Source organism: Brugia malayi (genome assembly GCF_000002995.4).
Source record: "Brugia malayi strain FR3 genome assembly, contig: Bm_v4_Chr4_scaffold_001, whole genome shotgun sequence".
Lineage (NCBI taxonomy): Eukaryota > Metazoa > Nematoda > Chromadorea > Rhabditida > Onchocercidae > Brugia > Brugia malayi.
The window spans coordinates 11,225,101-11,347,159 of record NW_025062478.1 but is presented as its reverse complement, the minus strand read 5'-3'; the positions used below and the strand labels follow the sequence as shown (position 1 = coordinate 11,347,159).

General features: G+C 30.9%; 17 protein-coding genes, 1 non-coding gene and 1 further gene across 27 annotated transcripts in view; 8 read left to right on the top strand and 11 right to left on the bottom strand.

Moving 5' to 3' along the window:
• Positions 1-4,238: 4,238 nt before the first annotated feature.
• Positions 4,239-8,577, bottom strand: Bm9073 (Uncharacterized protein; the record flags this gene model as incomplete). The annotated part of the gene is made up of 4 exons (XM_043082446.1): positions 4,239-4,414; positions 6,688-6,808; positions 8,060-8,158; positions 8,413-8,577. The coding sequence occupies 4 exons, from the start codon at positions 8,575-8,577 to the stop codon at positions 4,239-4,241; spliced, it is 561 nt and encodes a 186-aa protein (XP_042938380.1).
• A 4,163-nt stretch (positions 8,578-12,740) lies between these two features.
• On the top strand, positions 12,741-13,017 carry Bm17826 (Uncharacterized protein; the record flags this gene model as incomplete). Its single annotated transcript, XM_043082445.1, has 2 exons — positions 12,741-12,841; positions 12,900-13,017. The coding sequence occupies 2 exons, from the start codon at positions 12,741-12,743 to the stop codon at positions 13,015-13,017; spliced, it is 219 nt and encodes a 72-aa protein (XP_042938379.1).
• Positions 13,018-18,839: 5,822 nt separating this feature from the next.
• On the bottom strand, positions 18,840-21,449 carry Bma-chw-1 (Uncharacterized protein; the record flags this gene model as incomplete). Of its 2 annotated transcripts, XM_001896342.1 has the most annotated exons (4): positions 18,840-19,228; positions 19,753-19,897; positions 20,892-20,950; positions 21,284-21,449. In XM_001896342.1, the coding sequence occupies 4 exons, from the start codon at positions 21,447-21,449 to the stop codon at positions 18,840-18,842; spliced, it is 759 nt and encodes a 252-aa protein (XP_001896377.1). The 2 variants fall into 2 exon arrangements, with proteins under 2 accessions (XP_001896377.1, XP_042938378.1); XM_043082444.1 differs by lacking the exons at positions 19,753-19,897; positions 20,892-20,950; positions 21,284-21,449 and having other exon boundaries at positions 18,840-19,127.
• Positions 21,450-28,683: 7,234 nt separating this feature from the next.
• On the top strand, positions 28,684-35,434 carry Bma-famh-161 (Uncharacterized protein; the record flags this gene model as incomplete). Of its 2 annotated transcripts, none has more annotated exons than XM_043082442.1 (13): positions 28,684-28,746; positions 28,941-29,112; positions 29,927-30,041; positions 30,323-30,424; positions 30,562-30,634; positions 30,815-31,096; positions 31,660-31,755; positions 32,400-32,525; positions 32,896-33,020; positions 33,286-33,444; positions 33,882-33,998; positions 34,595-34,745; positions 35,018-35,434. In XM_043082442.1, the coding sequence occupies 13 exons, from the start codon at positions 28,684-28,686 to the stop codon at positions 35,432-35,434; spliced, it is 1,998 nt and encodes a 665-aa protein (XP_042938376.1). The 2 variants fall into 2 exon arrangements, with proteins under 2 accessions (XP_042938376.1, XP_042938377.1); XM_043082443.1 differs by having other exon boundaries at positions 30,314-30,424.
• Positions 35,435-37,875: 2,441 nt separating this feature from the next.
• Positions 37,876-40,239, top strand: Bm9072 (acidic repetitive protein arp1, putative; the record flags this gene model as incomplete). The annotated part of the gene is made up of 6 exons (XM_043082441.1): positions 37,876-38,133; positions 38,470-38,584; positions 39,064-39,228; positions 39,372-39,478; positions 39,636-39,744; positions 40,112-40,239. 6 exons carry the CDS (start codon positions 37,876-37,878, stop codon positions 40,237-40,239), a joined length of 882 nt encoding a protein of 293 aa, XP_042938375.1.
• A 221-nt stretch (positions 40,240-40,460) lies between these two features.
• On the bottom strand, positions 40,461-40,542 carry Bm14568. Its single transcript has one exon. It is a non-coding gene; the product is annotated as a tRNA-Leu (tRNA).
• A 449-nt stretch (positions 40,543-40,991) lies between these two features.
• On the bottom strand, positions 40,992-41,838 carry Bm9071 (ATP synthase e chain, mitochondrial, putative; the record flags this gene model as incomplete). The annotated part of the gene is made up of 3 exons (XM_001902602.2): positions 40,992-41,051; positions 41,361-41,518; positions 41,748-41,838. The coding sequence occupies 3 exons, from the start codon at positions 41,836-41,838 to the stop codon at positions 40,992-40,994; spliced, it is 309 nt and encodes a 102-aa protein (XP_001902637.1).
• Positions 41,839-43,901: 2,063 nt separating this feature from the next.
• On the bottom strand, positions 43,902-48,006 carry Bm9070 (adenylate kinase isoenzyme 1, putative; the record flags this gene model as incomplete). The annotated part of the gene is made up of 11 exons (XM_001896338.2): positions 43,902-43,985; positions 44,485-44,593; positions 44,730-44,812; positions 44,936-45,055; positions 45,357-45,541; positions 45,681-45,820; positions 46,022-46,140; positions 46,669-46,800; positions 46,986-47,096; positions 47,465-47,618; positions 48,005-48,006. Coding segments are annotated over 11 exons (1,239 nt in total).
• A 1,187-nt stretch (positions 48,007-49,193) lies between these two features.
• On the bottom strand, positions 49,194-53,173 carry Bm6613 (Protein C20orf54 homolog, putative; the record flags this gene model as incomplete). The annotated part of the gene is made up of 8 exons (XM_001896337.2): positions 49,194-49,277; positions 49,638-49,760; positions 50,054-50,257; positions 50,599-50,748; positions 51,095-51,354; positions 51,625-51,762; positions 52,089-52,281; positions 53,021-53,173. The coding sequence occupies 8 exons, from the start codon at positions 53,171-53,173 to the stop codon at positions 49,194-49,196; spliced, it is 1,305 nt and encodes a 434-aa protein (XP_001896372.2).
• A 2,308-nt stretch (positions 53,174-55,481) lies between these two features.
• Positions 55,482-59,216, top strand: Bm11300 (the record flags this gene model as incomplete). 2 transcript variants are annotated; one of them, XM_043082440.1, is made up of 9 exons in its annotated part: positions 55,482-55,603; positions 55,797-55,929; positions 56,135-56,307; positions 56,668-56,789; positions 57,314-57,396; positions 57,702-57,809; positions 58,204-58,309; positions 58,686-58,735; positions 59,007-59,216. In XM_043082440.1, 9 exons carry the CDS (start codon positions 55,482-55,484, stop codon positions 59,214-59,216), a joined length of 1,107 nt encoding a protein of 368 aa, XP_042938374.1. The 2 variants fall into 2 exon arrangements, with proteins under 2 accessions (XP_042938374.1, XP_042938373.1); XM_043082439.1 differs by having other exon boundaries at positions 57,702-57,839; positions 58,686-58,774.
• A 453-nt stretch (positions 59,217-59,669) lies between these two features.
• Bm3665 (conserved hypothetical protein,hypothetical protein) lies at positions 59,670-66,296 on the bottom strand (the record flags this gene model as incomplete). Of its 2 annotated transcripts, XM_043082438.1 has the most annotated exons (17): positions 59,670-59,736; positions 59,919-59,965; positions 60,072-60,188; positions 60,333-60,387; positions 60,710-60,855; positions 61,262-61,367; positions 61,521-61,592; positions 61,817-62,137; positions 62,238-62,402; positions 62,645-62,781; positions 63,385-63,560; positions 63,854-63,972; positions 64,198-64,303; positions 64,620-64,696; positions 65,064-65,165; positions 65,795-65,892; positions 66,198-66,296. In XM_043082438.1, the coding sequence occupies 17 exons, from the start codon at positions 66,294-66,296 to the stop codon at positions 59,670-59,672; spliced, it is 2,010 nt and encodes a 669-aa protein (XP_042938372.1). The 2 variants fall into 2 exon arrangements, with proteins under 2 accessions (XP_042938372.1, XP_001896370.2); XM_001896335.2 differs by lacking the exons at positions 63,854-63,972; positions 64,198-64,303; positions 64,620-64,696; ... (1 more) ...; positions 65,795-65,892; positions 66,198-66,296 and having other exon boundaries at positions 63,385-63,453.
• Positions 66,297-67,255: 959 nt separating this feature from the next.
• Positions 67,256-68,122, bottom strand: Bma-mdt-28 (Uncharacterized protein; the record flags this gene model as incomplete). The annotated part of the gene is made up of 4 exons (XM_001896334.2): positions 67,256-67,378; positions 67,481-67,570; positions 67,742-67,927; positions 68,021-68,122. 4 exons carry the CDS (start codon positions 68,120-68,122, stop codon positions 67,256-67,258), a joined length of 501 nt encoding a protein of 166 aa, XP_001896369.1.
• A 4,191-nt stretch (positions 68,123-72,313) lies between these two features.
• Bm2555 (uncharacterized protein) lies at positions 72,314-76,384 on the top strand (the record flags this gene model as incomplete). The annotated part of the gene is made up of 6 exons (XM_043082437.1): positions 72,314-72,463; positions 72,783-72,861; positions 73,115-73,286; positions 74,732-74,878; positions 75,247-75,414; positions 76,336-76,384. The coding sequence occupies 6 exons, from the start codon at positions 72,314-72,316 to the stop codon at positions 76,382-76,384; spliced, it is 765 nt and encodes a 254-aa protein (XP_042938371.1).
• A 1,992-nt stretch (positions 76,385-78,376) lies between these two features.
• Positions 78,377-88,491, bottom strand: Bma-lin-40 (ELM2 domain containing protein; the record flags this gene model as incomplete). 5 transcript variants are annotated; one of them, XM_043082433.1, is made up of 16 exons in its annotated part: positions 78,377-78,494; positions 79,351-80,165; positions 81,428-81,624; positions 82,060-82,315; positions 82,597-82,745; positions 83,184-83,724; positions 84,277-84,424; positions 84,530-84,664; positions 84,987-85,132; positions 85,252-85,372; positions 85,548-85,668; positions 85,847-85,999; positions 86,455-86,547; positions 86,719-86,818; positions 87,025-87,092; positions 88,212-88,491. In XM_043082433.1, 16 exons carry the CDS (start codon positions 88,489-88,491, stop codon positions 78,377-78,379), a joined length of 3,441 nt encoding a protein of 1,146 aa, XP_042938367.1. The 5 variants fall into 5 exon arrangements, with proteins under 5 accessions (XP_042938367.1, XP_042938368.1, XP_042938370.1 ...); XM_043082434.1 differs by lacking the exon at positions 88,212-88,491 and adding an exon at positions 87,317-87,344; XM_043082435.1 differs by lacking the exons at positions 78,377-78,494; positions 79,351-80,165; positions 81,428-81,624; positions 88,212-88,491 and adding an exon at positions 87,317-87,344 and having other exon boundaries at positions 82,043-82,315; positions 82,678-82,745.
• A 1,290-nt stretch (positions 88,492-89,781) lies between these two features.
• Positions 89,782-95,415, bottom strand: Bm9068 (Uncharacterized protein; the record flags this gene model as incomplete). The annotated part of the gene is made up of 16 exons (XM_001896330.2): positions 89,782-89,882; positions 90,057-90,179; positions 90,597-90,789; positions 91,001-91,137; positions 91,407-91,553; positions 91,733-91,838; positions 91,995-92,135; positions 92,326-92,475; positions 92,779-92,953; positions 93,251-93,383; positions 93,524-93,683; positions 93,806-93,919; positions 94,084-94,252; positions 94,432-94,517; positions 94,991-95,071; positions 95,407-95,415. 16 exons carry the CDS (start codon positions 95,413-95,415, stop codon positions 89,782-89,784), a joined length of 2,025 nt encoding a protein of 674 aa, XP_001896365.2.
• A 1,300-nt stretch (positions 95,416-96,715) lies between these two features.
• Bma-dvc-1 (DDDL1880, putative) lies at positions 96,716-98,601 on the top strand (the record flags this gene model as incomplete). The annotated part of the gene is made up of 6 exons (XM_001896329.2): positions 96,716-96,808; positions 96,955-97,130; positions 97,301-97,453; positions 97,631-97,777; positions 97,918-98,015; positions 98,105-98,601. The coding sequence occupies 6 exons, from the start codon at positions 96,716-96,718 to the stop codon at positions 98,599-98,601; spliced, it is 1,164 nt and encodes a 387-aa protein (XP_001896364.1).
• A 1,331-nt stretch (positions 98,602-99,932) lies between these two features.
• Bma-xpo-1 (Importin-beta N-terminal domain containing protein) lies at positions 99,933-108,048 on the bottom strand (the record flags this gene model as incomplete). Its single annotated transcript, XM_001896328.2, has 23 exons — positions 99,933-99,986; positions 100,065-100,148; positions 100,392-100,488; positions 100,661-100,811; positions 101,269-101,415; positions 101,536-101,776; positions 101,970-102,095; positions 102,310-102,492; positions 102,574-102,678; positions 103,098-103,316; positions 103,616-103,851; positions 103,949-104,027; positions 104,127-104,230; positions 104,407-104,545; positions 104,787-104,990; positions 105,183-105,368; positions 105,669-105,809; positions 106,201-106,320; positions 106,398-106,509; positions 106,832-106,947; positions 107,033-107,139; positions 107,534-107,744; positions 107,968-108,048. 23 exons carry the CDS (start codon positions 108,046-108,048, stop codon positions 99,933-99,935), a joined length of 3,243 nt encoding a protein of 1,080 aa, XP_001896363.2.
• A 1,730-nt stretch (positions 108,049-109,778) lies between these two features.
• Bm9067 (Spc97 / Spc98 family protein) lies at positions 109,779-117,118 on the top strand (the record flags this gene model as incomplete). The annotated part of the gene is made up of 18 exons (XM_043082432.1): positions 109,779-109,818; positions 110,318-110,397; positions 110,846-110,926; positions 111,193-111,349; positions 111,630-111,847; positions 112,492-112,665; positions 112,908-112,990; positions 113,140-113,252; positions 113,651-113,721; positions 113,820-113,920; positions 114,045-114,136; positions 114,637-114,724; positions 114,836-114,918; positions 115,184-115,352; positions 115,852-115,996; positions 116,310-116,453; positions 116,837-116,940; positions 117,097-117,118. The coding sequence occupies 18 exons, from the start codon at positions 109,779-109,781 to the stop codon at positions 117,116-117,118; spliced, it is 1,965 nt and encodes a 654-aa protein (XP_042938366.1).
• Positions 117,119-121,990: 4,872 nt separating this feature from the next.
• The window catches only part of Bm15550, a 230-nt gene continuing 161 nt past the window's right edge, over positions 121,991-122,059 (top strand). The window contains exon 1 of the primary transcript XR_006227939.1: positions 121,991-122,059. This exon is cut by the window's right edge and continues 161 nt beyond it. The product of XR_006227939.1 is annotated as a pre-microRNA Bm15550 (primary transcript).

Sequence of the window (122,059 nt, the reverse complement as noted above, 5' to 3'; positions counted from 1 at the left end):
CGGACATACTATCTGACCCATCAGTTGAGATTTGTCCGGCATGTTGAGACTGCCGGTGACATACGTCAGCCGGCAGTTAATTCTAAGTTTCGTAAAAAAAAAAAAAATCCTCACGACGAAGGAGAAGGATATAAAAACAATATAAGCATGCTAACCTTACGGTTGGTTTATAGCCTCCGAACAATTTTGCTATCGGAGAGTGATACTGAAAAATAGAAGGATCACACGTTGATATTGAAAATTACGGTTTAGCCAACATCATCATTACTAGTATTTCCACTGTGAGTCATCGCGTCACTTCGAGAAACGCTTGAGTCACGTAATGAAGATTGCCATCCTAGTATAGTGAATGTGAATTGTTAGAGACCAGGTGAGTTGATTTGTGACTCTTATCACGTACGGAAGTATTGCCTAGTTCTAAACAGAATCCTCTCCGGAGAGACTTCCTTTCCTTTCCTCTTGTAAATGCTGCAGACGACCATTGTCACGTACAGAAGTTTCACTGCGTTGTCCCTTCATCGATGATATCCCTCTCTCTCTCTCTCTCAGGTGACACTCAGTTACAGGTGCCAGAATGATGTCCCATTTCAACAACCTAACGACAACTGTAATTGATCCTTCCATTAATTTACTCTTGTAATGAAATCTACAAAAGCTTAAAAATTGCTACTGCATTGCAACGTGATCTGATCTGATCATTCATAAAGCTCTAAAATGGTGTATCAAACGTGTTCGTATTCACGACAGACCTAATCATTTTTATTTTTTGCTTATTTCCTCAGAAATTAATAATGAGAAACTATTTACTATGTGAAATCTTATGACTCCAATCACCAATTTTCAGTCCTAAAAAGTTTTTGCAAAGTATAATGTGGGATGCTTTTCATGAAATAAGATTTCATTTTATTGTCGTTGAAAAAAGAATATACTTTTTTGTTTACGCTCATCCATGAATGATGCTGTGCCCTTCTACTGGATTTCCCGGGAGATAACGATCGTTGAACGATATCTAAGTTCATTCTATTTCGATAAGGATGGCTGACTGTCACTTGTTAAATGTCTTCAACTACTCTCGTTTGGTCCTTGGCCGTTTGACCTTCGAGACACAACTCACTCAGAAACTTGTCACAATCTTTTGCAGCACTGAGTGTGAACAAATCATGAGGAGAAGAATTTGGCCATGTCATACCAGGAAGAACGAGAAGTCTCTTCTAGTCAACTATCCTTTCCTAAAATTTAAGACTATTATTTTGCGAATGACACATCAGCAAGTATAACTAACTACAATTAGATCTGATCACAAAGTATTTGAGAGAGCAAGAGAGAGACTCTTTTGTTTGTGATTGCTTTCCGACATGACACAGTTGTCAACTGCCTAGTAGTACTTTGCTTTGGCTCAGTTTTATCAGAATTCTTTCTCAGCATCAATTTCCTGAATCGCATTTCGTTGCACGCATCACGGACTTAGCAGAAGAAACGCTTTCTGAAGTGTCACGGAACTTAAACCAAAGCTCCGATTTCCTTGCTGATGAATCATTTCACACTGTCACCTCATTTATAAGTGATGTCATCAGATGAAATGTACTCAGTGAAGAAACTGTATGGCAAGGTGCAATAATTAGTTGCAAATCGGTCGACTGTTTATGGGCTAGAAAATTAATGCAATAATTAGACAAACGAAAGTGTTCTTTTCATGACTACGTTCGAGTCACCTGTCGTCATTCATGATAATTTTGTCACATATTTCTAGATAGATTTGGATTGCTCGGGAGCAGTTCCCAGCCTACCCGGACACTGCCATTCTTATATTGTTTGAGAGTGGAGACAAGGTGTAGGAATGTTCATGGCCTTGAAACAGCGAAAACTGTCATATACTGTCGGAAGCTGTCCAAGTATTGTGATAATCCAGGAAGAGGAGAGAGACTTTTCAAGAGAATACTTATCCTTCCAATCATTTACCCGCTATCTCTCTGATCGCAGCCTATACGGGTGACAATGTTTGAGGGAGATACAATATCATTAATTGCGATAAATGAGTCAGAGGTTGGAGCTGTGTCATCGTCACCAGTTGCAAACTGGGAGAAATGTGACACGGACATTTCCTTCAGTTCTCATTCCTTCAGTTCTGTAAGACAGAGAGAGATATATGCTAAAGATATGACAGGAGACAGAAGAGTGTGTGTCAGAGCATTTCTTTCTTCCGATGGATTGAACTGAAAGTTACTTAGTAAATTGTAAGTAAGTAAATTGGAGGTATTTTAAGAGTGGGAAATATGATTAGGAACTTAGGAGTGAAACAAATTGCGCTAATTCACTTGCCAAAATGAAATTATGAATGCGACAGTCAACAATGAATTCTTCTTCAAATAGCAGCGTTACATTTCGTGCAATAATTTCGGGCGAAACTGAAACTATCCAATGGTTTGAAGCAATTTTTAGTGAAGACAAATTTGAAAAAATAGAAATTATCATTGGAAGATTATTAGACTTCAAATTACTAAACATAGTGAAACAATCAATTCCATACGTATTCGGAAAATAAATGAGGCGCTAGTGACGCAACCGAATACCATAAGCCAATAAGTGAGGAGAATAAGCGCAAATAACTGGGATGGGTAACTTTTAGAAAATGTCCTGAATGTTGGGTAAGACTTCCTGCTGATCGTTTCCAACAACTCTCCTCTCCTATTGATCGTGTCATCTACCTTATCTTCTGCAAGTAGAGCTTCTGTCAGTTGAATCTGAGGACATCATTAGTGGGCAGAAAGCCTTGCATAGAATTCAGTTCTACTCTACCGTTCTTATCAAAAAACCATGCCGAATCTTCCAACTGTTCAAAGACTGCAGAGTGGTGACTGTCACCACAAAATCTGACTCAGTGTCACTTCATCGAAATGAAGAGAGCTCCAGCAGCCCACTCCAATGAGACAGTCCAGTGCTTCTCAGATCATTCATTTTGTTATCACATTCGTCGGTTGCACTGTCATCAGTGTCGTTTGGATAGAGGGAGGGAGGGAGAGAGAGAGAGAATTCATAGCAATCGACTGATCGATCTGAGGTCAATGGTCAAATCAGTGGGTGGTTCTAAATGGACAAAGCCTTAGGTTTGCTCGTGCAATCAGATTACTTTCACTCTTCTCATAGGTTATTATCAGTACTGATAACTAAATTCTTCTCTTTCAAATCCAGTGGCCTAAATAAGAAAGTTCTAAATTGCAATTCAGTGAACTGATTGATGCGAATTTGATGGTTCTGATGCTAATAACGCAAGTGCAATGTAACATTTTTAGTTATAACTAAAGTCATACTAAAAGAAAAAGTGAACGTTTCATAAATTCAGATAAACGATAAGTGTGAAGGTGAAGGAATGTGAGATGTGAAGAGAAGAAATTGAGTTAAATTAGAAAAGTCCACTAGTAGTTTTCTCTAGAGGAGGAGTGAGTATGTGACGTGTCCTTTACGTCTGGAAGACGTAAGAAGCATGTCGGATGGCATGACATGACATGACATATGATGGACTGAAGAATTTGTAACAAATGCACTGAAATAAGTTTAAATAAGAGCATTCAGTGGGATCATTAGAAACCAGTACGTAGAGAATATAAACCGGAATTAAGTTGGTTTTCGAAAAGTGATAATTTTGATATCGCTGTAGTCATGACAATCTTATTTGTTCCGACACATTGCGGAACAGGAAATCCTAACTAGTGCTTTCGGTCCTCAAGATATTCATGCTTCTCTGATAAAATGCTTTTTTAGAAATATAATATTTTGAATTAATTTTAAATTAACTAATTTTTGAGGAAAAGTTGGTACAGTATGGTGTGTTTGTCATGTGATCCCAGATAGATAATATCAATTTCATTCTTCCGAACATGAGATCTCTTTTGATAGTGCTATTCTTTCTCCAATAAAAAAAACCAAAGCGCAATTGTACGAACGAATACAATGATGTTAAAAGATATCGATCAAAAAATTGACAAATTAACAAAGAAAATTGGTAAGAATTATTTGTTGCATTTATAAGATTGTTTGTATGATTCTTAAAATGTATCAAATAAAATTAATAAGATAACAGAATTGAAGGTACACAGAATTAGTCAAACAAAATAATGTCACTGTTCCATAAGAAGCAAACAATAAATTTCAAATTGAACATCAACAATATCAAGTGCCATTTTCAACACATCAGTAATATTTAAATTCATTTCAACATTTACTACTCTCTTGAGCACATACTAACGAATGGCATAAAATATTACAAAAAACAGAGTAGAGGAAAACAAAGTGGAGCAGTATGGGATTGAACAATACGAAGAACTCTGAGGTTTTCCGGATTGTACCAATTGTCGAGTAACGGTTGCAGCTTTTTCTTCCTGATCAGTGGCCACTGTAGATGGTTGCTTAGAATAATCTTTAAAAAATGAATATGTTAATCTTGAATTGATTAGATCAAATGAATGAAAGAAAGATTGATGAATTTCAAATGAGTCATTTTAATTTCCTAAACTCTAAGCATCATTCACTTCATTATTTTAAAGCTATCCTCAACAATCGTCAAATTTCACGTCTTAACGATATGTTTGCAAGGCAACTTCAAAAGTGAAAGTTATCCATAATTTTTACTTAAGGAAGACGACAGTTTCATATGCAATGGTACCTGAATAGAAGCTGAATAGAAGCCAAGAATAATGCTATCTTTGCTATACCTAAGTCAGACTAATGTCCCTCTCTCTCTCTCTCTCTCTCTCTCTCTCTCTGACTATACAAGGCATTGAAATTTGATGTAATTCCATTCTGATCATTCTACGAAGTACTCTTGAAATTTTTAAAATTCACAAAGTGTGTATAACTTGTAATTCACTGCAATTCTATTACTTTTCTTGTCTCTAACTTTCGCGTTGCTTAACAATTATTTTGCTATTGGCTTTTTTTTTAAGGAAGGAATAATGAATGATGATAATTGGTGATGAAAAGAGGGTCGAGAGATTCAGAGTAAAGTGAAGTTTGGCAGTTAAACTAACGTAAGAAATATGAGGACTGATGGTTTAGTGTTAATAGCCAAAGTTATTTAGCTAAATGAATCGATACATTACTGTGTGAGTAATGCAAAGCTGGATGGAATATTTCTTTCTTTGAAAAATTTTTCCAAAATTAAAGCAATATTTTATTTTGAATTTGTTTAAATAAATGAAACATTGTTTCTTTCTTAAAAAATCAATTATCAAAATTTATGGAAGATGTTGATCAAATATATTCGACCACCATTTCTCATGTGTTTGTGATAATTTTCAGAATTGAATCTTAAAAAATTATCTGCTCTATCAATAAAATATATAGCGAAAATATAATGAATCTTTTTTGACAAAGTTCAGTAAATCTTTAAAGTGTCACAAAGGAAGTTAAAATGTTTTGTGGTTGAATTGTGACGGAAACAACGTATTCCGGAAATATCGTTATACAGCCGGAATAGGTGCAATCAGCACAGAGAAATATTAACTGAGACATTACTTCGAAGTTTATTCCCCACTAACTATAGTGAAGCATAAGGAAAGTACGTACCAAAATGTTAGAGATATTTTTAGGCGAGCAATATCCAATGATAGTATTGCCTGAAGCTTAGTTGAAAAGCTGCAGCAAATGCGATTACGGTAACAAATGCACCTGCCTTGATACCTGCAATAAATCAAGTTGCAAGTCAGGCCGATGAACTAATTTCAGAAAATCCCTCAAAGAGTTTGTTTCGTTTTGAATAGTACTAGTCGGAGACACGCTATGGTAGCAGCTGAGAGGGATTAATCGCCTACAGAGGATTGCGCCGTACCAACAGCGCCGTCATTTTCTGCTATTAATAAGGTGTCTCCTTGTTTGCTCATTTCACGCTCAAATGATTATTCAATTCACGCATCATTCTGCGACCTCGAAAAGCTACCGAGAATGTCACTTTAAAAGTGAAAGAGAATTCACTGATAGTTTTGAATAAAAAGGAACTGCAGAGATGGCTTCAGTGATAAAGCACAACTTTTCGTCTTCGTCTAATAGTCTTTGCAAAAAAACTTCGAACAATTTGGTCATTAATAGTTCTTAACATCGAAGAGCTATTAATGAAGGAATTATTTGAACATTTCTAAATTAAACATTCATCCATTCTGCTACTTCTAAGATAATAAATTCTAAATTTGTGAGAAGACACTGAACAACCGAATATGTATTACATTCAACTTATTAAATAATAATCAACAAGATGTAATCGCACAAATAAAAGGTCAGAGACCATCAAAATTTTAATTCCTTTGGTGCATTAGAGAGAAGAAGGAAAATGAAGGACGCGGTCCCCCTTTTATAGCTTTAGGGGACCAAATGTGACCAACTGAATTAGCCAATGAGTAGATGCTGCTAATATAGCAGATCAGATATGAAGGTGGGCAAATGTTCACCTATCGGTTCCAGTCAATTCGTTCTACAATTTAAACAAATGCATTTAGAAGCATCGATCATCACTAAAATCAAATTGAAGTTTAGTGATGGGTCTAAAGTTATCGGTCCTTTAGGTAGCGTCGTTTTTTGTTGAGAAATTTGGATGAAAGTGAGAATTCCGAATATAGCATAAATGGATTGAACGATGCTTGAGAATTTAAGGATGAAATGCAGTGCTACACACATAACTTGATCAGGTCGAAACCTTACCTGTCGATGAGGAACTCAGAAAAAGAGCACGGGCGGTAGTCGTCGTTGTCGTTGTGGTGGTGGTGGTTGTCACCTCGGGGGTACAATTATAGGCTCGACATCGTAGAAACTCCACATTACCCTGCAAATTTAAATCTTCTGCTTAATTAAGACAATATGTAAATACTGGCTACTACTAACTCAATGACCTTTACATATCTAAGGCAGGTGTTTTCCGAGAACGGAATGTCCCTTCCTTGTCACTAAATCATTTTGCTTTTTGCTCAGTTAAACTGAGGTACAAAGTATAGGTGTCAAAAGAAGACCGCACAGAAACCAGAGACACCTAGGCTTTTTCACCTGTTACGTTGTATTGCTAATGGTACCTTCATTAATATTTTGTCTAGCAGCGAATTTCTTGAGTACACAAGATCTATAAATCATTATCGATTATCGATTACCGATAGATAGTCCAATGGTCATATCTAGTGTTAGTAGTTCTGAAGGAAAAATTCGCCGATATCAGTGCATTAGGCAATATTTACGACTAGACAGAAACCAAACAGAATTAAATCTTAAAATGTCGCATTGAACTAAAACTTCAAGATGGATTGTCACTCATAACATGCACGGACGGAGATGGATCAAATGATGCGACAACAATTTCATATTTGTTTCCTTCTATCATAACTGACCACTTGTTTAATATGAAATTTATTCAAAATTACTGCAATTGCTTCGAGGTCACCGATTTTGACAACATTCTGCTGGCTGTAGGACAATATTTAGTCATGGGAATGGAGACGAGACTATAAATCATTGTTTGCCTGAACCTATTTCGGCCTGTCACCCATGCAGCGACACCAAAATGACTCTCATCCGTTTCCATTTAATATGGTTGGTGAAATCCGTCATTTATTTCGTTTAATTAAAAAATTCAGCCTAGTATATAATTTCTACATGTAATTATAGACTATAATTATGCAATTTGAAGTTTACGGGTTGGGTGAAGTGGAAATGAATAGTGCTTTAATTTCCGATTATTCTTCTCTTGAAAATTTCAAGGAAAAGGAGAAATGAACTGATATATTATCGCACTACCCATCAGTTATTCAAATTTCAGTATTGGATGACATTAACGTTGACATTTGTTTCACTGGATGGACTTTTAAAGTTATCGTTCAAAAAATAACTCAAAAATTTCAACAATTTTGCCTTTTTCGAACGGGAAAACCAGAAGAAAATGGATCAAAGATCAATAGATGAGTAGCTCTTTCACACCTTGAAATTTACCTCCTCTCAATATATCAAATATGCTGTAAATGAGTGTCATATAAATTAGATTATCAAAGGACATCAATAGAAATTGACGATAATGATGATTGACACATACCTCGGGAGTGAGTTGGCATCCATTAGTGGGATCAGTTAATTGACAGCGATCGCCATTCAATTTGTTCTTTGCACGGTCACGACAGCAAATATCGAATACCTGGGTGAAAATTACCTGTTCATAAGTATCATATAGATGGATGGGTGGGTAATGAAGACCAGAATAAGCTGAATTAGGCTGAACTGAGTTGTTGTAAGTGACATCCGGACAGAAGTGTCTCAATCAACAGGGCTCAAAAAATGCCTGACTCTCGTCTCAAGAAATTTACCCGAGGGAAACGGGAAATAATCATGGGCTAATTATTAAGTATCTCATTTGTTGAAACAACATGCAAACCATGTCGAAATCATTACCCTACAAAAGTTGTCGCCAGCTAACTGAGCCATTTCGTCACATATTTCGACGTAATCCCGCATGGTCGGATCATAGGACTGGCGTGAAGCGGTAATGGCAACAATAAGAAGCGCCAAAGTCAACGACAGTATCCTCACAGCTGACGATTGAACCGTTCTCGTCATCGTAATCTACGAGAAATATTATCATTTCAGTATAATGAAAAGATTGTTGTAACGAACGAGGTATCATCCGTCAATTATTAATTTTCTCATTTGGTAGCACAGCATGTAAACTATGCCCAATTATTACCCTTCAAAGCTATGCTTTTGCGAAAGAATTTGCCCGAAGGTAAGTGAATGTATCCTTAACCTTGATTTTTGCAGAGAGCTTATCTGAGGAGACAATCACAGTTTACCTATCAAAGTTGAGAAGTATAATTGGGCTGCATGAAAATATTCCTTAAGTATAAAATATAAGCCTTAAAAGAAATTGCGACAAAAAATGCTTACTGTTTATCTAACAGTTTTGTTTATTAAGGATTGTTTTATTTGAAAGGATTAAATTTGAATTCAGAATTTAATGTATTTTGAAATGTAATAAAATGGAAAGAAGAAAAAGACAAATGAGAATTTCAGGATGACATTTCAGATGAATGAGCAGTAAGCCCTCGAATAGAATGCTACTGGTCGAATCAGTGACCATTTGCATGACCTCTCAATGGTTCTCCGTTCGTGTGACCCGTAATGGTTTCTCACAACAATTGGCTGTCTAGAATGGATGGTCAAAGGGCACTAAAACAAACATTCAAATTTGACATCTGTGTCATTACGGATAGATGGATGACTGCAGCTGCAGATGTCACTTTCATGGCTTGCACCTATGTATATTCCTGTTCTCAATAATGTGAGGATAACTTGAAAATGTCCTAATAAATAAGTGAAATTCAGACAGAAAAATAATCATAGGTGGCCAATAACATCAGAGACAAGTAAGCAAGTATTATTTTCTTATGTGCGACATCAATGAGGCGCAAAAATGACATATTATAAGTATACGAGAAGCAAATAATAAACAAACAATACGGAATGAATGGGAAAGGAATATGCAAATAAGTGACGCGGTCACAAGGACTATCTATTCATCCCTTCTGACAGGATGGGTCACTCCGGTTCATAAACCTATCCATTTGGAAGGAGCTCTCAAGAAAACCTGACAATCAACTGTTATATTGTTTCCGGAATTCTGGCTTTACTTTACTTTACTTGAAGCTACACACTGTTGTTTGTTGTGACGGTCTTCAAGTAGAAAGTTCATGGAGAGAATATGTAAAGAATGATTTAAATGATTTGAATAAGAAGGAAAATGTCTCAGAGTAATGAATATAGAAATTAAAAAGTAACAAACTGATAAGCGCTATGAGTGAGTCGAGAGTAGTTCGAACTTCAAACTTCACAAACCCTTTCACTTGATGACGTTACTGCATTATAACCACTGCCTCCTTTTATCTTTCATCCTCTAATGGGATGGAAAATTGGGGCGGTGTCGCGGCATGTGCCATATGTCGTGCGACATTATCGCTACGGGAATTGTCACCCTTGGTCTTGTGCTGCCGTTACTGATGCTATCGGCCGATAGATCTGGTTCAAATGAATAACGAAAGAATATATTATGCTGGTCTACTGGCACTAGCTAAAATTTGAATCAAAAAGCCTTGAAACTCATACTTTTTCTATTCCGCTCTCGTCATGCACTATCTCGAAAGATGCGGTCCGCACCGTATAGATTGAGCAGCTTCGAAATACGGTACTGATTTGATCAGATAATGGAACTATGATAGGAAGAGGTGTTGTGGATGAGAATGAAATCGAGCTAATTTCGAAGAGATATGTCGAACAAATGAAAGTGACATCTTTCTGTCCTCTGCTCTTACCTGCCTTGTGCTCTTTGTCGTTGTCATAGGAGAAAGTATGAAGAAGGTGTGTGTAGCAGTGTTGCGATCACTTTCCAAAAAAGAAATCAATTCAAATTGAAATTTGAATAATTCTCTTGAGAAAGAGAGAGAGAGAGATAGGGAGAGAGAGAGAGGGAGGCAGGAAAAACGAACGATTCTTCATCTTCTCGAGATGTGATATGTGTGGATAGCACAGCGTTGAATTATTGAACAACCAGAAGCAAAGTAACGAAGATTGTGAGATTAAAATTTGCTTGCATTATATCACACACAGTCAGTAACGAAGAGAAAAATTGTCACCTCGACTGTCACATCGCCGTAGTAACAACTGATCGAGATATATTACTCGGGAAAAGTCCTTCTGTTGTAAGAAATGGTCATTTCAAAATTTACAACACTGGCCTATTTGGCAAATTTAACACTATTTTTTCTCGAAATTGAATTGTTTGATTCAGCATCTCAGCAATTTATATTGATTTTCTTCATCAATTTTAGACTTTTCTCGATCAATTGGTTATATAAAGTAAGTTTTTACTGGTAATTTTCAAAATCGAATTAATTATTCATTGCAGAGGAAAGTGAGCGGTTATCAATACTTGCATTCTTCACTAATCAGTTCGTTCACTTATTTGTAGTACAAAGAAATGTACTTATAGGAAGTATCACTGACAGTACTTAACTGCCCACCCGAACACTGGCAGTACTTAATTGCCTACCCGAGGAATTTCTTGGTAATAACTAAACGAAACTCTTGCTGATCCGAGATCACAAATTGTTCAATGCCTTACTGATATTTTGGCTTACAGATGAGATGTATTCAAAGAGTTCATTTCTATTTAAAATGTATTATCCTTCGTTACATAAATTTTTCAAATCAAAAAATGACATTTGACAACTGGTGATAAATAAAGATAAGTCTGAAAGAAAGAATAATAAATAAATAACACACTGATAAACTGATTTTAAAATTGGAACATTTTGAAAGCTCAGTTTAGATGGATGGCTTAGTTACTGCTAATATGTGATGGTTGAAGTGATAAAATGCTGTACCATTGGTAAGAATTGATTTTTGTTATTTTTTAGAGAAACGGAAATTCTTCTAAAAAACATTTAAACTTCAAAATTATTAAAAAAAAAAAAAAGATCAGAAATTTAAAAGGAAGAATTAGATAGCTGACAAACTATCATTTTCACTGACCCACAATTTCAATTCATAATCTGAGAGCGATTAAACATCTGTCAAATAAAGGTCGGTCGTTCCAATGATTATAAATCGGTTTTTCCAGGTAAACTGATTAACGGAAAATCAAAATAATTACTCTCTTCTCTCTCTTAAATGAATAATAACTTTTTCGATAGGACCAAAATGATAGATACCGGAAAAATCGTACGGAATAAAGCACAGATACAGAAATGGAAAGATGAGCCAATTATTTGCTCGAATGGAGTGGCGGAGATATTTGCTTAATGAATGAACTGGGAGCAGAGTAAACGGAAGGTGAGAGGATTAGCCGTTAGCGCTGACCGGTAGGCCGGAACACCAGTCCTTCTGACTATCGGTTTAGTGCTCTTCCAGACATCTGTCCAGTCTTCTCTCATCTCCGTTATTATTTATTCCAAATTAACACACTGTTATTCCGATATCCAACGCTATTCATAGCAAAGAGTATCAGAACTCATCTAAAAAGTTAACAGGGGTCATTAGGAGGTTAGGGGTCATTAGGAGGACAAGTGCACTTTCGAGGATTGAAATATTTGAAAAAGAATAACGAAACTGAGGTAAGCATTCTAGAAAGCAACTTAATTTGTCACATTTGTCGCATTGCTACCGTTCAACTGAACTTAAATTAAATTAATTTCGAAATGCAGTAGCAGTAGACAGTAGTGCAGTGAAGCCAGAATGTATGCAAGAAGGGTCATCAGAAGGACGAATGAGACTCGGTAGATCTCTGATCAGTATGAACAGAAATGTCTTAAGGAAAGGAGGAAGGACAAACTTGTCACAGCAAAGGAGACAAAGTGGAGGACAGATCTTCCTCCCTCAGTGAGTTGCTTCTTTCTGTCCATGAAAGGAGAGTGAAAATTTCATACTCTTTACACTAAAGTATATTCTGCACTGAATGTACTGAATTGAATTGAATTAAATTAAATTGGCATTGAGTAAAGTTCAAATTTAAATTAAGTCAGATAGCTTTGAGTTAGCTTACTCTAAACTACTTGTTCTTACTATTCCACTGAGGATTTTATTATGTTCAACCACAAGATAGTTTTAAATGACGTTCAGATCCCATGGGATGCATTGCGAAATTATTTATATTAAATTAAATTGACTTAAAGTGAATTGGTACGATAGAAACTAAGGAAATGGATTCTGTTGCCAGCAAAAGCAGAAGTATGGCCTTAGCATTGTCAGTGTCAGGCCTAACTGGAGGGATACTTCAAGGAGAGAAGGGAGGTGACAAGGAGTGTCGTCTCAGACATGCATGCATGCACATGTAATCCATGCAAATACACTCGCACTGCAAAAAGTAATCTATAGCCTTTCTTTTTGAGGCATTCAAAAAGAAATTTAGTGAGAAAGGAAATGAATGAGAATAGTGTGAGCGCAGCTAGCGGAACTGAAGATAGTTGTAGTGCGACACTTGGTGTTATCGGGAGCAATGCTTGGTGACATCGAGAGTAATAGCTGTAGTAAAACAAATGTGCGTGACAGATGAAACATTGGAGGACAATGCTGAAGCGTTAGCATATGAAAATGTTCCACTCAAATTGAAGTGAAGACTGAAGTGTGGGAAAAGTGATTGACCATTTCGTGGAGTGTGCGATTTGCTGACGTACGTTACGTAGAGTTCAGCTTCTCACTCTCGGATTTCTCGACATGCAGGAGTATTCCATCACTTGAGGAAAATCTCTGAGTTGTACTCGTTTCAGTTAGAGGAGGGAGCAATTTTAATGAATTCAGAGACGTGTGTCCACGGACTTTTTAGTTTGTTCGTTTGAGGCACTTTTAATATTTTTTATTATTTTAGTAATTCACTAGTAAACTTAGGAAAGATACTGAGAGAGAGAGGGAGAGAGAGAGAGAAATGGGATGTTTCTTCGAATGTATGGCTTTTAAGTGATGCTATGCTAATTAGAATAAAAATGGATCAAGTGACCTAAAATCGAGCCAAAATGACCTTTACGACAATTTTCGGTTAATTCAAAGAAATAAATTATGAACAATAAGTTATTCAGAAGAATGGATTACTAGACCCTCCATCCCTCCCCATCCCTCCGGGAGGACTAAAAATGGAAGAGGACAATTGCAGGGTTCAGTTGTCTATGAGTTCTCTAACTGCACCACTACATTTTTGAACTTGGAATGAAAAAGCGATAGGTCAGCAGAGACTTGACCATCCGTCCGGTAGCACACTAAAATTTGAATGTCCGATATCCGATACCCAATGTCCCTTGTGTACATCCTACCTGGCCGAGTTGCAGTGTCCCTATGCATTCTACCTGGGTTGCAGTAAGCATTCATTCGTCTGCACAAACAATATTAGCATCCTATCATATTTGCATAAGCCATTCAACATATTGTCTGCAACCACTTTAGGGAGAGAGTCAAGTGTTCCACAGTACTGTCACCGGGTCACCACATCACACAGAGGAAGGTCAGAGTTCATACCTGGGTACGGACAGTTATCCTGAAAGCCAATCCGGAATTGTCCCTTCAAGTTCATTTCCCTCTCTATCATCCTACTTGATTTCATTCACGTACGATCACGTCAAGCTTTTAATTATCTCCCTCATCTATATGACTCTGCACTTGAAGGCAACAAACGAAACACCGAAATGACTAAATTGTCAATCTGAACGCCAAAAGTAATAGTCCAAATGATAAACCTACACTTGAGTGGAAGACATGGAATCGAGACAACGGGGAGAGACAGGTCAGATAGGTCAACTTGGTTGAAATGGTAGGCCTGGGTAAATGGTCAACTGAACTTTGAACCACTATTTTCGCTCTTCTTTGATGAACTACTGGCAGATCTCGTGCTGTATATTTCCTCTTACACTCATCTTAAAGTAGAGGTTAAAGTACATCTTGAATGACCTTTGCAGTTTGACTAGTACTGAATGAGCATATATGAGTAACCCAGATGAACTTAAAAAAAGAGCCATATTCATCTTGTAGCAAAATTTGAGATATTTCAATAAAAAATTTACAATGCATATGGTTGAATGCGCTATTCGTTCAGATTCCCAGCAAAGCTGCGGTGAGAGTCAGTCCTTGGCTTTCTAAGTGATAAATAAGGCTAATAATAATCGATTAGCTTTCAATTTACTCATTCTTTCGGGCTAATTAAGCAAATCCCATCCAGCATTAAATATGGTTTTGTCTTTAGAATATTACTGCACGCGACCGATTGCCAATCAGACAGAGCCATTTAATCATAATGAATGACACAATGTTATATACGAAGGCATTAAATGACCTCTTTATTGAGAAGCGATCGTTCAGTTTGACCTGCTCCCTCCTTCTTCCTTCCATGACAACCGGCAGACCGGCAGCCGGTCAAGATGTCCACTGGGTAATAAAATATGCTTCCCCCTTTTGCAAAGCGGCAAAAAGAAATGTGCAAATGTCACTGCGAATCAGATCTGACCAAAAAATGCTATGCAATTAATTCTCTACTAATCCGTCCGTCCATCCGTCTAAGATATACATCTCCTTTCGGGTTCTTATGAATTCCTTAAATTCATACTTTCCTTTTCTCATTTCATCCTTCTTTCCACAGAAAACAATGTCAAAAATATTTCCGAAATCAAATGTAATAACAAACGGAATAGAACAATAGTAAACTCAACACAAAAATAAAGTTAATAATAATATGAGAAATATGATAACTTATTTCTGCAAAATTTCAATCAAAATAACAAGTTACAGTTTAGTAAGAAACAATTATAATTAATAAAATCTCACTAAGGTCAAAGATTGAAGTCTGAAATGGCTGAAAAGCAATGAAAAATTGAAGTGCAAACTTAACAAAAACATAAAATGTTTAATAAATATGGTAGAGATAAGTTCTGATACAAATTAGATGGAAAGCCATTTTTTTTTTTTTGAATTGTAAAAACTCATTAGCAATCAGTTCAAGATATCAGAAGTTTATCAAATTTTTAAAAATGTCGGTAAAAGTTTAGTGATCTGATAAATACACAAAAGTAATTGATAGTATTTTTGGAGTGATAAGCTATCATAAGATAGAACGTTTAAATGAATAAAATTACACGGACGTGACTTCATGCGTTATTTGCGTAACAGTTAGAGTTTAACCTTTTGTGGATTGTGCAATAAAAAATTTAAATTCGTTAGCATTGAATATCACAAATAATTTTCGTCGTTTTCATGCTAAAGTATTCATTTTCATTTGACCCTGAAATCATGAAGACGATGATAATAACTTGACAATTTAGAAATATTTGAGTCATTAAGATGTAAAGGTAAAGAATTTTAGATACAACAAAAATGGCCATTGTTCATCGATAATTTTATGCCATCCTATAAAAGCTTTCAATTCAAGGTCAAATTAACAATTGTAAATGTAGCAGGAAGGGAAGAAAAATGAATTATTTTTTGTAATTTGGCACAATTAATGCATTAAGTTATGAAACAAAAATATAATTGTAATTTTGTAAACAAAAATATAATTGTAATTTTGTAAACAAAAATATAATTGTAATTTTGTAAACAAAAATATAATTGTAATTTTGTAAACAAAAATATAATTGTAATTTTGTAAACAAAAATATAATTGTAATTTTGTAAACAAAAATATAATTGTAATTTTGTAAACAAAAATATAATTGCAATTTTGTAAACAAAAATATAATTGTAATTTTGTAAACAAAAATATAATTGTATTCCTATTAATAATTTAATTTAATTTCCTTTTTATTTCAAATTATACAAAAAAGTTGCTGATGCATGCATGTTACACGCAGAAAATGCATCTATTTGCATGCATTTACACCAGTTACAGTTACAGTTATCAAACTAAATACAAACATATTTGTGTTTTCTTGTAAAAAAATACTTTTTTCTGCACTTTTTATTGAACGCCTCAATTTATTCTAGAATTTAGTGTTTTTAAATTTTGGCAAAATTGCTGAAATTTCAAATGCAAAAGAAGCAGAATTAAAGTTTTCCTTTCAAACTAAAAAAAAATTGTGTGCAATTTGGGAAGTTGCAATTTTTTATTCAAATTAATCAAATTATTAAAAACAAAGATTTTTCGTTGCTTAATTAAACGATGAATTACAACAATTATCACTTATCACATATCACTTATCACATTATCATAACTATGCTTAATAGCACACAACTCACGTAATAAAATGATAAGTAATAAAATCTGTGCTCATAAACTTTAATTACGTCGAAGGTATTTTATACTGAGTAAAATATTTTTATAGTTACGTCAACTTGTTTACAATATTTTTATAGCAAATTCTAACTTTTTTTTTCTACTATTTCAGCACTGTTTTCAGCAAAATCACTGCAGTACAACTTTTTGGTGTTCTCAATACTGGACGGTTTGTCATCTAAGCAATATCGAGAACAAATGCTCTTTCTTAGTTTAAATTTTCAGAACATTTGAAATAGTAGTATTCATGTGAACACTGCTTAGAATTCTATAAAAATAATCAAAGAACCATGGAAATTTATTTATTGGATATTTCGAAGCAATAAATTATAGCCTTTAAATGTAGAAATAATCATCGTTTTATAGAGACAGCAAAAAGGTGGAATATTTCATTGGACACTTTGTGACACTACTTGGTGACCTTTCTTACCTTTCTTAAAGAAGCATATCATCAGACCATCTCTCTCTAATGTAATTATAAATTTACTAATTATGAATAATTAATTTCTTACTACTGTCACTAACAAACTTTTTATTGGCGTAATTTACGTTGAATTACAAATTCTTATAGAATAGGTCGAGAAAATTTTTTATTCTTTCAGCAAAAAGTTTTTTATCCTTCAAATTATGCAATAAATCAATTTTGATGATTTTTTCGACTCTTTCCATGAAATGCTAAAATTGCACCTCAAAGTGTGTCCACGTCAATATAAAGAGACACTTGATAAAAGGACATAGCACTTATGATGTAATAGATGTTTGCCAGGTAAATTAAGGTGAATCAGTTAATTCTGCTTCCGTTGATTTGATTGTGATCAAAGGAAACCACTTGTCGTACATTTGCTGTAAATTAATTTTCAGTCTTTTAATTTGAAGTTATTATTACGCAGAAAGAAACACGTGACAGAACGTACGCTGCATGCGATGAAACATACAATCCTACGACAAAATTTATGCAGAATCTTTAATTAAAATGCCATATAATGTCAACAGTTCAAAATTTAATTTATGCGGTTGATTTGAAATTATTTACATATATGTTTACTCATACACTGCCAATAAACTTCAAATGACATACATAGATGAAAGTAAATATGTAAACATTAATATGTGAAAGAATAACTTTTAGTAATGCTATTAAGATATTGATCGAAATGAATTAACTTTATGATATTAATTTAATTTCTGCAAGATAATCTGTGTTTAGCATTTGAACACGTTTGATAGATGAATTGCGCATACGGAAAAAGGAAAAGGAAAATTTATTGAAAATACAATTGTAAATGATAAATTGCACCATCAAATATAATTTGTTCATAAATATATAAAGCAAATAAAATAATTTCTTCTCTATTCTTCCTGCATTACGGATGACAATGAGCAAACAAAATGAAAATAATACTACAAATTTTTTTATGAATTTGTAAAATAATCGAAAACATCGATAACGAATCGATACGTGAATGAAACGGAATGATTTAATGGCTAACAAAATGAGACGTACGTGAATAGTTTATGTATAAATTTTAGGTGATTTGAAAGACAAAAATATTCATCATAAGAGATAGATAATTTGATTTTTGTTTGAAAATTCCACAGATGCAAATAAATATGAAATTGATTTGTTTTGGATGAAAGATTAAAATATCAATATTTCTTTTTCATATTTATTTCCTTTTTGAAATAGATTAACTTAATCGTTAGTCTTTATTTTTTACAAACAACTAAGATTTTTATGCACTAAAACATTATTCATTCTCTATGCATTGGTATCTTTCTTTTTTTTTTCTGATATTTACATTGGTAGTGCAAATTTTGAGATTATTTTAGCTTATTTAGCAAAAAAAGAAATAAATTTAATTTCAAAAATTGATTTTCTTCTATTCAAAACAAACAATGATTTGTTGGTTACCAGCAAAAATACTGCAAATATTAAAATGAAAATAAGTTGTAATAAGGAAATGATAAACTAAAGAAAAGACTTCGATTAATAAACTACAATTTTCACTTTCTTCTCTGGCAGATTTGTCAAAGTGAATCATAATTCAACCTTTGACCGATTCAATAAAATGGTGACAATTTAAAGAAACCTTTTCGTCAAGGTGACAATCCTTTTGAAGCCTTGCCTAATGCGACTTGCTTTCTTGGCATCTCTTTCAGCGCCATTATTACCGCTAGCAAGAATACCTCGTTGTTCACGTGTTAGACGTATCATACTGGTAATTTTGGTTGCATACGAGGTGGTAGTATTGGATGATGACTTACTGCGTAACGCTGTCAAAATGGCTGCGTCAAAAACTTCCTTCAGATTATGTTGCGTTAATGCGGAACACTCCAAGTAATCAGTGCATAAATCATCGCTTAACATTCGAGCTTTTGATTCACTGACCGGTTGCTCACCATTTTTGCATAAATCAATTACCAAACCAACATTTGCCCGTAAATCTGATTGAGTACCAACTAGGATTACTGAAATTAATTTGAGATTAAAAATTTATTTGTCCGATCAAATAAAAAGTAATGCAAATGTGAATGAAATTTTTATAAATATTTATGAAATGATCATTTACAATTAAATTGTAAAACTTTGAGTCTATCTTTTTTGTTAGCTTCCTCAATCGTTTTTTAATAAATTTCAAAGTTCTATGTTTTAAATTGACCGTAAATTTTAAATAATAACTCACAAATTGTTTATTGCCACTATTTATAGGTTAATAATTTCAATTTGTGAGAAATGTAATCATTACATATTGTTTTGTAGAGTTTTCTTAGAAGATTAACAAAGTTTGCTCATTTAGGTACAGTAAATAAAGTGTAAACACCGTATAGCATCATGTAATTCCGTAATACTATACTATTACTATTAATTCTTTTAATTTTTAAATATTCAAATATTTCACTCTCTGTTATGTATTTTTTGTATATTCTTTGTGCATAATACTTTGAGTAATTCTCGTGAAATTTATTCCAAAATGACGAATGTGCATGCCAACCAGGTGCATTAGGTACTGTTTTGTTAATCTCCGGTATCCAATGATCGGTAATTGAACGGAGAGTACCGGGTAGCATGACACTGAAGCATAGCAGGAATACATCTGTGTCCGGGTAGGTAAATGGTCGTAGAGAGTCGAAGCCAGCCTGAAAGCAAGCTCTAATATACAATAGCACCTTTAAATTGGTCATAATTCAACTCTAAATTGTAGGTAAAGTAAGCTGATAACAGTTTAGTTTGCTGCAGAGGTAGTGGAAGTGATAGTGATGATGACAACAAATGATAATGATAATGAGACGATTGTTTACAAATGGATGAAATGAGGTTGAACTAATGAATTTTACTTCTGAAAAAATTTCGCTTTTGTAATTGTTATGTAATAGCGTCTAAGAACCACGCATTTAGAGAAGCTAAAATCATAATTATAGATAATTAATTAATTGTAAACGATCAACACAAAAGTATATTAGATGATTACTCTCTATCAGTAATATCAGTAAACAAAAGGCGCTCATTTCTTTTGACTGAAGAATCGGCGCTAAAGAACAGTAAATTTTGCGCGTCAGATGAATGAAACTGTCCTAATAAAGTTCTGCTAAAAGAATAATGAACTATCATGGATTCTTGTCAAACAAACAACTAATTAAATAAACAAACGATATGCTTAGTTGACAGAAAAGTTAAGAAAGCAAAAATAATTTAATAAAAATTTGTAAAGTTTGATAATTTAAACTTTCGCTTCTGAATGGGAATTGAAAGTTTTAAAACAAAAATAATCTTAACTTCATATTTTTTTAAATAATAATTTTAACTTATTTATATTTTAGCATAACTGTGTATGTGTGTATGTCTAAACATAATGATTGAATTATCTAATTAGTAGTAAAATTTCTGATTAAAAAATTAAAACTGATTAAATGCATTTGCATATTTCTTAGAATTACTTCCTTTGCAACAAATCTCACAACTAATTTATGAAATACTGTCATAATTATAGTATGCAATAAAAGAATATAGCTAAATAGAATGTTTGGCTTGCAGTGATACTCTCAGTAAGAGATTGCTTCTTTCACTTAAATTTAAAATTGCTATCAATTTTTTGTGGATTAGAATAAAATAAGAGAAGAAAAGCAATGGAACCTTTCCAGCAGTATCGCAGAGTTGTAGACGTATTGGTTGATTATCTACCCTTACCAATACTGAAAATAATTAATTTTTCAATGAAATTTATTGGTGCTGTTTTGCAGCATAAATAAACAGCACATTTTCAAAGATTTTTGCATTGAATTTTGAAAAAAAAAAAAAAAAAATTGGACTAAATTTGATAATAAACTGCAAAAAATTGATGCTGGACTTTAGCTTTAATTTGATTTGAATTTGAGAAAAAAAAAAAATGATATTAGAATTTGATTTCAGTTTGAATTTCGAAGAAAATTGATGTGAAAATATAAAATAATTCAAAGTAGAGAAATTCATTGTCAAAGTAATGATTGCAAAAAGATTAAATTAAATTTAACAAATTAAAAAGAAACCAGAATAATTATCAAATGCCGTTGGTGTGTATTGTTTCGGATAACCGTTTGTGGTGTAGGAAACGATAAGCGATGTTTTCCCTACGGCAGCGTCACCAACCAGAACACATTTCAGGTGACGAATATTTTCCCCCTCATCCAGTGGGTCCATTTCAATTCGAACCATTGGGATGATAAATACGAACTGATAACAATAATCAAATTTCTCTTCCTTTCTTCCCTTATCAAATACTGCAAAATGTAATTCAGATATATATTAGATAGATGAATAATGATATCAATGCAAAGAGATTATTTTCCAAATAAAAAAGAACAAAGAAATGTAAATTAATCTGACGAGATAAGCCAACTTTGTGATATGATCAGACTGATATGATTAAATGATAAGCAGAAAATTGATGAATGAAAGAAGGAGGAAATATTCCGAAATTGGACTCAAATAATAACATCGTCTCTTCTCTTTATAAATAGTTTCAATCAAAAGTTAGGAAAGAAACAGATTGGATTAATTTGTTAATCTCATTCATTCATCCTTTTCATCTTTTTTCTTCTCTTTCCATTCTTTTTAAATTTCAAATATTGTCAATATTAACTAACTTTTTGTCATGCATGAATGAATGCTATTTGCATGACATGTTATGCATGTTGCATGCTGCACGACATGCTGACATGCATCAATGAAGTACAATTTCAAGTGAATTCACAACAAATTATTCCCATTTACGCTAATTTTAGGCTATGGGAAAATGTTTTTTTTTTTTTTTTCTTATTTTTATGAATTCAATTGTAATTGTAGTGCTAAATTAATATTTTAAATTGACTAATCATTTCACTGTTAATTAAATAAATCTTTTATGAATTAACTGAACCGAAAGAAAAATTAGAGTTTGAAATTAATTTATTGCTTAGTTAATTTATTAATTGGTAAAGATTATATAGTACCGAATTAAGATTAATACTTTAAATAATTATTTAAACAAATTACTAATAGGATTACAGGTATGAAACTGTTACCGCCAATTATTTATTATTATTATTTTGCTATTTATTATTATTATTTCAAAAAGTCAAATCAAAAAAAGTCAAAATGTATGAATAGAAATATTTGGTGCAACAATAACTATTTGTACATCAAAACGAACTTTATCAGTCGGTGCTTCTGATTCTTATAAACAGAAGAAGAAGGAGAGACTTCTGCTTAGCAAATAGACTTAATAATTTTTCAAAGTCATTCCAAGTAGCTCTGATTGTGCTCTTTCCTTCAATCGTTGAATTTGATGCAGGAATAACATTAACCTATAAATTTTGCGATGAGAAAATGAAAATTGTTATCAAAGTGTTCATATCTTCAAAGATAATATAATAAAATTTTAGCACTTAATGAAACACTATGGCAACGAATAGAAGAAATTAAATCGAATTTAATTAAATGTTTCATAAACGATTGCCATTTATAAATACAATTTGTGGAATAAACGAATTTAATTATTGTTTGAGCTCACATTTTGGAAATAATGCATATTAAAATTTATATTCTTCAATGATACTTGAAACATTCAAAAATTATTCAAAAGCTTACATAATTTATAAATTAATTTTTCCTATCCACAAAAAAGCACATTTAAATCTTTATCAAATAAAATAAAATCTCAAAAGATCAAAAATTTTTAAAGAATTAAAAAAATTTTTTTTCATATCTTTTAAATTTCAGGAATGCATCATCAATTTTCTCTGAATTTTTCTTGAACATTTTATTTTAATCTAACAAACTGCAATCAAATATGAATGAAAAGAGAGGGTTTAAAATTTTAATACTCATTCAAGCATTAAAATATAGTAAATAACACATCTAGCAAAAATGCTATTCGATAAATAATTTCAATATTTTTTTTTTTATTTTTTCTTTTCCTTTCTTTCTTTTTTTTTTCTTTTTTTTCTTGTGAAAATATTTGAAATTCCAAAATAATGTCTACAACACAAGGAATAAAATTTCCAACAATAATTTCAATGATTTTGCTTGGATTAAAGGAAGATAAAAAGAAATTAAAAAAAAAAAAATCTGTCAAAGAGATGAAATATGGAATAAGAGTAAATTTTTCTTTCCTTTTTTTCACTTTTAAATTTATTTAATTAGCAGGTGGAAAATGAAAAATTATCAAATTACATATTTCATATTTTTATATTTTCGAATTAAACCAATTCAAAATGATTTAAAGCGATCGATCTGATTGATTGTATAGAAATGAGAAAGAAAAAATGAAAAAATGTGAAGAACGTATAGTCTTATTGAAATTGCCTAAGGGTAAATTTAAAAATTTTTTTATTTCTACATTCCATATAAGTTTTAAATCTGATAAATTGCAATTAAATTATTTGATTTTGCTCTAAATACCACCAAATTTTCTTAATTTCCGGTCAATGCATTGACACTTTTCATAATAAGAATAAAAGTTCCGACATGGTTATTGTTGAAAAAAAAAAAAAGATTAAATAATCTTACCGGAAATCTGATATTCTTACAAATATGCAATATTCATCAGATTTTGAATTATTCTAATACAAAAAATCACACAGTAGAAATAGTATTAAAAAAAATAATAATAATAAAACCGGAATTTGTATACTAAAATAGAATTTGTCTTTAAACGATTTGCCTATTTTGCACTTATAATAAACGCTTCAAATTTCTTAGCTAAAAAAATTCAATCATTCCAACAATGCAATATTATTTATCAAAATTTAGAAAAAATATAAATGCTAGAAATTTACATTTTTGAAATTGAAAGATTTAAAATGAAAGTATCAAGAAGAATGACCAATCTTCTAAATATCTACTATTTTTAAAATATTTTATTAGCAAAAAAAAAAAAAAAAAAAAAATTTTGTGATGAATATAAAAAGGAAATTTGCAAAACTAAGATGGAATTTTAAATTTGATTAAAGATTTCACAGCTAAAACGAGAAATGTATGACGAGCGGAAGTACTTTGAGATTCATCGCATAAATTAGGAAAGCTATGCTAATTAAAACTTTTAACTAATAAGAATAAACCAAACATTGCTATTATTGTCTTGAAAAAAAAAAAGTTTTGGACAAAAAAGAAAAATTTGAAGTGTAAGTGAAAGTGAAATTTATTTTACTCCAATTTTGCTTTGCAATTTCATTTTGTGCTAAATAAAATTTTTTCATTTTCCATTTCTTTCCAGAAAGGATTTGCTATTTCTGTTCGATAAATCGAATTAGATTAGCGACAGAAATCAATTTATCACCTTTGAACACCTGAAGTCCTATAATTACTTCTGCAATCCAACATTTATCTGCAAGCAATTTGCAGTAGAAAGAAATTAGCAATGGAAAATTCCTTAGAAGAATGTTTCTTGTTAAGTTTGATAAATAATAGTTAAGTTATTGAAATAGTTTCATACAAATGTTACAAAGGAAAATTTGCATAAATGTTCTTTTTTTAAAGATACAAAAATAAATCACAATTTATTGATTGATTGATTGATTGATTGACTGATCTGCTGGACAACAATGAAATGTTGTTTACAGATTTCGTATAGCAATAAAAATAATAGTTGGCATTATTATAACATTAATCGTAAATTAATAATATCCTCATGGTCATATAAAAAGGAATTGGAAATACCGAAATTTGTGACTTAAAATATTTGGTGGAAATATTACTAAGCTTACATTAGCATTTAATAGCATTGAGTAATTTTAGAAGTAGAAATTAAATTTAACAACTTAAAACAAATGAAACATTAAATTTAGGTACGAGTTAAAAGTCAGCAATGTTTTTAATTATGATAAGTGATATTCGATCTGTTTATGGAAAGATTTAAAATAGAGAGATTAAAATTTGAAAAGATTTAAATTTTTATTTTGGAGTAAAGATGAAAAAAAAGAAGATAGGAAAAAAAAAAAAAAGAAATGTCATATTATCTTTTTATGTTAGTTTCAGATGAAAATAGAAGTAGAAAAAAATATTTAAAATTATTTTATTCCAATTAAATATGATATAAATTAATGAAGCAAATGAATTAAAATAAAACTAAAAAAATTGTTTGCATTAATAGTTCAATTAATTTTCACTTATTTTTCGTTTATTGTTTCATCTCTCAGACTGCATCATTTGCTATGAAACAAATAATTCATAAATTTGAAATTAAAATAGAAAAAGAAAAATTAATGACTGTCATTAAATTCTAATTGGTATGTATCATTAAAAATTCTTTCATTCTTTTCCTTTATTTTTTTGCTATAAAAGAGCAATTAAAGTAGAAAATTGGCAGAAAAATCATAAACGATTAACCATTAATTTCTTTTTTTTTTTTTTTTTTCCTTTTTGAAATTATTGCAAAGTAAAATTGAAATGACTCATCAATTCGAGAAATAAACAAAAAGAAAAAAGAAATTTTAGTAATCGAATAAATAAATATATATGAATGATACAACAATTTTAGTTCGATTATGCATACTCGATGTGAATGATTGAGTGAATGACTCATTCAATGGTTCTGTAAGGAAACAAAATAGTAATTAGCATATGAAGTTTGAAATATTCTAAGATAAGCTTTCAATCATATGTTAATTAATCTTTGTCATTATTGAATCGATCAATTGAGCTGAGCAAACGAACGATTGGAATAAAAGTTAGATTTTTTAATAGCACTTCGTGAAGTATAATTAAAATATTGCCACCTGCAATGATTGATATAAATCAAAAGAAATTGAAATGATGGAATTTTGTGGATAAGAATAAATTGAAATTGAAAGATTTTTGTGATGGAAATTTATTGTAGCAAAATTAAATTCAATATATTAAATATCATCGCAATTTTCTGCACAATTTCATGATATTTTTATTATAATTTATTCAATTACAGACTTATTGGTCACATAAAAAATTTTCTGTCATTTTTTAATTCTGTAAAGTTTGAATTTTATCGATTTAATATTATCAATGAAAAAAGTATGTATTTTCAATTTTCAGAATGATATTTACTTCTGAATAATAACTAACAACTGATTTAGAATTTTGAGATTGAGCAGAAACCTTTCAAAGAATGAAAACTTTAACAGTTCGTAATTTAGGACTTTTGTTAGAGGAATGTAAGGAATATTGTTTGGATGATATTTTATAATTTATAAACTATGAAATTTTTAAAATATAAGAGATAAGATGAAAGGATTTAGTAGTGGTACTGCTATTTAAGTGGAGGATATAGAATGATAATGGATGAATGAAAGAAATGGCGAAAAGACCTAATTGTAATTGTGGGTTGATTAGGGCAGAGCACATACCCCGGAAGATGGGTTGGGCAAGATAAGAGGTGATAAGAGGGAATTGGGGAAAGAGAAGAGGGCAAGAAGAGACTGCTGGGAAAAGCAGGGAGAGAGAGAATAAGTAAGACAGGTTGCAATTATTTGCACCGTTCTAGAATATCGCTCTTTCGGTGGTGATCAGCACTTCAACCTGAATAGCGATATGTAATTAATTCATTGCTGATGGTAGTGACTGTGGTGATAATAACGATGATAACAATGATAACAATGATAACAGTGATAACAATGATGATAATGATGACAGATAGTTCAGCGTTACGATAGAGATGGGACAGTTCATGCAATATATCATAATACTGCTGATAATCACTGCTGATATTCTGATTTGAGGGAATGAATGATCCCGTGGAATATTTGACAGAGAGACATAAAGTATAGGATGAAGATAAGCGTCAAACGATGGCGAATGTGAGAAATAGAAAGAGAAAGGAAATTAGAGGAAAGGTGGCCTTACAGGTATGTGTGATGACAGGTGTGGAGAGGTGGAGAGGTGGAAAGAGATTGCAAGAAATGACTGATAATGATTACAATATCTTCAAGGACATTTTTGTTTGTCAAATTGAAATGGCAATTTAATTTAATAATTCAAAGATTGAAAAATTGTCATTTTAATAGAGTATAAATTTTGTAACAAAATTTGCTAAAAAAATTATTATTGCAGCAAATTTTACTTCGTTGCAGTATTAATGTTATTATTATCATTACTAATGTTATCAATGTTATTAATTATATTGATTATTACTATCAGTTTCTATCATTAGTTGTTACTATTATCAATTATCATTGAGTAATTATTGCTATTTACTATTTTTATTATTACTATTATTATTATTATTTTTATTATTTATGGTCAGTGATACCAACAATAGTACTAAATATAATAGCAGCTTAATGCATTTTTATGATTTTTTATCATCAACATAACGATTTGTCAACTTTTTCAAGAAACAGTCAATTTCAATGAAAAAAGAAAAATTATAGATATGAATGCAAAATGAAGAGAAAGAGAAGAATTGATTAATTCAAAAGTCATAATTTTACGTATGAAATAATATACGTCATAATTTTACGTATGAAGTAACATACGTATCATAATAATATATTTAATTATTAATTAAACTGAATGTATTGATTGATTATATATGGCTATGATATTTGAATAAGGCAAAGGAATATTTTTGAAATTGATTAGATATGATCACCGAAGAAGATCACTGATAATGATGATCACTGATAATGAGAAGAGGACAAAGAAAAAACCTTAGCAAATTCAATTGTATAGCACCTAAACAGCTCAGCTTGAGTTTAATTGAATTTTTAAAGATTTAATTACAGATTTTAGATTATTATGCTAATTTCGTTTTGCTAATACTTTCTGCCAAATTAATTCGCAATTGGATAGATTAAACGATGCAAATGCTCTAAATATATTCGAATATATTCATCCACTTGCCTTTATGCTAAGGAGGAAATGTATAATTTATTTTTTGTTTTGAAAAAGAGAATGAATCTGATGTGCTACGGATCAATACCTAATCACCAGGGTAACCATTACCCACAACGAAGGCAGTCTCTTTCTACTATTACACTTCAATTTAGCTTTAGACGTAAAATAAGACGTCGTATCATTCCATTCATATTTTAATATAATTTAGTTTTTGTAGGTGATAAAGTCAACAGCGCCTGTTCAGTGATAACTTTCATATTTCGTTAGTTAATTTCAATCCGAAAAACTGCTAATAGAGTTTAATATTACTGGGACAAAGCTTTTTTTTTTTTTTTTTGCCCATTTCAGGCAATAAACAATCTTTGCAAATTTTTTGTGATCCATATGATAAGCATAGTTATAAAGCCTAGAAATTTATATGACCTAGAAAGTCTAGATGGTATTCTTTGCGCACTTCAAAAACAATCCGATGAGTTTGGTACACTTTGCGCACAATTATAAAATTAATCTTTTCTAACTTTCTATGTTTTTTTTTTTTTTTTTTTCTTTCGTTTTAAAATTGGTCGTTCAAATTTAATTTATATTAGCAGAAAAAAAAGCAATGATAGATGAAATGGAGCGTGCTTTAGATGCTACTGATCATTTCTTGGATACTATTCTACAGGTTATCGATTTATACTTGCAAATATTCTGAAATCAACAATTTGTTTGCTATAATAAATTTTTGATATTGTTGTAAATTAACTTAAAAAAAAAAAAAAAATTCATTTAATTATTTTATTTAGTAAATCAAATAATTAGTAAATCAGATTAGTGAAATTGCTAATTAAAATTTTTGTTAAACTTTTGCATTTCCAGAATAAAAATCGTTTGGAAGATCCAAATTTCATGATACATTTAATGCGTATACGACAAAAGCATAAGAAGACATTTGCAGTGATTGACAAAGTGTGCAACTTGTCGCACTCATCCAAATCTGTCGCATCAATAAAAATTTGTCGTACTGATATAATTGATCAGCAATGTTGTGGTAATTTTCTGTCTAATAAATATTTGCAAATTTCTCGAAATTATTCTAAATTAATCAATAATTTTATGAAATATGCAGTAGGATGAATGATTGTAAACTGAAAATTAGCTATTCAAGACATAAAAAAAAAAAAATTAAACTTTATGATAAAATATCAGTGATAAGAAAGGAATCAAGAAATGATTAGAGAAAAAAAAAGAGAGAGAAATGGATAGATAATAATATCATAGCGTATTTTTGATAACTTTGTCTTAAAAAGGATTTTAAAAAAATTGAATTTTTTTTTTTTTTCAATTCTTTATTATTCTTCAATCCTATATTCTACCATTACAAATCATAATTTTAAGGATTGATAATGTCAAAAGAGGAAAAATAAATAAACAAAGATTTCTTCAATTTATGCAAATTAGAATCGAACACTGTGCCTTATTGTATTATCAATTATCACTTATTATCATATTCCATTACTATAATTTATCGTATTGTTATTCATTAAATCATACTTCTTCGATAATTATATTATCAATATTAATATTTATCAAAATACTTCTTTATCATCTTGTTTATTTATATTCATATTTGTTGTAATCACTTTATTTGTACTGTACATATGGTAATACTCTATGCAAATCCAATTTATATTAATATTTATATTTTAATTTTATTTAATTACAATTAATTACGATATTCTATGCAATCCAATTTACATTAATATTTAATTATATTTAATATTTATATTTTAATTATATTTATATATTTTTTTTAAACAACTATTCACTTTTGTTTACATTTATACTATTATCTGTATTTATAGTTTTATCCAATTCATGCAATTGCGTTCACGCAAATCACGGAAAAGACTCGTACAGACGTTCACGGTCAATGCAGTCAGTACTGCAAACCCAAAAACAGAGAATCTGTGAGGAAAGGTATGAATATGCTGAGGAATGCTGATAACATTTTTAGTGATACTAAAAAGTTTTACTGATAACTTACTGATAACATCAGTAATACTGAGAAATTGCGCTTAAAGTAATTATTTGTTTAATAAGAATCACTTTTTTTCCTTAAATTTATAAAAAAAAATGAGGAATAATCATTTCAGAATGTGTTCACTTTAAAGAACTTTTAAATAAACGACGATTGATTTTCTAAAAGAGAAGAAGAAAACTTATTATCTTTGCCTAATTTGCATATTAAGAAACAATAGGAAATCAACTCGATCGTCTTATTCGTGGCGATTTATGAACGAATTAATGGAAAAGAAGAAGGTTGAAGAAATGAGAGAAAAGGAAGAAATAATGTATCTTCGGTTGGCATTTTAAGACATTTCAAAAAATTTTTTCAATAATTTATGTCGCTGTATTATAAGCGTCTAAAGATTAGTCATCTATTTGGCCAAAGAGTAGAAAAACATTGAGTGTACTAGGCTATATACCTGAACTGCAGGAATAGAGCTCGAGAAGTACCACGATCTACGTATGAGCCACGTTATCAACAGTTACGTGAAAAGGAGGAGCAGGTATTATAATAATTAGTCCTCTGATTTGCATGACAAATTTTAGTAAGATAGATTTATGTCTGGTTAATGAGAATGACAACAGCGTAAGTAATATGCACTTAGAGCTTTAGTAGTTTGAGGCCTAATTTACCTGAAAAATGTCACCACGTGACGTGTACCTATGATATAAGTCAAAACTAGGCCCGGCAAACACGACACCAAAAAGCAATGGAAATACTTGGAAAAGTACGGTTTCCGGCAGTGAGTGCAAACTTAGCACCGGAAAGCTTCCACTTGCGTCGATGTATAAGTGCTGAAGCATCCGAATGGAGTAAACGAGAGGCCTTCAAGGCAAAAGATGTTCCGCTTAGCGTCTACGTACCGTCATACAAACATGAAATTGAAGCATATAAAAGGGCACGACGGAAGACGGAACGAGCAGCAGAATTGATTCGAACAAGTCGAGCACCAGCAGGACTTGAGGTACCACTGATTTTATTATTTCATTTCAAACCCTACCTGTGGAATTTTTTTTTACAGAAATAGCAGAAAAGGGATATAATTTAAAAAGTTTGAAATCAACATTTCAAATAAATGGTTGTAATTATAACATAGAAAATGGAAGGAACTGAAAATCAAAAAATGAAAACTGATAATGATATATAGAAATTTAAGAAATATTGAAAAAATAAAGCAAATTGAAAGAAAGTGATAAAATTATATTTTCATTTATATTTAGTAATCATTCATTTCTAAGCAATTATCAAAATGATTTAGCTTATCAAATTTATTCTTGAAATGAAGATATGAATGAAAGAAAAAAATTGATTATAAAATGACAAAACGAAAAAATATTACAAGTAGCAATTGTGCATGCCAATCTGTAAACATCAATGTTACACCTGTCGAGCTGAAATAATAATGAACATTTGAAAATTTTACTAAGTTATAATAAAAGGTGAAAGGTTAGGATGAAACCTAATTAATAACAAAGTTGAAACAATGAATGATGAATTGTGTGAATTAAATTAAAGTTACAACTGCAGAAACATGCAATGCAATCAAAAGTGCAGCACCATTTACGACATGGAAAATACTGCGTGAATCACGAGAAGAAGCGTAACGTCTGCTATTCACGGAACGTATGGTTAATTTGTATACTTTTTTATACTTACTAATAAAGTTTGGAAGAAATTTTGCAATAAACGATTAGTTGCAAAAGGAAAGAATCACTTTTCAATAAGTGAAAATCTTTTTGAATTGTAATTACTGCTATTGAAAGTCAAACAAAATATTAATTTTCAACAGAGATAATTTCAATTTATGTTTAATACAACAAAATCAATATTTAACTCTAATTAGTTTTAATTGTCATACATATGAATCAAATATAAATTGAATTACAATTCAAAAAATTTAATTTTAGGATAAAATTGGATAATTGCATAGAATAACAAAATAAAAACAATGCAATAAAATACTAAGTGACAAATAGGAATAAAATCCATTTCAGTCGTATTTATTTTTTCTTGCAGAATTTTTACTTCCATTTTATCGGTAAAAGAATCGAAACGCAGAGAGAGAGGGAGAGATTTAATTTCTAAGAATAATTTTGTTCTAATTATTCTTACAAGCTGCATCTGCTAGCTGTTATACCACGGAAATTAATTATCTTCTACTAAATTACTTACTAACTATATGGTATGATGTTTGGTACCTAACAACCTTCACACCACTTTAATAGCACCTTAACAGCAATTACACCTCTCAAACATCCTTATTTCAGGTACCAAATTTTAAAAAGCTACACGAGCAATTATTAAATAAACTAGAAAAAGCAGCAGCAAATCGTCCTATAACCGTTGTAACACCTTTTTGTTTTCAAACTGATCAACGAATACAAACTCATAAAGTTCGTTCGTTTCAATTTTTCGAAATAAATCAATAATTCATATTCTTGGAGCAAATGACAGTCGTATATTGTGTATTCAGAGAGATTCCTCATTTCATATGGAAGTTAGGGCGGTATTTTAGGACAATATTTTAGGACAATATTTCAGGACGATATTTTAGGGCGATATTTTAGGACGATATTTTAGGACAATATTTCAGGACAGTATTTTAGGACGATATTTTAGGACAATATTTCAGGACAGTATTTTAGGACGATATTTTAGGCTAAATAATAATTACTTTTGTTTTTCCAGTGATCATGTGCATTTGTTCATTATAAATCACACATTTTAAAAATTTTGCAATAAATCATAGTTGTAAAATTTTAGTGCAATAATCAAATTTTGTCGCCAAGAATACATCGTCGTAGCTATTCGCTGGGTAATTTGCGAGAATATAACGGACCGGGAATACGTCTCAATCACGCATCTTTGCTACGTAATGAAGCTAATCGGTATTTGTATAATAAAAGTGGAAATAAATAAGGGAATTTGGAAGAAAAAGTAGAAATAAAACTTTTGAAAAAAAAAAAACTATCGCAAAAATTCTGAGTAAAAATAATAAAATACTTTTTTTTTTTTTTTCTACTCTTTTCCTATTTTCTATTTTCTAAATAATAATAATAATAAACAATAATAATCCTAATAAAACATTAGCAATAATAAATTAACATAATAATAATTTAAACGATCACAGCAAAGGATTTCATTTACTTGAAGGATTCGTGTTGAAAAAATGGAAAGTGAACGAAATTGTTCAAGAAAGTATTGGGAATTAATGAGAAAACGAAATGAATTGGCACGTATAAAACTGAAACAAAAATTGGCAACCGAAGTTACCGTAATACGTGATATTCAACGTAGATTGAAGGAGAAAAAGTAAGCTTAGCATCTTCTTCTCTTATTTTTTAGATAGATTAATGGATTGTAAATTAATTAGTTTGTCATGACATTCACTGAAAAGATTTGAATTTTGTGGGAACTCTTAAAACTGTCTAGAAAAATCCTGGAAAGGCAAAATTCTCTAGAAAGATCTTGAAATAATATTCAGATGGGCAATTTGCGGAATTATATTCTATGCAAAAAATTTCAAACACAAACCTTTTGGTGTTAAATTTTAAGATGGTTATTCTAATCTAATCTAATCTAATCTTATCTTATCTCATTTAATCTGATCTAATCTAATCTAATCCAATCTATTATTCAAGTAATGAAGTTCCGTCTCATTCATCTTCCGTAATTTTGAGAATGATAAATTGTCATTATTTGTGCATTAGTTTCTCATTAATGAATTTATGCTAATTTTTAAAATGTAGATTAAAACAGCAAGAACGAGCAGATGAATATCGTAATGAATTGAAAGCGATGAAACGACGAGTTGAAGCACGGGCGCTTATTGTAGAACAACAAGAAATGCTAATTAAAATGCAGCGGTATCTGTTAATTTCTTTATTATTCACAATAATAGTTTGCTTCTTATCTGTGTCAATCTATCATTCTTATTTAAATTTATTTGCTAAATATAAAAGCTATAAGTTAATTTTGTTTACTGAACCAATGCAAGACAAATTAGGTGGAATAGAATGAGTAATATGATTGATAAGTGAAATGAAGGACGTGTAAATCAATTTCAATAAATCATTATTTACGCTACGCTACGCTATGGACATTTTCCGGATGCTACTTTTGCATTTGTAATGAGCCGGAATTCATATCAGTAAGGATTGCATTTACGTTGATTACTGAGGGGTGAAAAATGCATGTTAATAGACAACATGGGCATTCACTGGTGATCTATAATATTATTCATCACATAATGACCTTTGCTCCTTGACCTTTGTTATGTACAAGTCACTAGCTAAAACTCAAAGTGGTTGAATTAAAAAGTTGCAAAATGTCAGATCTTTCTCTACTAATATGGAGAACAGAGAGTGAGCAAGCATTAATGAAGTTTCAACTTGTTCTTAACCTGTATTACGGTACGCTTTCCCGAGTTTTCCTGAAATTTCCTGAAATGATTGAAGTTAAGATTCGAACGGAAGTACAAGGCAAGCATTACGGAGACACGAAATAAAACACGAAAAGTTAGTATACAAAGTGATTATCCGAATAGATTGTTAACAACCAATTCCGATCAACTATCAATGATCTCCGCATTGGATCAGAATAGAAACGGCCTGGTACGTCTTTTCAAATATTTCACGAATGTTTAATCTGAAGTTATCTTAGATTTCAAATTACGGTTGATAATACATTGCTTTATTGGTATTTTTAATAAATCTTTGGTAGGAATAATCGATTGACTTGCCTTCAATTAATTTTAAGCAAAGTAAAACTGATAAAATATGGGCAAAGTTAGCATTTTTTATTTAAACTTTCACTTTCATATTAAAATGAGATTTTTTTTTTTTTTTGAGAAATCAGATACACATTTTATGCTACGTATTTTTAGCAAACTTCAAAAACAAAAGTCAGTGGCGATAGTTTATTCATATTGGGTAGAATGGACAAAGAAGAAGAATGTGATAAAGAAAATGATGATACCGGTGATAGTGATAGTGATAATGACGAGTATGATACTGATTATGATGATGATGAAATTGGTGGAAATGATGATCATGGTAATAACGGTGATGACGGTGATGATGATGATGATGATAATGATGATGGTGATGATGATAATGGTGATGATAATGATGATGGTGATGATGATAATGGTGATGATAATGATGATGGTGATGATGATGATGATGATGATAATGATGGTGATGATGACAATGATGATAGTGATGGCGGAAGTATGAATGATAGCATTGATGAGACATTTATATCCGAGCCAAAAAGTAGTGAAATTTCAGAGGACAGCTAGAGATTTTATTTTACGACAACGGAAAAGCCAACAACAATCACCTTAGCATAATATATTTTAATCAGTCAATTTTGATAAGAATATTTTAAAAAAATGATTGAAACTGCCATAAACAATTGTATCTTTCTGATTAATAAAATTGTTGCTAAAATTGTTACTAATAAAATCTTTAAAAAATTGTTCATTATAAAGACCTTTTTTATTCGAATAATTTATTAATTTTTCAAATTTCTCCCAAATTTAATTTCAACTTTTTTTTCTAAATCATTTACATTTGCCATTCTGCCGCCACTTTTTAGCAGAACGAAAGAATGAGATTGTGATAATTTACAAAATTCCGTAAAAAATTTTTTTTAAATCAAATTACTAAACAATTTCATTGCACCCACTTTTAGGCTCATAGTGGCTTTCAAAATTTTATTTCCACACGATACTTGCGGATTATTATTATTATTATATTATCATTATTATCATTATTATTATTATTAATTGTTAATTATTAACCGTTATTATTATTAACTACTACATTTTTTTTTTTATTAATTATTACAAGTTTTTCCCACATAACAAAATTATAAAATTAAATCAACAATGGTAGAAGAAAAACGAGAAAAAAAAATTTCTTAACGAGCAATTTTCGGTTCTCGGAATATAGAATAGTTTATGGCTGAAATGGTTTTGAATTGGAATTAGATAGAAAATTATAAGAAAATTTTTGAAGTTAAAATTTCAAAAAAAATGAAGATTGGAATATTTCTGAAATGCTATGAGTCGTGTGAAAAGGATTTGAAAAGGATTACATGAATATATGTCAAGTTAAACAAAAAAAAAAAAAAAAAAAACTTCAAATATCACATTAAAAGCTCCAACATTTAAAAAATTGAAATTGTTGCACAAAATTAAGTGATGCAAATAATTTCAATAATTCAATTAAATTTGGGATTTTGAGTTTTTAAGTGTGCTATCACGTCATAACACGTAAAAAATGAATGAATGAAATGCAAATTATTTTTTTCTTTTTTTCACAAAAAAAGTAAGTATCATATGGAAATTGTCAAATTTCAACAACTTTTAAAAGGTAAACACAAGCATTGCCACTGCAGATTTCCACTCATATTTTCATCTAAAAATTTTAATTTTAATTTTTATTGCAAAATTAGTTGCAAATTTATTTTTTTGGAAAATACTTCTTAATAACCTACTCAACTCTATTTTTTTCCATCAACTAAAAACTGAAATTTTTGTAAAGTAATAAATTAAATTTTAATATAAAAGACCAAAATTAGTATATTTTCTGCTATTCTCCATGTGTTTATTGTGATCAAAATAAACTTTCCCTTTAGGTTTTCCAAAAAAATAAAAACAAAAATCCTTCGAATTGTCATAGCCCATCTTTAAGTATGAATTTTGCATAATCACAAGGCACTGCTATGTGATAAATTTGAATCAATCATCTTATTTATGCTCTTTTTATAAAGGCAAACTTTCAGGATGCAATTCAGTTGATGTCCTTTGACCTCTTTTTCTTTGTCAACGCCGCCGAAAAGGAAAGAAGTAAGAAGGTAATGCTCAATTCTACTGGTTTCTGTCTGGTTTCACCTGGTCGAAAACCATCAAATTTTCATTTCTCTTTCATCTTCCAATTCTCTTCAATTTTCATTATCTAATACCTTGCAATTGCTTCGCTTTTTACTTTCCTGCACAGAATCGATTAAATTCTTTGCTGCTATACAGGAAACGGAATTATCAATACTTATCAGTAGTGAAGTGCGGTATCAGCAAATGGTTGTAAGTTATCAGCGTTAGACTGCTGATATCGATTTATTTCCTTTACACTTTGTTCTAATGTATCACTGTGTTAAATCCTTTTAAATTTAAAATGAAATTTTAATTTGTAATTGTTCAATTTGATAGTTTCAAATAATATACTGAAAATCGTAATACAAATTCAGAAGCAACTAATACAGCTGGGATGAAAATAAAGATTTTTTGCGAAATTTTGGGATATGATTAAACAAATGTATTTTTTTTATCAAATATCAATCTGAAAAAGATACTAATTCTTTTGTAAATAATTTCCTGAAATTGTTTGCAAATGTCGGAAGATGATATCCGGAAGACCACATCCTGTTACCAACTTCAACAGACTGTAGGAAAGGAAGTAATGGCTGGAAGAGAAACAGCAACAAATTTTTTCTTTTTTGGTTTTTGGTTCAGTTTAGCTTTCGAATGTTATCAGAAATCAAGATTTGATCAGCCTGCAACAGACGTACTGAATTAGGCACCATTTGCTTTCCGGTTATCATTATGAGAGACCAAATGTCAATCAATGAGTAACTGATAAGAACAGATATTACTGATAAGAAAACGAGATGAATTCATTTCAAGTTTTGACATGCTTCTTTTATCCATAAATATTTGTTATTGCATAGAGAAAAGTAATGGTGCATTTTACGACGAATGACAAAGTGAATGGATGGATGAAAGAAACCGATGAAATGAAATTTAATAAGGAAAGCAACGTTCCATATACTCAAAAAGATGATAACAAGAAGGATTTTATAATATTACTTCAAATTTCATTTCAAAATTATGTCCTTGTAACCGTTGGTGCACCTATTTTAGCCCTTATAATTGATTTTTTACTTGGATTTTCATTGGATTATCAACAGATTTTAGCTTATGATTGGTCATGTGGGGTAAGCTTATTTTAATTATTTCATTCCTTTAATCTTTTTTTTTTTTTGATATTCTTTTAGTGTTACTCTTAAAATAATTTTTGAAGTAAAAATATGAAAAGTGGAAATGATAGATTCAAAAACATTTATAAATTTTGCAATTTTTTTCCTTTCACTTAGTCTAAAAAAGTCTAAAACTAAAGCTTAATTCATACTGCTCACATAAATTTATATTTTTTTCTCATTTAGTAGTAACAATTTCATTTTTGTTATTTGTTTTTGATGAATTACAATAATTATTTCACTTATTTTTCGAATCATTGATGGTAATTCACCTCATTTTTCATTCTTTGATAGCTCGTTAATATACCATCATTTTCGCGAATTATCAATTTACCAAAGGAACGAATCATTTGGAATGCTGCAGTTCTCCTTCATCTTCCACTGCGATTTCTTCTAGTTTTAACAAATTGTAAGTTGTAATTTCTCCATCTTTTACTTCTCAAATGCGCAATTATTCACAAATATAAATATAATTTAATACAATTATTACATTATTCACAAATATAAATATAATTTAATATAATTTAGTAACCTTCCATATAAGTTATTAAACACATTTGTTTGGTAGCCGATATCGCGAATATATAATACATATTCAAAAATACAAGAATAATATGACATATGTGCAATCACTTTTTCATTACCAGCAAATCAGGTCTCAACTCATGTTGATTTGGTTCCGGAGTTGTTTCCGATCAGATTTTTGTTCGAAAGCTTAATGATGAAGTATTTTGAAATAGAAAGCCAATCTTCTGATTGTTAAAAATTTCATAAATCAGAAATCCGATTTATAAATTTTTTGTCTAACACTGACTTACCTAACACTATATCTCCTCTATGATACTTTACAGAAGAAATTTAATCGTACATTTGGTATTAGTTTTCCAGATAGAATTTGTCGAATTCCATCAAATGAATTGTGTAACCGGAAACTGCACGAAGTGCTATCACGGATTATCATTCTGTCAGGTTTGGTTGAGATTCTGATGGTTTTGCTGTTAACGGTAATTGGCGAACGTGAAGAAACGCATCAATTGCATGGCACACATTTTAGTAAATATTTTAAAAAATTTGTTTTTCTCATTTTTGACAAACAATTCTTTTCACAAAATCTTATGCACAAAAGGAGCATTAAAATGTGAGATGAAATGAATAATTTGTATGTTTCGTTTTTCAATGACAAATATACTTGACAGATTGGCATGTTCACTTCTTCATGATATTTGCTTTCTCCAGCGCAATACATTTCACGGTTATTACAACGACGTATCGGAGGAGTAAACATTACGTGGAACATTTTAATGTAAGATTATTTTCACTGGCACATAAGCATAATTCCGTTATTCTTCTGCCTTTTTTTTTCTTTTTTAATTTCTGAAATGATCAAAATTATTAAAGTTATGGAGGCCACATACGTAATTTTACATAATATTTCACTTAAACTATTTGTTGTGTTTCAGGGACATTGGAGTTTCAATTTAAAATTTTACTTAACGCTAGTTTATATTGCTTTGCTACCAGTCACATTCCTATTCTTTGCGATGTATTGGATTTTGTGCTATAATTTCGGTATACTCGAATCTATTGTTTTAAGCTAATGAGCCTAGTTTCTCATATTCTCAATTAGGATTACAGAAGTCTTTGTCAGGAGTACAAGCCTATTACTGCTGTGACTGTACCTTATAATTACCTGATTATAAGTCTTTGTCACCTGAGAGCACAACTGTATCAAATCCGTTCACCGTAGTTGCTTTCGATCTCCTCACCACATTTGCTCAGCGACCTTCGCAAACTTACCACTTCGAAATTGACCACATAGTAATAGTTGGTGTACAGTGCTGATAAGTAACGTGTGCATCCTACATGATAGTAATAAGTTTTGATAGTTGATATGATACCTTATCTGTTAATCTAGTCACTTGCTAATCTATTGCAGCATATGATTTCTTCGCACTCTCGGAATATCTATTAATACTGGTAAATTACGCTTTCCATGCATCGGTAATTTATGACTGCGACGACATCTACCAGTTTAAGATGCCGAAACACTACAAGAATGGTTAGGTTTGGAACATTTCCTTCAAATAAACATATCGCTACTGAGGTTCACCAGATCGATCGATTCGCCCTTTAGGTTACACTGTTGGTAGAAGTAAAAGTTATGTGTTTCTCATCACATGTAAACCTTTCTTCTTATTTCTTAGACAGCCGCGAAAGATAAAATTGTTCGTTGTTGCTATCTATTAATCCCACAAGAAAAGGTCTCAAACGTCTAGCATACCTGATGACGAGAGTGGGATTCGAACCCACGCCTCCGAAGAGACTGGTGCCTAAAACCAGCGCCTTAGACCACTCGGCCATCTCGCCTCCCAACGCATTGAATCAAATCCGTCAGAATTTATGACCTCTTACCTTTTTAGATGTCTCCGACTATTCAGGCAATTTTGTTATTTGAAATAGTGACAGTACCAAATAAACACTTTATGTTGCAATAACACATTTCTGCATCATACTTTCTATGCTAGACGTCACACCAAGAATCTCATTAAGCTCACAGAGTTATTAAACTCCTGTGATACTCATACACTGGTGATTTGTTAAACTGTTTCGAACCCATATATATCATAAAGTGATATTCTTTTGGAAGTACGCAGCTTACTTTTATGTACTAATATCATAAAGTTTATTTATATATTACATTAGTAACACAAAATAGAAATGTCAGATCAACTGAGAGCTTTATATTATCATACCTAGCACTATATATTTTCCTTCTAACAAACTGCATAGAAATTGCGTAGACGATTTCCTTTTCGTTATTCTCGAACGCTACCAAAAAGCGATCCACCTTCATCAAGATCGGTTTCCAGGATGTTCTAAAAATAGAAATATGTGCAGTTTACCTGCAAAAAAGTAATATAAAACTACAATAATGCAAAAACTACAAAATATTTTTCGACTTCTCAGAAATACATGTTTACGTGTTTGTAGATGATTTCAAATTTTATGAAAGCTATTCCCATCACACTAGCAAATAGAAGAAATTTATCAGCGCGTGGATTTAGAAATCAAATCTACAATTTTTAATAAGAATCCCTCTTTCCCCTTCATGTAGAAGATATTTCTGCATCTTATATAACTAAAACAGGACTACATAAGAAATCGTAACAATCTTAGCAGCCTACCAAATAAATGTCGTAGAGGCTCTTATCTCCCTGTTGTTTACGAAGAATTCGTTCTTTCTCTGCCTCTTCAAGCTTCTTCTCATGTTCTTTTTGTCGCACAATTGCATGTTTCTCGCAAATCATTTGATAGCGAAAATATCCCCAAACAACACCTAATCCTTAAATTATCTTGGAATTAGTTAACTCACACTTTACTTGAGTTTGCTAGCTGAGCAACGAGACAATAGCTCCTTAAAGACTTTCTAATTAAAACTACCAGACAATGTTTATCCGTTGATTTAGACGACAATACCGTAACTCATTTTCTGTCCATATAATTAATTTCAAAATCTAAAATTATAAAAGCATAAACAAAAATACTAATTTCTTGTGAATTTGTAAAATTACCAAGGAAGGAATAACGCATAAACCGCAACAGAGGTGATACACGAATTGGCGACGGTAATATAATTTTGGTCGGATCCGGCTGAGAACTCATTTTTTCCCAGCTTAAATGAAACGATGTAATCATTAAAATAAAAAAAGAATCATAAATACTTCACGAAAACCTGCAAAGCTGAAATAACTTTAGCCATTACAATTAAAAACAGTACTGTCCAACTGAACTCAATAAAGTTACGACACTATAGATAATGTCACGGTATGCAGAGAAAAATATTTCAAACATCCGAACAGTAACAGTAACTAGTTTATTTTCCAGTTCTTTTCAGTAGCTAAATAATTTCACACAAGATCTTGGCATCATATTTCGTCTGGTGAGAAAATAGGATATAATAAATAAAGTGCACCGCATTATTTTATTTATATTTTGGTTAGTATCATCTCTATACTTAACTGTATATGTTACACTATGTTATTTCCTGACCGATCTTAAAGAAAAATAAAGAAAAAAATCTTTTAAGCTGAAAGGATTTAGCACTATTTTTTCTCATTATCTTGGAAAATTTATTTATTTCGGCAAAAAAATCGAAGTAATTCTTAATCATATATCGGATTTGCTATTTTTTCCGTTGTAAAACATGCTAACATGCTAGCTACTGTTTAAGAAATACAAACTGCAAGAATTCTCGACCATTGTTAATGCAATCTTTACTTACTATAGCATCATTACAATTGTTTCATTACTTTCGGTCTCTAACTGATATATTTTCAAACGTAAAAGAAAGACATTCGCTTTAACATCCTAGCATAAAGTATACGTCATGAACCACTTTCCCACCAAGAACTTTACCAAATACAAAGAACAAACACTAACAGCACGTGATCGTACGTGAGAAACACTTGACTAATGAGGAAGACATGACGTACGTTCGACACTCGTAATATACCGAGTGACATACCACCGGAATGGCCTGTTATGAAAATTGGCGTTCCGTACTTTCGAGATTTAAATAGTTGTTTGGAAATAAGAGGTTTTTTCCCTTGCAGATCTCTCTTTCATCATTACTTATTCAGTGCTTTCCTACTACTTACTTACTTAGGTATTCAGGGAAGGAGAAAAGTGGAAGAGGTTAAAGGTCAAATGACTAAAAAGATGTGAAATGTGATGTAAGAAGTAGAAAGCAAAGAAGGTACAGTAAAGAAGCGAAGACAAATAGGAATTCAAAGTGTATGACCGCTGAAATGGGATATAAGTTGTAGCTGGGCTGCTTATTAAGAATTATAGGTAAATATTTACCCATGAAGGGTAAGGGAGAAATTTAAAACTACCCAAATTGATGACAATAATAGTAAGCGTTCATTCGCAGACATTAAACATTAAGCAACTGTCAACAACACACCACAAGAAGAAATGTTGGAGGACGAAAAAATGAAAGGTTAAAGGTTAAGAGAAACAAGAAAGACAGAAGGAAACTAAAAAAACAAAAGAGAAAAAAGGGAAAAGAAAGGGAAAAAAGAAGATAAAGCGCAAGAAGGGAGAAGAGTTAATTAATTATTGTTAATTAGGCCAAATTACCTGTCCTCAATAATATCATTTCCTGTCGCTGCTAATTGTGCTGCAGCCAACTAGCTAGTAATTCCAATCGCTTTCCAGGTATTATTTCAGGTACGAGCTACCTACCAACTATTTCTGACTCCAAAGTGAGTTTTCGCTTGGGCAGCTGTTGCCTGGAGAACGGGTAACTATGGGAGGGTGGAGGACTAAACATGCATAAAGATACGGGGATGAGTGACACTAAAGCTGAGACGACTCGAAGTGGTCCTCAAAGGATTCATAATATTTAGACTCAATTTACAAATTCTTACTCAAATTTAAATTCATTTTGTCATTTCATATATAAAATGATTTCACATAACAAGTTAGAAAGTCTACGGTGATATCAACAGGAGTATAATAACCAATGACCAGTTATCTTAGTGGACATTACTTAGAGATTCGCAGCATTTTTTCCTTTCTCATTCTTCATCAATTGTTATTCAACGATTTATCATGACAAAATAATTATTTTCTCTGGACAGTGCTATGTATGACAATTAAGAAACGATCATAAAGTAACTACTCCATTATTAAAATCTCATTGTCATCAGAACATTTGTTTATTAGCTGCGAAATTTAGATATTACTTTGTCCAAATGAGTTTCAACAATCGCGAATACATCTTGCACTGTTCCTTCTGATGTTATCTGCAATTTATTACAGTTTTATATTCCGAATTTCAAACAAAATAATCTTTTATGGTATTGCATAATTATATCAACTCTTCTTTTTTTATCAGTAATTGATAAAGTTATGAAGTTTCACGGTACTATATAGCTTCAAAAAGTTTCAAGAATGTCTACAATGTACAGAAGCATAAGTTCGAAAGTTTTTAGAACATTTATCTTTCTTTTTTTATTTCATATTTAATTACTTACGTTTACGGTGTGATTAAATTTTGAATTTCTACTCACAATAATATTATCTTAACAAAAATTCTAGTGGAATGGTTTCAGCTTTAAAAAAAAAAAAAAAAAAAAAACTGAAATAAATTAATTGCAGGAAGTAAATTAGTGAAGAAATCAGCCGGGAAATCATTTAATGTTAAAATATTTCCTATTAAAATCTATATAATATTTAATGAGTCCTTTATTTCAGTTTTATTCCTTGTATTTTCAATTAGCACTCATGAAATTGATATTTCACCTGTAGAAGCTTTCCTTTTTGGTTATAGTAATCAACTACCGGGGTACTAGCAATTTCATATGTTTTCAATCGTTTTTGGATTGTTTCAGAGCTGTCATCAAATCGGCCACTATAAAATTTTAATTTGAGATATCCTAATAAAGAATCCGAAAAGTTCCACCAATAATTCACTAAATATTTTATTTCTTATATGATGATGATAATTAAACTTATAAACATCGCAAATTTGGCTATTATAATGGAACCTTATTTTTTGTCGATTCATACAGCGTTCATAGAGTACTTTCTTATCAGCTTTGAAATAGATGACAAGATCAGGTGATTGAACCTATAAATTAAGCAGCATGTTGAGTTCTTCAAAAAATCTAAATTCACAGCTTTCATTTACTTTTTTTTTCCTGAATATTGAAATAATCAAATACTAATTTGCTGAATATAAAAATTAGCTGACTTCATGTTCGAATTGTTCTCCCTGAATAATTTCACGTGGATAACCATCAATTAAAAAACCTCGACTGCCATTTATCGTTGCTCGTGACATGGCTTCCTTCAGTAAATCTAGCACAATTCTCTAAAAGTTAATATTTAAATGATTTAATATCCATTAGAAATGAAAATTAAGAAGTATTTTTGCATTGAAGTAAAGTTATATCAATAAAAGATCCCATGTTGGTATTAAATTCATATTTTTCAATATTGCTATTATCTCTTCTTTTATTACTCTTATTATGAGTTATTTATTACTTTTAATTCACATTCTTATCCCAATCTTTCATAGAAAGAGAGACAAACAGATAGAGAGAGATATAAAAAAAAAGAGATGATATCTTGTATATCTAAAAAACATGTTATAAATCATAATAATTAATTACCGCTGGAACAAGTTCCCCATTTTGCATCATTTTTTTCAATGAATCGGCTCTTGCACCACACGATTCCACTTCGTTCCGTAAAAGATCACCGGTACTGAGATGCGTTAAACCGTATTTTTCAACCATTTTAGCACATTGCGTTCCTTTTCCGGCACCAGGTGCGCCTATTTCATGAGAAAGATAATCTTAATTGGGATAATCTGAACAAAGTTTTGTTAAGCTTTGCATTTCACTTACTGAATATTATATTATTCTTAGAAATGAAATAAAAATTGCTATAAAAAGTTTTTTTTGAAATTTTGATAAGACTTTTTCATTATATACCAATGACGAAGATTATTGGAATTTGCGCTTTCCGGACGACATCTACTTTCTTCGCAATACTGGCCTGAATGGGTGATGTTGACGAATCTACTGCCTTGGTGGGTATTCCCACATTTGATCGATTTATTTGTAATTCAAATCTAAAACATAAAACATTGAAAGGAAAAAAAAAAAAAAAAAGTTTCTCTATATTCATCTCTCTAACTTCTATTTTACAACTAAAATTTTAAGGGAAACGTCGAGAATGAAGAAATATGTCAGTAATACTTGAAAATTTAAATAAATTGCAAGAGGAATATTCAAAAAAAATAAAAAATAAAATAAAATAAAATGCAACTTACAGTGAGACAATTTCTCGAGGTTTATAATGTATTAATAGAAAAATTGGTGCTAAAATAGTATCGCGGAAACGATTTGCTCCATCAGTTTGAGGTAGAAACAAATACACACAGAATGTACACTACAGTTAAATATATTCAAATACATTCGAAAACGTACATTTTATAATTAAATTCTATTACAATATGAATAAATTTTTTCAAATGACAACATAACGATTACTTTAATTGAAATAAAGTAAAATACATTTGCATTCATTAAATAAAATTTGCAACTTAATGCTCCAGAAATATTCCAATTATCAACTTGAATACATATTTTCAAATTCTTTTATTAAATTATTTAAAAAAAAAACTGGAAAAGGAAAAAAAAAAAATTAATGTTGATGAATGTTTTCTACTATCAAAGGGTCTCGAAATTGGCTACCTTATGATTAGGTAAAGTCAGAAAAATTACATAAAAAAAGAGATAGCATGGATCCAAAAAAAAAAAAAAAATAATTTCTAATTAAAAATTATTTGAAATAAAAAGGCTTAAAATTATACCAAAATAACGATTATTTTCTGCAATTTCGACTTTTTCTTTCTTATTCTATTAAGTAAACCTTATTTCCAATTCAATTAAATTTCAGATTTAAGTCTGAAAATACCTTAACAAGCCAGTAAATTGGTATAATTCGATTGATAGCATCAGCAAATTGATCAATCAGTGTAAATGTGCCAAATATTGTCCAATACAATAGCCATTTTAAGGCATGTTTTGTTGATTGTTCATCTATTTTCTAAAAATTGCATTAAATTTCAAAAACACTTTCTTATATGAGAAAACCGAAAATAACGAAATCAACAAGTCTCGAAGTATTTGTCTCGATAAAAAAAAAAAAAAAATAATCCATTAATTTATGAAAAACTTTTCTTTTTCGCTCAAAAAATTCAAAACATTTGGATCAGTTTGTAGGAAACATACACGAAGACTTTTGTAGGCTGGATAAATAAAGCAAATAAGGTCGCAAACGAAATGACCTTCTGATCCAAACATCAAATACAGTGCCGTCAGTACTATTATTCCATAAGCAAACTATTAGAAAACCAAAATTCCATAAGCAAACTATTATAATTGTGAACAAGAATGTCTCAAATAAGTTTTTACTTTGACAACTAACTCATTTACTTAGTATGAAATGATTAAGGAATGAAACAAAACTTTCTCTTGTCATTTCTTTTGTTTACATTTATTCTAATCATCACCTGAAGCTTATATATTCAGTACAGTTTTATTATGATTCTATTGATGGAAATATACTATTAAATGAATTTATAATATTATATTGGTATATAATTCTTCAGTTCATGTTAGCATTAGCTTCGTTGGCTAATTAATAAGTGGTTGAAACAGAAAGACGAGAATGAATCTCGTTGCATTAGCAAATTTCAGAAAAGATTAACATTTTCTCGAGTGATACCAATATTCCTTTCTAATACATTAACACACTTTTCTGTTTGTGGCGGTAAATTATGCAATGTTTGCGAGAAGATTGATTGAACATCGTTCAATGTATTTACTGTAGTATCTTTCTTAACTTTTGATCCATTCAACAGCCTTAACAAATACAACAATCGGATGGATGGATGGAATGAAGGACAGACAAAAATAATTTATCTTTCTAAGTCAACGAATGCTTTATTATGTAAAATAGTATTGAAATTCGTTCCTTATAAGTCAATTAATTAACTTATCCAAAAATATTTACTAATTTCAGAAGTAACACTGCTATACAATTAATTAAACTTTACTTTACACCATGTACACACACATATATGTACGAAAAAACCCATAAAAAAATATTTTAAAAGTTTAAAATTTTACAAGCTAAGAAAATACATAAAAAGATGTGTTTCTCTTTTTTTCTAACAAAACAGTCTTACAATAAAAGTATTTTACAATTCGCTCCCCTTTTTCATCTTTAAAGAAACAGCACAACTCACATTGTCAAATAATTTGGAAATGACACATTTTGCAGGAATAAAATTCTTTTATAATCTTCCGACAATACTATTACTTTTAACCTTATCATATGATAATTTTTAAGAAATTACTGATTAAAGCATCTACTTTTCCCGTTTTTTTTTTTTTTTTTTTTTTTAATCACAAAAGTAATGCAATAGAAATGAAGGAATGTTTCGCTATTTTTATTTACAGATTTTACTGCAAATATCTTAAATATTCCCACCTGACTAAGATGACTATTTGCCGTGCATCCGAAACAAAATACATTTTGATTACAGATATAAATAACTAAAATATTAATCATAGACATATGAACTCGCATAATCAGAACTTTCATCTCTCTTTTGAATTTGGAAACTTTTGTCATCTTAATAGCGACCGGCTTTAGTTTCAAATATAGCAATGAGAAACTACCAATGTAACTTTGAAGGATTAATCGAGATTTACAATGAAGTATTGGTAAATGAAGTATTTGAAAGAAAACATAACAAAATGAATACTAAAACAAATAACAATCAAGCAAAAAAAAGTGTAAAATAAACAGTTAGCAAAATAACAGCAAACTTATTAACATAACTTTTTCTGGAATTCATTTCAGTGAGACCTTTTTGAAATTACTTTCAATGACTGCAGTGAGTTTCGCCTTACACAGGTTACTTTGAATTATGGAACAGTTGAATGTGACAACGATTATTTATATATGACGGAGACCTAAGTTTCACATTCTCTTCAAGTGCAAGAAAAGTTAGTTCTGGAAAGAAACAACAAAAAAGACAGAGAGAAAATTTTGGAAAGAACAACATGAAAGATCAATTAATACTAAGTGAAATATAAGGACATAAACATTTAAGAATGATTTATTAACTTAGAAATAGTATACTAAATCAATGTTTGATTCTATGATCATTCCTGTTAGGAATAATCTTTTTATCCATTAAGCTAACATAGCCATCTGAGTAGGCTAACGATATTCACAAAAACTTCTTTATATTTCAAACACTACGTTTTGCAATCGCTTTCATTAATCAAACATGATGAATAGGGAATGAAAATTGTATAACTTTGCAAGGAACTGATTCGGTTTCCAAAACAATAGTTTGACAATTGCTGATATAAAGTTTTCAAAAAATGGATGGAAATAAAAAATCTAACAGGTAAATACATGTACTATTGACATGGTGGTGCAGGAATAAACAAGTGAAGGATATTGATTAATGGAAACATTGCAATTGAACCCAGAAGAGATCCAACCTGGAAAAAAAATTTAAGAGAACAAAAGTCAAATAAATGAAGTACACTGCAATATAAGATAAAATGTTCTCTCATCTCTTCTCATCTTTCAAATTTTACTCTATTCAATTTCTGTATGTTTTTCATATCCTTGCCACTAGCTTAAATATTCAAATATTCAACGTCACGACAATAGATTTGAAGTTGAAAAGTTAAAAAGAACCGACAATGGATTCGAAGTCTAAAAAAGATACTTATTCTTGCAACAAAGAAACTTAGGAAAGCATATCATTAACCGTTTAAATTTCAGAAAACTTGTCAAAAAGCTGAATTTTCTGCAAAATTAAACTTTTGGAGTCTAAAATCTCAAAAAATACCAACCTGTATAAATAATCCACCCCAGAAAAGCCTCATTTCCCTATCATTTGTGTCATTACCCAATACAGTTGCTAGAACTGTTCGAAGGAATGAATTCAATGCTACAGAGCAAACCACCACAATTATCTAAAATTAAAATAAATAAAAATTTATTTAAACCTTTTTTCAGTATTTATTTGCTTATCTCAACGATGTTAAATCACAAAAAAATTTTTCCAGTTTTTTAATCTACTCATCAAAACGTAATAAAATGTAAGGCAAATTGATAAGAAATAACAACAAATAATACTGATATGTATGTAAAAAAATTGTTTAAAAGTTAAATTTCTAAATTTTGACGGTTCACTGAGATATAAAAAGATAAATCCCTCAAAATGAAATGAGGGAAAATCCAGGTTTAATCATAAAAATTAACATACAATGAGAACAGATCCCCATGCAGAAAATTGCAAGATGGGTGTCGGACTCATAGCTGCAAAAGCGATAATCAATCCGGTTAGCACTGTTGATACCATCGTTAATGACACCAACACAGGTAAACCATTAATTTTCACAAAAAGGGGTAAAAAGCAAACAATTGGTGAAACGATATTCGATAATGTTAAACCAAGATGGTATGTTTTCTGCAAAAAAAAAAAAAAGCTAGAATAAAGAATAAACAAAATCGATAGTGAATAAAGCATCGATATATGCAAAACCGTGTAAGTATTGTCAGGATTGAAAAATATGAGGAAACAGATCTATGGTAAATCTAGCAAACAGACGGACACACCTGGCAAATTGCTATGATGATACAAGCATGTAAGCGTCAGAGCAATAAATTAACCATGATGGTACTGGTATTCAGTTCAGAGACTAATGAAGTTTAACAGAATAAAGATATCCAGTTCTATAAATGAAGAAGGAATATAAAAAACAATTCAGTTTGAAAATTATCGAATTCGAAAGTTTCACAAAACAGAACCTGAGAGAAAGGCAATGATGCGTAACTTTGAACACTCGGGACGATTCCATTCATTTGAGCGCTTATGGATGCTATCAAAAATAATAATAACATGAATCGTAAGTTATTAGTACGTGATCTATTTTCAGCGCCATACGTTTCCGCACACTGCTGGAAAAAAATATAAGAGAAAACATGATTGACTGCATAACTCTATGGGCTATCATTGCTAAATATACTCTTTATACCCAAATGGAATTCCGAATCCAACTTGATCATTTCACGGTGGCATGAGAGTGGCAGTGATAATTAGTGTCAGAAGCAATGGGATGTATTTCTAAAAAACTACTCAATAAACAACAAGTTGGGACCCGTGGATTGGTTAACAAGTTAAGATTAATGGCTAGACATAGGAATTTTTCTTTCTGAAAGTTCATTTTTACTGCTATTGCCAGATGTAATAGTGTTACAAAAACTATCTCAACAATACAAAAAATAAACAAAAAAGCAAGCTAACATTCAAAGGGTTAAATTCTCTACTGCTAGGTGAGCCAGGTTCATCAACTGACGGAGATAATTTCTTAGGTGACTGGTCCGTTGAAGGTTCTTTTTTTCCGGCAATTTTAGCATTTTTAAGAAAAATTAAGCAAACAAATGCAACGGTAGCAAGAAGCATCCAACTAAGCATTATGAAATTAAATTCTTTAACGCCAAATTGTAAAATACCACTGGTTTGTATCGACGTTCCATTTACAACAACGCAATTATTACCACTGCCTAAAAGATAAGAGATAAATAGAACTGCGAATAAAATATTAATTACTGTCGTCTATGTATGCTTTCTGTAAAAAAGCTAGAATAAAGAATTTTTTTTTAAAAGAAGGATTAGTCTACTGGATATCATTTTATTCTTAATACGACTAAAACCAGACGGAAATTTACCGAATGAAACTTAGGAATAGTAATATTAACCGATAGACTACCAAATTTAATTCGGATAATCTGCACTTTTTTATTAATAAGCAAAAATAAGTAGAAAAAAGGAACCTTGCAAAATCGAAACAATACTCGGAAATAAAGCACTTAAGCCCATGCCAACAAAATATGCCGTTAAGTAAGAATCATGAAACGTAGCCATATATGGCATGAAAAGTACATTTGATGTTGCATTAACTAATGCCATACCTGAAAAGCGATACAATCAACATCAGCTATTTCATGCTATCCCAGATATTCTCCAAAATGATACAATTCATACCAGATACTTAACACATATGTTTTCAAGGAACTTTAATGGAAATTATGATCTATGTTACTTGCTAGGATTAGATTATGTCCTTCATAGGCAATGAATGCATTATGTAGCTGAAGTTCTGTTCTGGATCAGCGTGTTTTCCATGTAGTTATATGGCTATAATATATCGCAGAATAATAATCAGTATACTAATCTCAATTCATTTAAATCATCTTTACATAACAGCACACTTAACTCTAACAAAAAAGATATGTACCAAAAAGTAGGATCATTAGTACGACAGATCGTTCTTGCCCAAACAAGAAGATGGTTTGAGACCAAAACAGTGCCATCAGCACGGTGCACAAACAGCAAAATATAAGTAATGTTAAGATCATAGCTGGTATTGGAATAGATACTTTTGATAATTTACGTATGATACTGTAAATCAATGGACCAATAGAAGCAATCTGAAACATTTGAAGAAAATAAAGGCGATGCACATATTTAATTTCATTAACATTTAACTCTATTAGTATGATGTTTGGATATATTATTAAGCATTAGTCGACTGGATTTAAAAAAAAAAAAAAACCTGCCCATTGCTGCTGCCATACTTATACACTTAATTAACTAAAAAGTTCCCTAAAAAGGTTGTCGTTTTGTAGTTAAAGAAGCATTTTATGAATAGAAAGAGAAAGGCTACTTTATGTCAGAAACTTTTTGACACACACGGATACAGTCATTTGTCTGCTTAAATTAGCATGATCCAAAAAAAAAATATACATAACGTATTATTTACAGCTATCACATACATAATTTCGGTAACTATCCGATCTAAGCATAGTTACTGTCAATGTTAAATTAACTTAACCACTTCATTATTTAACCATATTTAGAAATCAAACAGATTGAAATGACCGAATAATCAATCCTGCTATCAATAATGCCACAACCTATCTTCACTCTGCAATCTCTATTCATTTTACTATTATAGAAACATGTAAATGTGAACTCTTGTATTATACAGATAGTGAATTAAACTTGGATAAGGAATGAATGATGACTCAAGCGTACATCCGAGCTGGTTCACAGCGCTAAAATGGACATTTTAATGGCTACGCCGGATATCATACGGCACCAGCAAAATATAATATAAAATATACTTTACAATTTGAATGCCTGATAAATGGCTACGTATTTGATTACCTGTACGACAACAGTCAGATACGACGGCAAACTCCACCCTTCTGGTAGTTTCTCGGTAAGTAACGGCAGCTCTAACCATACAGAATTTGTACTCAGCCATGACGTAGAGCCGAATAATACGATGCAAATGTAAGTTGATAACTTGATCGTCATTATAACTTTTCTTCTGAAAACGACAATTTACATTCACTGCAAAACAATACCATCTCATCATCAATAGCACTGCCATTAATATCACAATGCTAAATTTAGCTTTCATCACCACTGTGGTACCATTATGCATTTTATTGCACAAAAATTCTAGTTATCACCAGTGGTACTACAACTCTAAACTTATCTAACACCTTTCACTAGCAACACAAAGCACATTACAGTAATTAATCCTATACTTATTCAAATGAAGATGCCATAACATATAAACAAAGCGAAGCAATTAATGAGTTCTCTATTAACAACTAAACAGTATTAAATAGATAAGCACAATAAACATATAAACAAAACGATAATGCGAAATAAAAAGTAACCCGTAGAATCTCGATAAACACTTCAAACAAACAAAATGTTATTAACAAGAATGAGCCTATAATTTGCATAATGGTTGTTTACTACTTTTCAGTTAAAATTGAACAAATTTCACCAACGAAGGAAGAAAGAAAGGCGAAGCGAAGGGTTGGTGTGATGTGATGTGAGGTTGTGTTGGTGTTTGGGTGCTTCGGTGGATTTTCTGAGTTGATAGAGAGATAGTTAATGTAGATTTGGTAGGGTAAAGAATGATATGAGAGATAGAAGTGGCAGGTGCTTACGAGTTTGTTCGAAATAGCAAAGTTGAATTTGAAGTTCTTAAATTGCAAAGTTGAGAATTAAATGGCAAAGTTGAATTTGAAGTTCTTAAATTGCAAAGTTGAGAATTAAATGGCAAAGTTGAATTTGAAGTTCTTAAATTGCAAAGTTGAGAATTAAATGGCAGAGTTGAGTTTGAAGTCCTTAAATTGCAAAGTTGAGAATTAAATGGCAGAATTGAATTTGAAGTTCTTAAATTGCAAAGTTGAGAATTAAATGGCAGAGTTGAGTTTGAAATCCTTAAATTTAGTTATGAACAATACTGTGAATATAAAAAATTCTTACCTAATGCTAATTTATCACATTTACTGCAACGGAAATTTTTAAAAAGTAAATTTTTTGTTTTAAAAATACATTTAATTCAACTATTTAATGTCCATTTTGTTGTAAGCACAGATAAAATTTTCATATTCAGTTGTGCTATTAAACAATTTAGGTATTATTTACCCAAAACATTTTGTGAACCTTTCAAATTTTACACTGTTTATAAGGAGGGAGCATTAGCTTATGTAATAAATAATGATGATCACAAAATTTAAAATTTGCTCAAAAGCAAAATGACAAACAAAGAAATTGGTGCTTTAGCTGCAGTTTATAAATTCTACTGTACACAGTGAGTTCTGTTGTCAGTTCAAATTATGCGACAAATGATTTTGCCATAATATTTGACATGTTAACATCAGGAAATAGTTCTTTTAAATATAGTAATTAATATTTGATGAAAATTTAGTAAACCAAATTATATCAATGATCGCTATAATGATTTCTTATTATTCCTGATTACTCATTATGTCTTAATTATATCTTCATGATATTCTTAATTTCAAGTTTATCATAGCACATGTTTGTTTATAAATATGTAAATACCAGCATCACTTGATCAAACTCTACTCGAGAATGTTGCTAATTGGAATTAATTTGACCCTGATAAATGCCTGATAAATGATATTATTTTCAGATAGAAAAAAGTGTAAATGAATAAATTCTTCAGGCTATTTTTATGAATGATTTATTGCTTTAATTTTTTACAAAACAAATTTGAACAAAAAATTTGCATCAGATTTTCGATTACTTCAAAATGTGTTCTAATTTGAAATACAATTCATTACTATCAATTATCGTGCTGTTGATCAGGTGTTTAAATTAAACATTCCGACGTATGTTTAATGTCCTCACAATTTTCATCAACAAAAATGCTATATCTGATCAGATATTTTGTTATTTTTGTCAGCAAATAATATGTAAAAATAATCCTTCATGTTTCCAAAAATCTTGAAATTGACAACAAAATTCCATTACCACAAAGATTTCCATTTTTTTTTTTTTTTTTTTTTCAGCAAATGAAAGAGAAAATATATAAACATAATATTAAAATATTAATGGTAATTAGTAATTAGTATGAAACATAAGTATGAAACATAAGATTAGCAAATTAAGAAGTACGAGAAAGCGGCAATTAATTATGAATTATAATAATTAGATAATTTTTGCAAGTTAATTTAACATTGGCAATTTGTAATTATAAAAGATTAACAGAGAAAGTGAAATGATACGAAGACATTAGTTCTAACTTAAAATTGTGGAAGATGCGCACATTTCTGAAATATCATCTAGTGATGTGATGTATCCGTTTGATCGAATACGAGAACAAATCTACGTAAGACCGTCAGAATCCGCTATACCACGTCTCATTGTTATCGATGGTTGTAATATTGCGCGTAGTTCAAGCGGAATAGATCGTGAGTAAGTCTAGTAGGAAAGGGACAACAATGAATTAAGTAATAATAACTAAAACAATATTTTGTGAGCGCTGATTTGATTATTATAATTTTTACCTGTAAATTACAATATGAATATTAATTTCGCTTTGAAAATGAATATTGCATTTCTAATTTTTTTTTAATACAGCTTACTCCGTTCATGAATAATTTTTCAGAAATGTTAATTGTGCTGGTTTACTCGCAATTGTACGATTTTTGTTAATTCGAGATTTGGATGTTGTCGTATTTCTACCCATAATTTATAACAATAGTTGCAATTTTAATGCAACTAATGCACAAGTTCTACCGGTTAGTAATAAGAAAATAATGTCTTTTTTTTTTTCTATTTAGAGGACAAAATGACAACATCGCAAAATGTTTACTATTAAAGCTGTTCAACTGTTCAACTTTGCTTTTTTGAATGCAAATACAAAAAAATATAGTAAAAAAAAGAAGCAGACTTAAGAATTGTAATTAATAGTGGAAAATTAAGAACTGAAATAATTATTTACAGAAATTGCAAGGTTTGGATGTGCTAACATTTACGCCAGCTCGTACCGCACGTGCCGGTAGACCGGCATTTATCAATTACGATGATTTATACGTTTTAGAATTTGCGGAACGTTACGGTGGTAGCGTATTATCTGGTGATCGGTTTGGTGACATAGCGAAGGAATATTCTTACAAGTTTTTTCTTTGATATTTTTTTATTTGAAAATATAGTATTTATTATTTCAGGTTCTTTTATAATATGAAGTAAATAAAATAAAAATAATTAGAAAATTCAAGTTAAAATTATTTTGTGCAATAAAATATTTATACATACTTTATAAAATAAAAAACAGTCGAAGAAAAAAATTTCGCATAAAAAAAAAAAACATTCATTTTAAATTTATTCGATTTTAATTTTGTTTTTTTTTTTTTTAATAACCCGTGCAAGCCCAGAAAATATGATTTTTTTTTTTTTTTTAATAACCCGTGCAAGCCCAGAAAATATGCTCACTTAATCATCGGACAAAAATAAAATTTAATTTTGTTATTGTTTAGAGACTTACGTCGAATAATTAGCGAACGTCGAATTGACGTTATTTTTCGTCCATTAAGCAACGATTTCGTACACTACGGACGTGACCGTTTTTTTCGTTTCCTACCCGAACTTTGTGTCATACGTATGTTTAGCGTAATATTCTAAAAAATTTCCTCTGTTTAGATTAATTAATATCATTCACTTTTTCCATCCTTAGTTCTTATTTTTATCTCAAAAATTCTAATTATCAGTACAAAAGGATATTTAGGATGTGTTTAGTAGTGAAAAAAAAAAAAAACGTCAAATTTTTATTTTGAAACTAACTAAATCAATTTAATTTCAAAAAATGGTACTTAATAAATTAGTAATCATTGGGAAATCCATTGTACTTCTTTTCTTTCGCATCTTTTTAAGTAATCAAAAGTATACTAATTGATGTGTCAATTTTCGAATCCATACATTTACAAATGATTCAGTGAGTTTTAAAACTAAAATTTCACATCAATAGCATAGCAGTAATAATTGCATTATTATTATTATTTATTATAATTAAAATAATTCTTATTACTTAAGTATTATAATTAAAGAAATACGACACACTAACTTTGAGCATTTGTTGAAAATCTCGTTATCATTTTAATTGCGTTTAATCTTCATGATATTAAGATGATGATAATGGTTGTTGGGTAGCTGACGAACTCATACAACAACGTTTATATTGTCTTCCGAATGATAAAGATTATGATAAGGTTTCTGATGACATATTTATTGTAATATGTGCAGTCATTGCGCTAAACGTGTAATCACGTTCAGGAAATATAATATTAATGAAAAGTGTCACGATAGCTTGTGAGAAATACTGCTATCCATAATCATTCTTCGTAAATTATCAGTTAACTTATCTATTATCAATGCACAACTGAGTATTTGTAGAAAATCTTATTATCACTTAAGTTGTCTTTGGTAGACGATTTTAAAATGATTCACGAAAGGGGCAATTGATTAATATGTATGTGTTAGTGATGACCTGATTAGTCGAGCTATCATATTTCAGGTCATCAGTCGTAGAGAACGTTGGACAACGGAACGTCGGGATGAAATTATTTACACGATCGATGCATTATTTGATGAAATTGCTACAAAGAATTGTTTGATACCAAAAGTTATACCAGTTCAAACTTCAAATACAAAAGTGAAATGTGACATATTTCATAAAAAGTTTCATTCCACATTTGAATAATTAATGTTTATTTGAAATATAATTATTTGATGGTCACATTTTAGCTGAAGTCATTATATAATGTTATATTTTACCAGTATATATGTAATGTTATGTTTTACTACGATATATTCTGTTATACAAACGATAATATAAACAGGGACTAAAGCGATTAGTAGCTTTTATAGATTGAAACAATCCAGGAAAATGAGTTTTAGAGATTTGGAATTATTAAATATATATTCTGTCGTTAACCTAACTTATTATTAATGAACTGCTAAATATACTGCTGTAAAGTTAAAAAATTAGCAATTATATTTTTGTTTCATAATTGAAGGAACCAATTGACAGTATTATTAGTGTGAAATGTCCATCCGATGGCAAATTAAACTTAATGCATCCTGAAGAACTGATAAAACGATGGCTATCACCACCAGCTTCCTGTAAAATACTAATCTATCAAATTTTACCTGTTTTATCAATCTTTTCTCTTTCGTTTGTTTTCTGGGAATGTAATTTCGGCAACAACATTTTTGCTTAAAAGATTTAACCATCAAGACGTAATCTTAAATTAACGACCATTTCGGAAATGCTTTTTTCCTTTCCCCTTCATAGCTTATTCAACTTGTGATGAATGATCACCATTTCATCGATTCCTTAATTAGCATCATCCTCTGAGAAAGAATTTAACGCAATCCTTTGCACTGCCTTTGATTGATAATACTAGTAAAACAAATTATAAGGATAATAATTTACTCATATTTACCAATACAAAAACATTTTTTCATCATAAGTTATATAATTCCTTCGTAATTGCAGGTTCCACAATAATAAAAGAAGAAAAAAGAAAACAACGAAAATCGGAAATGGTAGGAATTTCCGCGACTAAAATTCAACTTGAAAGAACAGTAAGACTGCAATTGGAAATATAGCAAATATTTGAATAGACGTGATGTTACATTCATTGGACGCGAAGAATATATTCCTTAAGCTTAAATTTAACATTGTCCAAATGATTACTTTTATACTTTTATGACTGCCTTCAAACATTCACTTCAGTTACAAAGTATCAATATTTATTTTCAAATAATGAGAAACTATAATTACAATTGATCGTATTGTAATCTTCTACAATTATAGATATCAAAAAATACTGTGCCATTGTCATCGACATCAACAAAACTTACAGTAATACGGTCAGCGTCAATAACCTATGATGCGAGATGTGCTAAGATCATCAATCGCTTAGATCAAATCTTCGATCGTCAGCTGATTTCTAAAGTATTAAGAGAAAACAAGACACGCGACCTTTACACGATTGCCAATCTTTGCGCTCAGCAAAGTCATTAATTAAATTCCATCCTATACTTATTGAAAAATTTTCGATAAAACTTGAAAAAAAAAAAAAAAAACCCAGCCATAATCATGAAAATCTCTCATTGCAAGTAAAATGTTTGCATCGGATCCATAAAAAAATCGAATCTCAAGAAGAAAAAATCATTGCTGAAATATTCCAGTATTATGCTCTATCTTATAGAACCTTATAGCCTCAATTTGAAAAGCCTACGAAGTTTAGAAGAATAATAAAAGTAAAGGGCAAATCAGCCAGGAAGAGTGAAGAGGAATGAAAAAGTGAGCAGTAGAAAAAACAAAAGACAATGTTCTGACCTTAAGAACAAAACTGGAAAGTCCATTTCGATTATGAACCTAAATCAAGGGCTAACGAATCAAATGGTCTGAAGAACTCTGTGATAATGATAATCAAGTACAAAAATGAATGGCTTTCATTTTTAAAACAAGAAACTAATTTGACGATGCTGAACTACTTCTACTACGACCGCGACGTTCACGTCGACGTTTTTCACGTTCCCTAAAATATAGTAGTGAGATTTAGCGTGTTCATGTTGTTTGTTCAATATCTTTCCTGGATTGGTTAGAATTTTCATAGGCACCATTATTTAACAGTATGAAAAACAATAATCAAAAATATATTATCTAGACTAAGAACAGTGTATATTAATTATATAAGAACAATGCATTTTCAACGCTTACCGTCTCCTGATTTCCAGTGATTCTTCGAATAATCTTTCCTCACGTAACTGAAGATATAAAGAAATTTGTGAGCAGAAAAGTCAGATTTCTTTAAAAAAAAAAGCAAGATTATAAAATTTGAACTCAACAAACCAAAAAACATGAAATCCTTACTCTTCTTTCTTTTTCATGTTCTTCATGCTTCTGCCTTTCTTCTTCCTTTAACTGTTCCGCCGTTTTACGTAACACTCGCTGCATCTGCGTACGAAGTTTATGAGCAAGCGCAGCTTTCTGAAAATTTAAGACTTCATCAAGATGTGGAATATCTCTTTGAATCCTACATTTCTTAGAAACATTTTTGCATGTAATAAATTATAAACAATCATAATAATAATAAGTAATAAATAATAATAAAACGATATATAAGAGACTTACGCGTTCTGCTTCATCTTCTGATGATCGATCATGACGATTACTACCATACTGTTGCCTGAAAATTATAATATCTATGGAACAGTATCATATCTTTTGCAGGCGAGAAAACCAATGAACGTTCCCAAGTATTTATAATTGTAACATCTTCCGGAAAGAGATATTTGAAAAGAATTTGTGGAATAGCATTCTTCAAATAACAAAGAATAAACAGATGCGCTAATCAGTTAGTACATTGAGTAAGTTGATTTCTTACATATTAGATGATATGTATAAGGAAATAATAAGACAAGTTTAAGGACTCTCACGAAAAATAAAATAGAGAAAGAGTTCGAGCAGATAAAAAGTTAGAAAAGATTTAAATCACAATTCATTCATACCTATGCATTTTTGCCGTTCGACGTATTCGTCGACGCCGGTTTTCCACTTCAATACGTTCCTTCTCTGATTCACTCATACTTGAACGAATTTCTAAAGGTGAAGTGTCACCATTACTCCGACTTGGTGAAAGAACCGAACCTGTGCTCTAAAAGAAATGACTCTTTTATAAAAATAATACATTTAGGAAAAGAAATCGATTTTTGAATCAAATAAAAAATAAAGGGTGCAATGCCTGGGAATTGGAGAAAATTTGTAATATAATAGTACATTCTGAGGAGAAATGCATGAAACTTTCGTCTCCCTCTTTCTGATGACTGACTTACTTGATACGACTTTGCCTTTGACAAATACAATTAGATTATGAATTCTCAATATTTAATATTTCATGACGAAAAGTTTGTTATTCAGGTAGTTCAGAAGTAACTTAAGATAACTGTTTGGTTTACTAATGATTAATAATGTGAATTTAGTAAGATAGTCTTAAAACTGGTTTTCAAGAAGATGGCTACATCTATGAAGAATATTCGCGATTAAAGCTCACATATTCTAACCTTTCTCTCTTGTGGAGATGACGGCGGTGGTGTGCGACTAGTATTACTTGATGATGAACATTTTCTTCGACGTTTCTGACGTTTTTTATCACTGAATCTCTTCGAACTGGAAAAAGCCAGAAAAGTTAATCTTTTTAAATTTACAAATTTTTTGCATCAAATTAGAACCTTCAACTTAACTTATAGAAAGAAAAAAGTGATGCAAACATGTGGAGTAACAAATTAATGAAAATTTTTATTTAAATATAATAAAAAACACCTCCCGTTTCCCTCTCCTGCACGTCGTCTACGGCGGCTACGACCGCTTTCACTGCTACTGCTCCTCCTACGACTGAAACAATTTTAATCAAATGATAGACTTTTTGGAGAGCAGAAAGTTGTTTTAAATCCACCCAGAAATTTACTCAACTCAAACTCTATTTTCCATCCGCGAATATGGTTAGTAAATAAGGAAATCTAATACAATACTTCCGACTATGAAAACTAAGTACCAACAAGTTAAAAAAGGCTGGTCATTAAACAAATATTAAGGAAACCATTTTTTGAATTTTTAACCTCTGTTTCATCTTCATTTCTTCCCGCCTTCTATCTCTGCTTCCTGAACGACCATGCTCGGACCGCCGGTCATCTTCACCACTATGGCTTCGCACTTGATCTCTGCTTCGTCTTCGTCTCTTTCCATTACTTGAACTCCTCGATCGATCGCGCCGTTCCCGACTTCTAGAACGATGTAATCTCTCGCGGCTTCTTGACCTTAGAGTACGTTCACGACTAGAACGTAAAAAACGTTTCCGACCAGGAGATCTACTACGCACGCGAGGTCTTGAAACATTCCCGAAATCTTCCGGACTTGATGAACGACGGGTTTTTAATTCACTGAAATATGCACAAAATGCAGATATATTTATGAAAAAAGAGCATTCTTAAAAAGACAGAATTTCCAGCTGGCACTAATTGAACAAATGAAACAACTTACAAAATACGCCGGAACTCTGCAGATGGTAAAGCTGGACCGTGCATTTTCGCTCCACCATCGTCATCATCATCACGCTCCTCATCCTTATCTTCGGCACCATCACCGCCGAAGGTTGTTATAAATTCTGTTCTTCCCTCATCTTCCTCTGTCGATGAAGATGATGATCTGCATAAATGTGCTAGTTAGAATAAACTAATTAAGCATAACTTATGTTATGGTTTGCATTCTTGACAAAAACTACACAGTAAATGCATTCTCAGCAATAAATTTCAGAAATCAATCGTTATAATCCTTGTTGAAAATAATATGTTTTAGTTTTACTAAACCAAATGTTTGGACAAAAACAGCTCAGTGTAAATACATCCTTAATTTCATATTACCCAGAAAAAGTCGAAAAGAAAACTAACGTTTCCAAATGTTCTTTCTGACTTTTAGTAACGAATGATAGCAAAGTAGTTGTGGCTTCTTCATTTAAACAACCTTTACCAACGATCAGCGCACGTTTCTTTTTCAAAACGGCTCTTTCAGCTTTCGCTTGTCGACCCTGAAATTTCAAGCCTTACAAAACTAAACTTAAGCTGATAATTCTAACATTAACTCAAAAGCACAGTAAGTCTAGTCACACAAGCAATACTTCATCTCATCAGTGATGCAAAAATAAATTTCCAAAATCCTTGGTCTTACACTAAAAGAAAAATTAGGAAATCAAATTTCAGATAATTAAAACAATAATATCAGATACTGTAAGCCATCTCAGATGCTAGTTTTCGGATTCTCTATTTATGAAACTCTTGTAAGACTAAGAAGAGGGTTGCAATAAGATATTTTTGATGTTGTTTTAGGAAAGCATAGTAAACTCGTCTGCTCAGATGAAAATAAGAAAAGAATAAAAACAAAAACAGTGCTTTAAAACAATTGTTTGCTTTTTCCCCCACTTGCTCGTTGTCCATTTTCGTAATTTATACCAAACTTCACTATTACTAGTAGAATTGAACAGAATGACCAACTGGTTGCAACGAGAATCTCCTCCAAGAAACCCGAATTCATATGATAGCCATCACCATTAATGAGACAGACCGCACTGAATCACCAGTCAAATTCTATTTCAAAACAAAAAAAAAAGCTATTCAACAAATTAATTACAGACAGCGAGTGCTAGTTTGGCCTTTTCAATTTCTTTCAGCTGATGCGTTTCATCTTGTTCACGACGATCCATTTTTAATAAACTCGAGAATGCACCCGAATTTATGCCATAGCGAATACCCAATTTATTTAAATTGCGCCTTTGCTCAGCATCCAATGTGTCTATGTCCAATTTCAAGTCTGTAAAGAAATCGTGTCCGAATGATTGAAACGTTTAATAGAACTAATTTGGCTTATTTGTGTTAAGTTCAGTTCTCTTAAAAATGCTCCCAATGAATTATCTTGGTTTTAATCATTTACTAATCATCAGCATCCCAAAAAATTCATCTTGAAATGAGCCTAAGAATACTGTAACCTCTTTCGCATTATTTCATCAAGTAGTGTCCATATTAACAGCAAGAGATTATAAAGATTTTTCATGAAAATATGAAATTGTAAAAAAAAAACCTTTAAAAAAAACCAGAAATACCTACCAAACTCATCAGAATCAACAATTTCATCTTCGTCATCAGAATCATCCGTTTCCACACTTTTACCTTGTACCGTTTGCGTGTCACCATATGTAAACGCTACAGCAGCTTTTCTGTCCCGCCTAGAAATAACTTAAAGCTTCAACGCGAATAATTTTGATTCATGATTTGCTAGAATATGAAATGCATGTTTTTATCCTATCTAGTATTATAAATTAGAAGCATCAAGTGCAACTTAATAAATGCCAAAGTCAATTTAACAAAACTCCGTATGAAAAGCAAAAATTTCGGAAAATCTGAAGATTTATGGAAGTCTCAAATTCCTTTTAAAAGCTATTAAATTTTACAGCAATCTTTTCTTTTCTTGCTCAGTACGTGCAAGTGATGTTGAAGTGGATTCATCTGGCCAGAATTCTTTCGCAGCTATTTCTTTCAAGAAAGTTTTCTCCGACACTGCAATACTAATTCAGTTCACTTTTTTATTCATAATGAACGAAACTCACTATAAAACACAACCTGTACTTATTGCGATAAGAAATCGATAACATCCAGATGTAGGTGGATATTAATCCAAAAGTTTCAACAAATGTTAAAATGTAACCGCAGAAATCGTGAACCGAATTACCAATCGCTTATTCAATGTATACGAAGGATCTGACGAAGAGTGACTACTAATTCAGGCCGTGTTTCACGATTATCGGAAGATGCACTGCACTCGGATATTTAAGACAATCCGGGCGATTCCAACATTACAGTAATTGATGCATACCTCTATCAAATTCATTGAGTACAAGGATTCGATACCTCTCATATTCACATTGCAATTCCTCCACATCTACCGCGGATCTGCAATCCATCATTTTTCTTGAGACCAACTGATTTAAAACACTCTCATTTTCTCATTAATCATACATATATATACTTAAACACGTTCATTTGTGTAAACCTGTGATATCTCAGTGGAGGTTTCTATAAAGCAAATAAGGACTTGTAGGAAAAAAGCAAAAAAAAAAAAAAAAATAAAGGAGTTGACGAAGAAAGAAAAATACTGTTGTAGTATTTCTTTTCTTAACAAAAGTTTCAGCAAAGCTCTCGAATTTTCCTCAGATTAGAAGCTAAAATAAGTACAAAGAACTGAGTAAGATAATTCACTTCTGAAACCTTTCCAAAGAGTAGCACACATATAATTTGTTGCACAAATAATATAGCTTACCTCTTATTAATATCATCTGACTTTGTTTCGGGAATATAATCCATATGTGCTCGAACATCAAAGCGATCAATCAATATATTTGGATCACCTTGCCATCGCCTCCTGCAAATCCATAGATCAAATTCTAACAATTTAAATCTGAACACAGTGTCATCTTCTCCATGGTCACCAACAAACTAAGAAAAATTAAAGTACCCTTCAAGAGTAAAATGTTAAGCTTAACACATAACCCTACTTAGCAAAGCTATTACTACTTTGTTTACCCCAAATTTTTTCTTTCCCGATATTATTTCTCCCATTTACTTCATGTTTCCTATCTTCTTGTGGAGTCATTACGCCCAAAACTGCATGAATCCTATATTACCGTTTCGACTTATTCTAACATACATATAATATGATACTTTGCATAGCTTTAAGAAAATAAAATGCATTGTGGAAACTATGAATACGTACTTATAACCACTTTTTATGGCTAAAAATAGTCTGTATCTATGGAATAACTACAATTTCCAACTAAGAATTAACAAATCACATTATCAGTTCTTTTTAAACACAAGCAAAAGTTAAATTACTTAATGAGGATGTCGAAGAGATGTCAAATTTAAAGTTAATGTAGAGCAAGATTCAATTAAAAAAATTAAACGACAAAAAAGATATTTAACGGATTGAATCCATGGTGAGAAGTATGCTTTATACAAAAGACGAGCAAATTACTAATGTTAAACGCGCACAGGATGCTTGATGCTTCGGCAGCACGTGCTACTGCCGGATCCATGTGTATTTGGCATTTGCGGCCATGGACTTGCATGAATTGCTCAGGATCTTTTCTCTGTAACACTTCCATTTTACACTATGAATTGCCATGCAATAACAGGACAGTTAATAATGATAAAAAGTGCAACAATAATGACACATACCATTATGACTAATAATAATATAACAAATAGAAATTTAAAGTAATTAGTAATCCAGTAATTTAGAAATAATAATTAATAATAATAACAGTAACGGTATAGTAATATAACAACAATAATAATAAAATACGGGGTAATAATAAAAACACAAGATCATCTCGAGATATCTCGCGCACTTTCTAAATCATACCACATATCTCACGTACTTTCTAAAACTTACAACATTCTCGTAGAACTGTTTCCGTCTTTCATTTCTTTTGACGCTATCAATCATTTGCGATCGTATTAATTTCTCTTGTCGTCGTGCTTCATGCCACATCGCTTCGCTATTTCTTTCTATCAACTGTAACAACATTAAAAGTCTCTTCTCAATAAAAAGAATAACCACGATTCGCCAAAAGTTCAAGATCTCGAAATTCAAAAAATCTCACGAGACTCCGAATCTCGAGAACTGTTTATTGCAAGATCCAAGCAAGGATTAAAATCAGTCTGACCAGCCCCTTCTTATCTGATCTATACCAATTTCTAATGGATAATCACAATTTATTCACGCTAAATACAATATTTCATGTAGTTTATTCATTATTCGTGTGTATTATTCCATTTTTGTTGCAACAAAACAAGCTGTGAAACTACTCGGAAGTTCCATATTCATTGCATTGATGCACTAACATTATATATCAACATCAGGTCACAACCGAATATTTGCGTAGCCAGTTAGGAAGCAAAGATAAACCTACTTCAACTTGTATAAATGTACTTTTTTTCTAGATGATTACACATCTAGGAAATGTTTAATTATTAAAGATGAATACAAGGACAAAAACAACACTGTAGTAAAAATCGCCGTCTCTTCATCATCAAAAGAATCTATATGGCTCAGAACGGATTATGTAATGATGAAAAGAGCATCACAATGCGGTTATGACCGCTAAAAATAAAACTTTGGATATTGTTGATGACTTTATTTACAAGTAACAAAGTTAAACATATCGAAAAAAATGTATACACAGGAAAACAGCAACTGATTTCAAAGAAATAATTTGTTGGAAACACTTGTTCTCTACTTTGTACATTTCCTATTGTATTCACCTTCTTATCTATAAGAATTTCATCTGGATATAGCATACTAACTTATGAGATGCATATAGATGGTCATCATTCTGCATTTTAGCGATGCCGCAGCTCAAGTTTTCATTCCTTTGGAACATTTTTTTTTACATATTTTCTATTCCTAATTGTAAATGTCGCTGTTCGATGACCGAATATATCATACAACTACTCAAATCCTTGTGAATTTTTTTCAGCTGCTAAATCGCTTAGTCGTCGTTCAACGATGCTTGAAGCTCGTTCCAGTAATGATTCCTGCCGTAACATGGCTTGATCATAATCCGCCAAATCCTGAAACAAATATAAATACAAGTTTCACTGTGTTTGAGATTTCACTACAGTGTTATTACATAACTTATAAGACGGTTTAAAATTCTTGATAAGCAAACATACTTCAGCAAGAGCTTCATTTGGGTGCGTTAGACGCCATTCAAGACCAACTCGAGCAAATTCACGAGTTAAATCATGACACGAATCTTTTAACTGAAAAACTAATCACTTCATGATCAACGAAAGCTCAGTATCTGTTTAGTAAATAGGACGGAAAGCAACAATACAAGTTGATGTAGCGTAAGTGAAAGAGATAAAGAACAGAAATCGCAAAAAAAAAGATGATATAATGCATTAAGGACAGTTTAATCGAATGAAACCAACTTGACGAACTGCGCACTCCGCAACTTCTTTGATATGTTCTAGCGTTGGAGGTAAATAACCTGTTCGAGCTGATAAATCACTGATTAGTTGCGCCCAAGATCCATGCAAATTTGTCACAGCTTGTCCTAATGGTGTGTCGAGTACACCGTTAGCAAGCATACTGTTCAAACTGTTCTGACTTTTTTCCTGAAATGCATAGCACAAATATTATGTGAAAAACCATCAAAACAGAAAAGTTCATACCATCAACATTATCTTTTAAAACCTCGTAAAACATACCATATCCAGCTGAGAAGTTGATGCGCTATCATCATTACTCAAAACCAGTTGCTTCAGATGTGGCATACGATCAACGCTTGCAATGTCCTGGGAATTGTTCATCAATTATGATGATATCAGACCTGAAATTGTAGCCTGAGATCGAATTTCAAATCATAAAAAGACGCGAATACAATTTCAACATGTGATATTTCTGGAGGTACCATCTATAATATTTAACAGCAACAATGCAGTAAAGAAAAAGAAAACTGAAACATAGGTGATATACTAAAAGAAGTATTTCCTTGCTATCGCTATAAATACTTCCAAGCAATAACAAAGTACTGATTAGTAGTACCACAATTACCTAATTACCTAAGAGCAGTGGGATCAAGCGATCATTTAATGCTGAATATACACTGACAGTGATGCAGCACGTAAAAACAATTATTCTAAATACGTTCGAACAGAACTACATCGTCAACCCATTTTTCAGTAGCTCCCTGAAGAGCTCGGATTCATTTCTCGATCAAATTATGCTTCTTTTCCTCTTCCTCAGACACTTTCTTGTCGTTAGGGTGGAGTTTGTGAAACTTGTGAGACTGCAAATTGTGCTAACGGTGACATATGGCTTCAATAGGGTCTCCCATGCTGAACAAGTTTCAACTGAAAGGTCAACAAATTGAGCAAAATAAGTTCATTAGCCTTCGGCAGCCATCTTAGAGGAAAGACAACTCTAACTTGAAACCTGCGTAGCTGGAACTCTTTTAGCTCCAAAGAGCATCTATCTAAGAGAAGGATACTCCAACTAACCTTATAACACCAGAACTACCTTGTCACCTGAAAGCTTCTATGGTTACTTCAGGAGTAAACAGTGAGGTCAAAGAGTGAGTTCTGCGAACTACTTAAAAACCATGGCTTGAAGAACAGATATTCCACATTTGCTAAATGTCTCAACGACAGTAAGGATAAGTTGCATCAAACTTACACGCAGACAAAGCTATTAATACACGACTTAGCAAATCAAAACGCAGCACAGCCAAACGTGCAAACGCTGATTACGTCAAACTCTTGCCAAACACATACCCCCAGTATGCAAATTTTCTTCCCGAGAAGCAAAGATTTAGACGTAGCTCTATTTTTGAAATATTTATCCTTTTTTTTTTTGCAATTTTCAATTGAAATATTTACATTTTTTTTTAAAAAACTTCCCAACCACTGTCTTTTATTCTTTTCGTCATTTGCCAATTAGAAATTGTGACTAATTTTTTCTTTTTGAAGTTTAATTAATCCAAATTTTTACAATACTCACTCAACACATTGATATTTTTGTTTCTGTCGAAAAATTTTTTTTTGTTTTTAATTATCCTATTCGAACATAAATTATGCAAAATAAAAGTTTGCATTAAATTATAAATTTAGTTTTGAAAAAAATTTGAGAAATATTTCGAAGAGATATAGAGACAGATATAAATGTATGTTTTTTTTTTCTGTTATTATCAAAAGTTTATAGTCATAAGTTTTTTTTTTTTTTTTCTCTTCTTTCTCTCTCTCTCTCAATTTTTAATAGTAATCAACATTATTATATATTACTTTGAAATTAATAAATAAGTTAGCAATTAAGCAGGTATGCGATCGTCATTATGAAGTAATTAAAGATTGCCGTATTAATGGATGTAAATATATATAATTATTTATGAGTCTTGTGATATTCCTAAATTGATATGACAATTAGAATAGCTGTAATACGATATTTTTGTCTTCTTACTAACTTTTTTTAATTAATAAAAATTGAAACACATTGCTATGCACTTAAAATTTGATGAATACTTCAGGTGATAGAGCAGTTGTCTGATAACTCACCGATTACTGATACTGATCATTTATCACAATATATTTGATCATAGTTATCAATTCGTTGTAATAGATTGACAAATAATTGAAAAATTTTTCACCTTTTATTACATCACAAATATTTCGTTGAATTTTGCTATGAATTTATTTAAAATGAATAAATACTTTTAGTATATGACATGTCTTTTTTCTTTTTTTTTGTAAAGTCTAGCCTAACTAGGCAATAAAAAAAAAATACTTTAAAGATATTTCAAACAAACAAAAAAAAAAAAAAAAAGGCAAAAAAAAAAAAAAAAAAAAAGAATGCAATTTACAAAATAATTTAATTTTATGCTATGCAATATCATTTCATTGCATAATGTAAAAATCATAAATTTAAAAAAACATTCATTCATGAATTATGTACATAATTTTAATAATTCCTTCCTTCTTTTGATCTTTCCATGCCATATACTACATCGTTTTACTTTCTTTGTACTTCAATTACTTTTAACTTTCCAGCAAAAAAAAAAAAAAAAAAACTTAATCATTTTTATGTTATTATATTACGTATTGAATTTTATATTAGTCCCGCATTTATTTCAGAATATAAAGTTGAAAATTAATTTTTAAAGATTCAACTGTTCCTTGTTTGAAAGTTATTAGATGATGTCAGTTGATTATAGAATGGTATGCTTTTTTGATGTGCTAACGAGCAAAAGTAGTTTAAAGTGGCAATTAAAATGGAAGGTAGATGAAAGAAAAGAAATTACTAAAAAAGGAAGTGGAGGAGATGAAGTAAAACATTACTTTATTACATCACTTATCGGGTTTTTGAAATAGGTTTTTCAGCTTTCGTTTCTTGCATTTTAGGCTTAAAAGTAAAATTTGTAAAATCTTCTCTATCTTTTCAGAGAGTAATTCTTATCAAAACATTTGCAGTGACACATGAATATAGTTCAGATGACAATGAAATATGTATGTTTTAGTTTGCAGAAAAGTTTTGATCACAATGATACATACAGCCAAGAGGTAATGTGACACATACATTGTTGAAGTGATATTCTACAGAAAGACTCTAAACAACGTCTAAGCATACGTCAAAATGTAAACAATGAAAAGATTAATTATGATTTTGAAATTTTCGTGTTCAAATCATTTATTTCTGATTTATAGTTCATCCAGTCAGTTTCCAGAAAATTCTACTTCCCAAAATTTTGAATAAGCCAATTCTTTAGATATAAAAATTTTTAAGTGCATATTGCCAGTTTAATAGATCCGTAACTGAGATATTTGTGTTATCAAACACTTATTCTTGCATTCTTATTATGCAAACATTTGAATTGTTTTTTGGTTTCATAAACGGTGCTTATTCCGTAGGAAATATCCGGTTGCATCGAGAAATGCAAGCATCTGTGATGCTATTTTCCTGTATCGTAATGCATTCGGTACATTTAAAAGCAAATACGGAACCGCTATCAGTTATTCTTGCTTTCAATTTATCTCTAAGAGTTGTTATCATCATATTAAGATCGAAAATGACCGATGAAAGTAAAATCAAAACATAACTGTAGAAAGTATTACTGAAATAGTTAAAGTAAAACTGTTACCAACAAATAAGCTAATTCTATTTGCATAATCATTTAAATGTAGAATTGTTGCTTGCAATTAAAAGATTCTTTATTCTTCAACATCGTTTATTGGAAGTATCAATTTTGTTTCTTTATGGAATACATTCTATTCAATGTATTATTAACCGATATGAATCGATTTTTCTCTCTTTTAATTTTTCATTAAATTCAAATTTCCCATAGTCACGAGAATAATAATAATTACTATAATTATAATAATAGCAGTAAATATATAATAATAATAATAATAATAATATATGTCATGACAATGAAAATTTTGAATTTAATTAAAAATTAAATAAACTGGCTGATATCCGAATATTTCTAAGCAAAAATAGAAATTTATCATCACTGTCACTATAGTCTTATTGTTACCTAACTTTAGCAATACCTTTAGAGATTTGTTCTCCTTCCTTCCTTTTTTTTAATATTCTGGAAATTTGAAATTTGGATTTTATTTATTGATATATGTATTCTGAATTAATCATAGTTAATTGCACAACATTTGAAAGTTTATTTTGTGCACAATGAAATGGAATATGATTTATTAACTATTTAACTATATAAAGATAAGTTGAATATGCACAAGAAAGTTTAAATTACCTAAAGCAGAGATGACAACATACCTGCTGCACCTGTGTACACCTTTCAGGATGACAAGGAAATACTAAATGATAACACCTGCACACCCTGTCACTCCGCGACATTAATTATGCATGATAATAACAGCCAAAGTTGAAGTTTTCTGATCACTCTGCGCACTTATTACTTCTACTGCCATCTTGCCAGCAATCACTTATCCTCGTGTACTTACTTATATTTAGATTACACGTGACAAAGATCACATGAAATGGTGTCATCAGATGTGACACTTGATAATTGGTACAGTAAGCCATTAAATATGGATGATATCATTGCTGGTGGAACGTTAATTCTATTAGCGATGATTTTCTTGCCAATCTCTATCATTATCGCTTTTGTTTTACATCGTGAATCTCACGTAAGTCAAAATTGAAACGTACAATTTACGAGTAATTGAAACATCAATGAGTACAGAAACGGATACATTTTAAAATTGGAAAAAATACTATTATCTTAAATTAAATTTCACACTAATTTATATTTGATTAAAATATTGAAAGTAACTTATTATTAAACAAATAAATGAAAATAATTTGAGTACTAATTAATTTCTTATTTATCGTTTTTGTAAAGTCTTTATCTGATTTAATTAGCTAATTAGCTATATCCATTTACAATTTCATATTTGAAACATTTACAAAAAATCATTAAAATTTTATAATCATTTAAATTTACAGGTAATTACGGGTTTCCTTTATTTGTTTAGTGCATCAATCAATAATATGTTTTTGCTATTCAATTATGCACTTTGTCCGGGTATGCTAATCATACTGAAACAACACACTCCAACGTATGGAAGACGACTTTATCAAGTACCATTCTCAAATTCTATTCATTTTTTTTTTTTTTTCATTTTTTGTTCCGAAATAATTACTCGAAATTTCATGTGTAATTTTATTAATAGTTTTTAAATATAAAACTTATGAAAACTTTTTCTTATAAACAAAATCAATGTGAATTGCTATCAGTAATTGATTGTTATCTTAAGCATTTAAGTGGAAAATTTCAGATATATCTCGATACGACGTGGTTTTCCATGTGCTATCACACGTTGCTAGTGGCGTGGACACGTTACGTGGCTATTTGTCGTCCATGTCAATTCAGAAAGCAGCGAAATTCCACCATTTACATATCATGCCTTATGTGTTATGTGATTGCTTTTGTCCAGGTGACATTCTTTGGTTCGAATTAAATTTAATATTTAACTTACAAATTTAATATCTAAAAGCGAATTAATCGTAAATATAGCAAAATTAATGTCACATAAGCATTACATCATGGAATTAGACAAATATTTAGTTGTTTAGCACTGCAATTTGTCGCCGAAACGTCCAGGTAGTGTTAACTTACCATAAACATTGCAAGTGGAGAAGAAAATAAAATCTTAAACAGTTGAAACTATTTTTATGATATCTGATAGGTTTCTTGTGCTATTTTCTTTAGACAACATTTTTTTCCCATATTTGAATAAGTAAAATATTACAGTCAGAAAGAATTTCGATTTAAATCAAACATTTTCCATAACACTTCCTTGTTACTAATTTAAACTAAATGAAAAGTTTGAAAAAATATTCTTCGATTCTAAAGTTTCAGTAATTTGCAAAGCATTAATTTTATTATTATGCACCGACCTTTCCTTTACTTTTTAAGTTTCTAGCATAACATTCCCTCCCTTTTTATTTGTCAACTTTTCTCCTTCTGTCGCCGAAACATCCAGGTAGTCTCGACTTACCATAAACATTCACTCGCAATTTGTTTCATCTTTACAGATAAATAAACAAACGAAGTGATTATTGTAAATTTGTAGTTGCTATACTATCAACAAGCTTCAAAAAAATATGTATATATAGTGGTAAAAGGGTTTTTTAGATTTTATTAAGAAAGAGTAAAAATTATGTCGCTTCAATTTTTTTTTTTTTTTTTTTTTTTTTTTTTTTTTTGCAGTCATTGATAGCATACTTTCAACCTTGGTACGTCACATTTTATTATGAAGCAAGCGCATATGGTATGGTGGCGGAAGATATTCAATTGTATTTGGATGGTGGCAAATCGCAATTTTTCGTCATTTATCATTTACTAATATTCATTGGAACATTTTCTCTCTACAGGTTGCATAAGAAAATTCAAATAAAATAGCATAGCATACTGTGAAATAAGCATTTTAGTAAATAAATTAGTAATTGAGTTTTCTTTTAAATCTTATTTGATGTATAAGTGTGAGAAAGAAGTATTTTAGTAAATAAATTAGTAAAAAAAAAAAAAAAAAAAACTACATTGCATAATTATTTTATCGTCATAAAATACCAATCCCATATAGTTCAATTATAAGTTATTTCTTTGATAAATTAGTTCAAATATAAATTGGAAATGTAAAATTGTTTAAATAAACATTTTTTTTTTTTAAAAAAAAAATCGGACTAAATTTAATCCTATTGCTTATTATTTTCCCTATCAAATCAGCACTTTATCAAGTTTTAATGAAATACTTGAATCCAATTTAAAAAAAAAAAATTAAAAGAAATAGATGAGAATTATGGCTATGGGAAGAATTTTTATTAATTAATAAAATTTACATGTATGAATTAATTTTTTTAGTTTAATTGTTAATTATTAATTTTATTTTCAGTTATGCAATATTTCTACTTTTCAAATGTAATCGTCAAACTCGAAATAGCTTTGTAACTGTAAATACATATAATGCAACACGGCCAAAGATAATGCAAAATTGTAATATATTTGCAGGTATCAGTACTGGTATGCGAGCTGAAACTAAGTATGTTTACATAGAATTAATTAATTATATTAATTTCGATAAATTAGAAAAGAGAAAGTTTTAGGATAATTTGTGAATTTTATTCAACAAATATTATTACATTTTAGTTCGTAATAAAATTTAAAAAAAAAAAAAAAAGAAAATAAAGAATGCTAAAGAGAATTTTGAATGTAATAATTGAAAAAAAAAAAAAAAAAAATAGTTGTGTTACAAGTATAACAAACAGCGCTGAATTTCAAATATTAAATTTGCTTTGCATTCATATACATATTCAAATAGAAAATATTAAATTCTATGTTCAATGATCAATTAAATATTAATCGATAATTTAAAATTAAATATAATTTTTTTTTTTCTTTTTTTTTTAGGTTAATTTTGCCATGCATCTGTAATGCCATAGTATTTCTCATTGGCCAAGTGGTGATAACAGTTGGAATTAGTGAAGGTCGCTGGACAATTTGGCTTATACTGGTACTTTTCACTCTGACAGCTTCTACTGATTCAGTTACACTGCTGATATTCAGTGGCACAGTCAGGTTTTTTCCTTTTTTTTCTCAGAATATTCCACTCATTCTTATCTCGTCTCATTTTGCTAGTTAATGTCTGTCACACACACACACACACACACACACACACACACACACACACACACACACACACACACACACACACACACACACACACACACACACATACACACACATTCTGCCGAAAGTTCATCATCTGTCCATGAATGACCCCGAAATATAAGGAAAATGATTGAGTTATGATAAGTGTAATACAAGTACACCTGTAAGGTAATCAGATGACCTTTTGGTATTGTATTTATCTTTTAATAAAGCAACAAAATGAAAGTCACAAATAATAAGTGTAGTAGTTATATAATTCAAAATTAAAGAAAAAATCAAGTGTACATTAATGATAGCTATGCATTTCTTTCACTTTTGTTTATTTCATTTAATCAAATTTGTCACTTTTAGAAAAGGTACACTGATAACACTGCGCGATTTATTTTGTTGTTGCAATAAAAAAACTAACGTTGTTGTGATAAAAGTAAGTAATAATACATTTCGCAGATTATTGCTATTATTATTATTATTATTATTATTATTATTTAAAATATATTTTAGAAAAGTAGAAAAATAAATGGTACAATGTATGATAGTACAATAGTAATTGCAGTATTAGCTTTTTTGTTTCTTCAAAGAAATTGGATTTAAATCATTTATTTTATTATTGATAATAACAACTGATAATAGTAATAATCATGATAATAATAAATAAACAATAATAATAGTAATAACCTAATCTTGATTATAGGAAGCTTAGATTTGATATTTCCATCAAATTTTGCTAATAATTTGTAGGACAAATTTTTAGAAAATGCAAAAAACGAAAGTATTATCGGAGACAGGAATGTAAGTGAAAAAATTGTTCAAAAATCTCGACATTTATAGTTATTGGAATGATTCAATTTGTGAAGCAAAAATGATACGAGAATTGTAGATTTTTTTTTTTTTGTTTTGTTTTCCTAATCCTTTATTGCAAACCAAATGGTTCTTTTTCAAGAATTTTTTTCGAATAGTTTGACAAAAAATAAGGAAAACTTCAAGTATACATAGAAAATACATTTGTTTTATTGCATTTAAAATTTCAATTGCTTTAAACATTTTAATATTATTTCTCGAAAGCTAATATGCACGGATGTCTAACGTCGCACATCCATAATTTTATATTGTATAACATCCATTCCACTTCATTATCTATCCGTATGTAGTTAACTTAACTCTTCGAACAAAGCAACAGCAGTTGACCCCTGAAGGTCATTTATTGGCATTAGCAGTGCAGCACATATGTTTTGTCTCGACCTCTCGAAATATCATCTTGTTGTAACTCAATTCTTGTCTTTATCTCACTTCCCAATATGCATTTTCTTTGTTCCGAATAACCGATCTTTTTGTTTTTGCTAGAAAGTTTGAATGATTTGCACTAAAGTTGACATAATGGAACGCATTTCTGCCGCTTAAAAGATGTGCCATTTGAGATTGAACATAAAATGACAAAGGAAAGGATGAAAGTAAATTACTGACCTGAATTAATTAGAAAACAATGCATTCATTCCTCATATGAATCCTAGTTATGTCGATAGCAAAAAAAAAAAAAGAAAGAACAAATCTGAAAGATAATATCTAACAGTGAAGGGATCAACTCAACACCTTATATTCTGCATAAAGGATAGAATTAAAGAGTGGAAGAATTTCTAAAATCAGCCAAGAATATCAGCTAATTAAGCTAAATTATCGGATTATTTCAAGAAATATTGATCGACCAAATGTAATATGTGAATAAGCAATACCAATCGTTTTTTACTGTAGAAATAAAAAGTACTGATATAGATTTCAGTCAACTTTAAATGTCTCAGTTATTTGAAACACACCGTTTGTCATACGGCATAAGTGACAAAGAAATGATGGAAAACATTGACAATATGAAACCAAAATGAGATAAAAATAGGAGCATTATTGCGTGCTAAAATGATATTTTGAATAATTACGGATGAAATCGTATGCAAACAATAATACTGTTTGTTATCTAAGGATTTCTCAGACATATTAAACAAGGATAAATGAAAAGCTGATCCATAATAAAATTAGAAATTATCTGCAAGTATGAATGCTGAAGCAAAACAACATATCAAAATACGACAATAGAAGCAATATCGAAAACATAACAAAAATTGAATAGACCATGGGAAATTTTAAAACATGAGAATGAAAAATAAATCATTCGCTTTGAAACAAAAGTTAATTATTCTAACAAGAGAAACAAGTAGTATTACAAAAAGAAAAAACAAAGCGTGAACGCATATCAAAAATTATTCCGGAAAATTTTAAATTTCAAAGATCAGGGGAAAAAAATACAATAAATAGACAAAAGAATGATTTACAAGTAAAAAAAAGAAAAAAAAAATGATACATAGTTATTAAAAATAACAGCTCCATGAACCGATTACAATTTTAAATTAATTGACTTTCAATCAACTGGAAATTTGATAAGCAAATAGGAAAGTTCATTTCAACCATTAAACAATATTTACTAATTACAATTTTTGAAAAGAATTTTCGAACAGTTTACCACTCTATGTAATTGAAATTTTCAATTAGATAAAAAAGTTTTTGAATGAGTTAGTAAGCAATTTAAAAAAGTGTGGTAGTTATATTTAAATGCATAATTCTAAAAAATCCAAGCACTACACTGCTTGCAACAACGAACTATTTCTATGTTATACATAATAAGAAAATTTGTATATACATACACACACACACACACACACACCTAGACACATGGCGAATAAACTTGACAACGTACGACAAGACACAAAAAAATTTATGAGAATAAACTCAAAACGACGAAAATTCATAGCTGTGATGTAATTAAGTCCTTAAAAACAAATCTATTTTTATAACATCTTAAGAACATCACCAATGACAGACTGTATCAAATGAAAAAACCCTGCAAATTAGGCCAATGTTTAATAACAAAATCACTGCTTCGACATGGATGTAACGCGATATGGCGGCCAATTTTCTTCGGACAAATTCGTCTACGCAATATCCTGAAAGAAACAAAAGAATAAGTGTAAATCGATCAAAAAGTGTTTCCTCTGCAATAAATTATCAGCAATTCTACTTAATGTATGCTATAATTGATATTTCAAATTTTTTATTTCAATTTCATACATCATTCCATAATGGCGCAATATTCTGCTCAGGAATATTAAGCGGATGAAATGAGTAGAATGGAAAAAGAAAAACCGTATTCACTGATTGTTAAGTTGAGAAAAACCTTTAAATTCTTGCTGATCAAGATGAAGTAACTGAAATTATTGGAACCACCACTTATAACAGTAATACGACCGATATTTCAGTCTATTAAAAAAAAAAAAAAAAAAAAAAAACCGCTTCAATGTTTGTAGTTTCATCAGAGTTAAAAAAATCCGAATAAATAATGATGGACAAATGTGCAACATGCATAAAGCTAAACTCAAAAAATATCTCATAATGAGAAATTTCAAAAGGCTTCCAAATGTAACCCATTAAGTTTCATTTTAAAAAGAACAATATATCAAAGAAAAAAGGCATGCATGAGAAGTGCTTTGGAAATCAGTATGATTAATAAATATTTTGAAATATCTATCGCAATTTCCCTACCTCCCGCTCACTTATCGTATTCTACCACACCGGTAAAAGCCCACAATGCGATCGGAATGCTCTTGCTCTTGAACAGCGTTAAAATACGTTAAATTAGCAATTCTTAATTTTTTTTTTTTTTTTGACAAATGCCCAAATTATGCTTCAAACTTTGTCTGAAAGACAACTTAACAGAGAGAACACCCATTAAATAATTTCATATCTATACCAATTCCTCACTATATCAATTACTTTCTACCAGACTTCGCATATTACACTTACTTTAATCGTGGTCCAGCGAGGAATAAAAGCTTCTCATCCAAACCACTCCATCGACTATCCGGGTGAAAGTTTTTCTTCCTGGAAGTACCCACGGTTGCCAACACGGAACCGGATGTTGTAGCAATTTTTTTATCGTGTGCTGTCGTATCGACGCCAATCAAAAGTGCTGGTTGCGGAGCTTGAGATTGTGGTGCCGAAGTGGTTGTTGCCGTTCGTGCAACTGTAGCTGCCACTGCCTGTAGCTGTTGTACTTGTTGTTGTTGCTGTATTGTTGCAGCAAAAAGAGCCGGATTAACAGCAGTAATAGTTGGTGGCACAAGAACAGAAGTGGAAAGTGATAATGGTGTTACTGCAGCTACAGGTTTATTTACTTCACGTGCAAAGTTATGCATTGCAGTTGTTGCACCCGTGACATGACCTAGGTGTGACTGCTGATTACGAATAGTGGTGCAAACAATTTTGCTTGGACTTAATGATGGTTTTGTAACAATCGTGCTACTAATATGTGCACCAGAATGAACTGCAGCTATATGTGGTGATTGCAACGATTGTGATGACAGCTGTGATGGCAGTGATGGTGGAGGTGGTGGTGGAGGTGGTGGTGGTGGTAGTGTTGATGGTAGTGTTGGTGGTGGTGGCGGTGGTGGTAATGGTGGTGCTGTTGCTGGCAATGATGGTGGCGGTGTTACTCCGGGTGTTGCAACTGATAACACTGCAGGATGATGGTAGTGAGTATGAGCGGTACCAATGGATCCACTAGTTACCAGATGAATGGCACTTTGTTGCTGCGTTTGCGCTACCGTTTGTTGCAAATGCTGCAATGAGAAAACAAAACGAAGACTAAAAAACAACCGAAATTTATCAAATCCGTGGTAGCATTTTTACGACTTATCTCCTTTTACAAGATATCCTCAAGGCTTTGGATCGGGAAAACTGACATGCTAATTACACTAATTAAATGCAAATTTCAATGACTAGGCAATTACAGACTAGAAAAAAAAAAAAAAAAACATATATCCCTTGTAGCACTGCATGCAGAGGCAAGAATATATCTAAAGTTACAAAAGAATCTCATCATAGAATCTTTTTTAAGTGCCTCCCTACCTAATGGATCACATCTTGCTTACATTTAATTAAATGAATTAATTCGTTTAATCTACTCATTTTTTAAGCGTTAATCGATGAGAGACTGAGACCCATGACTTCGAAAAATGCCTAAAATGGAATAAAAATCCATTGCTCGAAGAAAAATGCCAGAATTTTACTTTAATTTCTACTTCTAATTTTCATTCAGTTCTATCCAACGAAACCGTTAAAATCACGCACTCAATTACAGCTCATTTGAACGCTTAAATTTCCCTCTTTAAAATAAAGGAGGATAATCGACGCTTCATCCATAGAATAATTTAAATGGCTCTACTAAAACAACCCTCACTACACGATATATCGCTTAGAATTGCTCCAGTTAGTCACTAACAGTAAATGCCTTAAAAAATTTAAATCTATTGGCTTAATTCCCTTTGCAATACAATAAACAATATTCCCTTTGAATTCTCGCACAAACGCTGCCAAACAGTGACTAACTTAGAGGAATTAAAGAGTTACTCAGTTCCTCATTTTCAATCCAAAATTTGTCCTTACTGTCCCTGAAGAAGAAAGTAATCTACACTTCAAGCATGAAAAAAGACTTAAACTAAAAAATTTTGATTCAAGTCATTTTTTCTTAGATTACGGTAGTGCGTAGAACAAAGATTTTTGACATTATTAAAGAATAAATTTAGCCAAAAAATTCAAACTGTGCAATGGAGTGAAATTTAGAATAAAACGAATTAACTGAATAGTTAATTCTAATAAGTGAGTGTTTGGGTGCATTATGCTTGTGTATGTACATTTAGTTACCAACTCTGACAAAGAGAAAGAACCATGCTAAGAGGCAATCAAAAAATAGAAATATATAGAAAATTTGATTCAAACAACTTGAAAAAGCGACAAATTGAAAATGTTATCCAGAATGTCCAAATTTAATTTGACGAAGTTATGAAATCATAAAAAAAAAAAAAAGTTCAGATAGTAAAACCTGTCGTTTAATCGGTGGTCCCCCCTTGTCGCTTCCATGTCGTTTTTGAATGTTTGATACTGCAGCCCCCATCTGAGTGAACTGTGCACTGGACGCAATGATTGATGAGGCTATTTGAGCAACAAGCGCATCAGGAAGTTTGTTAGCCTTAATTTGCTTCGCTGCACGGATTATTTCATACGGTTGTCGAGTTGTGCCTATCGAAGCAATATTATATTAATAAAACAATGAAAATTTCTTGATCGAATTTCTAAATAATAAATGTTTTATTTAAGAAACTACTGAATAACCAGCATCTTCACAACTGCCAAAATATGGATCAAAGTTTTCGAAAAATTAGTTATAAGACTCGACAACCATATGCAAACGCCCAATTATAAAGACGAACTTTGCAATTTTATTATTTTTAAAGATTTCGCATTAAATAAATGACCGTACCATTATTTTTCAATGTTACTGTGTAATTCAGTAATTTCGATGCAGTTCGATAAAAACATTTTTTTTTTTTGAAACGGTTGAAAAAAAAAAAAAATATCAGCATTATCTTAATAGCACTAATATTATCGGTAGATAGGAGGATTAATTTTTTGCAACTTAGAGATCTTATTTCAAGATTTAACGAAAAAACTTACAGAACTGCTTGATAGCATGTCCATTTATAGGTAAGAAAGGACGTCGTGCGGAACGTCGAATGTTGAATAACGATTTTGGGGCCAATCTGCGAGCAATTCGCATTGATAATGTTGTATTAAGATAGAATGCAACTCGAGTTTTTACTGATGATGAATGACCTCCTCCAGACATTTTCTGCTGTGCTTGTGAATGACCCGATGGCAGACGTCCGAGCATTTGGTTGGTACCGGAACGACCATTAATTCCATTCCTTGTCTAAACTTGAGAAAATTTTATTTGCTTAAGATACAATCGATTTAAAACACTAAAAATTAACAGTTCTCTTGACTTTCTTGAAAGTTTCGACAGCGCCGGAAATCTTATTGTTCTTACTAATTTTGAATTAATATGGACGAGAATAATGGAGTAGTATGATCACCTAGGCAATATCAGAATAAATAAAAAACGACAAAGAGTGGGAGACTTTTCTGGATTTTGTTAAACAATTGTAAAATTAAACAAACATTTCATTCAGTTCAATAGAATTATGTATTTACCGAAGTAGTAGTAGAACCTGCTGCTGTTGCTGCTGCAGAATTTCGATTAATAAAACCAGCTGTAGTAACTGCAGATGTTACTTTTTGTGATTGCGGTTGGGGCTGTGATACTGATTCTTGTGTTGTTGCACCGTCAAGATCATAAGATTCTGAAAAAAGAAAAAGTGCAGTTCAGGAATTCGCAGCTATAACTAATAAGTAATAATTGATTGGAGTTTTCGGAAAAGATACTCTGTAAGAATATTGTTTTCGTGATATGTTTCAAGCTGATTTTTTAAGCAATTTTCTTTCCATTTTGATCAAAATTAGTTAATCAAATTGCTTAATAATGAATACGTGTCTAAAGAAGTAACAGCATTTGAAAATTCTAAAATATAATTAAGGAATAATTTCTTGACAAGATGAAATAAGCTTAGAAGCTCAATTTCCAATATAACAAATGATTACGATCTAAATTAAGAAATGAACAAACTGGAACTTTATCTACTCACACCATATTTGCTCGCAAAAAAGCATCCTTACAACAAATTTTTGGAACAAACTCTCTACTTAAAAGAAATTAAACTTCAGAATCGAAAAGAACAAACCATATTCATGAACACGTTTTAGTCCACCATATTTTTTCCACTGACACCAACAAACACTACACAAACGAAGTTGCAAATGAGCTGGGCCCCATGCGTACCACTGGGTTGACTCGTCTGTTTGACAACTTTCACATGCTGATGTACCTTTCATCGGTTGTCCGCTAGGATTCGGTGGTCCAACCAAATTTGGATTTGGTTTATTGTAATTTGGTATGTATACTTGTTTTAATTTACTTTCTTGTTCGACTGCTTTATTCTTTTTAACTTCAACATAACGATTTGTTGTTTTCCACATGTAATAGTATTCAACAATGTCCCGCATTGATTTCCAAGGCAAATAATCGGCACGTATATCACTAAAATCTTTCCCATACTTTTCTACAGCTTCTTCGAAAAGATTGGCTTCCGCTGCTGACCACTCTTCCATTTGATCACGACATAATATCGGTCCACCTAAGCTGACTGTATTGTGTGACGTTGTTTTATCCGCGTCTAACGGATAATGTTGTTTACTAGGCGGAGGTACGAGGTACTTCACTGCCTGAAACAAAAGAATAGTCTGAAAATTGCAGGAATCACCAAAAATAATATGAAATTCAATAATCCGATGCAAGTTACCATATCTCGCGTCACTAAACTATTTTAACTGGACTTTCAAAACTTCTTTTCACCATAACTACGTATTTTATTTCTGAAATACTGAAATTTTATTCCATAACTTCATTTATTACTTAGTTCTTCAATTACAATAACTTGCAAACTTCTAATTCAGAAATTAGATTTTTTTCAGAAATTTAAGTCTACTGAAAGATTGTACAAAACTGACACACGGTTTTCCTTTTAACCGTAGTTGATTACATCTCATCATCCAGAGACGCGCTAAAATGAATGACCGAATAATATTGATAATTGTCATTCAGGGCACCAATTACTAATCAAATACAAGTCTTTAAATATTCCGCAACTACCATCACCCAGTTGCGCTATCTTCACTCTTTCTATCATACTTCCAATTAGAAATTAATGATAATTTTAAAATTCCACAAGATCTCAAAAAATTTTATTGGAGAAAAAGTGCGATATAAATATATACCTGTCCCATATCATAATTTGCTTGATGTAAAAGAGCCATAGCATGGAAAAGGGTAACATCGCGACTTGCAGCTGCTGCAGTCATGTGCAACGAAGGTAATTTCATCGAAGATGAAGTGTCCAATGCCCGTGAAAACGTTCCAACTGCTCTGAATATAATAGAAATGATGACGGCATGAGAAAAAGATTAAAAAAGACATGTATCCAATTATAAAAGAATTTAAGCAAATTTCTCTTACATTAATAAATAATACCTTGCAACAATTAAGAATTGATCTATATCACGATCTGTTAAATTGTGATGCGGATGATAGACGAGAAATTCGCGCTTCGAAGTTGTCACGACTGTTCCTTCATCATCATCTTCATCTTCAGCAATCACCAAATTCCTAAGTTATTTTACTATGAATAAAAATTTCAATCTCTAGGATTTTTAGAGAATACACCCCAAAATATGCTTTTTTCTTCAATCGAAATAATATTTTATATCCTAGAATTATCTACAACTCAAAATATATGGTTATCACATCACAATGATGGATTCAGGAATATTCTTCCGTTGTCTAATATTTACATGCTAATCAAATTCTAAAGATCAGCACAACAGAACTACTATGTATAGGAGCCAAAGAGATGAAGAACAAAATGGACTATTGGAAGGATCAGAAAAACTATATTCAACGATCAGGACTTATAACGCATTCAACTTACCCATTCTCTTTATTTTCATCTATAGCATCTGGCGCCATATCATCAGGCACTTCACACTGATATTTTTCACCAACTCTTATTTCACCTTTATCGGCTAGTAATGTCATTGCAGTTGGATCGAATACCAACGAGTAAAAAAAAGCATCCTAGAAAATGATTCATAAGTAATCTGTTTTGCATACTGAAAAAAAGAGTAATATCTCTTTTTTCAGATCATCTTAGTATAATCCATAACTTCTATTCCTTCAAAAATTTCAAAACATACGTCGCGATCTAAGTACATGTCTGGAGTTTCAACTTCACTCAGTAAAGTTACGTTACATTTGCCGCGAATATGTGTCGCTGGAAGTGCTTCAATTTGTCGAGTAAGATAAAGTTCATGTTGTCTAAAAATGAAATGATTTTTGTCGTTAACAATGAAGTTTTATCAGTACATCCCAACTTTCCATAAAGAAAAAATTTTAGTGGACTAATATTTCAATGTACAGAATACGCAAAACTTTTGTCAAATTTCAACAAGTGTTAAATTTGTAATTCGCCTTTCCACCACATATGGCCTACCTCAATACATGTCTTTCTTTCGGTGTCAAATTTTCAGCTCCTTTTGGAAGACCTGCAAAACCATAACCACCTTCCTTTGACTCTTCACCATCTCTATCCTTTTCATCGTCTTCTTTGGCATCTGAGACTATAGAATCAATAACATCCTCATTTTCCGAACGATTTATTCACAACACAATTCAAAATTTTCGGCTCCTTTTCGAAGATCCGCAAAACCACACTCCAGAAACTTGTTAAGAATCAGAAATTCATCAAATAATCAACTGAAATACACTTTTCCAACAAAAACGGATTATTACCTTTACTCTCTGATTCTACTTCTTCGTCATCACCAGTATCTACACACATAGGTGTTGGTGAATCACCCTCCTCATGAGTAGCAGTGGTTGGAGTAGCGTCATCTTTAGTTTCCTGATTGCTTTGCTGACCATTTTCAGGTGAACTTTCATGATCTATACAAATTAATTATGCACTCTTAGCACAGTATATCGTAAAGATAACATTGTAGTCATATTGTCAAATAGTCAAATAGCCGAGCAAAACAGAATACTAAAACCAAAAGCTTTGATGTTGAAACATTTACGACCACAATTAGAGGGCTTATTCGACAATACAAGGCAATATCTCTTATCTTCCAAGACATGTCCAAATGGCAGTAAATACCCAAAATTAGCCAAGTCATTCCCACCTATACATCGTTGATCAGACTCTTCAGGTATTAGATCTGCCAAAGATGCATGATTTTAGTGATATGCTCCATAATTTCTCAATATTACTCAATCACATTCAATCCCAAAATGTGATGAAAAGGATCTACATAAATTGTCTTGTTTCTTCCGCAACTTCGAATCAGTAAAAAGTTTGAAAGGTTCGTGACATAACAATAATAATGATTGAGATTTCTCACCTTTTTTCATCCCGTCGGATGATTCATCGCTTGCATCTCCTGTAGGAGCAGATGACATAACAACAAGACGTCGCCTTGTATTTACCACTTTATCTAAAAAATGAACTTTGAAAAAAAATACGTTGTAAGCAGCTTTTTGTATTCTCTTTTTGAACCTAAAGCAACTTCTTCACTGCATCTTTCCAAACATCATCACAGCAATTTTCCAGACATCATATGTTACGTCTTTTCACGTTAGCATTTAACACCACTCTAATTACCTACCAACTCTTTCTGCACGATCGGCTACTTTAAGCAGTGATGTAGGCAAGTCGCGTCGTCGACAAAAGCATGATACTTTCGCTTCCACATTTCCTGATGGTGTCTGAAGCTGTGCTCAAATTTCACATTTATTGCAATAAATTTTATCAGTAAGTCAGCTTTAATTAGGGGAAAAAAGTTCAAGCCAATTCCCAATTTCTGATCTTTACTTTAGTACCATTTTTAAGAAGAACTTTCAGGACAAAGTGAAGCAATCATTGAGCACATATGTAACTAAGCATATATGATGTGAACACGTGCATTTCTCACCTTATTCAATTCTTCAATTTTCCGCACTTGATATGGAGCTGCACTTGAAATCTCGAAGTATACAAAGTCTAGAGGGAATACTTTATATATTGAAAGAAAAAAAATGAAGGCCTGGATTAAGCATTCAATATCATGTAATTATGCAATTATGATTACTTGGTTATTTAATTATGCCACATTAGCAAATCTCATATAAATAGCATTAGGTAATCAAGAAAAGATGAAGAAAAAAAAAACAGTTAATTTTTTCAGTTAATTTCGTGAATTCTATTCCAAAATTTAAAAATTTTACCACCAACTCGATACATATTTTGCGCCATCGTAATTATGCATTAACAACGTCGAATATGCAGATAGAAGTATGCATAAATACAAAAAATCTGAAATAAAATGACCAGATTCACAAACACATTAAATGATACACGATTTGAAATGTGCAAAATATGATGATTACAGAAACAACCTCTTAAAATGACAGATAAATACAGCGCGACTAAATCAAATTGGTGAATAAAACTGACAACAAAAATAATAAATCAGAAAGAATTAAAAATTATACACAATGAAAAACTACGATTAAAAGAACTTGTTTTATTTAACCCGGTAACACTGCACAAACACTTATGTTTTCCAAATTCAAATATTACTAATAATTTGTCGAATAAATGAAGCCAAAAGATCAAACGCTAAACTTATTGTTACATGACAAGAAAAGCCAATAAGTAAATGCTTTCTTCGAGGAATGTGAAAAGAACGGTAATTCTCTTGCATTGAATTTCTAAATTCATTTAAAGGATTCAAAGGGTATAAAAGAAATCAAATAAGTTTACTGAAATGAAAATATATAATAAAAAATCCAACTTTGAGAAGTCTTTCATAAGATCCACGATGTGATACATCCGATGCTAATATGAAGTAACAAAATGCAAGAAGAAAAAAAAAAAAATAAATTAGGAAATACTAAGACATTACAAAGATAGCCCTTTTTTCATTATCTAAGGAAATTAAAATAGAACAATGACAACAGCAAAAAGCTTAAAAACTAACTTGTGAAAAGCTAAACGTCACGTATCATTTTGACTTCAAGCGTGATATACACAAGTAATCAAAGACGTCAAAATACGCTAATCTGCGAATCAATGAAACAGTAAGCTTCGAACTTAAGTCCTTCACGGCCAAACCCATACCTAGGCCACGCCACCAGCAGCGGACACGACGGATCAACGTGGACAGACTCCCTCCGCCCTCTGCCGTAATGGAAAAGCATAAACAGCTTTGTGCTACTGCTACCGCAAGGGCTTCATATGAGTGTGTGCGTGTCTGTCTGTCTGTCTGTCCGTCCGTACATCTCTGTGCGCAGCGTACTCGTCCATCATGGAAATCGATATCTGAAGTGGACCTTACGAACCGACAAGCGACCAAGTCACACGACTTATTTAGACCATCACCACCATCATCACTTATCATTATTATCATCACTACCGTCACTTGTCATTATCATCATCATCATCACTATCATCACTTATCATCATCATCATCATCTACCCTACACTTACACCTCAGTTGCACACCTCAAATGGTTGACATTTGAATTTTATGCCATAACTCTGTCCCCATATTCACATATGCTTATTTATCGGAGGACGGATGCCAATTAAAATGCCAACACAATCAAAAGGACACATAGATTTGAAGAAGTATGCAAAGTTAGATGAGGTCAAGTTGGTGTGTAGAGAAGGGATATCCTTACCTATAATGTACAAGTATGAGCAAGAAGGGATAGTGATTTGGCGCTAATCATTCCTTTGTTTGTGTATATATTGTATAGCTATACTGTATGCATAAGATTAGAACTATCTTTAGGAACTGATTAAGACATGGACACAATATGATGACAGTTCTTAATTTCATAAATTAGGCGATAAAAATTTTATATGTCTTGATTTCCTTTAGCAATGCTAATTATCGCTAATAAATAAATGATTGGATATCATTTTTCAGTATGGTGCAAAAAAACCGTAAGATTAGCGCCACAACTTTGCTTCACACTTTAATATAACAATTGTCGTAGCTTAACCAAGAGTATTTACAATCAGGATGGTGTTCCTTTTTTAAATATATTTACATAAAAACTTCAACAAATCTAGCTGATTATATTAGTAGTTTCATAAATTTCAAATACTGAATAAATTTACAAATCCAAAAATTTATAGTATGTTTAAAAAGATTGAAATCTTCATACAAAAACGTGTAGAATTTGTTGTAACAGTAATGTTTGGCAAAATGAAACATAAGTTAGAAAGATCCTTTCCTTTTATTCATTCCCTCCGCTCCCCCCCCCCCCCCCCCCCCCACAAAAAAAAAAAAAAAAAAAAAGAAAAGAACCACTCAAAAATATAAGCTGTGTGCATTGCTTCCGTTTATCGATAAAAGAAAGAATACAAAGGAAACACATCTCTCATCTATTCCTTGATATGATGGCAATATAATTTTTGCATTCAAGTCAATGTAAATCTTATTTATTCTTTAGTAAAATATCATCCGTCACTATTAAAGTACATTAAACACATTCCAAGATATCAATCATAGTTGCTGATGGGGTTAACAATTCAACATAGCAAGGTATATTTCACATACACCAGATGGTAGGAATACTAGTAAATTAGACCAAAACAGTGTTACTGATAACTTTTTGCTTCCCTGTGGCAATGTCTCAATACAGAAATAAATCAATACCCTATTAAAATGACTAGAACTCTATGATTCAAGGCATCCAACATTAAGGAACATCTGTCGCATATTAACGAAATCCGGTATTTTCGTCGTTCCTAAGTCCTCGAACACATCAGCCAAATAAGCTGCAAAAGCGAAACTTTGACTTGACAGTGAACTTTCTATTACTGTAGCAGCATATTCCGTGTCTTCCCATAAAATAATTCCCTCAATATCATAGCTTCAACTGTGTCAGTTCAACTGCTATTCACGACGGATAAATAAAATTCTAAACAAAAGTAAAAAAAGAGGCCACTAACTATAATCAACTGAAAGTTGTCGGCACAAACAACTCGAATATTCCGCAATATCACCAACTGTATCAACAAAACATTCTTGAACAGCAACTGCACATTTACCAACCCACCATGATGGAATATCGTCTGGGAAAAAAGATCAAATAACAGACTTTTTATATGAAAGTCAGCAATCAGGACTTTCCTATCAGAGACAATCTAAATATCCACTTCTACACTGATAACAAATGGGTGATGTAGACAGATTATATTGGACAATATTTAAGAAAGGCACGAATGTCAGCAAAATGCTAAGAAATGTAGTTGCTTTCAGAAGAAACAACAGCAGTGGAAATATTCCATCAAATCAACAATAGCATAGCTCGTAATTACAGTATATAATTATGATGACCAGCAAGTGATAGAAAGAAATGTTCTACCAAACTATTTAACTTATATCCAACTTAATTTTTTAATGAATTTTGGTGAATATTGTTCACACTTCTTTCAACTAACCTATGTATAGCTTCATCTCATTCATTTTAATTTCCTCAAGTGGCTTACCTACAGTTTCTAATTTTGTAGCAAACATAATAGCTGATGCCATATTGCTGTCCTGTGAATAGGCAGACAATTGATGAGCCAAGGAAAGGAGTGCCACACCAGCTGCTGTCACAAATTCGTTAGGTGAGGTCCCAAACGATGGTACTTTTGTGCTTTCCTGTACTTTGATATTCTCAGAATTTTTATCCGATATCTATAAACAGGATGATCATGAAAAAAAAAAAATGGAAATAACTGAAATGGCGAAGTTTCACGAAAATTTAGTCTTCCGAAACTAAGTTTCAGATAAAATCCAATTAATTCACGAACGAAACTTATTTTGCTATTTTCACCATGTAAAGTAATATGCAATCTGTACAGCCGGAAGTAATTCGAAAGTATAAAGTAATGAAAAGTTAACCTACAAGATTTCCTAATCCACTTTCCATATCCGCAATGAGGGTACGTGAAAGCACTTCAACAGTACGCGCAATAAATCGTTTGTTCATTTTCCGAACTTCTGCACGTGCCTTTGCTAAGTTAATATCACATTCTCCTTTAGCTACAAATCAAACTCAACTTCAATTTTACAAGATTAGAAATGTCACAAAGTTTCGCTAAAATTTGATTATAGACTAAACTAATTATGATAAATTTGTTTTACTCTAATCATCACTGATTCTGTTATTATTTTAGTGTTTATGAATGTGAATGAATGAGACTTATCCATAACTTCTGTAAAAAAAAAATAACTGCTGTTTCTTATGAAAATTAGACTTCACTACGATTAGATTTTACCATATTACAATTATAAAAGAGATATTAACAAACCCGACAATTTGCTTTGAAAATTTGAAATCTCGCTGAATAATTTCACTGACAATCTGCCAATAGTAGGATCTGTATCAACGACTCCTAAATGTTCGAACATATCTTTCAGTTGTTGCTTATCGTTATCGATCCATGTCAAAAGCTGTCCTGCAAAAGTTATTCCAGAATTTTCCACTAATGTGAAACTGGAAAAATTTCCTTTTCACATTTTTTATGCTTTCCGAAACAAATAAAATTAATTGAAAATAAAAAAAAAAAGCATTAAAAATCATGACAAAGCTACAAATCTGTCCATCAAATTAAAAAGTAAAACAGTAATTACAAACCTGATATGCTCACCATGCGCAAAACATCCTCGTCCTTAACAGTATTCTTATTCATATGCATTTTATAGAATTTATCCAACATCGACACCACATTTTCATACATTGTCTGTAAGTAATTACCTTTAATTATTTAAACATGTTATAAAAATCAGTATGCATTATTCATATATATAAAACGTCATTTACATCTACACAATGCATCACATCCATATTTGTAAGAATTAAACAACTGCATAGCTTGGATTACTTTATACACACTAACCCGAAATGCAGGAGTCAAAAAAATAATTGCAATATTCCCAAATGTTTCTTTGGCTATTTGTATTAAATAATTACTTTCCAGGATAAGTTCTGATAATCTGCTAGAAAGTTGCTCCAAGCATGCAAATGTAAGTGTGGAATCCTGGAAACAATAAGTTTTTTGAATTTTTAATTATTTCTATCAGTCTTTGCAACATATGAACACATTTCCAAATGAAATCAATGAAGAGAAAAATGTTTAATGAAATATAATGAAATCTTTTTTTTCTGAAGAACGGAAAGTACCGATCATTTCCTTAATATTACAGTTAAGTAGTTGGTCAATAACAAACTAGTGAAATATTCGAACAGTTGGCCAGGAATGATGTTGCCAGCTTCGTGTATTCACTGGTTGTAGAGAACAGAAGAAGTTCACCAAACTGCGTAATACATTTTGCTATGGATTTGTCATCATCAGGACGTAACACGTACTGCGACATTACCTGAAATTCATATTAATATTGAGCTATATATGTCTAAATCCAGAAAAATCTTTAATTAAAAATGTTTTTACAATGCATATATTTTACAACATGTTTTATAGAATGCAATTCACCAAACACGTTGTGAAACACTTGTCTACTGTCAAAATGTCAGCAATCATCGAAAGTTTATTTGTTAAACAACTATAAATAGCTTGAAGAATAGGAAAGATAGCGTACGCGAACAAACATTGTGTTTCAGACTGATTTTTGAAAAACTGATAAAAAAATGAAAAATGGAGCAAAGGATACAATTTTACTGACCGATCTGAATTCTAAAATCATTTTCAGTGTTTGTGAGCCAGACACATCATCTTCTAAAGTCTTTCCAATTGTACCTATACATGCATCCTTAATTTCATTTTCCCGCATTAGGATAACTTCTTCAAATGTGTTCGATAAAAAAACATCTGGAGTATCGAGAACCTTTTCTACCCATCTGAAAAAGTAATAGAATTTCTGAAGAAAATCCAAAATTTTCGTCATTTTTCAGGCACCAGTCACGAATTTAATAATGCTCATTATCAATTAAAAAACAAATCATATGGTTCTAAAGCTAGGTTTCATTTCCACCATGCTATAAAATATACGATTAATAGAAAAAAATTCCTCAACTGAGTCCATGCAAACTCAAATAGTGAATACATATATACAGCATATTATCGTCATTTTTCATATAATAATTATTATATCAAGAAATTATACCGACCGCAACATTACGCTTCACAGAACTTACCCATCCATTAGTCGTTTATAGCTTGAGATAATTACACCACGAGTATCCAAGAATAAATCGGATAAATTATTAGCCGCATGAAAAGTAAATTTATTCTCACCTTCTAAGTAGTGCCTTACAACGTTATTAAAATCTGAAAATAATCGAAATTGCTCAGATTTTACAGGCAGTATTATTCGCAATCATTAGAGTGTAATTAATCCACGTTTTTATTTCCTGATGGAAAATAACAAGTGTAATGCCTGACGTTTTCAGCGGAAAAGGTAAGAAAACCTTGTATTCTTCGTAACATTTCATATTTTTGTTTAACCGGTAAAAGATCATCCACTGGTGTTTCCGATTGTATTGCTAATACAATGCGCGTCGAATACCAACTCAGGAAGACATCTTTTATTCTTTCCAGAAAATCTGCTCGCTCGGGGACACTCAGAAACTGAAATCATCTGAGGATGGCCATTGAAAGTAAAACTTTCATTATCTGCATAACTTCGGTTTCCTGTTTATTAGTAATTTGGTAATTAGGAGAAATTCCGAAAATTCAACAACTTTTACAACCTCAGAGAGAGATTCGTATGCTTTTTGCAAATTGATAACAACATTTTCCGGTGCTGGTTCATTTACGTCCAAATTTTCAATAATAATAACATTTTCCTTCCATAACTTACGAGCCTGCAATAAATGCTATCTCCTTACAATCTTATTTATAAACTTATTCAATAAAAAATTCCTTTCTTATCTAATCCAAACGAACCATTTGTAATATAACTTGTTCACCTAGAAAAACATTTATAACAGACAATAATATTCTACAAACTTTTTCCTTCTTTACCAACCATCAAAATTTTGACAAGATCTGCTGCGCGCCTATCGGCTTTATCATATATTGCGATGGCATCAAATTCATTTGCAAACTGCTCCTTGGCATGCGCATCCACCACCATTTTTAGGCATTCATGAAGTTCAGTGCAAGATCTATCGCATTCTTCCAAATTGCTTTTATCACTTCAATGAACTGACTTGAACAAAACAATTCGCAAAGATATAATCTTGGATGAGAATTGAAAAGAAATGAATGGACAATGATTGCCAACCACTCAGCATTTACTTTAATACTTAAACATTAGCACTGCACTCAGACTAAGAAGCATTTGGAATGACATAAAAGTTTTAAAAATAAATACCATTTGGTGCGTTCAAATTCATTTCTTATGTTCACCAATAAACTTTCCGCTTCTTCGATTTCTGCTTCAACTGCTTCTAATAGAATCTAAAAACCAAACTGATAATCTTTGTACTTTCGGTAGCTTTTGAGCCCAACTGTTGGGATAAAACAAGACATAAGTGCAAATAACTAAAGAACTGCTTTGACAATCCAAAACCAAGTTAAAAAATCCACAGTAAGACCATCTGAAATAAGGAGTTGGTGTGCCAGCTGTAACCAACTGTACGCTATCTCATATCAAATGATTGTCACACTTATTCGAAAATAGAACCTACCAATATAAAAATCGGATTACATTTTGAGCAAATTTCTTCAAAATTTAAAAACTGAACAAACTAAATACAGTGTTTCAGAACTAATAATAAATGAAATGAATTGTACTAAGTAAACGAAGTGGTAATTCTTAGGAAAACAAAAAAAAAAAAAATTAGATAAGTAAAATTAATAAACTGCGAACAGAACTGAACACAACAAAAAAATATGTGGAGAAATTAACAAAAAGATGCTAAAATAATCACATTAATAGGCTCTTCCCTAGAATTGATCCAATTCACTACCACATTTGTGGTCCAATGTTCCGGAAAAGTTGGAATTTCAATCTAAAAGAAAAGAAAACGTTTGAATAAATCTTATATTACACACTATGAAATACATTTAAAAGGTATGAAATATATTACAATATTACGAGAATGCGAAACAATAAGTCCATTATCATAACAAGAAATTAACTTTCGATTTAAAGTTTCGATTTCTATGAAAATTTGCAAAGCAAAAATTGTTGCATCTCATTTTTGTTCTGTTTCTTTCTTTTTTTTAAACACCGCACTTTAATTTATATGATTATATTCAGAGATCTTTCCGTTAAATTTTTCAAAATTTCTGTTTTCCTTTTCCTCAAATTTTTCAAAATTAAAAAGACAATTTTGAAGCATACTTTTGACATCGTTAATGATTCGCTGTCCCACAAAAGCAATCAGTGCCACTAAACTAAGACTGATCCTCAACATTTTCATATCGATAGCAATGCTTCGTTATTTCCGGATACCCGGCATTTCGAAGTGCGTTTCGGATTGTGCTAATTTGTTCGTTTCTCTTCTTCTCATTCATTTTTTACGGACGTATGCAAGTAGACAGCGAAACTTTCCGGAGAAAGTATGGAAAGTTTTCAGTTCTTTCCATACTCTGGTTGTCATATGCTGATTCGTTGCCTGATTTGTTATTACTTAACAGATTTGCTATTCCAAAATTGAAAATAAATTATCTCTCAAAAGCCCTCAGAAGCCACTCTATAAAAGCTACCAAAAAAATCGCTCTATTTCCGGAATTTTCTGGCACAAAAATGATTTCACAGCCATTCAATTTATTACAAAATCTTACCGTCATTTTCGTTTTTTTTTTTTTTTTTTTTTCTTTTTTAAAACTTTGCATTTTCTTCCCTTGTGCACACTTCTCAATTGGAGAAAAAATTCGATGTGTCTAATTTCAAAGAATTTCTTTTTTTGATGCTCATTTGGTTAAAACTTTGATATTTTCGAAACTTTGCTATTTTTCATTATATGAATAATATAATTTGTATCTGTCTTTTTCGAGAGATCCTTATCTAGGCGACATTTCCTGTCACTTTATACTTTTTTTCCGCAGAAACTAATAGTTGTATGAGAGCATATGTTGGCATAGAAAGGAAATTTTTCTATACTTCTCTCTTTTTCTATTTTGGTTTTTTTACCGTAGTCTTTTTTTTTTTCTCTTTCTGTTAGGTCTCTCAATTGTCGCCAAAAAAAAAGTCGTTTTATAGTTTACTTCATAAAACTGTTCGTTTTTTTTTTTTAAAACTGTTCGTTTTTTTTTTTTTGATATTATCTATTGTTTTTTCAACAACCTATTTAGTAAATGTAGCTTTTAAAGTATGAAAAAAGAAGATATAAGGAAGATAGTGCTATGTATGTTTCCAGGGATGAGATATAAAACAGTATCGGGAATACGGTGGTTCATGGTGAAAAGTTGAAAAATTGGAAAAGAAGAAATTTTCAAAATTTGGTAGCAGAAAATTTTATAAAATGGTAGATTCGAATTACTTATAAAATTTCATGTTTTTCTGTACAGTTCTGATAATTGTCTCTTGTCTCGCTAGTTGGATTAAGAGAGATCCGTATCATTTTATGATTGTTTTGTAAATAAATTATGCGGTAAATGCTATTTTGTTTACTTGGAATCTTCAGAACTTCAGTTTTGTTTGAGGTGTTATGAGCAAAAAGATATTTGGACTAGAAGATATACGACATACCCATACATTTCAAGGTACACCATCAAAGAAGAAGCGGTATAGTTTTCCGACGGTAAGTCTTTTAATATTGTTCAAGCAATTTCACTTAACTTGGAAACAAGTACTCATCGAGTTCATGAATGAACAGTTTATTTTGTGTAGCATTGTGTCTTCATTTAGCATGTAGCTTTGATACTTCTAAAAGTTTTCGAATTTTAGGCTAACTCGTCGGGCTTATTCACCAGTTCATCCCAATCTAATTCTCTGGTGGATCCGATATGGGAAACAATCGACCCAACTCCTGATTTACATGCACTTTTCCAGCAGTATGATGACAGTTTCTTCGGTGGAAGATTAGCTGCATGTGAGGTGAAATGGAGTTCTCGAATGACCTTGTAAGCTTTATTTCGAGGTCTTAATCAAGATTAACTTAAAGACTTGTTCTTTCGTAACACTAGAAGTTAAATTTTTTGCGATGATATTTTCCCATGACGCTCTGTGTTTCTTGTATAAGTTGTGCTGCAAGAAACACGTTGGGAATCTGCTTAACTCATAATGATTACAGGTGTGCCGGTATATGTTCTTTTGAAAGTAAGGGCAGATTTTGTTCCATTCGACTCAGCAAGCCACTTCTGCAATATCGACCTCGGAAAGATCTGGTGGAAACACTGCTACACGAGATGATCCATGCCTTTTTATTTCTCTCTGATGGTGTCATGTAAATTTTCAATTAAAACTAAATATTTGCTGGAATATATACTTGCTAAAAACTAAATATACTTGCTGAATTAAAATGTGATGAGATAATCTTATAGTTTGGAAAGATTTTCCACATTTCTGTTCTAATCCTTTGCATCACTTATCACCGGTTCTGATACGCTTTTTTTTTTTTTAGGGATCATGACGGACATGGACCAATGTTTCAATTCCATATGCACCGTATTAACATGAGCGCAGGAACAAATATAACTGTTTATCACAATTTTCATAATGAAGTAGTATATCACCAAAAGCACTGGTGGAGATGTACCGGACCTTGCCGGTAAACTAATTTAGTAGTAGCACAATTGGTATCATATAGATTTTGTGTACTGACGTAAATGAAACTAGAAAACCAAATTGGTTAAAATTTCGTGAAATTCTTTGCAAGGATGAAAATGATATACGCATAAGTTTTTCTAGGATGCGTCCACCATTTTATGGTTGGGTAAAGCGATCAATGAATCGTGCTCCTGGTATGAATGATTTTTGGTGGAAGGAACATCAGATGACCTGTGGAGGTACTGCTGAATATATATTAATATAGTGCTTATTACATATGTAGTATGTTTTTCTCGGTTTGAAGACTTAATGCAAAGATAATTTATAGGTAACTTTGTCAAAGTCAAAGAACCTGAAGGTTACGGTACGAAAAAGATGTCCAAAATATCGAATGGAAATTCACAGTCTCAATCATGCTATACACCTCTAAGTCGATATTTCACGGGAAAAGCCGGTATTTCGAATCAGCTGTCGTCCTCAGAAAATATCTTAGATTGCAATCTTAATGTGGACAGATCTAGAAATAATCTTGATAGTAGTGGGATGAAACTTAAAATGCCTGCTAAAAATTATTACACTGGAGGTAACTCGGGTGCACAAAAATCAGCTTCAACAGCTAAAGAGGATGCAGCAGCGATTGCGGTACCAAAAGATAATTTTCTGGAAAAAAACATTCCGGGAAGCAGCAGATCAGGTGATGTTAGGAATATCGAATTAGTCGGCAACGATGTTATTATTTGCGTGCAATGCCCAGTTTGTACTGTCCATGTTCCAGAAAATACCATCAACTCTCACTTGGATTCATGTCTCACACAAAACTCATGAATTTTGCTTGTAGCTTCATTTATCATTGTTTTTCTTTTTTGATAGCTTTCAGTGATATAACGGAATACTTACTGATAACGAATCATGCTTTTTCTTCTCCTGCCACATATTTCTTGAAGTTTGGTTCAATCCTTACCGCAATTTTGTTCACTGAAATGTTGCATCTCTAGGGAGGATCTTAGATATATCCCTCAATTTTTGGTGCTTTCCAAATAAGTTAGAGTCCATTAGAGCTTTTTTTTTTTTTCACATTAACTTGATTATTAATTGATTACTTTTGGCTTTAGTTCGATATGTATTATGATTTCAGCATACTATAATTCTCAAAACTATCCGCGTGAACCACATAGTTTCGTGATCTTTTAAGAATTGTCATCTACAGTGTTATTTTATTTATGAAATTTTGAAAAACTGGAATTAATTAATTCCACATGTTAAAATGTATAGCAAGCTCTGATTCTTTTTTCTTCTCCTGCCACATATTTCTTAAAGTTAGCTGCATAAGGAAATTATGTAACAAAAAGAAGCCCACGGATCCAGAAATTTTTTAGAGATGCCAAAAAGAGTGAATCATTACCATCATCTGAATTTAAAAACGACCGATTTTTTGGCGTACCACAAATCTGGAATAATTAAATTGAGTAATGAAGTGACACATAAGCCTTCTGCATATATTTTAAGACAAATTTCTGAATGAAATTTAAACCAATAAATCTCGCTAACAAAAACCATTATAGAAAAGGGCATAAACGAACAAGACGCACGGATTAATTAGTGAAACAATATAAACTGAAATACGGAAAAGGGATTTTGACAGTTCATGAAGAGGGAAAGAACATGCATGTATTATAAATTTGTGTAGGAGATCTGTTTGACACAGTGCTACTCCATTTCGTCATTTGTACAAAGAGAATTTTGGTTTCCAAGAAAAATAAAGATCTGAGACTGAAAAAATCGTTCAACAAACAGTTGGCGAATCAATGAATTGTTTGCCAAATGTACGAGATATTGATGTTAGATTGCAAGCAAATACGTAATAAAAAAGCTGGAAACAATTCAGCATAAATGTTTAAATATTTGTGAAAAACCTCATTTGCCAAGTAAACTAAATTTTATAAACAATTTAAACTGAAGAAAAACGACGAAAGGACATAAATAAACTCCGCACAACATAAAGAAAATAGGAAGAACATTGAAAATCGTTACGCTAAAAACTTTGATTTATTTAGAGAAAAGAATTTTTGGTTAATTAAAAAACGTCCACGAGTGGACATACCGATCGATGGGAAAAGTAACACACTGCATCCCGTTTTCTCTGTTTATTCCATTTTTCATTTCATCGAATCATCATCAGCAATCTCGTGTGGATTCAGCATCCCAGGAACCTCAAATAGAGATAATTCATGAAATCCTCCACATTAAACTTCAAAATTCATGAACTTTATATAAATAGACATTGTTACCTCTTTCTTTGCATTCTGAACGTTCTGAATCTCTTGTTCACGCTCTTCAATAAACAGATCAGATGTATCTTCACCAACTCTCTCCTGAAAAGAAGAAACAAATGAAAAACCTGAACAAATAAAAATAAAAAGTAAAAAAAATTGCAACCATCAGCTTTTCTGACATTCATTCATCCATCTCTAAAACGATATCATGAAGAGCATTTAGCAGGAAAAACAACAGCACCTTAGTAATTTATTCCCCAATTCAAACTTTCCCACTCAACATTGAGTTTAGATCAAAAACCAATAATTAAAAAAAATAATTAATAAAATTTTAACATTTACCTTGATTTGGACCAAGAAATCACGCAAATGATTTTTCATCTTCACTGAATCAATATTGAATGAAAAAAAGCCTTTCACTGTTACACGAATTTGATCCCTAAAAAATAAGTTGAAAGAGAATCAAATTATCAAATACTCAAATAATAAGTAACAACAAAACTCCTTTAGTTAAAGTTATTTACTAAAATTCATATGAAAATTCAACAATGGGGTAAAAGAATTTAACTCACTATTCATCACCAACGACAATACAACGGGAAGGAACTTACGGCGTCAGATTGTCGAACGCTTGAGCAAAAGTTTCGCTGATGTGCATGTAAATATAATCGATGTTTGATTGGGGTGGATTCAGCTGCTCCGTGATAGATATTTCGGCTGCATAGAATAATGCACACAAAATATCCGCATAGCATGATAAACCTATAAAAAAAATTTACAAAATGTAGCAATAGTTATTGATACCGTTCACTGTTTGTTATTACTTATTAGTATTCATCACTATCATTATCATCATTATTATTACCGCAACTGTTAATTATATTAGTATTGTTATTATTATTATTATTACCGTTATTACTATCATTATTATTGTCTTATTATTACATTTTCAATTACTCGTGTTATGATTTGTTGTACCAAATCTAATATTCAGGAATGCTAAATACATGCAATATAACAATTACAATTAATATAAGTAAGATAAATAGCATTAAATCAAAATTAGTTTATATAAAGTAAGACCAATGATATAGAATTCTCATTTTGTTGCACCACCGAAAAGTGACTTTCAAGACAGTTCAAAAAATAATGCAACATATGAGTAGATATAACATTAAACAAAGTACAGCTGATTAAAGGGTTATCAAATTATTCTTACCGAGAATTTTTATCTGGTTACTATCGGTGACAACAGTTAATACATGCACGAGTATTTCCATGAAAAAATGTTTGTAGAAAGTTTGTGCTCGCTCTTTATCTCTGTGCACGCCGAACTGTGTAAGCATATCCTTCAAGATGTCCAAACCTATAATGCCACCTATATTTTTCTTTATTTAATTGATTGCAGCAAAAAGTATGTTCCCTCGATTTTGAATATTTCATTCTATAATTCTATAGAAATCATTTCATGAAACAAGAATAATACCGATCTCTGCAACATTTCTCATAGTATGCTTGAAAGCCCAAACAACTGCGTCCACAATTAAACGAAAATGTTCTGGGGGAAGTGATATGAGTACATCGAAGCACTCATGGTTCAATGCTTGGAGAAGACTGAAAAAGTTCAATCGATGTTCAGGATACTCCTCCATGTCGCGATTGATCATCTCCAAAGTACAAGTAAATACAGCGTCCAGTATGCGGATGACTTCTGGATTAATTGACGACTGCAACAAAAGAAATTCAGCTTTACTGTATTGTAAACAACGGATTTTCACATCAATCTGCATTCAGCAGTAAGATACCCAGATACCTACCTTTTCACTTCTAGTCTGCAGAGTAAGTTCAAAGTATAAAATGTCATAGAATTCCGCTAATCATGAATTAGAAAACCAAAAAACTCAGTCATAATCAACGTACCTGTAGCTGCGAAACGATAATAGATAATAATGAAAGGACTTTTGGTTCACGAGCTGCTGAACAATTACGTTGATAATCAAAAAGAACTGCATCAAACAATGGAGGAACAAAATTTTCTAGCACAACCTGAAAATATTCAAGTTTTCTTCAAAATCTACCACACATATATACGGAAATTTTCATTCACTAAATATTAGTAGACTCCAAAACTTGAGTCCCTCTTCAATCTTAGTCACTAAGTAAGTAGCTCAGGTAAAAGTTTGGTTGCGAGTTGATGGTTTTATCTACTGCATTATTTTGCAATATTTTCGTTTTGTTGCTCTCAGAAAAAAAATCTTACATTTGCATCCTGTGTTTTACCAACCCATGTTGAAATAAGTGTCAGTATTTCACGTTTAACAGCTCTCATCTGCTTTAGTAGAGGCTGCTTGAGAACCTCTTCACCTGACTGTGCCACCAAACCACTGATATTTTCCGAAGTAACTTTATAAACATTCAACATATCCAAGTAAATTTTCGAAAGCTGTAATTATTTAATATGTAATATGAAATGACTGTTCGGAATAATCTTTGAAATTTCAAAGGAAAGTTAAAATTGACTCACCTGACAAATGAAAGGCTCTCCAATCGAACGACAAGCAGCAACATTTGTTTTTAAAATATTTACAATATTCTTAACAACTTCTTGTTCTTTCATCACATTAATATCCTGAAATTCACGACTCATAACCATTCATTCTTACTACAATTTTCGAAGCAAAAATGCCACTTTAATGTAACCACTAAAAAATGACCTTTCGAATCATCCCAAATGCACAATAAGCGAGTAAGTAAGTGAATATATTTTTTTAATTTATTACTCCTTTTATTATTAACTTCTCTATCAAAAATTTAAGTTGTAGATGCTTTTGCAACTAAGGAAATACACAATGTGAGAGATTTCTAGACGTGATATTTCATCTCCTTGTTCTCAAACAACATGAACGAGAGCATGTGCAATGTTCTTAGCAACTGAATTCCTTTTTCCAGCAACAACACAATTTCTCTAGCACAAGTAATGATCTCTCATATTGTTACAAAATACAAAAAAACAAAACGAATCCAAATCCCCATAAAAAAACTTTCAACCTGACTAGCATGCGAAATAATTTCTTCCCAAATTGAATTTGGTAACTGCATCAGGCGTTCAATGAGGCTTTCACGAATAGCTGGATCAGTTTGTGCAGATATAAGACAACCAACAGCTTCGTAAAACACATGAACTTGCTGTGGAGATAAGTCACAAATGATCGAATTCAATCCACCCAAAATCTCATCAATAAATGGACCTGTTTCACCTGCCTGAGTCTGAAATTTAGAAATGAAACGATTCTCTAAATAAGTACAATACAACAGTGACACAAACATTTCTTTTTTAAATCCTAGTATAAAAGGGCAGATCAATTAACACTAGAAGCATTAGTGTTAAAAAAAAATCCGTAATACCAAAACAAGTCATTTCAAACTAATTAATATTCTTTTATTTCATAAATTTGTTACGCAGATTTTTCTTAAAATAAGTTCTAATAAATTGGTGTTCAACGAATTCCACCAGTTAAATTCATTTAGCTCCCTTTCTCCACTTCAAGTTAAAAGGAAAACCATACCAACACAAAATGACGTTTGCATTTATGGGCTACTTTGATGAACGTGTCACAGGCCATATCCTGCACTCCCTCATGTGTTTCATGCATAAATTCGAAAAGTTTGTTAATAACAGTTTTCAAGAATTTCCAATGTGCGCGAAGGAAACGTGGATACTGTCCGACAACGTACATTATATTTGATGCGATCACCGACTTATTGTCTTTACCACGTTTCTGTTCACATAAACCAAGTAAATCTGCAGAAATCCATTGTTCATAAATACTAGATTTGACTATAGCATATCTTAAATATGCATTAATGTTAAATTTTCATAGAGAAAAAGTTGAGAATACCTCTGATTACTCCAACCAGGAATCGTTTTTCGTCTTCTTCCATCATTGCACCACTTATTGAACCTATTGCCCAGCAAAGCTAAAACGAAAAATCAAGAAAATCGATAGCCACATAGCCATTCAGCAAGTTGTATGAAAGGTATAATTATGTTTTGACAAGTCTAGAAATAAATATTACCGTATTTAGATTCTTCCACGACCATTCTTTGCCATTGACCTGATTTTGCAACTTCTCAGTCATTTTCATTTCTGTATCCTTGTAGTCAAGATGAGTTAGGTAAACTGCAATTAATATTAAAAAATTGAAAATCAAACTACCAATTAGATATTCATTTCGGCAAGTCAAAAAACAAATTTCAATTAGTTTTCCACTCTCTGCCTTGGAAACAGCCACAGAATTTCTTAGGCACCGCTTTTCTCACATTCTAAGTTAATAAGTTACACTCTGACATACATACCTAATGTTTCTCTCATCGTTTTGTAAAGAGTGATTGAATCCGTATCTTTGATAAGTTCGCGCACCACTTCTCCTTGATCATTTTCAACGACGAGCACTTCTTCTGGCTTTGCCATTCTCGAGATCATTACTAGTCGTAACTGCAATGTTAAGTTTAGCTTAAGTCTGAAGGCGTATTACAAGCAGTAAATTGTAAATCAATATTCCTTTCAAAATGCTTGCTCCTAAAAATCAATTGAAAACCTTCAAAGCAACAGGCTCATAAATCGTGCATCTTGCTTTAAGTACTGATAATGTAACCTTGCAATTATTTTTCACTGGAAATATTTAATGATGACTATAACCTTATTTGATAACATGAAAATTCTCTAAATATCATACCTCGGATAAAACATTACTGTAAAGTAAACGTCGAGGAGCTTCCTGCAGTTCGACAAACATTGGAAGTGCACTTATTATTGGACGATCAATCTGGAATGGAAATTCTCGGTACAATTCCGCGCAAAGCCAATTCCAGTAGTCCAGACAAATTTTGAATACTTCGACATCGTCAACCATACTTATCTTCAATAAATATTGCAACGCCTGAAACAATATTTTATATCGAGATAAAAAGGAAGCAGTAAATAATTCAAATATCTGAAAAACATTAACACAATATTCTCGTTTAAAAAAAAAAAAAAAAAAATCATACAATTTCAACTATTTTCGGTGAGAAGACTGAATAACAAAATGTAAATTTTCTGAAAGTAGCCAAATAATCAGAATATAATTTACCATTTCGTGCGCATTTTTCAGATCTAACTCGTCTGTCTTGTCACCAAAAACTTCAACAAGCTGAGAATTTTCTTTCAAAAATGTTCCCAAAAATTGTGCCAAATTAGCTATAAACTTTTGATCAGCATCAGTACCGCGTCGATACGCGTCTGATAGATCAACTCCCGGATCGATTGTATTCATAATCTGTAATAATTCCAATGAATTTTACCGTTTGATATCTCCACAAAATTACTGGCATCTTCTCAAAGAAAACAATTCTTTGAAAGTTACAAATGCATCTAGTTCCAACTGTTCATTACGCAATAATAAGTCTTTCCGAGATACAAAATGGTTTTAAAGGAAAAAAAAAACAGGAAGAAAAGAAGTCACTGGATCAGAAAAATGTTTCATTTGATTAAGAAACAGGCATTAACTTTCTTCCAATTTTAATAGATCTTAACAAAGAAATTTTAAACTATAATTTATTAGAAACCAAAAGTTCACCTGCACCATCGAATTTCTGAACAGCGATTTAACTTGATTTACATAAAGTGCATTTTGCTGTTCCATTTGTGCAACACTGAGCGATGCAATTTCACTCAAACATTGCACTGTAATACAGCGAAACATTGCCACGCCGAGGAACTGAAAAAGTAAGAGCACTCTATATCACTGCAATTCTCTATACAGCAGTATTTTAAATCCAATATGGGGAATGATAGATCGGCACAGAGTCATGCGTAAATTTGACTTTATTGATAATGAATTTTGCTTCATTAACAACAGCTAAGCATCAAAGCATGAAATAAAGGATGTTAAGTTCCGGTTTTTAATAAAATTAAAACTTCTTTTGCCGAACATTAAGCAAAATTCAAGTAAAATTCTTCCAATGATCGAGAAACAACCAGCGTTAAGAATATCGTGAGCCCCATTTCGGAAAGTTACGCAATATATAACGCACATAGCAATGTTGCGGCGATGTAAAGTTTTCTTCCTTTGAATTATTTTAAATTTGGAAATATATAGAAATAAATACCTTTTTAGTAAGTAGATCAATTAAACTTGTCTCAAAAATATATCCAATAGGAATCCAACTCATAAAGCGATGTAATGTATGCAATGTTGCATCCACTAATGGTGCATTATCGGATGACTCCTGGAAAAAAAACTTTTGCAGTAAAAATTTCCGCGTATTTTTTCTGAAATTAAATTTTCACTGAATGGAACTATTACCATGACTGTGTAACACAGATTGAAGACAGCCTGAAATTCGCTGCAAAATGTCTTTTTGAGATGATAAGCTTTTGCCTGTGTCATTTCACCATCAAAATCAAATACTTCTTCACTGAAATGATTGAGGAAATTATTGACCAAAAAGGATGCAATAATGAAAATGGGTAATTTTAAGTGAACCTTAAATGCATATTACTATCAGCACTCCGGATTTAACATGTAGCATCATTTTAGATGTTGAAGAAACTAGAAAAAAATGTACAAATCAAAAATGAGAATAGTACTGCAAATCACTTCATTCCGGTACTGATATAAGAATGAAGTATAAAAACAAAATGCAACCATAAAACCATATTGTTGTTAGCACTTCAAATTCAACATTCTATTGCTCAATTTTGTTTCTCGTGCTAAAATATGAATATAAATTTCGTCACCTGAGCAAACGCAAAATGATCATGTTATTCAAGCAAAGATTATCGTTGACTTTGCTAGCACCAACGATATCGGCCATAAAAGTTGGCCAGTGTTTCGGCCACTCCTGTTTAACAATCTAGAAATACGAAAGGTTTAGATAAATGAATACAAAAATGATAAAATTACTGTTAAAGAAAGAAAAAACATGTTGGAATCCTGACCTGCACGAGAACCAAATTCAATTTCTGAAGATAGGTTTTAATTTGCGGACTTGTAATTTCCTCACTACTGATCTTTATCACCAGCTCAACGATGAATGATTTTATGCCTTAAATACGCGACATGATAGAATACGATACTATAAATATTAGATTTTCACTTACACTTTTAAAATACTTGCAAATTTAATGATATATCAAAATTCCCAACTCATTTTAATTTTATATTCAAAATTTTATCTGACAGTAGTTTAACTCAATTTGATTCTGATTATTTATGTCATTATTTCATCTCGATACAATTTCGATTCACACAATGTTCCAATATTATCGCCTACTATTGGAATTCGATTAAACATCCAATACGCTCCACTCATAGTAGCTTTTACTCTCATCATGACTTATCTCTTCTAAAAAAAGACTAAAATTCTCAACTTTCTGAATGACAGCTTTCTTTCAAGTCACTGATACTTCACCACATGTCATATCATATGTATTTCATACCTTCGCACTGTTCACGTGGTAAAGATTTCCAACGAGTTTCAATCAGCGACTCAAGTATTTGTAATGCGTAATATTTAGTTTCCATTAATTGACTGTACTCTAAAATACCATCAACACGTGTCCATGACGTATCCTTTTGCTTCAGTTCTGTAAGAATCTTTGATGCAAGCTGCTGAGTTTCACCTGTTGACTGATTCATTATATTCACAACCTGAAAATAAACATATGATCTCCTTCATTTTACCATTAGTAAAAACTTAAAAGTGTGATTATTTTTATAGTTAAGGAAGCGAAGAAGAAAGGTAATGAAAGGAGAATGATGAAGAACGGAGACAATGTAGAGATAAGATTATTGACGAGAAACCAATAGTGGAGAGGCTTAAATAAAGAAACTTATAGCATGAGCTAGTATCATAAAAAAAAAAAAAAAATACCTGATCAAGAAGTGGTATTTCAATTTTTTCGGATGACAGCAATGCTTCACCGGCTTTTTGCAAAGCCGCAACGGTCATCATTGTCATATTTTCACAAACAGAAGAGCTGGATGGTTCAATGCGTCAAAAAAACTTTTTCTGATGCCTGGTTGCACGTTTTGACTTCGCTTTTCAAAGGAATATATTTCACACTTGTAACACGCGCACACTCACTCAGACACACTCGCACGCACACAGTACACACGACACACACTGGTGACGAAGCTGTTAGCGCGTACTGAAAACATGATTAACATTATATAGAGGGAAAGAAAGAAATTTAATGATGACAAGACGTACGCTCAGTCAATCACTTAAAACACACATTCGACCACTGACATCTTCACTATCTCTTCATTTCGCTCAATTACTTTTCCGCATTTATGCTACTCTACACTTGATAAGCGATCAAATAAACTGGAAAATAACAGTTATAATAGTCTAACAAATTTGACTTATTATAATAGTCCAACAAAAAAAAAAATCCACCGTTAGGAGTTATATCTATTAACAGTATAGAAAAAGTTCGAAAACGATTCAGAGAATTCCTTGCATGCAAAGTTATCTATTCAATGTATGTAAGTCACCTAAAAATTAAATCCCAGTTGAGACAGATTGTACGCAAAAAGTTATTTGAAATAGTTATGAAGATTACGCAAAGGACCCATAATGTTTCTCCAATGACGGAAATATTAAAAATCAACGCCACACAGAATTCAACATATTTCTTTTTGCAAAAAATAAAAGTAGACATGAATGTAAATTCCAAAAAATATGAAAAAAAAGAAAAATTTGATGGTTATCTCAAGTCACAGCATTAGTTCACTACCATGCATCCTCCTAAAATTTTTATCATTTTTTGTCCTCTTTTCAACTAAAACATCCCTCCCTACTTTCTTCTTCCTTTTTCCTAGTTAGATATAATAGTAATAAAAAATATTTGATCTGAACTTTTCTTTGTATAATTTCAACAATGTTGCTATTTGTTCCATGTTCTTTTTCTCTTTTGCTTTGTGATCCATGATTATTTAACTATTTCCATAACAGGTATTCTATTTTGTGCCAGCCGAATTTAAAGAGGCATTATTTGATACAAATATAGCAGCATTCTAGAAACATTTGAATATTCCTAAATTGACCTAAAAGTTGTAATCTACTGATATGTTAATACTCCTCAACATTGCTACATTAATATGATTAGCCTAATATGCAGTGTTACTCATGGTTTCATTCTCTTACTTTCGTCATGCACAGACATGAAGGACAACAAGAGCAGAAATCGATAGAAAAGTAAAAAATCTAATCGATGAGACGTAGTTATGTAACACTTTTTAAATATTACGCAATACGCAAATAACGTATCTTCTTTTTGTGACCGAAAATATCTCAAAACTAGCAAAGTAAAATAATACAGAAAGTCAAGCATATGTACTGCAGTCATCTGCCATAACACAAATGCATCAAAATATCACGCAAATCAACACGTATTCGACAAACTCAGACGTCACTCTCTCACGGAGCAGCAATTCTAATCCAACGACACAGTCTGAACACAAAGTTCAATTTCAAATATATTGTGCTCCAATTATCGGCTTATTCATGTAACGAAGAAGATAAGGCTATCATGAAAATGCGTTTCTCAGACAATTTAAAAATTATTTTTGTTTTATTGGGTTCGATTTCTTGTGCTTATTTGGTAAAGTGCTCAAATTTTTGTTTGTATTTTTATTTCTCTTCAAAATTTTTCAGACATTAATTGATGCTCATTTGATATGGATGAGGCGGTGTGGAAAAAATGTCGGAAGCAAATTGGTATGTTTCTTCTCACTTTATATGCTGCTTAATATCTGAATTCAAGCTTTAGTTTAGTGCGTTTCATAAGAACATAGATTTGTAGTTGACATTTTTTTTTTTTTTGAAGGGAATAATTAGGCAACAATGTTAGAACTTATTTGTATGTAATTTTGAAAAGTTCAAATAAGGTTTAGTGTGATATTTTTTTATTTAATCTGATATTTATTAGCCAATGAATACTTTTTTTTCTTCTACTTGAGAGATGTTTAAGTTGCTTGTTTATTGACTAGTATTCGCTTAAATCGTTGACTTATAAATCGATCACTGTGAAATAGAAGCAAAAATCATACTACAATAAAACCACTGATCCAAAGTATATTAAAATAATATTGTTGGATTCAGACATTACTAAATAGTAAAGACACGTAAATACTAAAATGTTCATCATGTTCATGCATATATTCTTCTTCATTTAGAATTATTTGTGATTATTTGCTTACTAATGGTATTTTTGTAGTATTGAAACTTCTACCGTTCACTTCGTTCAGTCTGCCCGGTGAATATTGCTCATCACAACCAGATGCTTGCTTTACACCTGTATTTTTTTCATTTTTCGTTTTCTTCTTTTAATTGCATTGTTGCAGGTTCAAGCAGAATCAGCTTAACTGATTTTGATTGTACGATTTGTAATTTTGACCCACATATTTGAATAACTTTTTGTGTATTTAACATATTCATTTAGAATTTTTTAATTTTTTGTGTTTGTTGCTGTAGAAGAGATCATTGGAGTACTCAGTTTTATATATTTCTTTTTTGGTGTGCACTTTATACTCGAATTTATATACAAATTTGAAGTAAGGCGATTTATGTGGATTCACTAAACTCAGTATAATTTGTATTCCAAATTTTATGGGTTCACACAAATAATCCTGCCTTAAAATTTGAATTTTCGGAAAAAAAATATGAAAAAACTAAATTCAGAATTTTCGAAATTGGAAAAATGTTTATGAATTTTAACAAATGTCCTAACGGTTTCAGTTTTTAGATGGAACATATTAATCTTTCATCGCTAACGCTACAGTCACAAGAACAACATTTGGTAAAAGATCTCTTTCTCGTTTATATGGTTAGTGTTTAAAATTAAGAGCAGAATAGGACTAATAAGTTAGGAATTTTGCAATTCAACAAATAATAATTTTATCGATGACGAGATTGCTGAATAAATGAAAAAAAGTTTCAGTAACCAATTACAAAGCTCTTCTCTAATTCTATTCCACGAACATGTCCAATGCTTAGTTGTGATCCCGTTCTGGTGAAAATTAATGTAGAACTATTAAAATTAGTTTTGTCTATTCTTTTTTCGAAAATCTGGTTAACAAATGATTATAATAGGCTTATCAAGGGAATAGTATACGATTTGTCAAAGAGGGTGACAGTATAACGTGGACGGTGAATCCAAGCTCAGATACTTGTTTACGCAGTGCGCTGTATACTGACGCATGTCTCCCTCTTGCTGCTACATTAATTCAACTTCGACATAATATTAAAAGTATATTTGATTTATTTTTATTTATCATTTGAAAAGTTAGTACTGTTAGATAGATCTGTTACATTCCTTCATTAAGGGCCTGATATAGTTATGTATGAAAAAAACTGTATTGTATTCATATTAATGAACCACTCTGTTCAGAATTTTCTTTGGTATCTGGATGGTGATTGATTATATGACTGAATTAACTTGAAATTTATGGTTTTATTTTGTATGCTTAAATGGTATGAAATTTTTTTCATCTTAATAGATGGTATGAAAATTTGTATGTTATTTTTAGATATATGTTGTGAGTTATCACGTGGGCGAGTAGCACTCGCTGTTGGATCCGCGGCTGAGGAGTTTTTCAATTCGGAAGTGATGCCTTTACTAGTTAAATTGGAACTTGAAAATCGAAGCGATCAAAGATCATTAACTCTTGCGGAAGTTGCCACATACATGCGTCCATATATGCAAATAACGAAACAGCTGAATGATGTGCTTGCAACTATGATTAAGGTTTGTGGAAATATTTCATTTGTTATTAGAAAGTAAACCAATTATGTTTCAAGGTATTCTTCAGGTTGTTTTCTTGAAAATACTTGTGACAAGTTATAATTAAAGTAAGGATTAAACTACAAATAGTTTGAAGTTATAGACATTAGATAATAATAGTAGGAGTAAAAATAAATCAAAGAAAATTCAAGATCATAGGACATTTAAACTCTATGATATGAAATGGAATAAAAAGTGAATATGGAAGGATAAATAAATATCAGAAGCATGACTTTTAATGAAATTATCTTTTTTCGAAATTTTGGGAAATCTTAAATCATTAGATATTTTTTATGGCTATTAGGTTGTTCTTAGAGTGCAACTGTTTAATGTATTGTTTTTCAAGGACTTGTTATCACTCGCTTTGAATTTATGTCATTTGGTGAGTGTTCATTTGCCTGCCGTTTTTTCCTGGAATGCGAAATTATCTTTCAGTTAAAAAAAATAGGCCTTATTATCTTTCGCTTTGGTTTCATTTGCTAAATAAATCCTTGATTTGTTTGAAAAAATAGTCTTTTTTACGTAGAATTTATTTAATTCAGGTGACAATTAATGTTCATTGTTGATAACATTGGTAACTGATATCCTTTGCATTATTTTTATTTTAGAACGACCTTGTGGGTGGTGAAGTGCTATCAATGCTATCAGAACAAATACGAAAATGTGTGTCACCCACAACCCGTGATATGCTGCAGAAATTTGAAGTAGCTGGATTGGAGCAATATTTCGAACTACTGTTTTGGTGGATACGTTACGGGAAAATTCAGGATTACTGCCATGATGTTTATTTCATTATTTCATACATTTTTATAGACTAAAATTAATAGTTAAGAATTAGATTGGCATTACGATTAAACATTTTTGTTTGAGGTTAGACATATTTCAAAACAAAGAATAATGTAGTAGTCGTTTGGAATCATGTAGTTTAACATATAGTTTTTTTTTTTTCTTTTTTCTTTCACAGTAATGATCTTTTAATTTATACTCTTTCATTTTCATTGTTTTCATGTATCTCTTCTTTCAGTTTATGATTTGGGATCTTAAAAGTTCTAAAATGTTCACGAAATCGGATATCGTGCCTGGCGATAATAGCAATAAGTTAAACAAGTATGTAACAAAATGTATTTTTGTCAATTACACAAATTTAGGATAATGGATTTCGTTCCGAACTTTACTTTAGTATACGATGTAGATGCTCAGCAAATTAACCGACTTTAATTTAAAAAATTAATAAAAATTTAGTTTGTTGTTTTCAGTTTTGACGATCGATTTTGTATTGTGGAAGCTTTATGTCCAACGCAGTTACAACCAGCGTTCGAAGATATTGTGAATTGTGGCATATATCTGAATATTGCTGAGATGATCAAAGGTAAAATTTTTTAAAGTATGTTTTTTTAACTCTGTGGTTTCCTGTTTACTTAATTGATCTACACCGACATTTTTTTTCTTTTAATTCCTAACCACTATAGAAATGTTGAAATACTCGATCTAAGTTTCGTCTATTTCGATATGCTTTAAGTGTGCTGCATAATGAGAGAGTTAGTTCTGATTAAAGTAAGAAAGTATTTGTCTCTTAAAAAAAAATTTTGTGAATAAACGAGAACTTCTGCATCTTGCTTACTGATATTAATAATATCGTAGCTAATCTTACTTAGCTATTAGTTATAGTGGGATGTTATCGAATTACAAAAATTTTTGACATATTACAGTCATATGCAAAGTTTAAATCAAACATACAGTAATAGTTTAAGAATTTCTTTTTCTTAGGTGAGACTACAACATTTGATGACGAACGTATTGGCGAAGAAGAAGAGTTGGAGGAATGGAAACGAAAGAGTGTTCGTTTTTAAATATTTTTTGTAATCATTTCTTTGATCTGTGAAACTAACCAAGTATTATGAAAATGTTTCTTGTTGTCGAAGTTGAATTTTTTGAGGTTGACGAAGTTGTACGTGACGTCAAGAAAGCTCGGCTAAAAGCAAGCAAAGATCTGGTTCAAATTTTACGTAAACAGTTCGGTTTGGATGAGTATTTTGAGTAACTTTTAACTTATATCAAACATTTTTCTTCCAATGTTTTTATTGCTAATATCCATATTTTTGATATTTCTTTCTACCTGTCTTCAGGTTTTATTATTTCTGCTTTTTAAGTTGAGTTTCAGATCATTTCATAATTTTCTTCTTTTGCAACGCTCCGATTGGCTAGTTTCATTTTATGAATTATCTCGAGATATGCTAATTAGTTCTATTCGAGGTAATTTTGATATAGCAATGCATTATTAGAACAGTTTGGGTCTTCAGTATAATTCTCTGGTGTTACTAAATTCTAGTCAAAATATATTATTTTATTTCTAGCATTCTGAAATATCTTTAAAAGATTAAATTTACAAAACGATGGTTGCAATGACCCAAAATTTATATAACGATTTTATTGATAATTTTATTTGGTAGTGAGATGTTTGTTGCACGAAGATGTAGCACTATATAAATATTACTCTTGTGAAGGTTCTCCGTAACTCTGAGAATTCAAATGATTATACTGAACTTATATCGATTTGCATAGTTCATCATTTCACTTAGCAGAGAAAGAAGCTAATACATCGAATTCTAATTATGGTTATGAGCATAAAATGCGCTAAATACATATGACGTCAGTTTTAGAATGAGCAAAATATGTATCTACCCTATTTAGATAATGTGTGGAGGGAAATATGGTACACGATCAAAATTAATTTTAACATTAACAATCTTCAGATATATCAATAAAGAAATTGCAAATATTATTTGAAGAAGCAGTAGACTGCTCCACTTTACATTTTGACAAGCATCGGCACAGATTTAGGTTAATTTTTTACTATTTCTATTAGATGATTAGGCTATTTAATTTGATCTTTTTCTTAAAATTTATTAATTTTTTCTTTAAAATCCAAGCATTTCGATTATCTAATTTTAGGCCTGTTTTGGAGAAGTATGACATGTTCACATCATTACATCTAGTCATGAAAGACATGAATCAAGATAATAAATTAAACACGGGTAAGTCATTACATTAAAGACTGATTAAAATATATTTGCAGGATAATTTATGAACTTAATATTGTCATGTATTGGAAACGAGAGTTACGTCTGGAGCTATATATTAGTAGTAATCAATAAAGGCAACAGAAAAATCATGCTTTTTAAATCGGTGGAGTGCTGGGACTAATTTAATAATGCATGATTTTGATAGGAAAATATGTGAATTGAATACAGATCGGTCTTTTTTCCGGGCTATTTTTGGATAACTAAAAAACAGTTACAGATTTCGATTTCGAACCAACTGAAAGTAAAAATGGACAGGACGCATTATCAGTCCATATTAATGTCGATTCACCGTTATCACTTGTTTTTCCGCCACAGATACTGCTTTATTACAATCTTTTTTTCCGGATATTTTTTTATCTTTTTGGCGCTACTGCTCAAATTTTAAAGTTTGTGGTTACTTATCACAATTTCTATATTTTGTTCATTGCTATCATGATTGTTTATTATTATTATTAATTATTGATTTGCAATTAACTTGTGTAAAATATACAGAGGCAGTTATCGAGGTGACAATATTATTAATCTTTTTATTTCATCTCTATACTCAGTTATATATGTATATTTTATTTTTTTTTTTTGATTTTTTTATTGTGTGACACATGCGTATTTCTATGCATGTATGAGTTTATATTTGTAAAATCGTGATTTCACGCTGGGAAAAATATCTTATAGTGATAAGAGAGATAGTAAATTTGCTGGGTTTTCTTTTGATTATAAATGTTTCAGTATTTTTGAAAATAAGTTTTAGTATTGAAAAAAAAAAACATAATCTAGAAACCATATTGATGCTATTTTACCTCTGCATATAAATTTAGTTTTATCGTTACCATATTGTAAACATTTAAAATGATTATGTTCATATTTCTCATCATTTTTGTTTTGCAGCAAACAGATGCGTAGTGATTTAGTGACGCTTAATGATAGACGTTTGTTACAAGAAATGCTTCATTTTCTGAATGCGTATAGTTTACACTGCTGGATATATGTTGTACCTCGCTCATGGAGTGTTTTTATTGACAAGTTATCAAAAGTTAGTTTTTATATACTTTTAAATTAATCTAGTGTTATTCAATTTCGAGTGTTTAAACAAGGAAATAGGAGACTTTTTCTTTTAAATATTAGATAAGTAAATGTAAGCACGGAAGAAGTATCAAGTACTTTTCGTCCAAATATTGGCGATCATGTCACTGCTAGTCATTATAGCACTCCGATATTAGTACCGCTTTAAGTATAATTTACATTATGAAATTTAACTATAATTTACTCTGTAGATGAAGGGGAGAGAGAGAGAGAATGGGTTGAAATTATTGCAAATATTACAATTTTAATTGATTTTTTTTTAGTCTGCAAGTCTCGAAGAAATACTTCTATTTCAACGTTCTTTTTTTGTTGATGTGACCACTCAGTGTTTTTTACCGGGTTCAGAATTCATGAGCTTACTTTCGAATTTGGTTTCCATTATCTATGGTTTTACAACAGATGAAATTGTGCGTTTCATTTCAAATTCTGGAATATCGGCTTAAATTTCTTTAGGAAATCTGACAAAGTACTATCTAGTTCGATCCTATTACGATGAAGATAGATTTCTCGAGATTAAATATCGCAGTAATGTGAGCGTGAAATTGAGATCTATTTTCTGTAAGAAAATCCAAGTAGGATCTGTCTAGATATTAATCGAGTTAATTGATTGTCTAAGTTCATATAAATAATTGTCAAAATGCTCTGATAGTTGGATTAGGTAATTTACTGCTTTGAAGCGTTATTTCATCTTGTCAAAATATCTCTGCTTCATGAACATTAAATTAGAATCATTTCTACTTTTTAAGTTAAATTTTGATAATGTTTCGTACAGATATTGTTAGATCTTCAGAAATATGACCAATCAGCTGAAAAATGGAACGATTGTCTTGGAAAAATGTGCTCTTTCCTTTCTCAGCAAAACAATAATAATGCATATGCTCAGTTGCATTCTAGGTGAGATCTTTTTTTCAATTTTTTAGTTTGTCGAAGGATTATAATTCTCTCTACAAAAGCTGATGATTTGCCACACTATGAAAGTTTATTCTTTGATAAAGCTAAATATGACATCTCTTTCAAATTGTCTTGCAACTGTTCCGTTCTTATTTTCAGAATCTTTTCGCAGTTCTATTGAAGTATTTGAACCGAACGGTCTGAAGCATTTATACGTTGCAGTTAAGAATGCAAAATTTCAGGCGAAGAATTTTTAGCCTATAAATATATTAAAATGAGTTATGTGTACTTATGCGAGAATTTCCTCAATCGTCTTTATTTTAATTTAAAACTCATTCGTTTCAACTTTTTTCTTAATTTGTTTTATTTGGCTGCATATTATATTGCTTTGTAGATAATGTAATTTGAAATAGCTATTCCTGAAGAAAAGTTAGTCGCTGAAAATATTCAAAAGACCGTTGTAACAATACAAACCGTTAAATGTTCTAAAATTGCAGTCAGCATTTTTAAATCATCATTTAAATAGTATCTTGTTTGCACAGATTTTCATTGTTTTGATTTATATTTGTACCACTATATGTTTATTATGTATTCATATCAGTTATTCAAAATTTCCTTTTAAAACTTATTTTGTTAGATAATTTATGAATTTCATTCAGTTTTGGGAAATTGCCGCTAACCTGTTTTCGATTTTCTTCAACTATTATTTTACTATTGTTGTGTTAAAATTTGGTGAATAACGTTTCCTGATGCATTTTTTAATTACTGCATTAACTGTATGTGGCTTCTTTTCAGGGACATTATTTTTGCTAGCTTAAAATTCTTAACATTCTTTAACAATTCTTTTCATTTTGAAATTTTTACTTTAGAATTTTCATTTTGAAATTTTACTCTGAAACTTTAGAATTTTTTTGATAATATCATTTCCCTTCTTTCCCAGTATGGAATGTTAATTTAGTCATTTAGTGTGTAATTCATTCTTTTGAGTCTAACTTTTGACTTTAAAATTAAATTCAATTTCACTTTTTGTCGTTTAAAATTAGTCTTTCCCATCGCTGATAGTTTTTCTTCGCTAAATAAACAAGCCATCTTCATATATTTATTTACTATTAATCCATAACAAAATGCTTCCACAAAAACAAACTTACAGTATCGGACTCATATCATGTGACTAATTCTGTTTAGAACTGCTAAAAGAAATGAAATGAATTACCGAAGTAATGAATGCATCGTGTGATACAACTTTAGAAGATTGCTAGCAAGGAAGGAACCTTATCACTCGTTGGAGAAGAAAGATGGAACTATTCCTCATCTCAGCTATTCCTGACAATATTATGAAGAACGGTGCTATTTCAAGTATTCGCTTTACTTTTTTGTGCAAAATTTTGTAGTAAATGATACTTATGATGTTTACATTCTGGAAATAGCAAGGAAGCAGCACAGGATTTCATTTAAATTAATTTGAAATGTCAAAGAAAAGATTGGTGTAGCCATTCAATTCAAATTTCGTTTTGGTTGACACATGTGTAATTCTTGGAAGACAAAAAGAGGAATGAATGAGCACATCGAAGAATTAGATTAAAAAAATTTCTTTTATCATTGACAAAGTTCAAACTTGAAAAAGAATGTAACTGAAAACTTTTTCAAGATTGTTTTAGCTTTTAATTTTAATTTCTCAGTTTTTTCAAATTTCTTTAATTTCTGAAATGAGCTGTTTGGTTTTTGTTTCTTCCAATTTATTTTGTTTTCTTTCTCGAACTTTTTTTTTTTTTTTTTTTGCCTTATCTTAAAAATTGTAAATGATTTCAAATAATAGAGGAATGGTCGCAAATGTGACATGAAGAAAGGCATGAAAAAATAATTATATCGTCATCTCTTCGCATAAATTATTATCTTTTAAAACAAAAATAAACTTTGATTCAACCATTACTTCAAAAAGTCTGATAAGCATTAAATTTAATGACTTGGAAAAAAATCATGATAATTTCTTTAGGCGATCATTTTATCACGAAATGATTGAAGCATTCCACAGTTCAGAAATGATCGCTGATCTATGGGAATTGTATATTTATACATAATTTTCAGAACAATTCAATATTAAGCTAATCATTAGCTGCTATGAGTAATTTGTAATTTGCAGCTTATTTTTAATCATCTTTTTTTTTTTTATTCCTTATCAGCAAATGACGATTCCATCATAATTTATTCGATGTGGAGCAGATATATTTCCATTGCTTTAAATAAGCCTAGCCTAGAATATTTATCTTCAATTCGATCATCACAGAAGTAATTAGTATTTTTTAAAAGAATTATTAGCAGTAAAAATTAAAAGTTATCATTCTCGCTAAATTTGATGATGATTGATTATAGTAATAATTAACAATAGTAATAACAATAACAGTGATAATAATAACTAATGATTAATATTGATAATGATAATAATAATTTACTTTAAGTGCTGTTAATAAAGTGACAGGAAGTTTGGATAATTGTATGAATTGTTGAAGAATTTGATATTATTGGTAGGGAATCAGTTCTATTCCTTCCAATCAGTTTACATGAAATTTAACAGTAACTTTCTTTGATTAAGGAAAGAGAAATTTTACTATCTGTTTGACAGTTGGCAGTTGGAAGAATAAATTGTTGATTGAAAAATCATTTCTTTTTTAACATTTTAACTGATAATTTTGTTCACTAAGATTAAAAAAGTTAATACCATTTATAGGTACAAAAATATTTTACTTCAACTTTCTGTCGTTTATTATTTTCCGTGTTAAAATCAGTTAGCTATGTGACAACATTTCGATATGTGACAATATTTCGATATAACTATAAACAAAAAAGGTCATGACCCTTTTTTTTTTATGGTCACAGGGCAAATCTCTGTTCAATCATCATTTTCTAGGATTTTCCAAATAGTTAATTGTAATTTTTGTTAGGTAAATATTCTTAGATAAAGCAAAAAAATAGCAGAAAAGAAGGAAATGGTAAAGAGAGAGAGAGAGAGAGAGAGAGAGAAAAAAAAAAAAAAGGGAAAGAAAGATTGAATGTTATTTAGCAAATTCATCATCAAATTTCAAATAACGTTAGAATAAATGAATGCTGTAGCTGTGAATTATGTGAATTTTCTTTATTTATTATTATTTTTTATTTTTTTTTTCTCTTTAAATTTGAATAGACAAATAAAATGATGGGAAGATAAGATGGATTAAAAAGAAGAGAGAAAAAAGACCAATTGTAAATGTGCTAGTAATTTTTAGATGTCAAATATATAATGAGAAAGATAAAATTAAAATATAAAAAGGAGAAAACAAAAAAAGAAAAAATTAAATGTGATAAAAATAAATTTTGTGTGAATAATGTTAAAATGAAAATGTTTAATATAAATTATGTAATAAACAAAAAGATATTTTATAGTATATTGAAAAAAAAAGGTTCTAAATATTTTTGCAAATTAATTGAATATTGCAATCGGAATGTTATCCAATAATCAGTAATTATGATATTATTTTATCATTGAATTTTTTGATTGTAAATTAAAGTAGGCTTGAATTTTTCTGCTTAACTTTTTCCTTTTTTTTGTTTAAAATTAGCAAAATTCTGAATATGAAAATTTAATTTATTTAATTAGCAATAAAATTTTTTTCATTTTTTAACAAATTAAGACAAGTTTTTAAATCGTTATCTAACTATGATAAAATAAATTTTTTATTCACAAATTCAAAAGATAGAAATAAAACTGTAATTAGAGAATTACTAAATATAAATTTTATAAGATAGAAATAAAACTGTAATTAGAGAATTACTAAATATAAATTTTATAAGATAGAAATAAAACTGTAATTAGAGAATTACTAAATATAAATTTTATAAGATAGAAATAAAACTGTAATTAGAGAATTACTAAATATAAATTTTGTAAGATAGAAATAAAACTGTAATTAGAGAATTACTAAATATAAATTTTGTAAGATAGAAATAAAACTGTAATTAGAGAATTACTAAATATAAATTTTATAAGATAGAAATAAAACTGTAATTAGAGAATTACTAAATATAAATTTTACAATAACTCTAATTTAGTACAAAACGGAAATGCATTTGTCTTTCATTTGTTTTGAAATATTTTATTAAACGATTTACATTGCTTTGCATAAATTTGCTCGCATCGATTTTTTGACAATAAAATAATTTTGTTTACTAATTTGGAAGTACAATGAAATCGATCGATAGTTCGATCCTTCTTGCTGTAGCACTGAAATTCGATTAAACAAAAAATTGTTTATGACAAAGTGAAAAAAAAAAAAATAGTTGAAGAATTTAATTTATTAAAATTCATATTGACTGTTAAAATTTTGTTATTTCTTTTTCTTTCTCCTTTATTTCTAATTGCATCTTTTTGCTGTCCTTTTTTTCTCTCTCTCTCTCTCTCTCTTTCTAATTTTTACTATTTTCAATAAAAGTTATTCTTGAATAAAGTTTTGTTGAACTGAAATGTGAAATGTGATTATCGACCAAACTATTTATTGATGCTAGCATAGATAAAAAAAAAAAAAAAGCTTAGACAAGCTGAAAATTGCGTCAAATGATAAATTTTGGATGAAATGAAATATTGCAAATATCATTGGAAAATTTTCATTTTATTTTAGATAAAGTGAAAATTTGAAATAGTATAAAAAAGTGATGGATTATAAAATGGTATAAATAAATATTTTAAAATGAATATGATGATGAAAAACAAAAAAAAAAAAAAAAAACAAAAAATGACGAATTTTTTTCAATAAAATGCATAATACAAAATTTGTGCAATGATTAAAAAAAAAAAAAAAAAAATGAAAAAGCAGTAATAATAATTATTATTATTGGTGAAAAAACAAATAAATAAATAAATAAACAGTATAACTGAATTAAATGAACACAGTTTTTAAAGAAAGCCGAAAAGAAGATAGAAGAGAAGAAGATGAAATCATTTGGGATAAAATTTGAAATAAATTTTTGTTTTGATTTAACATCATCGACTAAACAAAAGGATGAAAGAAGGAGGAGGAAAAAAAAAAAAGAGAGGGAGGAAGAGGAGAAGAGAGGAAGAGGAGGAGAGAGGAAATGAAATGAAAGGATGAGG